The 144,179-nt window shown below is 36.6% G+C and overlaps 2 pseudogenes; both read left to right on the top strand.

Annotated features, from left to right (window-relative positions):
* The first annotated feature begins 67,013 nt into the window (after positions 1-67,013).
* LOC125092619 (keratin, type I cytoskeletal 18-like) lies at positions 67,014-73,364 on the top strand (annotated as a pseudogene).
* A 23,850-nt stretch (positions 73,365-97,214) lies between these two features.
* Positions 97,215-136,082, top strand: LOC125092616 (neuronal membrane glycoprotein M6-b-like; annotated as a pseudogene).
* The last annotated feature ends 8,097 nt before the right edge of the window (positions 136,083-144,179 follow it).

The following is a 144,179-nucleotide window of genomic DNA, read 5'->3' as shown; positions in this document are numbered from 1 at the left end:
CTGGGTTATGGTTGTTTTTTTTGTTGTTAATGTTTTGTTTTGTTTTGTTTTCTCAGGAAACTTAATACTGTTGCCCATAGTAGCTATACCATTATATGTTCCCACCAACAATGCGTGAGGGTTCCTTTTTGTCCACATCCTCCTCAAAACTTGTTATTAACTATCTTTTTCATATTAGCCATTTAAACAGATGTAGGGTAGTATCTCATTGTGGTTTTAAATTGCATTTCTCTGATGATGAGTTATTTGAGCATCTTTTTACATGTCTGTTAGCCATATGTATGTCTTCCTTGGGAGAAAATTCCTATTCAAATCTTCTGCCCGTTTTTTAATTGCATTACTCATTTTTTGGTATAGAGTTCTACAGGTTCCTGATATTTAGATATTAACTCCTTATCATGTATATCAATGCAAATATCTTCTCTCATTCAGGAGATTACATTTTTGTTTTGTAGGTGGTTCCTTTTGTTAAGCAGAAGCTTTTTATTTTCATGGAGAACCTATGGTTTATTTCAGCTTTTTTTTACCTTGCTTTAAGTTACATAGCTGGAAAATGTTGCTATGGCCAACGTCAAAGAAACTGATTTAGTTAGGTCCCCCAATAATGGGTCCGTGATTAAAGGAGCAAGACTGATACAAAGCAAAGGTCAAGCAAAGCTTTATTTCATGCCAAGCATCAAGAATCAAACCGAACATTCGGGGCCATGCTTTTTACAGAGAGGGCGACTTCTCTCTCCTTCATAGACTAGCTTTTAAGGGCAAAGGCCATGTGGTTGGGCCTGGCCACACACAGGCGGCCAATGAAATTGTAACACACAGAGAAAACTGCACAGTCATGCTAGGTCACACATAAGTGACCAATTGAATTATAATTTACCCTAGTAAATATTTGAACCAGCCTATCACCTTGGTCAGAATTGGCACCCAAAAGGTGCCCAAAGGGCTTTGTTACCTGGGACTGGTCTCCCAGACTTGCTTTAAAGTAAGTTCCCGGGGCGGGGTGGGGGGTGGACCACAGAGTCGATTTAAGTTTTACTGCATAAACAACAAAATGGCAGTTCAACTGGGGTGCAGCTGCTCTGGCTGAATAGGACCTTATAATTTAAGTTCCTGTACCTAAGTCTTTAAAGCATTTGGGGTTTATTTTTGTATATGGTATAAGCAAGTGGTCCAGTTTATATAATTTAATTTAGATAATTTTTATAGTATTCTCTATAATCCTTTTTATTTTGGTGGTGTCAGTTGTTACTTCTCCTTTCTCATTTCTGACTTTATTTGGCTTCTTTCTTTCTTTCTTTTCCCTTGATGAGTGTGACTAAAGATTTTTCAATTTTGTTTACCTTTCAGAGAACTAGCTCTTGATTTCATTTATTTTTTATTGTTTTTATTTTTTTCCATTTCTTTTTCTATCTCTCTCAATTTTTTTTTTTTTTGTCTCTATGTCATTTATTCCTGGTCTTATCTTTTTCATTTCCTTCTGATGAAGTTCTAGCATCTAGGTGAGGTTCAGTGGGACAAGGTCCAGAGCCGACGGCTAAGAAAGATCTTAAGACGTCTTTGGTGCAGAAAGGTGGTTTATTAAAGCACGGGGACAGGATCCATGGGCAGGAAGAGATGCTGCCCCAGGGATGTGAGGAGTGGTCTATTATATACTTGTAAGTTGGGAGGGGTTTAGGACTTAGGTTAGGCATAAGTCTCTAAGAAGTTTTGGAAGCAAGGTTTCTAGGACCTTGAGGGGCTAGCTATTGTTTGGGAGAAAGATTATTTATTACCAGTAATAAAACCTTCTCCTGAGACCCTTTAGATGTATATTAGTGGGCCATATGCTTGGGAATGATTGTGGACACTATCTTGGAGGTTTAGAGATAAAGTTTCCAAAGGAATTGTTAAAGTAGACTTACAGGATCCTAGTTGGGGGTAGGAGTTTGGTCAGACTAGGATTGTCCTTTGCCCTTGGCAAAGCCTCAAGGTGAGGGTAGTTGAGTCCCTAGAGGAAAGTCACTCTGCCTGTTTCAATGGCTTGTCAGTAGGTAAGGAAATTTAATAATTATTCTTCTGCCTCTGTTTCCCACATAACTTCCTTTTGCTTACCTTGGTTTTTGTTTGTTCTTTTTCTATTCCTTTAAGTCTCAAGTTAAACTGTTTTTTGAACTTTTTGTTGTTTCTTGAGGTAGGCCTGTATTACTATATATTTTCTTCTTAGAACTGCTTTTGGTGTGTCCCAAAGATCTCAGACTACTGTGTTTTCATTTGCATTAGGCTCATGCATTTTTTAAAATTTCATCTTTGATGACTTTATAGACCATTGCTTGTTTAGTATCATGTTGTTTAGTCTCCATGTGTTTTGTGTTTTCCAGTTCTTGTGATTTACTTCTTGGTTCAAAATGTATGGTCATAAAAAGATGTAAGTACTCTTAAATTTATTTATTCTTGTTTTGATCTGTGCTGGAGAATTGTCCATGTACACTTCAAAATAATATGTATTCTGTTGGATGAAATGTTCTGTATAGATCTTCTATATCCATCTGCTTTGATGTATCATTCCAATTCACTGTTTCCTTGTTGAATTGTTGCCTAGATGATCTATCCATTGAGGTAAATGGAGTTTTAAGGTCCCTGCTATTATTATATTATCATGGATTTCTCTACTTCTGTTACTATTTGTTTTATGTATTAAGGTACTTCAGCCTTGGGAGGATAGATATTTGCAACTGTTAAATATTCTTTTTTTTTTTTTTAAGATTTTATTTATTTATTTGACAGAGAGATCACAAGTAGACGGAGAGGCAGGCAGAGAGGGGGTGGGGGGAAGCAGGCTCCCTGCTGAGCAAAGAGCCCGATGCAGGACTCGATCCTAGGACCCTGAGATCATGACCTGAGCCGAAGGCAGCGGCTTAACCCACTGAGCCACTCAGGCACCCGCAACTGTTAAATATTCTTATTGAATCGATCCCTTTATCATGATAATGATGTAATGGTCTTTATCTCTTGTTAAAAATCTTTGCTTTAAGTCTACTTTTTTCGGATAGAGGTGGTGCTATAGAGCTTTTTGTTTCATTTCCATTTGTATGGTACATGTTTTTCCATTCCTTTCACTTTTAGTCTATGTCTTCAGGTCTAAAGTGAATTTCTTGTTGACAACATACACACGGGTCTTTTTTTTTTTTTTTTTTTTAATTATTATTCAGTCTGACACCCCATATCTTTCCTTGGAACATTTAGAGCATTTACATTTAAAGTAATTATTTTTTTTTAAAGATTTTATTTATTTATTTGACAGAGAGAGATCACAAGTAGACGGAGAGGCAGGCAGAGAGAGAGAGAGAGGGAAGCAGGCTTCTTGCTGAGCAGAGAGCCCGATGCGGGACTCCATCCCAGGACCCTGAGATCATGACCCGAGGCGAAGGCAGCGGCTTAACCCACTGAGCCACCCAGGCGCCCCTTAAAGTAATTATTGATAGCTGTGTATTTAATGCCATTTTGTTGGGTTTCTTGCCATTTTGTTGTTTACTAGTAGTCTTTTTTTTCTTTACTCTCTTTCTTTGTAATTATGACACATTGTAGTTTATGTTTGGCTTTGTTTCTGTTTAATTTTTGTGTCTCTTTCATAGGTTTTGGGTCTTTGGCCACCATGAGTTTCATATGACAGCCTACATAAAAGCCAGTTTATATTATTTTGATGGTCTCTTAATTAAATTAATTCAAAAATCTTTATTTTCCTTTTCCAAATTTTACATACGTGTTGTCATATTTTACCTTTTTGTTCACTCTTGAAGTTCTTGTGTCACAGTCATAGTCTGAGTGACAATAACATAAATGCAATTTTTAATCTCTTTCTGCTCTACAGTAATTGGTTTAATGTGTGCACTCAAATTTTGATATTGAGACTTTATTGCTAATAAATCCTTTAAGAGTATAACTGGATTTTCCTTGCCTCTGACTCGGGTTATTCCAACCTTTACTGAACGTAATCCAGATCTGGAGTTAGCTTTCTAGAACATCAGTTCCAGTTGATCAGTGTTAACCTTCATGCTGAATAGTTCTGATTCAGTTTCTTTGTTGGTTAGTGATCTGTTTTCTATTCGTTCTTGTGTCAATTTTGGGAGTTTCTGTTTTTCTAGGAATGTATCCATTTCTTCAAGGTTACCCAATGTATTGGCAGATAGCTTTTCTTTATATTCACTTATAATTCTTTGTATTTCTGTAGTGCTGGTTGTTATTTCTCACTTCTCATTTGTGATAGTTGGATCCTTTCACTTTTTTTCTTGATAAGTCTGGCTAGAGATTTATCAATTTTCTTGATTTTTCAAAGAACAAGTTCCTGGTTTCCTTGATTTGTTCTACTGACTTATTTTTTTAGTTTCTGTATCATTTATTTCTGCTTGATTTGTTATGCTGATTTTTTTTTTACTTTTTGTATCATTTATTTCTGCTCTAATTTTATTATTTTCTTTCTTCCTCTGGTTTTATGCTTTAATTTTCTTTCTAGCTCCCTTCAATTTGTTAAATATCAACATATTCCAAGTACAACAAAGGGAAATACTATAAAATAAAGTATGCCTGTAGATGCCAGTAGGATCCTTCCACTTCAGTTATGAATCCAAAAATATATTATGATGTCATGGAATATTCTCTATTTTACTAAAATGTCCCTTTGGGCAAAACTGGGAATTATTGAGAATTATTGAACACATTAATTTACATAACTTCTCCCTATCTGTTCAGTAGTTGTTTCTTATTGTTTCCTGGTTTGCTATTTACACTAGTTCTATGACAAGTATCATTTTACATTGCTTTTGACTGAAATGGCCATTATATATTTAGGAGACTGGCTCAGAAGAGAAACTATTAGGTCAAATATTATGAATACATTTAAGTCTCTGCATTCATATTACCAAATGTTCCCTAGGAACTCTGTACAAATTTATTTGACCACCTGCTGTGTGGAGCAATAAACTTCTTACTCCTCAACCCCTTTTTTTGAGTAGGCTTAATTTTTAATATTTTTAATATTAATTTTTAATATTTTGAAATATTAATATAGTATGAAATAGTATATTATTATATATAAATAATATATAAATAATATTAATATAGTATGAAATAGTGTGAGAAAATATTTTGTAATTATTTTTAAAAAGCATTTTCTTGGGGGTACAAAAAGATGGTGGTCCCTGAATCAAGCTGGATATCTACTGAACAATTCTGAACACCCATCAAATTAGCCTAAGACATAAGAATATATATATGGATCTCTACAAGCAGAAAATGTCAAGTGGTCTCCAGGTATGAAGGATGAAACCATGGTTCTGGACACAGATATCAGAAGATAAACAAAAGTAAAAGGGACCACTACATACTGGCACCAGGAAGATGATATAGCACAGGAGAACAAAAGCTTCCTGTGCTGGGGACCAGGCACAGACTTTCAAACTGGTAGTGGTGGGGAAAGGACTTTAGTTCAGTCCCCAGACAGGATCCAGGAGCTGCAGTTACATGTACATGGACAAAGGGCAGCTCACGGTTTTAGGAGCACAAAGGGTAAAGACAGTTCATCCCTGGATTCCACCTCTGGGAGTGCTGTAGCAGGGCATACAACCAGGAAGGCTGTAGTTTTTAGCTGCACAGATAGAAACAGAGACCCTGTGTTCACTCTGGGGCTCAGTGAAGAACAGACTGTGATTTCTCTGCTCTGGGGCAGAGGAGTGGGTGGGGTCAGTTCTGCTTTTTCAGAAGATATACCTAAAGCCACAAGAGAACAAAAGCTTGAAAAAACTGTTTTGTTTTGTTTTTTTACTGAGCCCATTCCTCACCTCCCCTGCCACAGGAGCAGGGCAACTCTATCGAAATAAGGTTGCCTGAGTAACAGCATGACAGACACTTCCCCTAGAAGATAATATGGAAGAACAAGAAGCCAACAGCCCCAAGGTCCCTATAAAACACAGGTCCATTTTGCTTGGGTTGTGATCAATAGTTTGGACCCTGTGTATTCCCTCAACCACCCCTCAACAGAATTACTAAGAGAAGAAACCCCCAACAAAGGAAAGAGCCAGACAACGTGACCTCTGCCACAGACCTAATGGATATGGATACAAGCAAGATATCAGAAATAGACTTCAGAGTAACAGTTATGAAGTTGATATCTAGGGTTGAGAAAAATATTAGCTACAATATAGAATCTATAAGAGCAGAAATGAGATCTCTTCAGCCTGAACTTAAAAATGAAATGAACAAAATGCAGTCTAAACTGGATACTCTGACTACCAGGGTAAACCAGGCAGAAGAACAAATTAGTGATCTAGAAGATAAGATGATAGAAAAGAAGGAAACTGAGGCAGCCTGGGAAAAACAGATTAAAGCCCAAGGAATCGAACTGAGAAAGATTAATGACACAATGACATGTTCTAATGTCAGAATTATTGGGATTCCTGAGGGGGTGGAGTTAGAAAGAGGACTAGAAGATATATTTGAGCAAATTGTAGCTGAGAACTTCCCTAATTTGGGGAAAGCAACAGATATTTGTGTCGAAGAAGCAGAAAGCACCCCTCCCAAGATCAATGAGAACAGACCAATGCCACGATATATAATAATACAATTTGAAAATCTTACATCCAAGGAGACCATCTTGAAAGCAGCTAGGGAAAACAGATTTCTTACATACAGAGGGAGAAACATCAAATAATGTCAGACCTGTCCACAGAGACCTGGCAAGCCAGAAAGGGCTGGCAAGACATATTCAGGATACTAAATAAAAAGAAAATACAGCCAAGGGATATTTTATCCAGCAAGGCTGTCATTCAGAATGGATGGACAGACAAGGAGCTTCTAAGACAGGCAGAAACTGAAAGAATATGTGATCATCAAGCCAGCTCTGCAAGAAATATTAAGGGGGGTTCTATAAAAGAAGAAAGACCCCAAGAGAAATATAGACCAGAAATTGACAAAGACAATCTACAGAAACATGGACTTCACAGGCAACATCATGGCCATAAAATCATATCTTGCAATAATCACTCTCAATGTGGATGATCTAAATGCTGTCATGAAATGGCACACGGTTGTAGATTGGATAAAAAGACAAGACCCATCCATATGCTGTCTAGAGAGACTCATTTTGGACCAAAAGAACATTCAGATTGAAAGTGAGGGAATGGGGAACCATTTTTCATGCCAACAGACCTCAAAAGAAATCTAGTGTAGCAATTCTCATACCAGACAAACTAGATTTTAAGCTAGAAACTTAGAGATACAGGAGGACACTATATCATTCTTAGACTCTATCCAACAAAAAAATCTAAAAATTGTAAATATCTATATCCCCAACATGGGAGCAGCTAACTACATAAGCCAACTGTCAATCAAAGTAAAGAAACATATTTACTTTAATAGTAAACCTCAACACTCCACTCCCAGCAATAGACACATCATCTAAGCAGAAGATCATTAAAGAAACAAGAGCATTGAATGACACATTGGACCAGATGGACCCCATAGATATATATAGAACATTCCACCCTAAACAACAGAATACTCATTCTTCTCAAACACACATAGAACTTTCTCCAAAATAGAGCACATACTGGGTCACAAATCAGGGCTCAACTGATACCAAAGACTGAGATTATTCCCTGCATATTCTCAGACCATAATGCTTTGAAACTGGAACTCAACCACAGGAAAAAATTTGGAAGGAATTCAAACATTTGGAAGCTAAAGACCATTCTGCTTAAGAATGTTTGGGTCAACCAGTAATTTAAGAAGTCCTTAAAGAATTCTTGGAAACCAATGAAATGAAATGAATTTCATTTCAAAGAATGAAAACACATTGGTCCAAAACCTATGGAATACGACAAAGGTGGTCCTAAGTGGGAAATACATAGCCATTCAAGCCTCCCTCAAAACAAACAAACAAACAAACAAAAAACAAAAAACAAAAAACAAAAAACAAACCCTCAAATACACAAATTAACTTTACATCTTAAAGAACTGGAAAAAGAACAACTAATAAATCTAAGCCAAGCAGGAGAAGAGAAATAATTAATATTAGATCAGAGATCAATGAATTAGAAACCGGAAATACATAGAGCAGATCAATGAAACTAGAAGATTGTTCTTTGAAATTAAGATCAATAAACAACTGCCAGATTTATTCAAAACAAAAGAGAGAGGACCCAAATTAATAAAATTATGAATGAAAGGGGAAAGATCACAATTAACACCAAGGAAAGAGAAACAATTTTTAGAAATTATTATCAATAACTATATGCCAATAAATTAAACAACCTGGAAAATGGATGCCTTTCTGGAAACCTATAAACTCCCTTGACTGAAACAGGAAGAAATTGACAACCTAAATAGACCAACTGTATATATCTACAGTTACTGACATTGTGACAAAATTGAAATAGTGATCAAAAACCTCCCCCAAAAAACAAGAGTCCAGGGCCTGAAGTATTCCCAGCGGAATTCTACCAAACATTCAAAAAAGAAATAATATCTATTTTCCTGAAGCAGTTTCAAAAAGTAGAAACAGAAGGAAAATTTCCAAACTCATACTATGAGACCAGCATTACCTTGATCCCCAAACCAGGCAAAGACCCCATCAAAAAGGAGAATTTCAGGCAATATCTTTGATGAATATGGATGCCAAAATTCTCAACAAGATCATAGAAAATAGAATCCAACAGTACATTAAAAGAATTATCCACCATGACTAAAAGGGATTTATTCCTGGGAGGCAAGAGTGGTTCAACATTTGAAAATCAATCACTGTGATAGATCACATTAATAAGAGAAAAGACAAGAAGGATATGATCCTCTCAACTGATGCAGAAAAAGCATTTGACAAAATACAGCATCCTTTCTATTAAAACACTTCAGAGTGTAGGGATGAAGGGAACGTCCCTCAAATTCACAAAAACCATCTATGAAAAGCCACAGCAAATGTCATTCTTAATGGGGAAAAGTGGAGAGCTTCTCCCTTAAGGTCAGGAACACAGTACGGATGCCCACTCCCACCACTATTTTTCAACATAGTACTAAAAGTTCTAGTATAAGCAATCAGACAGTAAAAGAAATTCAAATTGACAAAGAAGAAGTCAAACTCTCTCTCTTTACAGATGACATGATACTTTTTGTGGAAAACCAAAAGACTCCATTCCCAAATTGATAGAACTCATACAGCAGTTCAGTAATGTGGCAGGATACAAAATAATGCACAGAAATTAGTTACTTTCCTATACAGTTACTGACATTGTATATACCTACAGTTACTGACATTGTGACTGTAGAAAGAGAAATTAGAGAATTGATTCCATTTACAATAGTATCAAAAACCATAAGATACCTTGGAATAAATCCAACCAAAGTGGTAAAAGATCTATACTCTAAAAACTACAGAATACGTATGAAAGAAATTGAAGAAGACACAAAAAGATGGAAAAACATTCCATGCTCATGGATCGGAAGCATAAACATTGTTAAAATGTCTATGCTACCAGAGCAATCTATCAACTCCATCCAAATCAAAATACCAGTCAGATTTTTCACAGAGCTGGAATAAACAATCTTAAAATTTGTATGGAATGAGAAAAAAAAAATCACCAGGAGATTGTTGAAAAAGAAAACCAAGCTGGGGCATCACGTTGCCTGATTTCAAGCTTTACTACAAAGCTGTGATCACCAAGACAGCATGGTACGGGCATAAAAACAGACACACAGACCAGTGGAACAGAGTAGGGAGCCCAGATATGGACCTTCAAGTCTACATCCAACAAGTCTTCAACAAAATAGGAAAAAATATCCAATGGAAACAAGACAGTCTCTTCAATAAATGGTGCTGGGAAAATTGGACATTTGACCTTTGGAAATTTGAACATTCTCTTAGACCATATACAAAGATAAACTCAAAATGGATGAAAGACCTCAATGGGAGACAGGAATCCATCAAACCCCTATAGGAGAACATAGGCAGTAATGTCTTCGACATCAGCCACAGCAAGTTTTTCAAGACATATCTCCAAAGTCATGGGAAACAAAAGCAAAAATGAACTTTTGGGAATTCATCAAGATAAAAAGCTTCTGCAGAGCAAAGGAAACAGTCAACAGAACCAAGAGGGAACTCATGGAATGGGAGAAGTTTTGTTTTTTTTTTTTTTTTTGGATATATACATTTTTTTTTAATTTTATTTTTTATAAACATATAATGTATTTTTATCCCCAGGGGTACAGGTCTGCGAATCGCCAGGTTTACACACTTCACAGCACTCACCATAGCACATACCCTCCCCAGTGTCCACAATCCCATCCCCCTCCCAAATCCCCTCCCCCCATCAACCCTCAGTTTGTTTTGTGAGATTAAGAGTCACTTATGGTTTGTCTCCCTCCCAATTCCATCTTGTTTCATTTACTCTTCTCCTACCCCCTTAACCCCACATGTTGCATCTCCTCTCCCTCATATCAGGGAGATCATATGATAGTTGTCTTTCTCCGATTGACTTATTTCGCTAAGCATGATACCCTCTAGTTCCATCCATGTCGTCGCAAATGGCAAGATTTTATTTCTTTTGATGGCTGCATAGTATTCCATTGTGTATATATATCACATCTTCTTTATCCATTCGTCTATGGATAGACATCTAGGTTCTTTCCATAGTTTGGCTATTGTAGACATTGCTGCTATAAACATTCGGGTGCACGTGCCCCTTCGGATCACTACGTTTGTATCTTTAGGGTAAATACCCAGCAGTGCAATTGCTGGGTCATAGGGTAGTTCTATTTTCAACATTTTGAGGAACCTCCATGCTGTTTTCCAGAGTGGTTGCACCAGCTTGCATTCCCACCAACAGTGTAGGAGGGTTCCCCTTTCTCCGCATCCTCGCCAGCATCTGTCATTTCCTGACTTGTTAATTTTAGCCATTCTGACTGGTGTGAGGTGGGATTACATTGTGGTTTTGATTTTTATTTCCCTGATGCCTAGTGATGTGGAGCACTTTTTCATATGTCTGTTGGCCATCTGGATGTTTTCTTTGCAGAAATGTCTGTTCATGTCCTCTGCCCATTTCTTGATTGGATTATTTGTTCTTTGGGTGTTGAGTTTGCTAAGTTCTTTATAGATTTTGGACACTAGCCCTTTATCTGATATGTCATTTGCAAATATCTGGGAGAAGATTTTTTTAACTGACACTACAGACAAAGGGCTGATATCCAAGATCTATAAAGAACTTCTCAAATTCAACATCCAAAAAACAGATAATCATGTCAAAAAATGGGCAGAAGACAGGAACAGACACTTCTCCAATGAAGACATACAAATGAGTAACAGATACATGAAGAAATTGTTCATCCTTATTAACCATCAAGGAAATTTAAATCAAAATCACATTGAGATACCACCTTACCCCAGTTAGAATGGCAGAAATTGACAAGGCAAGAAACAACAAATGTTGGAGAGGGTACAGAGAACGGGAACCCTCTTATGCTGTTGGTAGGGGTGCAAGCTAGTATAGCCACTGTGGGAAATAGTATGGAGGTTCCTCAAAAAGTTAAAAATAGAGCTATTCTATGACCCAACAATTGCACAATGGGTATTTATCCAAAAGATACAGATGTAGTAAAAAGAATGGTCACATGCACCCCAATGTTCATAATAGCAATGTTCACAATAGCCAAACTGTGGAAGGAGCCAAGATGTCTTTCAACAGATGAATGCATAATGAAGATGTGGTTCATATATACAATGGAATATTATTCAGCCATTAGAAGGAATGTATACCTACTATTTGCATTCTCATGGATGCTAAGTGAAATAGTCAACCAGAGAAAGACAATTATCATATGATTTTACTTCTATGTGGAACATAAGGAATAGCATGGAGGACATTAGGAGGAAGAAGGGAAAAATGAAAGGGAAAATCCGAGGGAGATAAACCATGAGAGACTGTGGACTCCAAGAAACAAATGGAGGGTTTTGAGAGGGAGTTGGGTATCTGGTGGTGGGTATTAATAAGGGCAAGGATTGCCTGGAACATTGGTTATTATATGTAAACAATGAATCATGGAACACTACATCAAAAACTAGTCCTGTATGGTGACTAACAACAATTTTTTTTAAAATGTCTTTTGTTGACTAACAGTGAAATTGAGTATGCATACTGGTCTTGTTCTGTATATAGTACTCTTTATACTTTTCCTACTGTCCTGTTTCTTAAGGTTTTTGGAAAGGTTTGCTTATTGAAATTAACTTTTGCCATTTCGAAGGTGAATAGAGTTTACAAAACGACATTATGAACAAAATTGTTATTTATTATGACTTCTACAGAGTGGCAGAAATTGGACGAAAAGTTTAGTTTCATTTAAGTCCTTGCACAATTCATTCCACAGTGCTTGAGTGAGTTCATATTTTATATAGTGCTTGAGTGAGTTCATATTTTATCTTAAAATACTATTTTATATTGTCATGTCCCAGTCACATTCTGTTCTTCTTGCTGTGTCCACAAACCTTCCAAAGTCCCTCACCCACATCTCTTCCGTTTGCATACAATCTCAGTTACTGTTATATGCAGATATGAATTTATGCTTCAGTTCAAATGGATTACTTTCCTGTTGCAGGAGGACAAATCAGTTAAATGAGCGTTCTAGAGGTAGCCGCCAGCATTGCCCGCCACCCTGGCGCGCCCGCTGCCTGGTTCGGGCCCTCGCTGCGGGCGCACAAAGCCCCCGGCGCTGACGTCAGGGCCCCTCTCGGCGCGGCCGGCCCCCAGTGCAGGCGGAGCCGCGCGGCGCTCCCACCCCGGCCCCGGAGCCAGGAGCCAGGAGCCAGGAGCCAGCCGCCAGCCCAGCAGCGCAGCAGCCCGCCCGAGCCCGGCCCGCGCACGTGCCCGCCAGACCTGCAAACTTGTGCCACCGGCTCTGCCCGTCCCCGGGGAGCTCGCGCGCCCAGAGCCCGCGCCCCTCCCGCCAGTCTCCAGCCATGGGTAAGCGAGCGCGTTGGCCCCGCGCCACGGCCACGGCCCGGGCCCCCGCCCCGCCCCCCCCCCCCCCCCCCCTATCAGGTGGGGCTCACCTCCGCGCCCGGAGGCCGGAGGTGGGAGGGGCGCGTCTCAGGTGTCGCGGACGCCCAGGTGCGCGTCCCTGCCCCGCGGCGGGGGCGTCCCGGTCCCCGCCGCCCCCTGCCCCCCCGCCCGCCCCCCAGCAACCTCCGGCATGCGGCTCGCGGAAGGGCGAGAGCCGGTCTCCCGGGAGGGGCTGCGGAGCGAGCAGACGGGGCGTCCCGGGCGGCTTTATTTAAGGCTGGGGAGAGAGGAGTCTCTTGCTCATTTCCCGGGACGCTCTCCCCGTCGCCAGAGCTCTCCGCTCCCGGTCCGGTCCTCTCCCACCCTGCCGTGGGCTTCCTGCCTTTCCCCCCCAAACGAAACAAACGCCGGGTTCCCCAAGGCTGGGGTCTTCCGAGAGCCCTTTCTGGAGCCAGGACCCTTGAAACCAGGCGGGGGGGGGGGGAGAGGAGAGGGACAGCATGGGTCAGAGGGTCAGCCTCTTTTCTTTGTCCCCCGTGGCAACTATCAAAATGCGGACCCGGGCGCAGGTGGAGACGGTTTGCCAAGCGAATTCGAGTGCGGTTGGGGGGACCGACGAGCAACGGTGAAAGCCCAGTTCTGGAGACTGAAGAGCTCCAGCCTGGCCCGGGGCGAATGCTAGGCGGCCGCGGGATTCTTTCCGTCCCCTCCTAACACCCCGAAATGCTGCCGTCAGCAACATGTCGTTACACGGGGACCCCATCGGAATGGGAACTCGGGAATGCCGTGGCAAACAACCCAATTCCGCCGCACCCCTGGAAATGTCTGCGAGCGGTGATTGGGAGAGGGTTCTCTCCCTGTTTGTTAATCCTTCTCTGTGGCAGCCACAAAAGCCACAGACTGAGGAGCCACGCCGAAGCATTCCTAATGAGGAACGCCGTGGGTTTAACCATTGCGGGCTCGTGGTCAGGGCTTGGGAATCGCCGCCTGGCCCCACACTGATCTTTTATCAGCCCCACTCCTACTCCTATTAACTATGTGACAGCAGACATGCGGAATTTATGTACTAATTAAAAATTGGTGAAGGTGAATAAGAAAAACATAGTTTAACATTTAAAACAAAACAGTGTTATACTGAAATCTATTTTTAATTACACATTTACTAGATGATCTAAATATGAAACCAAATAAATATAATGGGAATATAACGGGAAATTTTATATAATATAATATAATATAATATAATGGGAAATATAATGAATATAATGGGAATATGATGGGAAAAATTATAATTTTTCCCTGAATATAATGGGAAAAATTATTTTCCCATATTGGGGGAGAATTATAATAATATCCTTCTACAAGGAGCAGAATTTTCGGGCCGGTAATTCTGTTCTCAGTTCTCTTTAATACCCCATGTGAATAGTCCCATCACTCAATGCTCACTTTTAAGTGAGGTTTAGGTACAAAAATTAGATAATGGCTTTATTTCAGACTGAAAAAACTTTGATAACATTTACCAAAAAACGTTTTGAAGTTACAGAAATGCAGTAAGGAAATTGTTAAGTTCCTATTTGTTTCTTCTGTTTTTAATGCTGGGCGTACCAGCGCCATTTGTATTTGTAGCATTTATAAACAACACTAGATTACTACATAGGACCTACCTCAGAATGATTTTCACAATACCCTGGATTTAATTGGGAACAGACTTTGTTTTTTGTTTTTTGTTTTTTGTTTTAAGATTTATTTGTTTATTTGAGAGAACGAGAGAAAGGGGTAGGAAGAGGGCAAGTTTCCAGCAGACTCTGAGCACCCAGCCAAAATCCCAAACTGGGGCTCTTAATCTCAGGACCCTGAGATGGTGATATGAGTGGAAACCAAGAATCTACACAATGCTCAGCCAAAGGAGCTGCCCAGGCACTCCAGACTGTTTTATTTTTAAACAAAGTTGTGGTAGCATATATAGTGTAAAATTTGTCATTCTAACTATTTTAAAGTACAAAATAAAATAAAAGTGTTCATTACACTGTACAATTCACTGTCATTAATTACATTTATAATGTTGCATATTACTACCACTATTTCCAAAACTTATTCATAATCCCAAACAGAAACTGTGTAACTATTAAGCAATAACTTTTTGTTTCCTCTGCCCAGAGCCTCTGGTAACCTCTACTTTAATTTGTTCTCTATAAATTTGCCTGTTCTAGATACTTCTGTAAGTAAAATGGTAAAATTTTTTTGTGTCTGGTCTCTTTCTCACTTAGCAAGTTTCCCCCATGTGTTATACTTATCAGAACTTTATATGTATCAGAACTTATATGTATATTTATATGCATGCCTGTATATATTTTTATTATAAGTATATATGTTTATAAAAGTTTTTATAAGTTTTATATATAAAGTTATTTATTTGTAAATATGCACTATATTATAATGACCAGTTCACTCGTCAGTGGACATTTAAATTGTTTCTACCTTTTGGCAATTATGAATAATGTTGCTATGAATTTTGGCACACAAATATATGTTTAATTCCTTGTTTTACATTATTTGGAGCATAAAACTAGGAGTGGAATTCCTGAGTCATATATTAATTCTGTATTTAACATTTTTAGGAACACAAAATACTTTTCTATTGTAGCTGCGCAATTTATATTCCCACCAATAATGTATGAAGGTTATAAGCTTTATTTTTAAATAGAAAAAAGATAGACTTCTTATAAACCAAGTGCCCAAACCAGAGGCCTATTTTTGAGGAAATATTTTTGTCTTGGACAGTTGTCAGTTCTACACATCAAAATTATGTTAATTTATGCATATTTTACTGGTTCTGACAGTATGCTTGGTTTTAGTTTAGTTTTTACATTTCAAAACAAAACAAAATGTTACCTGTAAATCAAAAAGGAAACATACCAATTTCCTTTGGTAGGTTTTTAATTCATACACCAGAAGACCATGAACTATTTGTTTGCTTTCATGTTTTTAACAACTGAACTTATGCTTTTGGATATTTTAATTGAAACTATTTAATGTTAGGAAAATTCTGTCCTTAGGATGATTGGAATAGGACTTTTGGTCTTATATGAGTTACTTCCCTAACCTGATTTCAGTTAATTTTCTGGTAAATAAGTAGGGTTTTTGGAAATGAAAGAGTCTTTAAACTCCAATTTTTAAGTATTCAAATCTTGAAGCCAAAAAATAAAATACTGAGCAGTGGTGGTAGTTACTTTTATTTCTTAATGCATGTTAAAATAAAACATAGATTTTTGATTATTAAACCAACTCATTTTTCCATTTACTGAGATTTATATACCACAAAATTCATCCATTTACTGAGATTTATATACCACAAAATTCACCCATTAAAGTATACAAGTTAGTGGTTCTTGGTGTATCACAGATTTATAAAACCATCACCATTATCTGATGTTGGAACATTTAATCACTCCAAAAGAAACCCTGTACTTATTCGTAATCGCTCCCAGTTCTCTCTTCCTTCTGCCCATCCCGCCATAGGTGATGGTAACCATTAATATTTCCATCTCAGTACGTTTGTCTATTATGGCTATTTCATATAAATAGAATCATATAACTAATTAAAATGTTTGACTGTCTAGTAATTTTGGTTGGTCTGCACAGTGGGACAGTGCACACTGAAATGTGTGTATAGAAAGCAATTATTACTCTTATAGCTGAAACTTTATACATTAGGCACCCTCATACACACATAGACATACACAGTCTCATTGTTACTCTGGTTTTATCTGATGGCTTTTCATGTTGCTGGACAAAATTTTGATTCTGTTCCCTTCTTTACAGACTTCAAGCTTCAGCAAATAGATTCAATGTAATAATTTCTTGTAGGGCATTTGTATAATATTCTTCCTGTTGGTAGTCACATATATATCCAAAGAGATTTTGTTTAATTAGTTGTCTGTAATTTCAAGTGAAAATGGTAAGCAAAATTACCAGATACAGCAAAACAAATAATAATTTTTAACCATTGTTTGGTAAGAACATTTCTGTAAGAATTTTGAATTTTAATACTGCCAGTCACTTCTCTGAAAGCTTTTAGAAAAAACTGATTTAAAGTAGCCCTTCTCAAATTGTAATGTCCACATAATGTCAATGTGCATTGAATCATCTGATGATATTGCTAAAAAACAAGATTTTAATCTAGTGGGCCTGGAGTGGGGACTGAGTGCTAAAAAAAACAAAATTCCAGGTGATATTGATACTCCAGATCTCAGAAGATACTTTGAGGAATCAGGGAACAGAAATTTACCCAAGATTATATTGCAAATTAGTAGAAGAGTTAGGGGAGGGCATGGAGGCCTCTGACTTGCCGTGCTTTTTGCACTACTTACAGATAACATGCTATTAAGTACAGAAAACCCAAAAGCCTCTATCAATACACTATTAAAACTATTAAAGGAATATAGTAAATTGCCAGTATAAATATGATGTACACAAATCTGATATGTTTTTATGTACTAATAATGAATTGCCAAAAGGGGAAATTAGAAAATAATCTCTTTTAAATTTCACCAGAAGAATAAAATACCTAAAAATAAATTAACCAAAGAGGTGAAATACCTGTATACTGAAAACTACAAGACGGGATGAAAGAAAATTGAAGACAACACAGACAAGTTGAGAAATATTACAACTCATGGGTTGGAAGAGTTAGTATTGTTAACAAATAATCCTGCATTTGTTTGGAAATGCAAAAGAACCCAAGTAGCTATAGCAATCTTAAGAAAGAAGATCAAGGGCGCCTGGGTGGCTCAGTGGGTTAAGCCGCTGCCTTCGGCTCAGGTCATGATCTCAGGGTCCTGGGATCGAGGCCCGCATCGGGCTCTCTGCTCAGCAGGGAGCCTGCTTCCCTCTCTCTCTCTCTCTCTCTCTCTGCCTGCCTCTCTGTCTACTTGTGATCTCTCTCTGTCAAATAAATAAATAAAATCTTTAAAAAAAAAAAAAAGAAAGAAGATCAAATTTGAAAGTATCAGACTTTTGTATTTCAAACCATACATGTAAAAATTATACTTATCAAAACACCACAGGCACAGAAATAGACAAAGAGATAAATAGAACAGAATAGAAAGGCCAGAAATAAATCTCCATTTCAAAGATGTCCATTAATCTATGACGAAGCTATAAACATTTTTGTATAGAATAATAAGATTTGAGGAAATTTGGGGGGACCCTTCCAGATGTCAAAATGTGTAAGTTATAAAAAAGTAATAAAATGTTAATGTTATGCTTGAAAAAATATCAGAATATAGACCTCTAATTGCTTAAATATTTGGTTTCTTAAAACTAACATGATTTGTTTGCGTCATTTATTGTTGTCTTAAATGCTGTCATCTTTGATGTGCTTCTGCCTTTTCTTCTTTTTTTCTTTCTTCCTCCCTCCCTCCAACCCTCTCTTCCTTCCTTCTTTCCTTCCTAATTTTTAAAATCCCTTCTGCTCCTTCTTTGTCTCCTCCTCCTTTGGCTCCAGATGTTTAACTAAATTTTATAAAATTATGACACTACTGGAAAAGAGATTTCAGAGACCACACAGAGCAAAGAACACAGTCTTTATAAGAATACTTTATAAAAGTCACTAAACAAACAAAAATAACTAAATCTATAAGCAGCAAGAAATCCTAAAGACGTGGAAAAATTTGATTTCCAGAGTAGCTAGATCACATAATTCAAAATGTGCAACTATTAAAATAATTAGGAAACATACAAAGAAACTGTAAAGTATGGCACATTCACAGGAAAACAGTCAATGGTCAGAAACTGTCCCAGAGGATGAATAAATACTGAATTTTCTAGGAAAATATTTTAAATCAATTATCTTAAATGTACTCAAAAAGATGAGGACATGTACAAAAAACTAAATCAGTAGAATGATGTCTTAACAAAAAGAGTTTCAACAAAGAGAAATTGTAAAATAGAACCTAATAGAAATTCTAGAGCTGAAAATTGCAATAACTAAAATGAAAAAATTCACCTGGGGCTGAACAGCACATTTCAGAGTCTTGCGGGGCGCCTGGGTGGCTCAGTGGGTTAAAGCCTCTGCCTTTGGCTCAGGTCATGATTCCAGGGTCCTGGGATTGACCCCCGCATCGGCTTCTCTGCTCGGCAGGGAGCCTGCCTCACCCTCTCTCTGTGCCTGCCTCTCTGCCTACTTGTGATTTCTGTCTGTGAAATAAATAAATAAAATCTTTTAAAAAATTAAAAAAAAAAGAATTTGCAAATCACAGATCTGATAAGATCTGAAACTATCTAGAATATACAAAGAACTCAGAACTCAACAAAAAGACAGCTTAAAAATGGGAAAAGGACTTGAATAGACATTTCTTCAAAGACACAAATGGGCAACAAGCACATGATAAGATGGTGAATGTCATTGGTCACTACACAAATGTAATCAGTGAATCAATGATGTCCCATCCCCTAACATAGAGACAATTTTTTTTTTTTTTTCTAAATAGGGGATAGCAAGAATTGGTGTGGATCTTGGAAACTAGAGTATCCATACATTTCTGATAGTGATGTAAAATGGTGTAGCATTGTGGAATGTGGAAATGTGGAAAACAGTTTGTGGAAATGTGGAAAACAGTTTGTCAGTTCCTCAATAAGTTGACATGGAATTAGCTTATGACTTAGTTTTATACCCAAAAGAATTGAAAAGAATTTCAGGCAAGGTTGTACATGAGTGTTTATAGAAGCACTATTCATTTTAGCCAAAAAGTAGAGACAATCTTAATGTTCATGAACTGTGGAATGGGCCAAAAAAAAGGGTTATATCCATACAATGGAATATTATTCAGCCATAAAAGAATTGAAGTTCTGATATATTCTGCAAAATATATGTTTCTTAAAAGTATTATGTTAAGGGCTCCTGGGCGGCTCAGTGGGTTAAGCCTCTGCCTTCAGATCAGGTCATGGTGTCAGGGTCCTGGGATCGAGCCCCGAATCTGGCTCTCTCCTCCGCTGGGACCCTGCTTCTTCCTCTCTCTCTGTCTGCCTCTCTGCCTGCTTGTGATCTCTGTCAAATAAATAAATAAAATCTTTTTTTTTTTAAGTATAATGTTAAGTAATAGAAGCCAGACACAAAAAACTCAAATATTCTTTTATTATACTTGTATAAATTATCTAGGATAAGTAAATCCTTAGACACAGAATGATACAGATATTGTGTGAATGTCGGGAAACAGTCAAGGAAACAATGGTAATTGGCTGTTTAATGCGTTTGTGATTTATTGGGGTCATGAAAAATTGGGGAACTAGATACAGATGTGGTGGGACAAAAAAAACATTTTTTAAAGTCTTCATTTAAATTCCATATACTATTTTGTGTAATATTACTTTTAGCTGTACAGTATAGTGATTCAGCACTTCCATATGACATATGACAATGTTCATTACAAGTGTGATGCCTAATCCCTGTCACCTGTTTAACCAATTCTCCACCTTCCTTCTGGTAACCATCAGTTTGTTTTCTAGGGTTGCGTCTATTTCTTGATTTGCCCCTCTCTCTTTTATATAGTTTTCCCTTGCTTATTTGTTTTGTTTCTTAAATTCTACAAATGAGTGAATCATATGATATTTGTTTCTCTCTGACTTATTTCACTTAGCATAATACTCTGTAGTTCTATCAATTTTATTCCAAATGAATTTTTGGTGGCTGTGTAGTATTTCATTGTAAATATAAACCACATCTTCTTTATCCACTCATCTGTGAAGGGCATCTTGGCTCTTTCCATAGTTTGACTATTGTGGACATTGCTGCTATGAACATTGGGATGCATGTGCCCCTTCAGATCAATACATTTGTATCCATTGGGCAAAGAGTTAGTAGCGCAATTGCTGAGTTGTAGGGTCACTCTCTTTTTAACTTCTTGAGGAAACTCCATGCTGTTTTCCAGAGTGGCTGTACCAGCTTGCATTCCCACCAAAAGTGTAAGAGGGTTCCCCTTTCTCCATATCCTCTCCAACAGGTGTTGTTTCTTGACTTGCTAACTTTAGCTACTTACTAGTGTAAGGTGGTATCTTGTTGTGGTATTGATTTCCACTTTCCTGATGAGAAGTGATGCTTGGACAAAGTTGTTAATGCAGTATACTTTACATTTTAAAATTCTTAAAATGGTGTATTTTCTGTTACATGGAGTATGCCACAGTAAGAAGAAATCAGTGTTTATAATCCTAATGAATAAGAGTAGCCTCTCTTTGATTAAAGGGTTGATTAAAGATTCAAACCTTTGCTCTTTAAGGAAACACCTTTTTAGTTTCAGGATGAAAATTAAAATTTAGTGTAAACAATAATCCTGTACCATCATGGTGTGCCAGTCTTTGATTTTTTAATATGCCCTTTATCATTAAGGCTCTCAGGGAAATTTTTAAGATGGTTGCTCACTCAACAAGCATTCACACAGTCCTCTTGAATCAGATACTTTATTAAGGTTATAAGCAATAAAGAACCAAGCACAAATAAACAAAACCTAGTCTTGTATTCAAATAACCATAGATATTTGAGAGAAGAAAACAAGTAACTTTAATAAAAATCACTATGTCCTATAGAATAGAGAAAAATAATATCTGAGGTAAAAACAGGGCAGTGGTGATATTGCAGAGAAGGATTCCTTAGGGAAACAGTTACCTTTGACCTGAGTCATAAAAGATGATTGCAATGAGAGGGGTCAGATTGTCTGGGAGAGGCTATCCAGGCCTTGAGTTCAGATGTGCAGAAGGAGGGAGGAGGTATGATAGAAACTGTTAAATGGTCACACTGAGGAGTTGGGTGCAATCTAAATGGGAGGAGTGCAGAGGAACTGTGGCTAGAAGACAGGCTAGGCCACTGAGAGAAGAGCAGGAAAGAATGTGATTATTGCCTTGATGGTCACAGAGAATCATAAAGGGATTTAAAGCAGGGAGGTGACAGCTGGGAAGAAATAACAGCCTACCCAAAGGAGATAAAAAGAAACCCATTGAGACAGTTATTTCTCTTGTTGTAAATTTCTGAGTAAGTTTAAGTAGAAGTTTTGAGGAGGATGCTGAAGTGTTGTAGCTCGTGAAACTTCTGGTCTCCACCAGGATCAACACCACAGCAAGGTACACCTGAATTTGAGGTGCATTAAGAGGAACAGAAAAAAATTAGGATAACCATAGAAAATAAGTAGGAGTGAGTAAGTTTTATAAGTGGGATCCTAAAGAAATTAGTCTGACCATAGCACAGAGTAGATATTGGAAGTATACAAAATAGGACAGGATACAGAGTGGACAAAATGTCCAATTAATAGGAACAAATGATAAGTGAATCTTACAAAAATATTTTTAATCTTGTCTATTCATTTCTGCTTTTCATAGTGTAGAGTGGTGAAGGAAGGAACTGTGAAGCTTTCTTGGATGGTTATGGATGATATTTGATTTGATTCCTGAAGAGTTTAGGCATTGAAATGAAACATGGTTTTTGTGCATTTTTTATTACTAATTTTGTGGGATGGTTAATTTTAGGTGTCACTTTGATGTGACCAATAATGTTGGTAAACATTATTGAGGTTGTATTCATGTTGGTGTTTGTAGATGACAATAACATTTAATTGGAATAATGAATAAAACACATTACCTATGTTTACCCTAAAGATTCAAACATAGTGATCTGAAGGGGCACGTGCACCCGAATGTTTATAGCAGCAATGTCCACAATAGCCAAACTATGGAAAGAATCTAGATGTCCATCTACAGATGAATGGATAAAGAAGATGTGGGGGGTGTGTGTGTGTGTGTGTGTGTGTGTGTGTGTGTGTGTGTATACACAAAATGGAATACTATGCATTTCAAAAGAAATGAAATCTTGCCATTTGTGACGATGTGGATAAAACTAGAGGATGCTATGCTGAGTGAAATAAGTCAATCAGAGAAAGACAATTATCATATGATCTTTCTCGATATGAGGAATTTGAGAGGCAGGGCATGGAGTCATGGCAGGAAGGGAGGGAAAAAATGAAACAAGATGGGATCAGGGAGGCAGACAAACCATAAGAGACTGTTAATCTCAGGAAACAAACTGAGGGTTGCTATCTGGTAGCAAATTGTTTACACTGGATCACTGTAATCATTAAAGGGGCACTGTTTATTCTTACTGGAATAAACATTTACTCTGGATACAGGTTTGCCTTTCCTGCTCACAACTGCTTCTGCCCAAACTACCACCCATGGATTTCAGAGTGCCTTTTTTCATGGTCATAATATTCCATGCACTATTGCTTAAGATATGCATTTTATAGCAAATGAAGCATAAGCAATGCCCATTCTTAGGAAGTTCACTGATCTTATCATGTTCCTTACCTTCCTGAAGCAATTTGCTTCATTGAATAGTGGAATGATTTATGGAGACTCATTACAATGTCACCTACATGGCAATATTTTGGAGGACTAGCCAGTGGTTCTCCAGCAGGCTGTATATGCTTTAAATGAGTGTCTAATACAAGCTGTATTTCTCCAGTTACCAGGATTCATAAGTTAAGGAATCAAGGAGTAGAAATGAAAATAAAGTTTCCATTTTTCCCCATTCTGGTCCACTGGCAAAATTTTTGGTTCTTGTTCCCAATGCCTTCTTTTCTGAAAGTGTGTATGTCCTAATAAAGGGAAAAGTACTTCCTACAGGAGACACAACAATGATTCTACTGAACTAGAATATAAAGCTGCTACGGGCAACTTTGGGATCCTCATGCCTGAGTAAAAGGCATAGAAGAGTGTTCCTATATTGGCTGGGGTGATTGATCCTGAAAACCAAGGGGAAATTGCACTACTACCCCATAGTGGAGGCAAGAAAGGATATGTCTGGGATGTCTCAATATAGCCAGTTGGCTCTCTTGTTTTACATAATCTTTTTATTTTATTGCAGTTAGCACCTCTTTAAAGCATGCACTTGGCACACATACACCACTTAATAGTGTGTACATATTCTTTGTCAAGAAACTTAATTGCAGAATGCTGCATTATTTCGCATATAATCGCTGGGAATGAGTACCCTGAGTTTTACCTTAAGAGGGAAGTACATGAGGTTAGTGAAAGCTGTTGACTACAGTTTTTATTTGACTGTTTTGTAGGTGAGGCTTCTATAACACTTGAAATTCTGAATAGGTGGGACATTATAACTTATGTAGTTATACCCATGCACAAATTCCATTTTATATCCACATTATGTACATAAACATGAGTCACTTTAGGAACATAAATCATAGGAAACATTTAGGAACATTATCATAGGAAATGATAACTTAAACTTTCTTTTTGTAAAATTTTATAGATTTTATTTATATATTTGACAGAGAGATAGTGATAGAAATACAAGCAGGGAGACTGGGAGAGGGAGAAGCAGACTCCCCACTGAACAGGAACCCCATGTGGGGCTCGATTCCAGGACCCTAGGATCATGACTTTAGCCGAAGGCAGACGCTTAACTGACTGAGCCACCCAGGTGCCTGATGTCTTCAAGTTTTTTAATATCCATTCCAAAAATTTGAGAATTGTATTAGAGGTGAGCAGAGATTAGTTCTGTTTCAGCTGTAAGGTTTTGTTTTATCTGTTCTCTTTCATTGAGAAACTACTATCACCTTCGTAAGGTGGGGATCCTAGTTATTGGAGCCAAAATGATGGGGGGACTACCATTTGATGATCAGTAGACATCTTTATTTCTTACAATCACTTCTTTTATACCTTCCACAAGATCCAATTACAAACAGGATATAGATTTATGTGCAGGGTGTGGATTACATGTGAGATGTGATTTACGTGCAGACAATCAAGACAAGTGAACAACAACAATTATCTCTTAGCTTTTAATGACAGGAGCAAGTTAAGGATTCTCCACACTTATCAGATGTATCTAAAGGAGGACATGAAAACCCTCCAAGGATCCTCCCATGTTTAATCCGGGCATCTGCCCAAGAAGACTCTTGCCCTCCATCTTTTAGAGTTTTCTCACAGGATTTGACACAACCCCAGTCACCCTGGCGAGGATCCAGGTTGTGTTCCAACAAACTATATTTGATATTGCCTATGAGCCTTTTTGTTTTGATAGTCCAAATAAGCCCTTTTGGTCACTGCAAACATAAAAAAATTGTAGAGACTGCCATACATGCCCTTTATTCTAGCTACCCACATATCAAAATTACCAGACTAAAATTTGGCCAGAGTACCTAAAAATCCTGTTGGGCTCTTAAGGAATGTTTAAGTAGTAAACACACTTAATTATTACACATATTACAAATACAGAAGAATTAGATTTTTTAATTCTTTTCAAGTTTCAATAAGATTTTGAAGTTGGGATACAAGACCACTTTATTTATTTATTTTTTTAAAGATTTTATTTATTTGTCAGAGAGAGAGGGAGAGAGAGTGAGCACAGGCAGACAGAATGGCAGGCAGAGGCAGAGAGAGAAGCAGGCTCCCCGCTGAGCAAGGAGCCCGATGCGGAACTCGATCCCAGGATGCTGGGATCATGACCTGAGCCGAAGGCAGCTGCTTAACCAACTGAGCCACCCAAGTGTCCCCACTTTATTTTTTAAACCAAGTTGGTTTCCAAAGAAATCAGAATGTATGTGTGTATCTGTCAAGAGTTGAATATATATAGTGGCCCCTGGGTGGCATAGTGGGTTAAGCAACAGAATCTTGGTTTCAGTTTAGGTAAGATTTAAGTTTCATGAGATTCAGCCCCGCTTTAGGCTCTGTGCTCAGCAGGGAGTCTGTTTAGAACTCTCCGTCTCCCTCTGTCACTCCCCTTCCCAACTTTCTCTCTGTCTCTCTCTATACATAAAATAAATATTTTTTAAAGAGAAGAATGTGTGTACCTGTGTCTATGTATATATGTGTGTATATATATACACTTCTGTACATATATATGTACATATCTGTTATATGTAAACTATATACACTTTGTAATTTATTTGTAAGATATATGTGCTGCAGACATAATGCATGTGCATATGTCATATATACATCATGTACATATGCAGTCACATACTCTTTCTATATGTATACATAACTCACATTTATTGAGTCATTCCTTGCTATGTATAGGCACTGTATTACTGCCTTACCTCAATCAATAAAATCCTCACCATTTCATAGCTATGAGCACTAAGGTCACAAAAGAAGAAAGTAAAAAGCCAGTATTTGAACCCAAGCATGCTGCCTTCATCCCTGTATTCTTCATCTCCTCTTAATGGAGGTGGTGAAGTCAATATCATCTAAAGATAAAGTTGATTCTCTTTGTTGGAACTGGGTGTTGGAACCCACAACCCAGAAGATTTCTGCAGAGAGAGAGAGAGACAAAGAGAGATAGAGAAATAAGACAGACAATACATTTTGGGACCAAAGAAATTAATACCAATTATTTAATCTCTCTAGTGGTACTTTGAAAAGAAAACAAGCAACATCATTGGATCCCATGTGAATTGGAAGAGCAGTTCTTTGAGCATCTTCAGTGGCTATTTTTGAATATAACAAAACAGAGACAACTTCACGAGTTTGTTATGCTGTTTATTAGTTGGGATATACATGTAACTTCCATAAGAACTGCTATAACAAAGAATAAGTTAGTATAATGGCTCTTCTCCACAAACAGTTCAGGAACATAGGCTCTTTCTGTCTTCTGCAGTGATTATTAAGACTTGTCTTTCATTTCATACTCTATGACAGGTGCTCTAGCTCCAATCATCATATTCACATTCCACTAATTCATGAAGAAAAAAGAGAATAAACCCTATTCTTTTAAAGCCAGGCTGTGTGGGTTCTATATATCATTTCTGCTAATATCCCATTAACAGTCATCATCATTTGTTCTCACTTACTCTAAGGAGTTTTGTAAACTAAACTTTAGCTGCTCATCCATGTGTCTAGCTAAAAATATTGTTGCAGAAGAAGATGGGGTTTAGATTTAGGGAATTCAGATTTAGAGAAATAGCAAGCATTGTATGCCTTATATTTTACACATTAAAAAGAAGATATAAATTATTACAATATATAAATTAAACTTTAAGATATTTCCTTTCAGTGTTAAGTATAGAAATAATGAGATTTCTCTTCTGATTACTCATGTTGCAGAACAATGACACCCTTATAATAGCCCATATTCCAAATTACCCTTATAATTATGACTTAAAAAAATTCATGCAGCTTGTAACTATTAAGAAATTCATGATGTGAATGAGGATTTTTCAAGTCATTGAGAGTATTAATGTATTTTGAATATACATTTCTTTACTTTCTGAAACGTTCCAAAATTAAGATTTTTAACAAGCTTGAATGCGAAGATACTGAAGTGCTTAAAGTCGGCTGCACTGCTGCTTTTGCTTAACATTTTGGTCAATATAAATTGAGGAAGTGTGTTTGTAATGAAAAATATGTTAACTTAAAGTTACATTTGAACTTAGAACACTTCCTCAAGATCATGGGTAATGGTGTAGAAAGAGTGGAAGAAATGGGAGATGCTGTGAGTGTCTTGGAATTTTCATTTAAAGTGATATTAATATATTGTGACACAATAATTATAACTATATAGCTTTCAATCATATGAACTTTAGATTTTAAATACGTAATACTTTTCATGTAAATAATATATACTACGGTATGCTACATTTGTCTCATAAAGATAGAGGAGATAAAGTTTACATTCAGTTATTTTACAATCCCATGTGCTATTTTCTTCAGGCCAAGAATTGAAAACAAAATAGGTTGAAGTGGAAATTTTAAATCTTCCCCTTATAGTAAAAGGACTCAAATTTAAATAGTGACAATTGTATCAAATTAAAAAAAATGACAGTTATCCTAAAGCCCTTTTCTTACAATGTCCCAGTAATGAAAGCAGAAGTTTTGCTCTCTTTAAGCTAATATCCCAACTGTGTGGTTTTGGTTGGCTGATAGCAGTTGTGGTTAGGAGTGTATACTTGGAAACTGGTCCTATATTTGAGTCCTGATTTTTTATGTGTTTTGGTTGATCAGGAGTAAGTTTCTTAGTTTTTCTGAAGACCATTTCAGTGGTTTTCTCTGTTTAGTTGAACAATAAAACCACCAACATAATTTCATTATTGTGAGAGTTAAACTGAGTACAGGGCTTGATCCACAATAAGCAACCCATAAATTCATGCCCAGAATCAAGTAGATATTCATTTTATATTGTAAAGAATCTTCCTAAAGATTAAAAAAAAAAAAAAAAAAAAAGAATCTTCCTAAAGAGCCAACAGGGCAGCTGTCTCTGGTGTTGGACTTGCTGTGTTCTAGGCTGAGAGATACCCACAACCAGTATATCCAGAAGAGATGGATTAGAATGACAAAGCATCCAGGATCCAAGACATTTAGTGTGGAAAAGAAGGCTGAGCGTGTATGTGTGTTGGGAGGAGGGAGCAGTGATTTTACATTTTTTTATTTGTGTTTGAATTTGGTTATATTTTTCATTTCACACATAAACAATGAGTATATATTTACAATTTTGTAAAAATATCAACTTTATCTCATTCTAAGAATTTTTCATTATCCTGAAGGAAATCATATAATCATTAGGTAATCAATCCCAACTCTCCCATCACTCCAAAGCCAGGCAGCTGCTAATCAGCTTTCTGGTGAATTTATCTATTCTGGATGTGTCATAAAAAATGGAAGGATACAGTATGTAACTTTTTGTGTTTTACTTTTTTCAACTAGCATAATGCTTCTAGTTTTATCCATCTTGTAGTATGTATCAATATTTCATTCAGTATCACTCTACACAAATGTGTATCATCTCCAGGAGTCTAGTTAGTATTGTTTACTTATGTATATCATTAACTACTTTGGAATGTCTTTAAAATTGAGACCAAAAAAATGTCCATTAGAAGCCAAAAGGGAAATAATTTGAGTTATGTTACATTTAAAATAATGAACATCATTTTTAAGCAGACATAAAATGAATTATTTCATTTAAATATCTGATGAAGGAGACATTAATTGTCCAACAATACGATTGTCTAACTTTCCAGAGACAGAATCTTTAGTGTGCAAATGACTCTATTTGCACAAGTTATGGGAACCAAGGTTATGAAAGAAAAACTCAAAGACATTTTTGGATGGGATTTAAAAGTTCCTATAAATTTAGTTATAGTTAAGTCTGTGTTAAAATCTCCTTCAAAACTCAGGATGCAAATAAATCACTTTGCCAACTTATTTTTCTGCTAAAGTCCTGGCATTTTTAAAAAGCTGTATTGAAGTAAAATTGACAAATGATATCAAGATATTCAAAGTGTACAGCATGATGATTTGATATATAGATAAATTGTGTAAGGATTTTCCCCTACCTCCATGTGTTAATTAACGTATTCATCATGAATTCTTGATCTTTTACTTTTAAAATATAAGTTTCCAATTATTGCTCCCCAAAAGTTATTTATTTTAATTGAGGTAACATTCATAACATAAGATCAAGGATTTGAAATGTATAATTTATTGGCATTCCATACAGTTATAATGTTGTGCAGTGATCACCACCATCTAATTTCAAAAAATTTTCACAGCTCCAAAGGGAGACTCTGTGCTCATTAAGCAGCCCTTCCCCATTGATTCTATTCCAAGCACCTACAACTAATGAGCCTCTGTCTCTATGGATTTATCTACTTGGCTTCTTTTTTTTTATTCCCTCCATAAAGATTTTATTTATTTATTAGAGAGAGAGATAAAGTGGGGCAAGGAGCAGAAAGAGAGAGAGAATTCTAAGCAGACTCCTAGCTGAGTCTGGAGCCCATCAAGGGGCACTATCTCATGACCCGAAATCATGACCTGAGCTGAAACCAAGAATGGATGGTTAACCAACTGAGCCCTCCAGATACCTCAGGATATTTCATATACAAAGAACTACATAATAGGGCACTTACTATGTCTGGCTTCTTAGCATATTATCTTTGAGGCATCTGCCTTGTAGCATGTACCTGTATTTTAATCCATCTTATCGTTGAATAATAGTCTGTTGTAGGGATCTGAATAATGTTCATTTATTTTTGTATTCATCAGACATGTAGCCTACACCTGCCTTTGGTGACTCTGTTATAGGAATTCATGTACAATAGAGAAATCACTGAGTCATATGATAGTTGTTTTTATTTACATGATGAATGGCCGAGCTCTTTCACAGTAGCTAAAAATCTTTACATTTCTGGCAGCAATGTATCAGGTGTCTAGTTTTTCACATTTTCACCAAAATTTTGGGATTTTTTTAATGGCTAAAGTAATGTCTATGTAGAGTTAAATAATTATGGCTTTGACTTACATTGACATTAGCATCTTTTCATGTGTTTTTGGTCATGTGTATACATTTTCTTATTATTGAGGTACAGTTGACATTAATTTCAGGTGAACAATATAAGAAATTTGTATACATAGTAAAATATTACTACATAGTAAATATGTATGTACTACTAAGTAAAAAATATTTACTTACATAGTAAGATATTTGTATACATAGTAAAAAAATTGCAATAGTCTAGTTAACATCCATCACTATTCATAGTTACAAAATATTTTTTCTTGTTTTCTAATGATTTATTTATTTGTTTGAGAGACAGAGAGAAAGAGAGAGAGAGGGAGGGAGAGAATCTTAAGCAGACACACTGTTAAGCTAAGCATGGAGCCCAACTCAAAGCTTGATCCCTGACACTGAGATAATGCCCTGAGACAAAATCAAGATTTGGATGCTCAATTAAGTGAGCCACACAGGCACCCCCAAAATTTTTCCCTTGTGGTGAGGAATTTTAAGACCTACTCCCTTATCAATTTATAATTATGCGATACAATATACTAAATATAGTGACCATGTTGTACATTACTTCCTGATAATTATTTTATAACTGGAATTTTGTACCTTTGCACCTATTACTCCCATCCCTGTCCCTCCCTTTGATAACCACCAATCTGTTCTCTATCTATGAGCTTGTTTTGTTGTTTTTTAGGTTATACATGTAAGTGATATCAGTGTTTTTCTATCTTTTCTCATGTTTTTAATTTATCATAATATTTTTAAGTTTCATCCATTTTGTCATAAATGGCAAGATTTCACTCTTCTTTATGGCATATATGTATGTATATATATGCCAGCCACATCTTTATCCATTCATTTATTAATGGACCCTTGGGCTTATTCCATATATTGGCATTTGTAAATAATGCTGCAGTGAACATAGTGCTGCATATATATTCTCAATTTTGTGTTTTTGTATTCTTTTGCTATATACCCAGAAGTAGAATTTCTGGATCATATGATAGTTATATTTTTAATTTTTTTTTAAGAACCTGCATATTGTTTTCCAAAGTGGCTGCTCCAGTTTGCATTCCCACCAACAATGTATTTTCTTCACATCCTTGCTAACACTTGTTACTTCTTGTCTTTTTGATAATAACTATTCCAACAGGTGTAAAGTGATATCTCATTGTGGTTTTGATTTGAATTTCCCTGATTAGTGATGTTGAGCTTCTTTTCATGTATCTGTTGGCTATCTGTATATCTTATTTGGAAAAAATGTCTATTCAGATCTGCTGTCCATTTTTAAAAATAGGATTGTGGGATTTGTTTTGTTTTTTTCTTTTTTTTCCTGTTGTTGTATGAGTTCTTTGTATTTTTTGGATAATAAACCCTTATCAAATATATGTTTTCTCCTATTCAGTAGGTTATCTACTGAATACCAATCTACTAATTTTGTTGATGATTTCCGTTGCTGCACTGTAGCGTTTTAGTTTGATGTAGTCTCACTTGTTTACTTTGGCTTTTGTTGATTTTGCTGATGTCAGGGAACTAACCATCTGTGTTATTTCATCCAGGAGTTTTATGGCATCAGTTTTATGGTGTCTAATTCATATTCAAATGTTCAATCCATTTTGTATTATATTTGTGTATGGTGTAGAATAATAGTCTAGTTTTATTCTCTTGAATGCTTCTAATCAGTTTTCCCAATAGCCCTTTACGGAACAGGCTATCCTTTCCCCATTGTATATTCTTGACTCATTTGTAATGAAATACTTGATCATATATGTGTGGGTTATTTCTTGTTTGCTATTCTATTCATTGATCCACAGGTCTGCTTTTACACCAATAGTATACTATTATAATTATTAAAGCTTTATAATATAGTTTGAAATCAGGAAGCATGATACCTCTTCTTTGTTCTTCTTTGTAAAGATTTCTTTGAGTATTTGAAGTCTTTTATGGCTCCTTAGAAATTTTTTTTTAAAGATTTTATTTATTTATTTGACAGACAGAGATAACAAGTAGACAGAGAGGCAGGTAGAGAGAGAAAGGTGGATGCAAGCTCCCTGCGGAGCAGAGAGCCCGATGCGGGGCTCGATCCCAGGACGCTGGGATCATGACCTGAGCTGAAGGCAGAGGCTTAACCCACTGAGCCACCCAGGCGCCCCTAGCTCCTTACAAATTTTAAGACTGCTCTATTTGTGTGAAAAATGCCATGGGAATTTTGATGTATTATACTGAATCTGTACATTACTTTGGGTACTATTGAAATTTTAATAGTGTAACTCTTATAATCACTTACTGTGGAATATATTTCCATTTATTTGTATCTTCATCAGTTTCTTTACTTAATATCTTATAGATTATAGTATACCGTTATTTCATTTTCTTGGTTAAATTTATTTTTAGGACTTATTTTGGATATAATTGTAAATGGTATTGTTTTCTTAATTTCTCCTTCTGCTGTTTTATTATTAACAAACAGAAATGCAGAAGAGTTCTGTATATTGGTATTGTCTCCTGCAGTTTACTAGGTTCACCTGCTAGTTTTAGTACTTTTATTGTGAAGATTTTAGGGTTTCCTGTGTATAGTATCAGGTCATCTGCAAATAGAAACAGTTTTTCTTATTCCTAACCAATTTAAATGTCTTTTACGTCTTTTTCTTTCCTCATTGCTATGACTAGGACTTCCAATACTTTGTTGAATAAAAATGGTGAAAATTGATATCCTTGGTTTTTTGTTTTTGTTTTTTTTTTCTGGTCTTGGAGGAAAAGCACTCCGTTTTTCTCTCTTGAGTATGATATTACATGTTCGCTTTTCATATATGGCCTTTATTTCGTTGAGGTATACTTATTCTGTCTACTTTGTTGAAAGTTTTTATCTTGAGTGGATTTTGAGTTTTGTCAAATGCTTTTCCTGCATCTTTTGAGATGATCATGATTTTTATCTACTTGATTTTGTTATCATACAATGTAACACACTGATAGATTTGTAAATATTGAACCATCTTTTGCACCCCCAGAATAAATCCCACTTCATTGTGGTGATGATCCTTTCAATATGTAGTTGAAGTTTACTAATTCTTGTTGAGGATTATTTCATTCATGTTCATGGAGAATATTGGACTCTAGTTCTCTTTTTTAGTAGTGTGCTTGCCTGATTTTGGTATGAGGATAATGCCAGCCTCACAGAACGTATTTGGAAACTTTCCTTCCTTTTTTATTTTTTGGAATAGTTTGACAGTAGATATTAAATCTTCTTTATTAGTTTGTAGAATTTTCCTTTGTTCTTTAAATGGCTACTAGAAATAAACCATGAAAACATTTGGTCATGCATTTTCCTTAGGAGATTTTTGTTTCTTATTCAGATTCTTTAATTATCATACACTGTTTGAGATTTTTATTTCTTGATTAGTCAGTTTGAATGATTTTATTTTCTGGCAATTTGTACATTTCTTCTAAGTTATCTAATATGTCAAAATACAATTGTTTGTAGTTATCTCATAAACTTTTTTTTTTAGTTTTTATTTAAATACCAGCTAGTTAAGTAATATTAGTTTCAAATGTACAATATACTGATTCCGCACTTCTATATAACACCTGGTGTTTATCGTAAATAGCTTCTGTCATCCCCATGACCTGTTTAACCCATCCATCCCCTCTACCCACCTCCCCTATGGTAACCATCAATTTGTTCTCTAGAATCAAGAGTCTGTTTCTTGGTATGTCTATTTTTTTTCTTTACTCATTTGTTTTGTTTCTTAAACTTTACCTATGAGTTAAATCATTTGGTATTTGTCTTTCTCTGACTGACTTATTTCACTTAGCGTAGTACTCTCTAGCTCTATCCATGTCATTGAAAATGGCAAGACCACTCCTTTTTCATTTTTTTATGCCCAACATGGGGCTTGAACTCATGACCCTGAGATCAAGAAGCATATTCTACCAGCTGAGCCAGCCAGGCACCACAATATTTCATTCATTTTTATGGTTGAATATGATTGTGATATATATTATATATACATATAATATTGTTATATATATCACATTATTATATTGTTATTATTTATATATTTACTTATATAAAAATATATATTTATATATTATATTTATATTATAATATATAACATATTATAATATAAATATAATATATAACATATTATAATACATATTGTTATATATAATATATACACACATATCACATCTATTGTTATATATATATATAATACACACACGTATCTTCCTTATCTGTTCATCAATCAATGGACACCTGAAACCCTCTGTATTTTGACAATTGTAAATAACGCTGCTATAAACATAGGGATGCATGTATCCCTTTGAATTAGTGTTTTTGTATTTTGGGGGTAAACACACAGTAGTGTAATTTTTGAATTGTAGGATAGTTCTGACTTCAACTTTTTGAGGAAACTTCCTACTGTTTCCACGGTGGCTTCACCAGTTTGCATTCCCATCAACAGTGCATATTTCTTTTTCTCCACATCCAACACATCCTTGGCAATACCTGTTTCTTGTGATTTACATTTTAGCTATTTAACAGGTATGAAGTGATCTGTCATTTGATTTTGATTAGCATTTCCCTGATGATTAGTAATGTTGAGCATCTTTTCATGTGTATGTTGGACATTTGGATGTCTACTTTGGAGAATTTTTTCTCTTTTTTGCCTATTTTTAATTGGATTATTTGTTTTTTGGGTTTTGAGTTGTGAAAGTTCTTTATATATTTGGTATACCAACCTTTTATCAGATATGTCATTTGCAAATAAGATATGTCATTTATTGCTATAAACATTGGGATGCACATGCCCCTTCAGATCACTACATTTGTATCTTTAGTGTAAATACCCAACAGTGCAATTGCTGGGTCATAGGGTAGCTCTATTTTCAACATTTTGAGGAACCTCCATGCTGTTTTCCTGAGTGGTTGCACCAGCTTGCATTCCCACCAACAGTGTAGGAGTGTTCCCCTTTTTCTGCATCCTCGTCAGCAACTGTCATTTCCTGACTTGTTAACTTCAGCCATGCTGACTGGTGTGAGGTGATATCTCATTGTGGTTTTGATTTCTATTTCCCTGATGCTGAGTGATGGGGAGCACTTTTTCATGTGTCTTTTGGCCATCTGGATGTCTTCTTTGCAGAAATGTCTGTCCATGTCTTCTGCCCATTTCTTGATTGGATTATTGGTTCTTTGGGAATTGAGTTTGATAAGCTCTTTATAGATTTTGCATACTAGCCCTTTACCTGATATGTCGTTTGCAAATATCTTCTCCCATTCTGTCAGTTGTCTTTGGATTTTGTTGACTGGTTCCTTTGCTGTGCAAAAGCTTTTGATCTTGATGAAGTCCCAATAGTTCATTTTTGCCCTTGCTTCCCTTGCCTTTGGCAATGCTCCTAGGAAGGAGTTGCTGCGGCTGAGGTCAAAGAGGTTGCTGCCTGTGTTCTCCTCAAGGATTTGGATGGATTCCTTTCTCACATTGAGGTCCTTCATCCATTTGGAGTCTATTTTTGTGTGTGGTGTAAGGAAATGTTTTCTGCAGGTTCATTTTTCTGCATGTGCCTGTCCAGTTTTCCCAACACCATTTTTTGAAGATGCTGTCTTTTTCATTGGACATTCTTTCCTGCTTTGTCAAAGATCAGTTGACCATGGAGTTGAGGGTCTATTTCTAGGCTCTCTATTCTGTTCCATTGATCTATGTGTCTGTTTTTGTGCCAGTACCATACTGTCTTGATGATGACAGCTTTGTAATAGAGCTTGAAGTCTGGAATTGTGATGCCACCAACTTCGGCTTTCTTTTTCAACATTTCTCTGCCTATTTGAGGTCTTTTCTGGTTCCATATAAATTTTAGGATTATTTTTCCATTTCTTTGAAAAAAAAAATGGGTGGGATTTTGATAGGGATTGCATTAAACATGTAGATTGCTTTAGGTAGCATAGACATATTCACAATATTTATTCTTCCAATCCAGGAGCATGGAACATTCTTCCATTTCTTTGTGTCTTCCTCAATTTCTTTCATGAGTACTTTATAGTTTTCTGTGCATAGATTTTTAATTTTTTTGGTTAGGTTTATACCTAGGTATCTTATAGTTTTGGGTGCAATTGTAAATGGGATGGACTCCTTAATTTCTCTTTCTTCTGTCTTGTTGTTGGTGTAGAGAAATGCAACTGATTTCTGTGCATTGATTTTATATTCTGACACTTTACTGAATTCCTGTACCAGTTCTAGCAGTTTTGGAGTGGAGTCTTTTGGGTTTTCCACATATAGTATCATATCATCTGCAAAGAGTGAGAGTTTGACTTCTTCTTTGCCGATTTGGATGCCTTTAATTTCCTTTTGTTGTCTGATTGCTGAGGCTAGGACTTCTAGTACTATGTTGAATAGCAGTGGTGATAATGGACATCCCTGCCGTGTTCCTGACCTTAGCGGAAAAGCTTTCAGTTTTTCTCCATTGAGAATGATATTTGCGGTGGGTTTTTCATAGATGGCTTTGATAATATTGAGGTATGTGCCCTCTATCCCTACACTTTGAAGAGTTTTCATCAGGAAGGGATGCTGTACTTTGTCAAATGCTTTTTCAGCATCTATGGAGAGTATCATATGGTTCTTGTTCTTTCTTTTATTAATGTGTTGTATCACATTGATTGATTTGCGGATGTTGAACCAACCTTGCAGGCCTGGGATAAATCCCACTTGGTCGTGGTGAATAATCCTTTTAATGTACTGTTGAATCTTATTGGCTAGTATTTTGGTGAGAATTTTTGCATCTGTGTTCATCAAGGATATTGATTTGTAATTCTCTTTTTTGATGGGGTCCTTGTCTGGTTTTGGGATCAAGGTGATGCTGGCCTCATAAAATGAGTTTGGAAATTTTCCTTCCATTTCTATATTTTGGAACAGTTTCAGGAGAATAGGAATTCTTCTTCAAATGTTTGGTACAATTCCCCTGGGAAGCCGTCTGGCTCTGGGCTGTTGTTTGTTGGGAGATTCTTGATGACTGCTTCAATCTCCTTACTGGTTATGGGTCTGTTCAGGTTTTCTCTTTCTTCCTGGTTCAGTTGTGGTAGTTTATATGTCTGTAGGGATGCATCCATTTCTTCCAGGTTGTCAAGTTTGCTGGCGTATAGTTGCTCATAATAAGTTCTTATAATTGTTTGTATTTCTTTGGTGTTGGTTGTGATCTCTCCACTTTCATTCATGATTTTATTTATTTGGATCCGTTCTCTTTTCTTTTTGATAAGTCTGGCCAGAGGCTTATCAATTTTATTAATTCTTTCAAAGAACCAGCACCTAGTTTCATTGATTTGTTCTATTGGTTGTTTTTGGTTTTGGTTTTTGGTTTTGGTTTCTATGTCACTGATTTCTGCTCTGATCTTTATTATTTCTCTTCTCCCGCTGGGTTTAAGCTTTCTTTTTTGTCCTATCTCCAGCTCCTTTAGGTGTAGGGTTAGGTTGTGTATTTGAGACCTTTCTTGTTTCTTGAGAAAGGCTTGTACCGCTATATATTTCCCTCTTAGGACTGCCTTTGCTGTGTCCCACAGATTTTGAAGAGTTGTGCTTTCATTATCATTTGTTTCCATGAATTTTTTCAATTCTTCTTTAATTTCCTGGTTGACCCATTCATTCTTTAGAAGGATGCTGTTTAGCCCCCTTGTATTTGGGTTCTTTCCAAATTTCCTCTTGTGATTGAGTTCTAGCTTCAGAGCATTGTGGTCTGAAAATATGCAGGGAATAATCCCAATCTTTTGATACCAGTTGAGACCTCATTTATGACCCAGGATGTGATTTATTCTGGAGAATGTTCCATGTGCACTAGAGAAGAATGTGTATTCTGTTGCTTTGGGATGGAATGTTCTGAATATATCTGTGATATCCGTCTAGTCCAGTGTGTCATTTAAAACCCTTATTTCCTTGTTAATCTTTTGCTTGGTGTTGAATACCCCTACTATTATTGTATTATTGTCAATGTGTTTCTTTGATTTTTTTATTAATTTGTTTATATAGTTGGCTGCTCCCATGTAGGTGGCAGAGATATTAAAAATTGTTAGATCTTCTTGTTGGACAGACCCTTTGAGTATAATATAGTGTCCTTCCTCATCTTTTATTATAGTCTTTGGCTTAAAATCTAATTTATCTGATGTAAGGATTGCCACCCCAGCTTTCTTCTGATGTCCATTAACATGGTAAATTGTTTTCTACCCCTCACTTTAAATATGAAGGTGTCTTTGGGTCTAAAATTAGTTTCTTGTAGACAGCATATTGATTTTTTTTAATGCATTCTGATACTCTGTGTCTTTTGATTGAGACATTTAGCCCATTAACATTCAGGGTAACTATTGAGAGATATGAATTTAGTGCCATTGTATTGCCTGTAAGGTAACTGTTACTGTATATTGTCTCTGTTCCTTTCTGGTTTGTTACTTTTACGCTTTCTCTTTGCTTTGAGGACCCCTTTCAATATTTCCTCTAAAGCTGTTTTGGTGTTTATAAATTCTTTTAGTTTTTGTTTGTCCTGGTATCTTTTTATCTCTCCTTCTATTTTCAATGATAGCCTGGCTGGATATAGTGTTCTTGGCTGCATGTTTTTCTCGTTTAGGGCTCTGAATATATCATGGCAGCTCTTTCTGGCCTGCCAGGTCTCTCTGGATAAGTCCGCTGTCAATCTAATATTTTTACCATTGTAGTACAGACTTCTTGTCCTGGGCTGCTTTCAGGATTTTTCTCTTTGTCGCTAAAACTTGTAAGTTTTACTATTAGATGACGGGGTGTGGATCTATTCTTATTGATTTTGAGGGGGTTCTCTGCACCTCCTGGATTTTGCTGCTTGTTCCCTTTGCCATATTAGGGAAATTGTCTACAGTAATTCTCTCCAATATACCTTCTGCTCCCCTCTCTTTCTTCTTCTTCTGGAATCCCAATTCTAATGTTGTTTCATTTTATAGTATCACTTATCTCTCTAATTCTCCCCTCATGGTCCAGTATTTTTTTACTTTTCCAGTACTTTTTTTTTTTTCCAGAGTATTTTCCAGTACTCTTTTACTAAGCTTCTTTATTCTCTGTCATTTGGTCTTCTATATCACTAATTCTCTCTTCTGCCTCATTTATCCTAGCAGTAAGAGCCTCCATTTTTTATTGCACTTCATTAATAGCTTTTTTAATTTCAGCTTGGTTAGATTTTAGTTCTTTTATTTCTCTAGAAAGGGCTTTTATTTCTCCAGAGACGGTTTCTCTAATATCTTCCATGCCTTTTTTGAGCCCAGCTAGCACCTTGAGAATCATCGTTCTGAACTCTAGATCTGACATATTACAAATGTCCATATTGATTAGGTCCCTAGCCTTCAGTACTGCCTCTTGTTCTTCTTTTTTTTTTTTTTTTTGTGGTGAGTTTTATGCCTTGTCATTTTATCCAGATAAGAATATATGAGGGAGTGAATAAAATACTAAAAGGTGGCAAAGACCCCAGGAAAATGTGCTTTAACCAAATCAGAAGAGACCCCAAATCATGGGGGGAAAAAAGGGGATTAAAAAAAGTTCAGAAAAAAAATTTAAAAAAGAAAAGAAATAAAGAAAAAATATAAAAAAGAAAATATACATTTATTAGACTGGTGAATAGAACAGGGTCGCCCACTTAATTTTGGGAGTATTTTGATCTCTTAGAAGAAAGTACCTCCCAAAATTTTAAAAAATGAAAAACATATGTAAGGGTAAACACAATGAAGGGATGGAATAGGACATAAAGTAGAAAAAAAAAATTTTTTTTAATTTCTAAAAAAGAAGTTGGTAAGATAAGTTGATTGGGAGAATATAGAAAAAGAAAGCGGAGAGATTTTGCTCAGGCTGGAGGTTAGAACAAAACCCTGTGCTAGATTTAGGGTATATTTTGATCCCCCTTAGAAGATATATTATCCCAAATTTTTTTAGAAGAAAAAATCCATGTGTATATAAAAAATAAAGTTAGATACAATGATGGATAAAATATGACTATAATAATGAAGGCTCAAAAAAGATATTTTTTAATGAAAGGTATTGTGAAGATAAACTAGTTTTTAAAATGTTAAAAGAGGAAAGGGTAAAAGTTAAAAAAAGATTTTAGGAGAAGAAAATAATAAAATAAAAAAATAAATTCACTTTGCAAGACTAAAGAATCATGGGAGAAAGCCATGAATTCCATGCTTTGCTTTCTCCTCCTCTGGATTTCCTCTGTTCTTTTTGGTAAGTGAACTTGGTCTTGGCTGGATGTTCTTGTTGATCCCTGGGGTTGAGACCTGTTGTAGTGATTCTCCTGTGTCTTTGCCCGAGGCGGAATTTCACTGACCTTCCCAGAGGCCAGGCTAAGTGATTCGCTTTGGTTTGCTTTTGGGAGCTTTTGTTCCCTGAATGCTTTCCTCTATAGAGTTCCAGAGGACAGGATTGCTGGGAGCCAGCCACTCCCCTCGCAGACTATCTTCCCATCACTTTGGATTCACTTCTCCGCTGGTCCTAACTTTCAGAAAGTGGTTGATTTTCTGTTTCTAGAAATGTTGCTCTTCTCTCTTCGATCTCCTGTTGGATTTGTAGATGTTCGGTGCTGTTTGATAAGCTATCTAGCTGATCTGCTACCTGATGTCATCTCAGACTGCTACTTTTCCACTATCTTCGACCAGTGGCTATTTTTGAACTATAGTAAGAATTAAAAAGCTGAAACAGAAACTATATGTGACATGAGACATGTAAAATATTTTTGTGGCTCTTTCCTGAAACACATTGCTGACCCTTAATTTAGTAATCCAGAGTGTAATTATTTGAAGTTTTATTATATATCCTGCCATAAATCACAGTAAAATTTCTTGTGGAGAAATTCTAGACTGAGAACAAATCTAATCCCTACTTTAAACAAGGGCATATAAACACTGCAGCTTAAACCTTGAGTTGCTGACCGTCTTGAGATACTATCCTGAGTGCTGCTTGATGTACTGCATACCTACTTAAGTCAACCTGTATGTGTTTTCCTCTCACATTTGAAAATATGAAGTTGATACAAGTAATGTTCTTTTATCACTGTCACTGCTAGAATCATTCAGTCTTTTATCCTACCCTGTACCTATGTCACCTAATTGTATGACTTAGGAGATAGGGATGAAATAGGATGTTTCTAAAACTTTTCTTTCTTTTTTTTTTTTTTTTTAAGATTTTATTTATTTATTTGACAGAGAGAAATCACAAGTAAGCAGAGAGGCAGGCAGAGAGAGAGGAGGAAGCAGGCTCCCTGCAGAGCAGAAAGCCCGATGTGGGGCTCGAACCCAGGACCTGGGATCATGACCTGAGCCGAAGGCAGCGGCTTAACCCACTGAGCCACACAGGCGCCCCAAAAACTTTTCTAAAACTTAATTCCCTTAGCTTCTAAAAAGAAAGATACTTTTAAAACATGTTAGAAATATGTTTAATAATTGAGAAAAAGAACATAAATATACTTATAAATAAGCTGTGCCTGGCTTAAACCTACTTTTCTAACTCCCTTTCCTGTTGTATTCCCACATATAGCTTTTGCTACCATCATACCAACTCATTTATGACTCTCCTAACTTGCAATGATTAATGCTACACCTTTGTATATTCTGTTCTTCCTCCTTTCCTCATCTTATCTGCCCAACTAATTCCTACTGTTCCTTCAGGATTCCTCTCTGTACCCTTCTTTCCCCATCTATACACAATTTCATATTCTCCCCTTTGAGGTACCATTCTGCTTACAATGTTCCTCTCTTACCCATTAGATTACATGGCTTTACAATTACTTCGGTACATGTCTGTTTCACTCATGAGGCTATAAGAACTTTCAGGGCAATGGTGTTACTTGCTACATTTGGCACCAAGCCTGATACATATTAAGATGCTTAATAAATCATAGCATAATACACCAGTAGTCATGTGTGCATTTACTAATTATTCCATTTAATGCATAGAATGGAAGACAAAACATATTTCCTAATTGTAGAAGGCAGATCTTGGAACTCCTTTCTGACTTCTTAGAAAATTTAGTGCATTCTTTTGACCTCAGGAAAGTATTATCCTTAAGCCTATCCTTGACCTTCTGCATTAGCACTAAGACTTTGAAATGATTAAAGGGGGAAGTGTGACACTCCTACCTTCTATTGTTAATAAGGAGATACCATACCATACAGCAAAGTGCTACAAGGAGAAAGGAAATATATTTCCATTTTCTGATCCACAAATCAGAGAACAGATTCACATTTTCTCTTTCTTTGTTATTATTTTTACCTAGTGTTATGTGCTTGAATAGAATGTGGGAAAATATAGCTGTTTTTACCAAAATTGTATGCACAAGGTAGTTCATAGGAATAAAATTATTTCTATAATTTATACAATAATTAAGAAATTATATTTTCCTTATATTTAATATAGATTTACCTACTACATTAAATGTATAATGTGTACCTAAATTTACTTGTAATAGGAATATATAGCCTTTTAACAATAGAGATACGTGATAAAACAACTTTGGAGATTGTTGGGAAAAATGACAAACTGTTTACTTTCAAAACCTCATTAGCTGCTATATTCAGGACCATTTTTTTGTGGTCAGAAAAACATGTCCCAGTGTTACTCCATTAAAGATTGCAGAACCTCAAGCCTCTGTAAAATAGGAGAGAGGAAAGTCACCACAGAAGGCCCACGGCTTCAAGAAAGTTGGATAATTAAGACCCTTTTTATTTGAATGAGGAAAGAAAAAAGTAGTTGACTCATATATAAATGTTATTTTTGTGTGTTCATAAGGAATTTCCTTATTACGCTTGCAGGAGCACTGGTATCTTTGAGCAAATTGTCAATCCAGAAATCATGCAACGCAGGTACCATCTGCATTAGTTTCCTAGAGCTGCATTTACAAAAGGGAAACCCTGCGTGGCTTAGACATCAGAAATATATCATCTCGTAGTTCTGGATGCCAGAGGTCAGAGATCAATCTTCAGTGTTGGTTCCAAGGCCAGTGAGGGGAGGGAGCCTGTTCCCTGGTGGTTTGGCACAAGTTTTTGTCATTCTTCAGCTTGTATGAAGCATCACCCTGATCTCCACCTTCATCTTCCCATGGTAACTATGTGTCTGCCTCTAAATTTCTTCTCTTTGTAAAAACATTAAACATCTCTGTAGGGATCTTACCTCCAAATAAGGGTACATTCCAAGGGATATAGGATTTGGGCTTCATGTATAAATTTTGGAGGATGACAATTCACTCCATAACACTATCCAACAATCCAATATTAAAATGAGGAAAATGAGCCAAAAAGGCAGTATCACCAATATCTCCAGTATCACTGATCGAATTCTGGTGTGATACTCTCTTTAAGTCAGGTGTGAGTTTGAGGAAGCAAAGAAGACTTTTTGTTAGCCAAAAAGTTTTAAAGAGAAGGGAAAATGAAAATTCATTCTATGTTTACCATGTTAGCATTATTTAATTAAGTGAGAGCACATTTTGTGAAGATGTAAGTATTCCTGGACTTCTCAAAGGCTATTTGAGAGCAGTTTTGACAGACCACTTGGCACATAAACATACACAGAAATTGGTGGTGTTGACTGTATCATACTGATGTACTTTAGTACTTCTCCAAAGTTATATTCAGTGGACAGTGACTTCTCAAATTAATTGACAAATGATGAGTGAATACTCAAAAGCGGAATGATTATGTTTAAACTGTGCCTATGAAATGGTTTAGTTGGAAAGAAGGTTCATGAAGTCCTTTTGGTATGTCAGTATTCAGCTAACCTCACAACTGCTGCTTTTTGAATGGTTGGTTTTGTTTTTGTTTTTTTTTTTTTTCTTTTTTAAGAGAATGGTTTCCAGAAAAAGAAATCCTATCATATTTAAGTAACATGCTGGACAGGAGTTTTAAAGTAATATGCAAAGCAGCAGATGAAGGAAGTTTCCTCTGCTCTTCCCTTAGAGTACAGCCCAGAAAGAAAAAGTGCCTCATGCATGATAGGCAATTTCTGCCTGTGGACCTTCACAAATCTACCCTGTGGAAACAGAGGTCATTCAAACTGCTCATTGTTCTGTGCTTCCTACTTAAAATGGCAGCCAGAAGTGAATTCATTATGCACTGATCATCATGCTTTTCTTTTGCATATTTTATGCCATGAGCACAATAATGCAATCTGTTCTCTCTGCAGCCTCTTGCTTTATTCCTGCTGTTTTGATCTTTCCCTTGCCATCCATTCCTCCAGCACTCCTGCTTTATGAAACCTAGGCACTAGCAGACTTATAACTGCTTGCCTCAAGCCATAGAAAATGGTTACATGGATAAATTTCCCTCCAAATCTGAGAGAAACACACCTTGTTCTCCCATCTGGGCTGGTCAGCCAGCCAACAAATATTTATTAAGCACCCATAGAGTGCATAGCAATTTGTCTGGTCCCCTTTGGAGGACTCCAAGTTCAGACAAATGTCCATAATGACAGATATGCCACATTAGTCTTTGGCATCTCCACCTGTGGAAACATGGCATTGTGGGCTTAGAATAGAGAACTTGAGAGGTACCTCTTTCAAAATTATCATTTGCAAGGATTTTTGTTCCTTATATGTGAATTGCTTTGTGCAGTTGTAAAAAAAGATTAGCGTGACTCGTCACAAGTCAAGGTACTATTTTTTATTAATTCACACCATTAAACTTTAATATACCTTTGAATCACCATTGAGGATATAACTAAAAAGTAGATTTTTGATGCACTACATCTGGAGTGGTGCCCAAGAATGTATTTTTTATAAGCATCCAGGAATGATTTTGCTCTTGGTTCACACACCATGATTAAATAGCCCTTACTAGATCAGTGCTTTCTCACCTTGTGATATGTTGGGATAGCTTAAGATCCTTTGGCAATAATACTTCAACCTGGGACCCATCTCCAGAAATCTTTTTTTTTTTTTTAAGATTTTATTTATTTATTTGACAGACAGAGATCACAAGTAGGCAGAGAGGCAGGCAGAGAGAGAGGAAGGGAAGCAGGCTCCCTGCTGAGCAGAGAGCCCGATGCAGGACTCCATCCCAGGACCCTGAGATCATGACCTGAGCCGAAGGCAGCGGCTTAACCCACTGAGCCACCCAGGCGCCCCCCATCTCCAGAAATCTTAAAGTTTAACTGGTCTGGAGTATTTTGTGTATTTTACATAAAATGGGTATTTGGGACATGGGTATTTTATGTTTTTAAATTATTTAAATCAATTAACTAACATACAATGTATAAATAGTTTCAGGGGTAGAGGCCAGTTGTTCATCAGTGGCATACAGCACCCAGTGTGCATCACATCATGTGCCGTCCTTGCCATCCTTCATGCCCATCATCCAGTTATCCCATCCCCCACCCTCTCCTTCCATCAACCCTCAGTTTGTCCCCTAGAGTTAAGAGTCTCTCAAAGTTTGCCTCCCTCTCTGTTTTTATCTTATTATATTTTTCCTTCCCTACCCCTGTGTTCAACTGTTTTGTTTCTTAAATTCCACATATGACTGAAATCATATGGTTTTTGGACATGAGTATTTTAAAAAGGCTCCATAGTTTTTTTGTGTTTTTCTTTTTTTTAAAGATTTTATTTATTTATTTGATGGAGAGAGAGTGAGCCCATGTGTATGCAGTGGGAGGGAGGGAGCAGGGAGAGCAGCAGGTCTCAATACCAGGACCCTGACGTCATGACCTGAGCCAAACTCAGACACTTAGACAACTAAGCCATCCATATGCCCCTCCACAGATGGTTTCAGTATGTACTCTTATGGAGTGACTGTAGCAGATTTATCTTTTTGAAAGGGAGGATAAATCCTTTTTGGTATGTAAGAGAGGAAAAATATATTTTTCTCTGTCCTTTTAAGTTCTCAATTGTAACAAGAAGAGATTAATAAGAAAAAGCATGCAGCTTTATTTAATGCTTTATGTCACAAATCAGCCTTCATAATGAAATGAAAAACTGAACAAATGGTAAAACCCAAGTATTTTTATGTTAGGTTTGAATTTCTACTGTAAGTCATTGAAAAATGTAATAGGACAAAATAGTATGAGCTAACTAAGTGTGTAGAGTGACAGAAAACTTAACAAGGCTATGTCTTCAGCTTCCTATCTGTGTACCTCCATCTTTGGAGACAAAAATGCTCCCTTTCTTTAGGTAATAAGATGAACACCTTCTTGTGAGCTGTGTTCAGGGAAGGCTCCTGTCTGCTGTATCTCAAGCTCCTTATCTAAAAGTATTCAGTTTTCCATCAGGACCTAATTTAGACAAGGCAATTTTTTTCACTTGAAGAAAGCATCCTTTTAAGTCCGTTTTTCTCAACCATGGAGACCTTGACCCTCAAGAGACATTTATCAATGTCAGGAGACATTTTGATTTGTCACAACTGGGGAAAAGGATACTGGTACCCTGTAGGTAGAGAGCCAGCCCATGGATACCATTCAGCATCTTGCAATGTATAAAATAGCTGCAACCACAGAATTATCATCCGCAAATGTTAATAATGCTGATGTTGAGAATCTTGGTGTAGCTTATTTAATTCCTGTCCTCCACTGACCAAAGAGTTACCTTAGCTCTTTTTTCAATGACTATTGGGAATAATTAACTAAAAGCATGTGGCTAGTACCTTTTATTTTATGTGTAATTCCATTTTACAGGATGATACTGTTGTAAATATTTTAAAAACTGTCTTATTCCTCTTTAAAGTCAGGGTATAGAAGTATAAGGTCCCAAAGTCACTTTAAGTTAAATTATATAATTCCATTATCATTTGTTGAACAATAAAGAAACCATGTGTTTCCTTGTTCATTAATGTGAAACTACTATCATGTTTCATGTTCTCATTATCCTCAGTGTTTTTCCTTTCTAGCATGTTTTATGCATTTAATTCATGAGGATTTGTGTGATTATTTGAGTAATGCTATAGTAAACTTTCAGCTTCATGAGGATACAGACCACCTTATGTTCACAATAATATCCCCAATGCCCAGAACAATTTTCCTAGGATTTAGTAGATATAAGTATTGACTGAATGGATGGTTCTACTAAAATATATGTAGGACATCACTAGGATCATAAATTGGCCATTATCCATACATTCATAAATAGTATCTTCTGTCTTCTAGCATCTACTACTGGAAGAATTGTAGGATGGAGAGTTTGTGGCTAAGCACTGTTTTTCCAATTATTCTCGGGAAATTAATGTCTGGGCCAAATTTATGGCCGCATCCAGAACCATTTATCTGCAGTGAGGCCGGGGATCAGTAATATTTAAATCTCTAGATAATTCCACTGTACTTCTATGTTCAGAACCACCAATGAGGTCCTTGCATTTCAAAATGTGCTCCTTAAATCAATAGCATCACCATTACCCCAGAGTTTATTGAAATCTAGAATTTCAGGCTCCAATCCAAACCTCTGGCATCAGAATCTGCCTTATAACAAAGCCCCCAGAAAATCTGTTTGCATATTCCCATCTGAAAAGTATGTATGTTCCTTTCTGGTTAATGTCCCAATATTGTATTTGGCCTGGAATACTGTTGAGTCCATGACGAAGGAGTTGTGTACTTCTGAAGGCATACCAGGTCTGCTGTCTTATTGTACCTCCCCACATAGTAAATTTCTGTTTCCACCCTTGGCTTCAACAAAAAGGGGAGTAAGTCTGAGGGGGCATATTGATGGCCGGTCTGATGGAAACTGACCAATGGACTCTCAGGACTTTGCTATGGAGAGAGGTACTGTCCTCTCACTACTCTTGTTTCTGGTGTAGTCAAGTCAGTATGAGGAAGTTCGAGCTGCTCACCCTTCCCTGTATCTTCCCTCAAGATGTCACCAGAGCCCTCTGAACCACGAAGCCAAGGTAATTAACTGAACTAATTCTTTCCACTTTACTCATCAGTATTTGAGCTTGACTTATGTTTGTTACAAAGCATTTATCATTTATCAGGGAACCCAGCAGGCACATATCAAACTGCAGTTAATGTAGTTGGAAGACAAAGGTCACTCTTAGAGGGGGCATCTACAGCTTTATACCCCACTTCATGCAGCAACCACTGAGAATAAGTACTTCTCTATTTTGCTGTCATTATGTTTGATTCAGCAGTGACTTATGGTCAAGACAAATGGGACCTGGAAGAAGTGATTCTCTTTAGTTCAATGTTAGTCATGTTGAGAGCTGGGGAAGTGACGATGTCAGCAGAAGGAAGAGAGCTTAGGGTTTGATGGCCTCCCTCATGAAGGCCAAAAGGGGAAAGGTCTTGAAATTTTAGTACAGAAGGCTGACTCCTGTAGGGGCTCTGTCCCTTCCAGGCCCTGTAACGTTAACAGTGCTGGGAACTTAGAAATACTGTGGATATATAATGGAAGCATTTTTTCACATGTTCAAGTAAAGAGCTGTATCCTCCTACATACAGTACTGTAAACATACAGATGAAGGAATGCAGTATTTGTGGAGAATGTTCTAAGATTTAGTCAGAGAAAAATGTGGTACCCTACAAAGAGCTCAGTTGAGTTCCTAAACACATTGGTTAAATGTGAAAATTGAGGATAAAATTTTCTTTCTAATTAATTAGCTTAAAATTTGAATAAATTTGTATCACTACATATTGAAAATACTAATTTTTTTTTTGTCTCTCCTCAGCTTATAGCCAAAAAACAAAAACTATAACTGTTTTATGCTTGTCAGTTGCAGAATTGAGAGAAAGGTCAAGGTCAAAATTGCATTTCTGTTGGTAATTTAGTAAATTAAAAGTATCACAAAAGTTCACAGTGTAAGTTTCTGTGTTTTTCAAATATTTGTTCTTTTATTCTGCATATTTTACCTGGAAAAAGATACTGCTGCATTTTATTTGAGGCTGTTAAGATAACACTTGAAAGTAATTGCAGTGAAAAACTGCTCAAAATCCAAACATAAAATATTATATAACTTTCTTGTTTAAGGTAAACCTTGTTTCCCTGTCATGCATACTTTTATTTTCTTTTCATTCATTGCTGTGAAATGTCTGCCTTGACAGCCCTTCCTCTTTCTATTCATCACTCTTTGTCCGCAAAAGTGACAAAAGAAGGATGCGGGACTCTAAGAGGTGGTCTTGGCACTGGGGTTTTTTTAGATGGTTGTAATAAGTACCATTGTATCCTTTTGAGGAGAGTAACAGCACTTCCCACTGTTTTCTAAAAAGACAAAAAAGATAACGGAATATTTAGTGTTTATGCTAACTAATGATAGTTTCAGAAGAATTTCTAAATGAAGTTTAATCTTATATATGATGTCTGTATATTGTATAATAAACTAATCTCCATGTATATTTTATTAAAATTGTGGGGTTTTTTTCATTTTTAAAAAATATTTTATTTATTTATTTCAGAGAGAGATTGAGAGAACAAGTGGGAGGAGGTACAGAGAGAAAGGGGTAGAAGCAGTTTCTGTAGGGAGCCTGATGTGCGACTGAATCCCAGGACCCTGGAATCATGACCAGAGCCAAAGCAGACACTTTTCCAACTGAGCCACCTCGGTATCCTAAAAATATTTTTTTATGTACACTTTACATGGAGGTTATGCAGAACAATGCCATATTTGGGGAATGCAGACTTGGAGAAGAAGACTTCTACCCTAAGAAATTCCTGGATTCCTCTTGAAGTAAGGGGACATATGCAAAATATTTACATGTTTATTTAGAAGTTCAACAAATGTTATTTTCTTTTACTTTCCTTTGGGTTCCAGTTTCCCCTTATATAAATTTGGGAAAAGGCCAAATACCCTGTGGTAATGTCCTCTTAGTCCATTCACTACATGAATATTTTGTCAGTATTTTGAATGCTTATGCAAGGCTTGATATTGTATATTTCTTCTATCACATTTATTTGCATCTTTGCAGTTGGGTTAGGAACCAGGATCAGTTATCTAATGCCTATGGGATAACAGGCAATTTAATGATGTGCTATCTTATTTTGTAGCTGAAAATTCCAAGGGGCTGTCATGGGTCTTTGTTTGCCTTATCATCATTCATCAGCAACAGCTGGACCGAAAAGTTGTGGAAAAAATAGGGAAGCATATAGAAACCTAACCTTTGGTAGGGAACATAGGGATCATAGCTTAGACAGAGAGAATAGATGAATGGACTTGTGCCCCTCCTTGTTGGGAACTTGTAGTTCCCCCTCTTCTCTGTCCCATATCTAGACTGTTAATGAGCAAAATAAAGAGTCGAGTAGTTCCTTACTTATTGTAATTTGGTTTGGGACAGGAAGTCATGGGGACAGACATGTAACAGGGTAGCAACTTTAGGCCCCAATTCCCCACTTCTCCCCCTACTTCTGCTACTTACTTAAAACTTTCAGGATTCAATTGCAGCCAGAAAGTTTATTTCTTGGCTAAAACCTCTGTATTCCACCAACCCTAACTCCAAGGAAGAAATAAAATTGCAGATGGGGATGGTGGTGGAGGGTAGAGAAAGAGAGAGAGAGAGAGAGAGAGAGGAAGAAAGAAGAACAAAGGGAGAAGGGAGGGAGAGAGAGAAAGAAGAAGGAAGGAAGCAAGGGAGGGATGGATGGGAAGGGAAGGGAAGTAGAGAGAAAGAAGTAGAAAGGAAGGAAAGAGTGGAGAAAAAGAAAAGGAAAAACACAAAGGAAGATTTTCATAGTTCTTTTCTACTGTTTATTAGCCTGTGATGTTGGACATATTTCTCTACATGCTTAAGTTTTTTCACCTGCGGGGTTGGACTAGTCATAGTAAGTATCTTCTGGTGTCTTAAGTAAGTATGTAAATGAGCTAATAAACCCATAGGATTAAGGAAGTATATAATAGCATTACCTCCTAAATGATCATCTTCATTGAAATTTGGTTGCTTGCCCTATGTCTCACTATTGACTGGCTAATTTGTTCATTCAATAACTATTTACTGAGTGTTTCCTATATTCCAGTTGGTGTTTTGATCGTTGGTGCCAGACTGGGGAATAAGATGAAACTCCATGCATGCTCTCTGTCACTCTCTCTAATAAATAATAAATTTTTAAAAAGAGAAACGAAATGGCCAGGCTCCATTATTCATAAAGGAAAGATTGCTTTGTTTTTCCCAAGTGAAATTGATTTTCAGGTAGGGATAATAGGTTTATATGGTGGATTTCAAAATGTGGTTCCCAAATAGAACTGACATCAGCTGGGAATTTGCTAGAAATGGAAAAATCTTCAGTTTCTTTCCACTAGACCTACTTAAGCAGAACTTGCTGGTTGGGGTCAGCAAATAAAATCTCAAACAAATCATCCAAACAAACAAAGGTGATGGCTTTTGAAATTTGGGGATCACCACAGATAAAAGTAGTTTTTGCTGATAGAGATAGTTACTCAGAATAAAAGGGGCTAAGTGGCCAAGGAGAATAGCTACATAGTTTTATCATAATCTTTTTAATCAGTGTTGAGAATTTAGAAAACTTTTGGAATCAGACATTTGAATCAGCTCTTTGTATTTGAAGCTGTTTATATTTTGTTTAGGTTCTTCCTCTCAGATGCTCCTGTTTGATGTAATATTTACAAGGTTTTTGGGCTGGCTGCTTTTTAGAATTTTCAGAATTCTGAAAATTGAAATAATTATACCTTTACAGTGTTGAATTTAACAATTTAAACTGGAAAAAAACTCTGGGTATCCTAATTAAAGGGTCCTACTGAGAACAACTAAGAGCACTGTATTTGAATTTAAAAACTTTAGTCAAGGGATAGCTGTGTGGCTCAGTCTGTTCAACATCTGCCTTTGACTCAGGTCATGATATCGGGGTCCTGGGATCTAGTCCTGAATCAGGCTCCCGTTCAGTGGGAAGTCTGCTTCTCCCTCTCTCATTGCCTCCTGCTTGTGTGTGCGCTGTCTCTCTCTCTCTCTATCTCTCTCTCTTTAGCACTCTCTCTCTGTCAAATGAATAAGATTAAATATTAATTATTTAAATGAATTAATATTAAATATTAAATTATTTAAATGAATAATATTAAATATTAAATATTTTAAAAACTTTAGCCAACAAAATGTATTCCCACTTGGTTTTGTGTGGATTGTCTATATAGCAGCTTCCCTCTGCTGACTTTTAGTCCTTTGGTGGTTTATGCTGCCAGTCAGTATGTTTTATGAGGGTCTTCTCTTTGGTTTTAAGTCATTACCTATTTAATGAAAGTATACTGATAATTAGCTTACATACATTTTAAAATGTATATCTACCAGATGAAGTAAATATTCCAAATAGTATTTTAAAAGCGAAGAATGTTCTAATATGGGGAATATTTTTAGATTGCCCCAATATTCCTGTGATTAAAGAAACAAATTACCACAACTTTTGTGGCTTAAATTAGCACAAATTTATCCTTTTATAGTTCTGAAAATGAGATGTCCTAAAGTGGTACAGCTATGTTCGTTTTCAAGGATCAACAGGAGGATCCATCTTCTTGCCTTTTCTATCTGGCTTTATTTCTTGGCTTATGGCCCCCTTTTCCATCTTCAAAGAGAGAGAGTTATATTCTTATTATATCACTCGGACTTCTTCTGCCTCCCTCTTCTACATCTAGGAATCCTTGTGATTGCAATGGGCCTACCCAGTATAGCCTAGAATAACTCCATATTTTCAGGTCATATGATTAGGAAGAAATCCATGTGCAATCTTAACTTCCCTTTGCTATGTAAAATAACAATTCACATGTTTTATGGATTTGTTTGTGGACCTCTTGCAGAGGAGGCATTCTAGCTACCATAGCAGGTCACCAAAATTTATTACAGTCTCATTTTTCTCATCTGTGTAACAAAGATAATGAAAAATTCTTAAAGGATCTTTCTGAACATTAAATAAGATGTATGTGAAACATTGGCATAGTGTTGCTCTTCAGTATATGGTGATACATTTTGTGAGTGTTCCAAGCCTTTCTACACATTTTTATATTCCCAAAGCTATATTTGTTCTTTTAAAAAATTGTTTACAATTGTCCTTCTCACTCCCAGACTCCTCTGCCTTGCTCTTCAACACCTGTACTGGTGGGTAGACCACTGCCCATAGCTGACACTGAGGTTAAGAGAAAATCAACATTTGCAAAGAAAACGTGGAGGAGAGTGAAAAATTATTGCTTCAGATAATTGATTTCTATTTTTCCCTTACTTTAAACTGTAAAGAACAAAAATGACAGCAAAATACACAGAGGTACAGACTTTCCACTGATTTTTTAAAAGATGTGTTTTATGAAGGCAAAATACTTCTTCATTTACCTTTCCTTGGGGGGGGTTATTTGCTTGTAATTATCCATTTTTACAAACTTCTTTTTTTTTTTTATATTTTATTTATTTGACACAGAGATCCCAAGTAGGCAGAGAGGCAGGTAGAGAGAGGGAAGGGAAAGCAAGCTCCCTGCAAAGCAGAGAGCCCAATGCGGGGCTCGATCCCAGGACACTGAGACCATGACCTGAGTCGAACGCAGAGGCTTAACCCACTGAGTTACCCAGGTGCTCCGATTTTACAAACTTCTTGAATCAAATCTTGAATCAAATCAGCTATCAAAGACATTTCGAGGGATGAGTAGCAATATCTGAATTTGTATGGGCCTTGGAAGGTATGGAAGAGTTGTTAACTTTCTAGGGATGTAGTATTATGGTTATGTAGAAATATGTGTTATTTTTATATATACATACTGAAATATTTAGGTATTAACTGTCACAAGGGCTTTATTTTACTTAACCTACTTTAGGAAAAAAGGAGCAACTATGGTGAATGATTTTTGAAATATACACAATCCAATGATGCAAAAGCCCAGATGGGCAAAAACATTGTTTTTGAAACTATTTTTGTTTTTACTGCTGCGGGGAAAATAACTTGGATCCTAGAAGCTATACTGAATAGAATCTTTCTATTGTGCTCTTTCCTGTTTGTTTAACATGTAATTTTTCAGGCACCCTAAGGAAACCCTCTACCTCAGCATCTCTGTAAAGTTTACATGCTCCCAGTACTCTTTGGTTGTCCATAATTATACATTTTAGAGACTGTCAAGGTCTTGTTATGTTGTTTTGTCCCATTTCACAATCCCCTTCTCAGCTTCCGAAGGCCCCATCTCCCTTCGAAATGGTGAGTGTTCCTTATTTGGAAGGAAGGCTCTATAATCATCTATAGTTCTCACCGCATGTCTTTGCCAGTTGATCTTCACCTGTGTGGGGGTGGCAAGGAGCTGCTCTGTGGGATGATGCAGCCAGGGAACTGGTTCTCTCCTGCTCCATGACCCAGGCCTTGTAATGACATGAAAAGAGTCCTGGAAATCATGGCCCAAAGAATAGTTTTGCCTGTGTACTTCTGTGATTCCCAGGCTTGCCCCCTCGCTTCAGACCTTAGATGGTGCTCCTAAATTGCCCCAATGGCTTGTCCCTTATTACAGGAACTGGATAGGGTGTGACACAGCATTATCAAATATGCATGATGTCATCTGAGTTATTGTCAGACAATCAGCCCACTCAAGGTGCACATATAGCACTCCATAACAAAGGCTGGGTCCCACTGGAAAATAACTGTTTTCTCATCCACTGTCCCCAGTGTTGTAGTTAGGTATGCTGTGCCTGAGCTTGCACAGGCTTGCAGAAGTTTCCTTTTGCAGTCAGAGTCAGCCAAAGGCCATCTTCACAACAGTAGATGTAACTGGTGTTCAGGGTTGCTAGGACAAAGTTCTACCAAGGCTGGAAAACTAGAGATGGGTTCTGGCAGAAATTGGATATTCTGTAAACCTTACTTGCACAGATGTCCAAATATACATATTCCTCCTAAAGTCACAGTTAGAGTATCCCAGATTGTCTAACAAGGGCAGAGCAGGGCTGATGGCTGATGATTCCTCCAATAAGAGACACTTGGGAGATTTCTCATGGGAGGAGCCTGTCATGGGAAAAACTTAATCAGGCAGCACATTTAAAAGCGACTGAGTGTCTCCAAATTGTAGGTGCCATATCACAGTGATATTGGGAGGGGATCCTTTTTACCCTGAACAGTATGCAATCATTTGGGGCTGGGCTATAGTTCCTCAGGATTAAATGGCCCCAACTACTCAAGGCTTCCACTCTATCAGGTCAAAGCTTTTCCTGAAGCAAGGCTCCCAGGTGTCCCTTATTGGAAGAATAACCATTCTGCGCAGCAGCCCTGATAGTCCTGTACTATCCAGCTATGCCTTCAAAGGGAATATGCACAATTGTGTTATTTAAAAAGCCTTTTTTTCTGCCCCGAAACAATTGTGACAGCATCTTTATACTCCTTCCTTGTTCCAGATCCTTTTCAACATTGAACTCCATAGGCTCTTATGCACAGTATATACTCCATTAGCTTGTTGCATTTTCAACACAACATTTTTATATCATACATTTACATTTGCTTATTATATATCATCTTCCCAGTCACCAGAGTATAAGAGTGATAATTTTGTCTTTTTCCCACATACATTACAATGTGTAGAATTTGCCTGAAACTTTAGCAATTACTCAATAATTAAAATAATAATTATATGAATGAATTAACTTTGTATAGAAATAAGACTGATCCTATCCATTTGGAGCTTATATTTTAATATAAGTAGTATGTTGTATAAAAAATTCTTTGTACTATGCACCTTTATGTAAATATATTTAAATCTAATCATAATACATAAAATTTTTTATTTAGAATGAGTACTGTATTTATAAATATTTACAAAGTGCTGTATTTACAAAACATTAAAATAATTTTTTTGAAATATGAAAATGCTAAAGTTTTTCTTTAAATATATCTACATCTGATATATCAGATCTGAGTATCAGAAATCACCTGATATTCTTTGTTTTTTCTTAAAGACTTTATTTGACAGAGAGAGATCACAAGTAGGCAGAGAGGCAGGCAGAGAGAGAGGAGGAAGCAGGCTCCCCTCTTAGCAGAGAGCACAATGCGGGGCTCGATCCCAGGACCCTGGGATCATGACCTGAGCTGAAGGCAGTGACTTTAACCTACTGAACCACTCAGGCGCCCTTTTTTTTTTTTTTTTTAAATAACATATAATGTATTATTAGCCCCAGGGGTATAGGTCTGTGAATCATCAGCCTTACACACTTCACAGCACTCACCATAGCACATACCCTCCCCACTGTCTATAACCCAGCCAGCTTCTCCATACCCCACCCTCCAGCAACCCTCAGTTTGTTTCCTGAGATTAAGAGTCTCTTATAGTTTGTCTCCCTCCCCGATACCACCTTGTTTCATTTTTTTACCCTCCCTTCCCCCCACAATCCCCAGCGCTGCCTTTCAGAATCCTTATATCAGACAGATCATATGATAATTGTCTTTCTCTGATTGACTTATTTCCCTTAGCATAGTACTGTCTGGTTCTATCCACATCCTTGCAAATGACAATATTTTGGGGTTTTGATGGCTGCATGGTATTCCATCGTATATATATTCCACATCTTCTTTATTCATTCATCTATTAATGGATATCTAAGCTCTTTCCATAGTTTAGCTATTGTGTACATTGATGCTATAAACATTCGGGTGCACATGCCCCTTCAGAGCACTACATTTGTATCTTTAGGTACAAAAAGAACAAATAATATTTGTTAATACAAATATTATATTTGTTAAACATAAATATTTGTTAAATTACTACCCAGTAGTGCCATTGCTGGGTCATAGGGTAGCTCTATTTTCAACTTCTTGAGGAACCTCTATGGAACTATATTCCAGAGTGACTGCACCAGCTTGCATTCCCACCAACAGTGGAGGAGGGTTCCCCTTTCTCCGTATCCTTGCCAGCATCTCTCGTTTCCTGACTGGTTAATTTTAGCCATTCTGACTGGTGTGAGGAAGTATCTCACTGTGGTTTTGATTTGTATTTCCCTTTTTTTTTTTTTAATTTTTATGTGTCTATTGGGCATTTGGATATCTTCTTTGCAGAAATGTTTGTTCATGTCTTCTGCCCATTTCTTGATTGGATTATTTGTTCTTTGGGTGTTGAGTTTGATAAGTTCTTTATATATTTTTGATACTAGCCTGATATGTCATTTGCAAATATCTTCTCCCATTCTGTCAGTTGTCTTTTGGTTTTGTTGACTGTTTCCTTTGCTGTGCAAAAGCTTTTGATCCTGATGAAATCCCAGTAGTTCATTTTTGCCCTTGCTTCCCTTGCCTTTGGTGATGTTTCTAGGAAGAACTGACTGTAGCTGAGGTTGAAGAAGTTGCTGCCTGTTTTCTTCAGGAATTTGATGGATTTCTTTCTCACATTGAGATTTTTCATCCATTTTGAGTCTATTTTTGTGTGTGGTGTAAGGAAATAGTCCAGTTTCATTTTTCTGCATGTGGCAGTACAATATTCCCAACACCATTTGTTGAAGAGACTGTCTTTTTTCTATTGGACATTCTTTCCTGCTTTGTCGAAGATTAGTTGACCATACAGTTAAAGGTTTATTTCTGGGCTCTCTGTTCTGTTCCATTGATCTATATGTCTGGTATTATGCCAGTACCATACTGTCTTGATGATGACAGCTTTGTAATAGAGCTTGAAGACTGGAATCGTGATGCCACCAACTTTGGCTTTCTTTTTCAATATTCCTCTGGCTATTCGGGCCTTTTCTGGTTCCATATAAATTTTAGGATTATTTGTTCCATTTCTTTGAAAAAAAATTGGATGGGATTTTGATAGGGATTGCATTAAATGTGTAGATTGCTTTAGGTATCATAAACATGTTCACAATATTTGTTCTTCCAACCCATGAGCATGGAGGATTTTTCCATTTGTGTCATTCTCAATTTCTTTCATGAGTACTTTATAGTTTTCTAAAGTACAGATTCTTGGCCTCTTTGGGTAGGTTTATTCCTAGGTATCTTATGGTTTTGGGTGCGATTGTAAATGGGAATGACTCCTTAATTTCTCTTTCTTCTATCTTGTTGTTGGTGTAAAGAAATGCAACTGATTTCTGTGCATTGATTTTATATCCTGACACTTTACTGAATTCCTGTACAAGTTCTAGCAGATTTAGAGTGGAGTCTTTGGGCTTTCCACATATAGTATCATATCATCTGCAAAGAGTGAGAGTTTGACTTCTTCTTTGCTGATTTGGATGCCTTTAATTTCTTTTTGTTGTCTGATTGCTGAGGCTAGGACTTCTAGTACTGTGTTGAATAGCAGAGGTGATCATGGACATCCCTGCCATGTTCCTGACCTCTCTCAGTTTTTCTCCATTGAGAATGATATTTGCGGTGGGTTTTTCATAGATGGCTTTGATAATATTGAGGTATGTGCCCTCTATCCCTACACTTTGAAGAGTTTTGATCAGGAAGGGATGCTGTAGTTTCTCAAATGCTTTTTCAGCATCTGTGGAGAGTATCATATGGTTCTTGTTCTTTCTTTTATTAATGTATTGTATCACATTGATTGATTCACAGATGTTGAACCAATTTTGCAGCCCTGGAATAAATCCCACTTGGTCATGGTGAATAATTCTTTCAATGTACCATTGGGTCCTATTGGCTAGTATTTGGTGAGAATTTTGCATCTGTGTGCATCAAGGATATTGATCTGTAATTCTCTTTTTTGATGGGGTCCTTGTCTGGTTTTGGGATCAAGGTGATGCTGGCCTCATAAAATGAGTTTGGAAGTTTTCCTTCCATTTCTATTTTTTGGAACAGTTTCAGGAGAATAGGAATTCTTCTTCAAATGTTTGGTGCAATTCCCCTGGGAAGCCGTTTGGCCCTGGGCTGTTGTTTGTTGGGAGATTTTTGATGACTGCTTCAATCTCCTTACTGGTTATGGGTCTGTTTAGGTTTTCTATTTCTTTCTGGTTCAGTTGTGGTTGTTTAAATGTCTCTAGAAATGCATCCATTTCTTCCAGATTGTCAAGTTTGCTGGCATATAGTTGCTCTTAATAAGTTCTTATAATTGTTTATATTTCTTTGGTGTTGGTTGTGATCTCTCCTCTTTCATTAATGATTTTATTAGTTTGGGTCCTTGTTCTTTTCTTTTTGATAAGTCTGACCAGGAGTTTAACAATCTTATTAATTCTTTCAAAGAACCAGCTACTAGTTTCATTGACCTGTTCTCCTGTTCTTTTGGTTTCTATGTCATTGATTTCTGCTCTGATCTTTATTATTTCTCTTCTCCTGCTGGGTTTATGCTTTCTTTGCTGTTCTTTCTCCAGCTCCTTTTGGTGTAGAGTTAGGTTGTGTACTCGAGACCTTTCTTGTTTCTTCAAAAGGCTTCTGTTGCTATATTCTTTCCTCTCAGGACCACCTTAGCTGTGCCTCAAAGATTTTGAACAGTTCTGTTTTCGTTTTCATTTGTTTCCTTGAATTTTTTTAAATTCTTCTTTAATTTCTTGATTGACCCATTCATTCTTAAGTAGAAAGCTCTTTAACCTCTATATATTTGAATTCTTTTTAATTTCCTTTCGTGGTTAAGTTCTAGTTTCAAAGTGTTGTGGCTGCAAATATGCAGGGAATGATCCCAATCTTATGGTACCAGTTGAGACCTGATTTCTGACCCAGGATATGATCTATTCTGGAGAATGTTCTGTGTGCACTAGAGAAGAATATGTATTCTGTTGCTTTGGATGGAATGTTCTGAATATATCTGTGATGTCCATCTGATCCAGTGTTTCCTTTAAAGCCTTTATTTCCTTTTGATCTTTTGCTAGGGTGATCTATCCATTTCGGGGGGGGGGGGTGTTAAAGTTCCCTGCTATTATTATATTATTGTCAATGTGTTTCTTTTATTTTGTTATTAATTGGTTTATGTAATTGGCTCTCCCATGTTAGAGCATAGACATTTAAAATTGTTAGATCTTTTGTTGGACAGACCCTTTAAGTATGATATAGTGTCCTTCCTTCTCTCTTCTTGTAGTCATTGGCTTAAAATCTAATTTATCTGATATAAGGGTTGCCACCCCAGCTTTATTTTGATGTTCATTAGCATGGTAAATTGTTTTCCACCCCCTCACTTTAAATCTGGAGGTGTCTTTGGGTCTAAAATGAGTTTCTTGCAGACAGCATATTGATGCGTCTTGTTTTTTTATCCATCTGATACCTTTAGTGTCTTTAGTTGGGGCATTTAGCCCATTTACATTCAGGGTAACTATTGAAAGATAGGAATTTAGTGCCATTGTATTATAATGTGACTGTTACTGTATATTGTCCCTGTTCCTTTCTAGTCTGTTACTTTTAGGCTCTCTCTTTGCTTAGAGGACCACTTTCAATATATCTTATAGGGCTGGTTTCATGTTTGCAAATTCTTTTAGTTTTTATTTGTCCTGAAAGCTTTTTATCTCTCCTTCTATTTTCAATGACAGCCTAGCTGGATATACTATTCTTGGCTGCATATTTTTCTCTTTTACTGCTCTGAATATATCACGCCAGCCCTTTCTGGTCTGCGGCTCTCTGTGGATAGGTCTGCTGCCAATCTAATATTTCTACCATTGTATGTTACAGTCCTCTTTTCCTGAGGTGCTCTAGGATTTTTCCCTTTGTCACTGAGACTTGTAAGTTTTACTATTAGATGATGGGGTGTGGACCTATTTTTATGGATTTTGAGGGGGTCCTCTGTGCCTCCTGGATTTTGATGTTTGTTCCCTTTGCCCTTTAGGGAAATTCTTTGTTTTAATTTGCTCCAATATTCCTTCTGCCCTCCTCTCTCTTTCTTCTTCTTCTTCTAAATCCCAATTATTCTAATATTGTTTTTTCTTATAGTATCACTTATCTCTCAAATTCTCCCCTTTGTGGTCCAGTAGTTATTTATCTCTCTTTTTCTCACTTCTTTATTCTCCATCATTTGCTCTTCTATATCCCCTTTTTAGAATCTTTTTAAAATTTTCATCTTTACAATCATATTCCATACCTTCATCATTGTATATATGTAAGGTTTTCTTTTTTAAAAAATTTGGGAGTTAGTTTCTTTGAACAGACCAAAATACACCCAAAATCATGTATGTGGCTTTGTTATATTCACCAGTCATATATATATACACACACAAACACACATATAAATAGATATGTATAAATATATCTATGTATATATTTTTTCTTTTCTTTTCTCCTTTCTTCTCCCCACCCCTCCCCTTCCCCAGTTTCAGGTCTCTTCCAATTTGACTAGTGTATATTTTTCTGGGGTTATTGCTAACCTTTTAGTATTTTGTTCTCTCATTCATCTATTCTTATCTGGATAAAATGACAAGGCAGGAAAACTCACTTCAAAAAAAAGAACAAGGATGACTAGGGACCTAGTCAACATGCTCATTAATAAGATGTCAGATCTAGAGTTCAGAAGGATGAATATCAAGGAGCTATCTGGGCTTGAAAAAGCATGGAAAATACTACAGAATCCCTTTCTGGAGAAAATTCCTTTCTGGAGAAAAAAAGAACTAAAATCTAACCAAGTTGAAATCAAAAGAGCTATTAATGAGGTGCAATTAAAAATGGAGGCTCTTACTGCTAGGATAAATGAGACAGAAGGGAGAATTAGTGATATAGAAGAGTAAATGGTGGAGAATAAAGAAGCTGAGAGACTAAATGATTAGTTGAACACAAAGGGAGAATTTGAGAGATAAAGGATACCATAAGACAAAACAATATTAGAATAATTGGGATCATAGAAGAATAAGGAAGAGACAGAGGGGCAGAAGGTATATTGGAGAGAATTATAGTAGAGAATTTCCCTAATGTGACAAAGGGAACAAGCATCAAAATCCAGGAGGCACAGGGAACGCCCCCCTCAAAATCAATATAAATATATCAACCCCCGTCATCTAATAGTAAAACTTACAAGACTCAGTGACAAAGAGAAAATCCTGAGAGCACCTGAGGGTCCTGAGACCACACTGTCCCCACAAGAGCCCCATACCCTGCTTAGCCTCTGGAGCCACATCCCTCAGTGAAGCGACTTCTAAAGGTTCCAATTTTGTGCTCTGCTGCTCTACCACTTGCTGGGAGCCAGCCCCTACCCCTGCAGTCTGTCTTCCCATATGTTGCTTTGGATTGACTTCTCCACACATCCTGCCTTCCAGAAAGTAGTTACTTTTCCATTCCTAGAATTGCTGCTCTTCTTCTCTTTGATCTCTTGTTGAGTTTGTACGTGTTCAGAATGATTTGATAACTATCTAGCTGAACTCTTGGGACCTGATGATATTTAGGTCTCCCATTCCCCCACCATCTTGCTCTTCTCTCCCCCATATTCCTTGTTCTTGTTCAAGTCCATTTTTCCTGCTTTAGTAAATATTAATGATCTTTAAATTTAAGGCAAGTATACTAGTCAAAACTTTAACTTGTATTAGTTCTACCCACACCTCATTTGAATTGTTCTGCCAGCTCTTTTCATGTCTTATAATCATGGTAAGGATTCTTGCAAAAACTTCTCTAAATTGTTGAACTCCTTCAGTAAATGAATATTAGTAATTTTTCTAAAAGTCTTTCGGTATTGTTGCTTCCCCACTTTTTTTTTTTTTAGCTAAGCATTTTAACTTAACCTCTACTTCTATTTAGGCTGGGTAGTACACCATTAGAAGTCATATTGGGTTTCTATTGCAGTTAAATGGGATTTTTCTCACTTAAAGCAGTCTGGATCTCTTTATTTTAAGGCTGTGTTTCATTTTAAAAGACCAAATACAATGTAATGAATGGGAAGTTGGTATTTTGATTATAAAATATTAAAAGGACATGATACTTCAGAGCCAAGCAAAAACAGAATACATCTTAAAATATAAATTTATTTTTATTATTCCTATTATATGATATATATAAAACATATATAATATATAATAATATATTATTATTAAATTATTTTATTATTTGCCCCCCCCAGTCATCGGAGGGCAAAAATCCTGGATTCTAATGCTAATCGTGATCAAAATTGTAAACCGTAGACGTAGAGGGATAATTGTGTGTCACATTTTGTTCTAATTACTTAACATGGATTAAACCATTCAATCCTAAAACCACCCTATAACACCACCCTTATTTTAGGAATCAGGAAACAGACGTGGATACAATAAGCCCCTTTTGTAAAGTTACTGAGCCAATAAGTGTTAGAGCCTATTTTTGAACCATAGATTTGGGACTCAAGGCCACTGTGTACAACTGTTGGAAGATTCATAGTTGAGTTTGAACACAACCTTGCTTCAGTGCACTAGGGGGAGAAGCACTTAGCCTCTCTGTACCTTCATAATTTTCAAATGAAAAGTATACAAAATTCTTGCTGATTGCTGAGAACTTGGCTACTCAATATTCCTCCATTGTTCCCCTGGGGAATCAGTCCAAAATTTTCTTTGTCTGTTGAACTTCTAAACCCTACTTTCACAGAGCAAACAGCACACTAGATGGGAATTCCCCGCTTTTTGGTTTATAAAGCACCTCCTCATTTCTCTACATCAGCACTCATTCACTAATTTCAGAAGACCAATTCTTTCATTTCATTTCATTCAATTCTTTCATCAGGATAGGGTCTAGGGTGAAGCACCTATGGTACAAAATGTAACGAGGCATCCATTCAGGTCATGTAAGCTCAGAGGTGGAGCTCTCTTTGATAATTTTAAAATGTTTCTGCCTGTGTGTACTTCACTTTTCTAGACTAAGAGCTCCTCCACAGGAGAGCCACTGTCCTGTTTCTCTCTGCTTCTCCATCTGGGCCACCATTAGAAAGACTCTCCTAAGAAAATTCTCAGACCTACTGGTTTGGAATCTTGATATGCTGAGCCAAGAAATCTGTGTGTTTAAGAGACTTCACAAACCATCTTGATTTGCAGACTGGAATGAGCATTACTGCTCTAAAGCCTATCTTTAACATTAGCATGTAGCAAACGCTAAATAAATATTTGTTGAGTGCATGAAGATAAGTTTTAAATGCTAAATGCCAGTGGAGAATCTTGGCAGACACACTTTAGCTAGGTGATTATAAAAATGAACAGAATTCCCCTGCAGAGACATTGAATTGGACAAAGCATTACTTCTTTTTATTTTTTTCCCACAAATGCATAAGCTCAGTTGAATCTTAAGAAATCATCAGTCCCAAATGGAGGGACATTCTACAAAATATGTAACCAATCTTCCTCAAAAGAGTCAATAATGAAAAACAAGAAAAGAATGAGGAACTGTTGCAAGCTGCATGAGACTAAGGAGATTTGACAACAAAATGTAGTGTAAGATCCTGGGTTGGATCCTGGAATCAAATAAAAATATTAGAAAAATAAGCAAAATCTAAACAAGCTCTTCACTTTACTAAATATTTGTAACAGTTATATTGAGGTTAATTTTTTTAATTTGATAACTATTTTCTGGTTTTAGAAGTTAGTAACATAAGAAGAGGCTGGGTGAAGTATACATGGAAGCTCTAATATTTTTGGAGCTTTTGTAAAATAAGAAAGATTTTAAAAATAACTAAATAGAAAACAAGTAAATGTAACTGAATAGGATGTTCTGAAGGGAAGGTAAGTCTAAAAGGACATAATTTAACATAGAAATTAAATAGAATGAGTAGAAATTACAAAATGATGGTCTCATATTTTCATCAAAACTCCTTATTTTGCTTCACATTCTTACTGAGATATAATCCAAATATCATAGTATTCACCTAGTTAAGATGTCCAAGATAATGATTTTTATTAAGTTCCCAGATATGTACAATCATGTCCAAAATCTAATTTAATATATTTTCATTTACCCTTAAAAAACCTCATACCCATAACTGTTACTTGATGTCTCCCCTTTTTTCTGCTCCCTACCCCATCCTTAAGCAACCACTAGTATACCTTCCTTTTGTGAATATTTCCTTATTGTAGACATTCCATATAAATGGAGTTATACAGTCTGTGGTCTTCTTTGGCAAACATCTTTGTTCAGCATAATGTTTGTATGGTTCAGGTCATGTTGCAAATGAATACTTCGTTTTTATTGCCAATAATATTTAATTACTTAACATTTAGTTTCTCTGTTAATCAGTTGATATGTAAGTCATGTTTGGGGGTGATTTTTCTGATAGCTTATTGTAAAATATTAGGATAGAATACTCTCTCAGCCTCCTGTGTTCTATGCATATCTTGCTTCAGTATGTGAAATCTTGGGGTGAAGTGTGCTCTCCAAGTACCTCAAACTGTGTTATTTATTTATATGATATTATTAAAACACCTTAACATTGAGTCAAGAATTGTCCCAGAATGATTGATAGAAAAATTCAAATGTGGATTATTCTATATCCAAATTGGTAGCTACTATTTCAGGAGAGCTGTGCAGTGAATCTCCTTAATGAATAAATATGATAAGGAAAAATATATAATACATCCAAGATTGCCATTGTCAAATTTTGAGAAAATGGAATTTTTTTTGTGGAAACAAACATATTTCATGCTTGTCATTGAGTTTTCCTTATTCGATCCAAGGATTAAATGAAATTCTTATGTAATAGTAAGCAATATAAAATGTGTCATTTATACAGCCTGTTAATTAAACAAATGGTTTCACTTAAGAGCAGATTACTAAAGTATTTCACTTTCACTGAAACTGATTTATATATTTAAGCATACTTTACTAGCAGTGGTTATAAGACATAAGGAAATGTAAGGAAAAAAAGCACTCATTTAAGAATCCTGTGGTTTTGCTCAGAAAAAGGGAGCTAAGATGGCAGCATAGTAGGAGAACCATAGGCTTTTCTTGTCCCCTAACTATAAGTAGGTAACTATAAAATCATTCTGAACACACAAGAAATCAACCTGAGAACAGACAGACAAATTACACAAAAAGAGTGAGAGAAGAAGCCACATTAAGGAAGGTAGGAAGGGAGAGATGAGGTTTAGGGTAGAAATGGGTCATGGGTGCCACAGAGAGGAGGGAACCATGGTTGTGGAGAAAGATGAGAGAGAGTGGAGCACACAGGGATACTCACAAGGAGAACACATTCCCAAAGTCATTGGGTGGCAAACGAGAGAAGCAGATTTTCATGAGTTTTTGCAAACAGCAGGACTCAAAGACTGAAGTTTTAGAGGTCCATAGTCTTGACTAGTATAGATCCCTGAGGTTCTACCCTGCTCTTGGAGAGAAGGCATGCAAGGAACTCAAGGCAGATGGCGTTTCTGAGGATCACCTAAGGCACATGGGGAGAGAATTTTTGCTCTTTTTGGAATGCATCTACAAGACATGGCATTCATAGAGATGACTCTTGGAACAAAAGAACCTATGGGCACCATTTCCTTCCCTCATCCCTCCTGCATAGGAACAGAACTACTTGCAGAGGGCACCTAATCAAAACACTGGCTCTTTTGCCTGCCTTCCTCCAAATCCCATGCTCCTGTTCTCTCACAACTGCTCTTTTTTATCAAATCTGCATCTGTTTCAGTGGAGTGAGACCCTCTCCCAGAAGATCAGTGCAGGTCCTACCACACCATGTCCCTAAAGTTTAGCGTTTAAAAAGTCAGCCAGCTTGGCATGGATAGATCCCCAATTGCACTGCCCTGCCCAGGCAGGCAAGCACCCCAAAGACAGTGTGGAAACAGCAATCCAAAAAATGCCTGGAACACATGAGGGGAAATTATTCACTTTTCTAGAAGTGCTTCCCTGAAAGCAGCAAACACAGAGAGCTCTGTCCAGGGACAAAGGAGCTAGCTGGTACAATTCTCGTCCCTGTCTCTCAGCAAAAGCCAACTTTAGTAAATAGTACAGCACCAACACTGGCTGCCTGATCTGCTTACCAAGTTCCGATCCCCTGTGCTCTGCTGATACTACATTTCTCTGGAAAATGTGCCTAACTCCTAATGCCCCAGGCTCCTTCCCTAAAAGACCAGCCCAAAACCCTTGTATGCGTCACGTCTACTAACCACAGAGTTCTGCAAGGGTTCAGTTCTGGTGGAAGGAGCACCAGATGTCATTTAACAAGCAGACCAGAGCACACTCTAAAACTTGCATACTCTGGTCAAGATCCAAACCTTCTCCACTACAGGCATGTAGCACCTCAGCAGACAACTGGTCGGAAGGATAGAGCAGCCAAGACACAGCAGCAGAGTACATACAGCACACACCAGAAACACTCCTTGAAGCGCTAGCCCCTGGACACTGTAAAACCTCTTCTACATAAAGCCATTGTTCTCAGGAGCAGAAAATATAACAGGCTTTTCTAACAGACAAGACAGAGACTTAGACAAAATGTGAAGACGGGGGAATTCATTCCAAAAAGAAAAAACTACAAATGGTCATCTCCAGAGACCTGGCCTGAAGCATAGAGCAGCCACAACACAATAGCACAGCACAAACACCCACTGGAGACACTCTCTGAAGCACTAGGACCTGGGCACTGCATGACCTCTTCATAAAGTCATTACTCTTGGAGCAAGTGCCATAATAGACTTTTCTAACACATAGAAGAAGACAAAAATGCCAAGATTGAGGAATTCATCACAGATGAAAGAGCAAGATAAAGTTATGGCCAATTATCTAAGCAGAACAGATAAAAGTAACATGACTGCTGGAGAATTTAAAGCAGTAATCATGAAGATACTGCTCAGCTTGAGAAAGCATGGAAGACATCAGGGAGACCCATACCACAGAGAAAAAGCTGAAAAATAACAAAGAAATTAATATACAATAAGTGAGACTCAAAACATATGTATGGGTGAGTGAGTGTGTGTGTGTGTGTGTGTGTGTGTGTGTGTGTGTTGGATATAATGAGCACAAGCATGGAAGAAACAGAAGAACTAATATATGTTAGACAAAATAGATAATAGAAACTGATGAAGCGGGACAAAAGGGAAAAAAAAGTTTATGGAACATGAAAATAGACTTAAGGAATTCAATGACTCCATCAAATATAATAACATTTGTATCTGAGGAGTCCCAAAAGAAAAAAAGAGAGAAAAGGGGGAAGAAGTTTTATTTGATGCAATAATAGGTGGAAACTTCCTTAATCTGGGGAAGGAAACAGTCATTAGATCCAGAAGACACAGGGAACTTCTATCAAAATCAGCAAAAGCAAACCAACACCAAGAAACATTGTAGTTAAATCTGTAAAATATAGTGATTTAAAAAAAAATATCCTAAATGCAATGAGACAAAAAAGGACCTATAAGGCTAGCTGGAAATTTTTCAACAGAAGCTTGGCAGCCAGAAAAGTGTGGCATGATATTCATTGTGTTGAATGGGGAAAATATGCAGCAAGAATATCCAGCAAAGCTGTCATTGGAAAAGAAAGACAGATAAAGAGTTTCCATGACAAGAACTAAAGTAGTTTGTGACCACTAAACCAGCCCTAAAAGAAATAATAAAGGGGACTCTGCATGGTAAGAAACACCAAAAGTGAGAAAGACTAGAAAGGAACAGAGAAAATCTCCAGGCACAATGACAAAACAAGTAATACATGGCACTAAATTCATATCTATCAGTAATCAAATTGTAAATGGACTAAATGCTCAACTTTTGGGTGTCAAAGCAAGGGCACAGAGGACTGTAGGGGGAGGGAGAGAAATTTGAAGAGGGAAAAATCAAAAAGGGAGATGAACCATGAGAGAACAAGGACCCCAGGAAACAAACTGAATGTTCCTGCACAATGAAGGAAATAAGAAAACTAAAAGCTACTTATGAAATGGGAGAGAATATTTGCAAAAATATTTGCAAAAAAGACATACCTGATGAAAGGTTAGTATCCAAAACTATGAAGGACTCATAAACAATACCCCAAAACTAAATAATCCATTTAAGAAATTAGCAGAAGACATGAATAGACATTTTTCCAAAGAAGACATCCCGATGGCTAACAGACACATGAAAGATATTCAACATCACTTGGCATCACAGAAATACAAATCAAAACTATAATGAGATACCACCACACACCTGTCAGAATAGCTGAAATTAACAATACAAGAAACACAGGTTTTGGCGAGGATGTGGAGAGAGGGGAACCCTCTTAACACTGTTGGTGGAAATGTAAACTGGTATAGTTTCACTCTGGAAAATAGTATGGAGATTCCTTAAAAAGATAACAATAGAGCTACCCTAAAGTGGTGCATGTGAAGCTCAGTAGGCTGAGTGTCTGGCTTTTGGTTTCAACTCAGGTCATGATCTCAGAGTTGAGATCAAACCCCATGTGCTGGGTGTAGAGCCTGCTTAACATTCTCTCTCTCTCTCTCTCTCTTCATCTGCCCCTGCCTGCCCCCCACCTTTTTAAAAAGATCTTATTTATTTATTTGACAGAGAAAGCGAGCAAGAGAGCACAGTGACAAAGCAGAAGAAGAGAGAGAAGCAGGCTCCCTGCTCTTAGGACCCCAAGATCATGAACTGAGCCAAAGGCAGATGCTTAACCTACTGAGCCATCTAGGTGTCCTTTCCCTCTCTTAAAAGACAAAGAACCTATGACCCAGCAATTGCACTACTAGGTGTTTACCCAAAGGTACAAAAATACCGATTCTAAGAGGAAGATACACTTCTAATGTTTATAGCAGAATTATCAACATTAGCCAAATTATGGAAAAAGCCCAAATGTCCATTGACAAAGGAATGGTTAAAGAAGGTGTGCGTGTGTGTGTGTGTGTGTGTGTGTGTGTGTGTAATGGAATATTAGTCATAAAAAATAATGAAATCTTACCACTTACAGCAATGCATTTGAAGATAGAGAGTATTATGGTTAGCAAAATAAGTCAGTCAGAGAAAGGCACATACCATCTGATTTCACTCATATGTGGAATTTAAGAAACAAAACATATAAATATTAGGGAGTAAAGGAGCAAATCAGGTAACAGACTCTTAACTACAGAGAACAAACTGACAGTTACTGAAGGGGAGTGGGTAGGATGATGTGTATAATAGGTAATGTTATATTAAGGAGGGCACTTGTGATCAGCATTGGATGCTGTATGTAACTGTTGAATCACTAAATTCTACACATGAGACTATTATTATACAGAAAGGTAACCAACTGGAACTTAATAAAAATCTGGAGAAAGAAATAAAAGAATACTGTAGTTATGTTCAATTATGAAGTATATCATTGAAAACTCAGATATTAGCAAAATGGTGACGTAGAAACTCCAAACTCTTTTTTTAGGACCTCCAAACTCCTATCCTTCCATATAAATGTAAAAATACAACCAGAATGATTAGAACCAACTTTCTCAGAATTTTAGAAAATAGTGAAACATCAAGCAAACAAGAAAACATTGAATCAATGAAAAAGACAACTTTAAAATGGTAAGAAAGCTTAGGTAGTTCCTCTCAAACATGGCAGTAATCTTAAAGTGGCAGCAGCTCTGTTCGTAGTCTCTGGATCTAAGGGAGCAGAACAGACCTTTTCATAAATTTTTGTCAGTGTCTACTCTAACTTATCTGGGGCTAGTCAAAGGACTGATAAAAGGAGCTCATCTTTGTTTCACCTAAAGCTGAACTTTCTACTTAGGGGAAGTGGGGGGGCCGGGGTATTGCTTAAACACATTGTAAAGCAATTGGATATACTCAGTCTCCTGGGACAAAAGACTACAATTGATTCATGCAATGGACCACCTAAAACCTAAAGGGAGATGAGGGTTGGGTTTTTGTTTGTTTTGCTTGACTCTGTTTATTTGCTGTTTTTAGGAAAATAGGGCTTTCAAAAGTGGCCATTAACTCAGACAAGTCAGAGATAATGATAATGAAAAGGTTTGGGACCAGTGTTTTTGGTGTATTTGTTTTGTTTGTTTTTCTTCTTTTACTTTTAAGTTATTAGCATTTTAGGAAATATCAGTCAAAACAGTGGCTGGACATAATCTAAGCCTAAATACTCAAGAACAGCAAAATTGGGGTTAGGGAAGAAATTTGAACTTGAAATTTACCACATTTGTGGTATTCAAATTCAATTTTCAATAACAAAAAACCACACAACATAACAATAAAACAGCAAAGTATGGTCCAATCAAAGAAAACAGATTAAGTCAAAACTAACTTCTCTGAATAACGCAGACATTAGATTTTTTTAGACTTTAAAATAACTATCTTAAATATTTTCAAAGAACTAAAGGAAATTATACATAAGGAACTAAAGGAAATCAGGAAAACAATGTCTGAACAAAGTGAAATAACAATAATGATATAGAAATTATTTTTTAAAAAGAGCTGAAAACTATAATAACCGAAGTGAAAATTCATTGGAGGAGTTCTTGAGCGGATTGAACAGAAGAATGGGTAAAGTTCATGATACGATTTTTGAAATTATCCACTTGAGGAGCAGAAAGAAAAAGAAAAATGAAGAGAACGTAAGGGACCTACAGACTTATGCTTTATCTGTCCAGAAGAAGGAGAGATGAAGGACACAAAAATAATACAAAGAAACACCCAAATATGATTAAAACATGAACTTACACATGTAAGAGGCTGAACCAATACCAAATTAGATTAGCTCAAAGATATATCCATTTTTGAAACAAAGGTGGAATCTTGAAGGCAGTAAAAGAAAAGGGACTTCTCATATAGAAATAATCCTCAATAAGATTAGCAACTACTGTCCCATCAGAAACCGTGTAGAATAGAAGGCAGTGTCATAACATATTTGAATGTTGAAGGAAAAATATCTTATAACCAAGGATGTTATATCTGTCAATGCTGTCATTCAAGAATGAAGGAGAAATTGTGGCATTCCTAAACACAAAAGCCATTCTGTTTGTTTCTAGTAAACATTTCCTACAAGAAATGTTAAAGGAGGAAGTCCTTGAGACTGAAATGAAATAATAATAGACTAATTCCAAATAATAATGTAGGTAAATATAAAAGCCAGTATCATTGTAATTTTTATTTGTAACTATTTTCCTATCTGATTTAGAAAGTAAATGCGTAGCCTGGCCTGAACCCGGGTCCTGGCCTCTCATCTTACTTTCTGAACAGCATGAGCTTCACCACGCACTCCACCTTCTCTTCCAACTATCAGTCCCTGGGCTCCGTGCAGTAGCCCAGCCACTGGGTGCGGCCCGTCAGCAGCGTGGCCAGCGTCTATGCAGGTGTGGGGTGCTCATGCTCCCAGATCTCCATATCCCACTACACCAGCTTCCGTGGCAGCTGGGGGTCCAAGGGCCTGGCCGCTGGGATGACAGGGGGTCTGGCCGGCAGAGGGAGCATCCAAGGCAAGAAGGAGACCATACAAGACCTGAATGAACACCAGGCCTCCTACTTGGAGAGGGTGAGGAGCCTGGAGGCAGATAATCACAGAATGGAGATGAGAATTCGGGAACACCTGGAGAAGAAGGGACCCCAGGTCAGAGACTGGGGGCATTGCTTCAAGACCATCGAGGAGCTGAGGGCTCAGGTCTTTGCAAGTTCTGTGGACAGTGCCCACATTGTTCTACAGATTGACCATGCCCGTCTTGCTGCTGCTGACGTCGGAGTCAAGTATGAGCTGGAGCTGGCCATGTGCCAGTCTGTGGAGAGTGACATCTACGAGCTCCACAAGGTCATCGATAACACCAATGTCACTAGGCTGCAGTTGGAGACAGAGATTGAGGCACTCTCAAAGAGAAGTTGCTCTTCATGAAGAAGAACCATGAGGAGGAAATAAAAGGTCTACAAAACCAAATTGCCAACTCCAGGTTGACTGTGGAGTTGGATGCCCCCAAGTCTCAGGACCTCAGCAAGATCATGGCAGACATCCGGGCCCAGTATAAAGAGCTGGCTCAGAAGAACCGAGAGGAGCTGGACAAGTACTGGTCCCAGCAGATTGAGGAAAGCACCACAGTGGTCACCACACAGACCGTGGAGATAGGAGAGGCTGAGATGACCCTCACAGAGCTGAGACATACCGCCCAGTTCTTGAAGATCAACCTGGCCTCGGTGAGAAACCTGAAGTCCAGCTTAGAGAACAGCCTCAGGGAGATCGAAACCTGCTACGCCATGCAGATGGAGCAGCTCAATGGGGTCCTGCTGCACTTGGAGTCTGAGCTGTCCCAGACCCTGGTGGAGGGGCAGCTCCAGGCCCAGGAGTAGTAGGCCCTGCTGAATGTCAAGGTCAAGCTGGATGCTGAGATCGCACCTACCGTCGCCTGCTGGAAGATGGGGAGGACTTTAATCTCAGGGACGCCCTGGACAGCAACAGCTCCATGCAGACCATCCAGAAAACCACTACCTGCAGGATTGTGGACGGCAAGGTCGTGTCCTAAACCAATGACACCAAAGTTCTGAGGTGTTGAGGGAGCAGAAGCAGGGTACACTTTGGGAAGCAGGAGGCCAAGAAAAAGTTCCAAGGTCGAAAAGAAAAAAGAAAAGAAGAAAAGAAAAGAGAAGAGAAGAGAAGAGAAGAGAAGAGAAGAGAAGAGAAGAGAAGAGAAGAGAAGAGAAGAGAAGAGAAGAGAGAGTAAATGCATAAAACAACAATTATGTTAATGGACACATCCAACAGAAGATGTGTTCCATAACAATAATTTTAAAACCGAGGGTAGATATATATAAGAACCACTTTTTTTGTATACTATTGAAATTAAGTTGGTGATACTCAAACTAGATTTTTATAAATTTACAGTATTGATTGTAATCTCTAAGATTGTCACTAAGAAAATACATTTAAAGCATAATCAGAAAAGAAAAAAGACGAAGAAAAAGAAAGGAGGAGAAGAGGTTGAAGGCAAAATACAAAAATAAAGAAGAGTAGTAGAGGAATTAAGGGAAAAAAAGCATCTAAGACATATAGAAAACATAGCAAAATGGCAAAAGTAAGTAATTATGTTAAATATAAATGAATTAAGCTGTTCAAATAAAAGAGAATGGAAAAGAAGTTTTTTAAAAAAGGAATACAAGAGTATGCTGTCTACATTTTAGGGTCAATATTTCAAGTAGGATGGAAGTGAAAGAATGAGAAGAGACATCACATGCGAATAATGAACAAAAGAGAGCTAGGAAGTCTATACTCGTATCACAGTGAAGAGTATTGAAGTCAAATTTTGTTATAGGAGACAAAAAAGGGCATTATTTATTGATAAAATGGTCAATTAACCAAATAGATATTGCAGTTATAAATATGTACACAGCTAAAAATAAAACCCCAAACTCTACTAAGCAAATCTGATAGAATTGAAGGGAGAAATAGAAAGTTATACAATAATAGTTGGGGACTCAGTATCACATTTTAAATAATAAATGGAACAATTACAAGATTAATAAATAAATACAACATATGAGCAATAATATAAAACAATTAGTCAAAAAAATACATACAGAATATTCCACCTCACAACAAAATATATATGTTCTGAAGAATATGTGGAGAATTATCCCGGATAGACCATATTTTGAGCACAAATTTTAAAAGGTTAAAATTATACAAATTTCTTCTTCCCTGTTATATAAAATTACAAACCCAGAAGTCATAACACAAAATCCACAATTTGTACAAATTAAGAGGCACAGCACACTCTTTTAAAAAAAAATTGTTTTTGTATTTTTACAAAATAGACAAAGCAGATCTAAAACTGCACCTTTGGTTGCATGGGCGGGTCAGTCAATTAAGAAGCCAACTCTTTAAGTCAAGCAGAGAGAGTCAATTATCATATGGTTTCACTGATTTGTGGAGCATAACAAATAGCATGGAGGACAAGGGGAGATGGAGAGGAGAAGGGAGTTGAGGGAAATTGGAAGGGGAGGTGAACCATGAGAGACTATGGACTCTGAAAAACGATCTGAGAATTTTGAAGGGGTGGGGGGTGGGAGGTTGGGGGCACCAGGTGGTGGGTATGGTAGAGGGCACGGATTGCATGGAGCACTGGGTGTGGTGCAAAAATAATGAATACTGTTATGCTGAAAAAATAAAAAATTAATTAAAAAAAAAAAAAAGAAGCCAACTCTTAATTTTGGCTCAGATTATAATCTCAAGGTTAAGATTTTGAGGCCTGTGATCCCCAGTCAGCACAGAGTCTGCTGGAGAACCTCTTTCTCTCCCTCTGCTGCTCTCCTCCTCTCACACACTCTCATGAACTGTCACTCTCTCTCTCAAAAATAAATAAAATCTTTTTGAAAATAATAATAATAATAAAACTGCACCTTCAGGAAGAACCATTTGTTCTTAGCAGTCTTGTATCTCTCCTTGAACTTGCATTTAAGAGCAGGATCTCTGAAGTCATCCTTGTTATTATAGTTTTCTCCAAGGGGATAGCCACACAGAATCTTCATGGTCATGAGATGATTACAGTTATAAACTTTCACAAAAGACTTGATCTTTGAGCTCTTGGTGTTTTCTTTTTGTCTATGGCAGCTGTCACTTTGCAGGAATAGTGATCAATTCCAGTCACCAAAGCATGTTTTTCATGGTTACCACTTTGTGTCCTGAGTGGTCTTCACAGCAACTACTCAAACCTATGGCAGAAAAGAAATTAACAGCACACTGTTAATAAACAATCATTGTGACAGAAAATAAACCACATTAGCAGGAACCAGAGGTATACTTTCTGTTTATATTCTTACTTATGTTCAGTATATAACTTCTAGTAATGGTTCAAGAACCCAAAGCCATAAATAGCTGCATCTATAGACAAGGGAAATATTGTGTTCTATCTAAATTTTAAAATCTTTCTTTATTCTAAAATTAATATGGAGAACGAAATTCTTCGGTTACTTGAACTCTGTCTATTTGCGTCCAGCCCATAGAAATTCTAAATATATTAAACTGATGAAATTGTTAAATGGGTTGATAAAATGGAATATATGTTTGATTAAAACAAACTAATATTATATGACTAAAACACTAAAAGTTGTTGCTATTTAATGAGCATTGGTCAGATTTGAAGATAGTTTTTTAAATATTTATTTTATCAAAAAATAATTTTAATGTCTTTATTTCTTAAAATGCCAGTAACATCACCATAACAAAAATACAAATGTCCTTTTTGATAATACATATATGTATGTTTTGCCTTCTTACACTTTAGATACCATTTGAGAGAAATATACATAGAAATATATATAGCTGAGAATTTTTAACTTTTAACTTGTTAGTTCTTCATACATACAAAGAAAAGATTAGTTAACTAAAGATAATTTAGATAAACACTTAATTGTACTGTTCACAGCAATTGCAGAGGTATTAAATGTGGGCATATAAACATACAGATATATACACACATATGTAAGTGTGTGTATACATATGTATATGCTCAAAATATGTGTGTGTGTGTGTGTGTGTGTATACATATATACATATATGCTCAAAATAATCATGTATTTTCCATATATTTTAAAAGATTACAATTCAGATAATTTATTTTGGTACATATTCTGTTAATAAAGGGTTAAAGCAATTTACATATATTTTAAAAATAACATTAAAAGTTTTAATGTATACCTGTTTGCATATTTATTTATATGTCTACCCATCACCAAATGTATTCACATAAAGGTAGATTAACATCTTTACTATAATTTTTACATTTATAATGTACCCAAGGAGTAAATAAAAAATTGAGTGTTTTATACACTATCACTGAGTTATTTTATGCCCAGAAGAATAGAGGTTTCTTCTTCTTTTTCTTTAATTTTTTATTTGTAAATATCACATCTAGTGATTTTTAGTTTCAGGGATAGAAGTGAATGATTCATCAGTTGCATACAATATCTATATAATACCTGTTCATTCCATTAAGTGCCCTCCTTAATACCCAATTACTCTTTACACCTACTGACCTCCCCTCTAGCAACCCTCACTTTGCTTCCTAGAATTAACTTCCTAGAATTAACTTTTAAGTTTTGCTACCCTCTCTATTTTCATCTTACTTTATTTTTCCTTCCCTTCCCTATGTTCATCTGTTTGTTCCTTAAATTCCACATACAACTGAAATTATATGGTATAACTGACTGACTTATTTCGCTTAGCGTGATACAGTCTAGTTCCATCTAGGTTTTGGTATCTCTATATATATCAAGACGAATATATCATGTCTTCTTTATCCATTCAGCTGTCAGTGGACATATGGGCTTTCTCAATAATTTAACTCTGATAGAGATTGCTTCTATAAACATTGGGGTGCACGTGTCCCATTGAATTACTTTGTATCCTTTGAATAAATACCTAGCAGTACAATTGTTGGGTCATAGGATAGTTCTATTTTTAACGTTTTGATGCTCCTCCATACTGTTTTCCAATAATGCACCAGTGTGCATTCCCACAAACAATGTAAAAGGGTTTCCCTTTCTCTGTATCCTTGCCAACATCTATTGTTTCCTGAGTTGTTAATTTTAGCCATTCTGACTGTGAGACCACAGTGATTTCTATTTCCCTGATGCCAAGTAATGTTGAGCATTTTTTTTCATGTGTCTTTTACCATTTATATGTCTTTGGAGAAATGTCGGTTCATGACTTCTGCCAGTTTCTTGACTGGATTTTTTTGGTTTGGGTTTTTGAGTTTGATAAGATCTTTATAGATTTTGGCCCTTTATCTAATTAGTCATTTGTAACTATCTTCTCCCAACCAAAGGATGCCTTTTAGTTTTGTTAACTGTTTCCTTTGTTGTGCAAGATTTTTATCTTGATGAAATTCTTGGTTTTGTTCCTCTTGCTAGATACGTCTAGATATGTCTAGATAGGTCTAGATATGTCTGCTAGAAGTTGCTGTGGCTGAAGTCACAAAGGTTGTTGCCTTATTCACTACTATTTTGATGAATTCCGGCCTCACATCTAGGTTTTCCATCCATTTTTAGTTTATTTTTGTGTATGCTGTAAGAAAGTGGTCCAGTTTCGTTCTTCTGCATATTGCTGTCCAGTTTTCCCAATGCAATTTGTTAAAGAGACTCTTTTTTCCATTGCATATTCTTTCCTGCTTTGCAAAGATTAGTTGACCATAGATTTGAGGATTCACTTCTGGATTCTCTATTTTGCTGCACTGATCTCTGTGTCTGTTTTTGTATCAATACCGTACTGTCTAGATTATTACAGCTTTGTAATAGAGCTTGAAGTCCAGAATTGTGATGCCACCACGTCTGGATTTTTTTTTCAACATTCCTTTTGCTATATGGAGTCTTTTCCCATTCCATACAAATTTTAGGATTGTTTGCTTCAGCTCTGTGAAAAATACTCTGTGAAAAAAAGTATTTTGATAGGGATTGCATTGAATGTGTAGATGGCTTTGGGTAGCATCAACATTTTAACAATATTTGAAAAATAAATAAACAAACAAACAAACAAACAAACAAACAATATTTGTTCTTCCAATCCATGAGCATGGAATGTTCTTCCATCTTTTGGGTCATCTTCAGTTTCTTTCATAAGTGTTCTTTAGTTTTCAGAGTACAGATCCTTTACCTATTTGGTTAGGTTTATTCCTAGGTATCTTAAAGTTTTGGGTGCATTTGTAAATGGGATCGAGTCCTTATTTCTCTTGCTTCTGCCTCATTCTAGTGCATAGAAATCCAATTGGTTTCTGTGAATTGATTTTATATCCTGCCACTTTGCTGAATTCCTGTATCAATTCTCGCAATTTTTTAGTGGAGATTTTTGTATTTTTTATATAGAGTATCATGTCATCTGTGAACAGTGAGAGTTTGAATTCTCCTTTGCCAATTCAGATGCATTTTATTTCTTTTTGTTGTCTGATTGCTGAGATTAGGACTTCTAGTACTATGTTGAACAACATTAGTGAGAGTAGGCATCCCAGTCATGTTACTGACCTTAGGGGAAAAGCTTTCTGTTTTTCCCTATTGAGGATGATACTCACTGGGTGTCTATCATATAGCGCTATTATGGCATTGAGGTATGCTCCTTCTATCCCTACCTGGCAAAGAGTTTTTATCAAGAAAGGATGCTGTTTTCGTCAAATGCTTTTTCTGCATCTATTGAGAGGATCATATGGTTTTTATTCTTTTATGAAAGTGGTGTATCACATTGATTTGCAGATGTTGAACCACTCTTACAGCCTGGGAATAAATCCTACTTCATCATGGTGAATAATCCTTTCAATGTACTATTGGATGCTATTAGCTATTATCTTGTTGAGAATTTTTGCATCCGTGTTCATTGGGGATATTGGCATATAATTGCTCATGATATTATCTTATAATTGGGTTTCTATTTCTGTGGTGTTGGTTGTAATCTCTCCTCTTTCATTCATGATTTTATTTATTTGGATCCTTTCTCTTTTCTTTTTGATAAGTCTGGCCAGGGGTTTATCAATCTTATTAATTCTTTCAAGGAACCAGCTCCTAGTTTCATTGATTTGTTCTACTGTTTTGATTTGTTTCCATATCATTGATATCTTCCCTGATCTTCATGATTTCTCTTCTGCTGAATTTAGGCTTCATTTGGTGTTCTTTTTCCAGCTCTGGTGTGAGGTTAGGTTGGGTATTTGAGATTTTTCTTGTTTTTTTTGAGGAAGACCTGTATTTTCATATATTTTCCTTTTAGGACTGCCTACACTACATTCCAAAGGTCTTGAACTATCATATTTTCATTTTCATTTGGCTTCATATACTTTTTTAAATTCCTCTATAAATTCCTGGTTGACCCATTCACTCTTTAGTAGGATGTTCTTTAATCTCCATGAATTTGTCATCCTTCCAAATTTTTTTTTTTGTGGTTGACTTCATGTTTCACAATGTTGTAGCCTGAAAATATGCGTGTTATAATTTCAGTCTTGTTTTATTGGTTACATCTGATTTGTGACCCAGTATGTGATCTGTTCTGGAGAATGTTCCATGTGCATTTGAATGTGTTGTGCTGCTGGAGGATGAAATGCTCAGAATTTATCTGTGAAGTCCATCTGATCCAGAGTGCCATTCAAAACCCTTGTTTCCTTGTGGATCTTCTGCTTATATGATCTGTTCATTGCTGTGAGTGGGGTGTTAAATTTCCCTACTATTATGATATTATAATAAATGAGTCCTGTTAATTTTGTAATCAATTGGTTTATATACTTGTGTGCTCCCAAGGTGGGGGGAATAAGTATTTACAATTGTTAGATATTCTTGTTGGAGAGACAACTTTAGTATGATATAGTATCCTTCTTCATCTCTTATTCATTTTTGGTTAAAAATCTAACTCGTCTGATATAAGGATTGCTAGTCCAGCTTTCCTTTGATGTGCATTGGCATAACAAATGGTTCTCCATCCCCCCACTTTCAATCTGGTGGTGGCTTTGGGTTTAAAATGTGTCTCCGGGTATCAGGCTTAGCGAAATAAGTCAATCGGAGAAAGACAACTATCATAGGATCTCCCTGATATGAGGAAGTGGAGATGCAACATGGGGGGTTAAGGGGGTGGGAGAAGAATAAATGAAACAAGATGGGATTGGGAGGGAGACAAACCATAAGTGACTCTTAATCTCACAAAACAAACTGAGGGTTGCAGGTGGGAGGGGCGTTGGGAGAAGGGGGGTGGCGTTATAGACATTGGGGAGGGTATGTGCTATGATGAGTGCTGTGAAGTGGGTAAACCTGGCGATTCACAGACCTGTACCCCCGGGGATAAAAATATATTATATGTTTATTAAAAATAATTAAAAAATAAATTTAATTTAAAAAAATAAATAAAATGTTTCTCCGGTAAGAGTGTATCACTGGGTCTTGTGGGCTTTTGTTGTTGTTGTTGTTCATTTGTTTGTTTTTATCTAATCTGATACCTGTGTCTTTTGATTGGAACATTTAACTCATTTACATTCAGAATAACTATTGAAAAATATAAATTTAGTGCCATTTTATTACCTGTAAACTGACTGTTTTTGTGTATTTTCTCTGTTCTTTTCTGGTCTGTGTTATTTTTGGGCTCTCTATTCAATCAAAGGATCCCCTTTAATATTTCTTACAGGGCTTGTTTAGTGACCACAGATTATTTTAGATTCTGTTTATCCTGGAAGCTCTTTAGTTCTCCTTCTATTCTGAATGACAGCCTTGCTGGATCAAGGATATGTTTCCCATTTAGCACAATGAATAATACATACCAGTCCTTTCTGGACTGCCAGGTCTTTGTGGACAGGTCTGCTGCCAGCCTTATATGTCTACCTACCCTTAAAGGTTAAGGACCCCTTGTCCCTGCTTTCAGAGTTTTTTTCTTTGTCTTTGAAATTTGCAAACTTCATTATTATATGTCAAGTTATTGACCTTATTGATTCTGAGGAGGGCGGTTCTCTGTACCTCTTGGACTTTAATGCCTATTTCCTTCCCCAGCTCATGGAAGTTCTCACCTATAATTTGTTCAAATAAACCTGCTACTGCTTTCTTCCACTTCTCATCTTCTAGGACACCTATTATTCAGATATTATTTTGCTTTATGGAATTGCTGAGTTCTCTAAGTCTCCCTTCATAATCTAATAGTTTCCTTTCTCCCTTCTTTCCAGCTTTCTTATTTTGTGTCATTTTGTCTTCTGTACACTACTCATACTTCTCCCTCATTCATTCTCATTTTTATGCCCTCCATTTGGAACTGCATCTCAGTTACAGCATTTGTAATTTCAGCCTGACTAGACTTTAGTTCTTTTATTTCTGCCATAAATGATTCTCTAGTGTCTTCTATGTTTTTTCCAAGTGCAGCTGGTATCCTTTTAATCATTTTAAATTCTCATTCAGATATCTTATATCCCTATTGATTAAATCCCTGGCAGTGAGTAATACTTCTTGGGGTTCTTTTGGGAGGGGTAATTTCTCTGTCTCGCGATTTTTTCCAGGAATGAAGAGAAGAAAGAAAGAGAAAAAAAAAAAAAACAGTAATAACAACAGAAACAAAACAAAACAAACTGAAAAAACAAATAACAAAAGAAGAAAAAAGAAACAAGAAACAAAGCAAAGTAAAACACTAGATCCTGGGTGTGTTTTGTTCTGCCTGTCTTAAAGAATAAGAGAGAAAGAAAAAAAAAAAAATATATATATATATACACACACAAAAAAATATAATTATAGAAATAAAATACAATGAAAGGAAACAAAAAATAAAACACATATATACATAACATATATACGTAAATAAAAATTTTAAATAGAATTCTAAAAGAGTTGAAAGAATAAAAAGAAAATTTAAAAGGGTAAAGAATTTTAAAAAGCAATGAATGCTATGTACATCCCTAAGAGATGAATCTTTGTAGCCCTATGGTCAGTAATCTTGGTGTGAGCCAGTTGTTCCTGCTGGTCTTCTGGGGGAGGGGCCCTTTGTGCTAATTCACGGGTGAACTTGCCCTAGAGGAAATGTGCCTCCAGTGTGTAGGGAGGCAAGATTCAGTGTAGGTGACTTCAGGCTCCACTAGGTGGTGCAATTTTGCTCCCTGAAGGCTTTCAGCACTGATGGGTGGGATGAATATGGTGGTTTCCATCTCTCAGCCCAGGAACTGAAAGTTCACACCCCCACTCTTCAGTGAGCCCTCACAGAAAAGCAGTCAAGTGCTCTTGTCTCCCCGGTTTCTGACAGAAATCTATGCTCATTTCTTCACCTTCACTTCATTTCTGTGAAGAAATGTTATCTGCATGCAACTAAGTGTCAAAACTCCAAATTTTATGGATTCCTGCAGAACAGACCCTCGCTGTTCCTCCCATGGGACAGAAAGGTTTCTACCCACACTTATGCCTATTGCTGGACCCCTGCCAGTAAATGGTTGCATGAGCAAGCAGTAATTTGCAGTTTATGGCAACACAGAGCAGGTGGCTGGCACCTAGACTTTCTTTCCCAGCCAGCTTCCCTACTCATATACCTTGAAACTCTGCTGTACTCAGGCACCCATTCTTTTTACAACCCTAGAAATTCTGAGGCTATGCAGTCCCACCTGGGATTCTGCCCCACTCTGCCACCTGACCACTTTTAAGTCAGGCACATCCCCCACTATAGCAGACTTCTAAAAGCTTCAGTTTTTGTGCTCTGCTTTTTATAATACTTTGCAGTAGCCTACTTAAGCAGGCTCCCCCCTTCCATTCTCTCCTCAGATAAATCATCCAAGATTCAAGTTTCCACACCACCTGCCTTCCAAAAAGTGTCATTATTCTATGTGCAGAATTGCAGCATTTCTTCTCTCAGATCTCAATTGATTTTGCAGCTGTTCAGAATGCTTTGATATCTAGCTGTATTTGAGAGACCAGACAAACTTAGGGTCCCCTACTCCTCTGCCATTTTAACTCCTAGAATAGAGGTTACTTCTTAAATAGATTTAATAGTGGTTTCCTTCAGTATCCTGACTTAATTTTATTTATTTATTTATTTATTTATTTATTTATTTATTTATTTATTTTATTTAATAATGATATTAAAATTCATCCTTAAATTTTAGTTCCCTAAAATTATTCTACACTTGGGATATCAGCTACTACCCAAATTTAATTTAATTTCTCAGAAATTAATGCCCATAAGAAAAAAAATGTTGCCAGTTTGCCAAAGTAAGAAAGCAAATATTTATACTGAGGTAAATGCACATTGGAAACTCCACAAATTCAGAATTCTTTGAGGACCAAGGGGTTTCTAAATCCAACAAAATCTTATAAAAACTTGGATAACAAAGTAAAAATATAAATAACACAAAGTCCACAAGAAACCAAAATTTAAATATGCTTTGCTGTTACTTAAGAGAGCTATTTAAAAAGCAAACACACACAAAATCTTTTAAAATGCAAACAACCAGAGGTGGTTATGCTTTAATGGAAATACTGTGCTATTAAAAAATAAACAAACAGAAAACCTGTTAACTAAGTCAGTTGCTACTGTAAAGATAGAAAAGGGATACTTGAGGAATGGAAAGAAACTGTTATTAACAGTCAGAAACCAGTAACAAGCCTTATATTCTCCCATTCCATAGGATGCCTCTTTGTTTTGTTGATAGTTGAAATCAAATGAAATATCACATTATACCACTTAGAATGGGTAACATCAAAATGACAAGAAAGAACAATTATTGGTGAGGATCTGGAGAAAAAGTAACCCTCATTCATCATTAGTGGGAATGTAAACTGGTACAGCTACTATAGAAAATATGGAGGTTCCTCAAAAAATTAAAATTGTAAATGCCATATTATCAAATAATTCCACTATTGGGAATTAATCCAAAGCACATGAAAACACTAATTTGAAGAAGTATGTGCATTCCAATGTGTATTGCAATAATATTTACAGTAGCCAAGATTTGGAAGCAACAGGCAGGTATAGAGAGTCGAGAGTATAAAGCTAAACTAAGTAAGTCAGAGTAAGAAAGGCACATACCACATGATTCCACTTATTAGTGGAATCAAAATATTTTTAAAAAAGAATAAGCAAAAAAAAAAAATCAGAATTGGACCTGTAAATACAGAGAACAAGCTGATTGTTGCCAGAAAGAAGGGAAGGAGGTAGACGGTTGGGCAAAATAGTTGAAGAAGAGTGGAATGAATAGGTCACAGGAATGAAAGCTATAGCATAAAGAATATAATCAATGGGATTTTAGTAGCAATATAGTATTGTACATAGCCTAATGTATAAATGTATCAATATCATTAAGTTGTACACCTATACTATACTTTAGTGCTATACTATACTATACTATAGTACACCTATGCTATAGGTGTACTACTATAGGCACATTAAAAAATATAAAATTATTTTAATATATATCATGTATAATATATATAATATTAAAATATTTTAATTAGGGAAATATTAACCTCTGTTCACCTGCCATTATTTGCCCAGGATTGCCATGTTTAGATAAATTATTTGGCCATAAAATAGTGATTCTTTAATCAGATCAATAAAACAGTTATTGCGGGAAGGTGGATGTGGCTCCTGTTCAACATTAAGATCATTTCAACCCCTGTGCTTCTCAAAGTATAAGTGGGAAATTAAAACTACTTAGTATTTCTATGTATTGAGCCCTACCAATAAGTATAAATATAATTGTATATATACCAATATATAAAATGCATGTGTACCATAAATGTATAATTTGCCCTTTAAACTATACTTTGCCAAATTTTTCCTCCATAGTAAGCAGTACTATTTATACATGAACTTATTTAAAGGATAGTGGTACATCATCTATTTTTATTTCTTTTACTAAGTGAGAAAAAAATTACTCTTATTGAAAACCCAGGGATTATAAGTATTGCAGACATTCTAGTAATAATTATTTCAAAAATTAGTGAAAGTCATTTAATATGATATTTTTCTCTTGTGGGATTGATGCTTAGACTTGGCACCAGAGAAATTATATTTTTAATATATGTGTGTGTTTGTGTGTGTGTGTGTATACGTGTGTGTGTATGTGTGTGTGTGTGTGTATGAAATATTCTTTATTGGCCATCAGCTATGAACCCAACTTTTCCTATATCAATAAGCAATCAAATAAAAAATACAGTAGCTGGGGCGCCTGGGTGCCTCAGTGGGTTAAGCCTCTGCCTTAGGCTCCGGTCACGATCCCGGAGTCCTGGGATTGAACCCCATATATGGCTCTCCACTCAGCAGGGAGCCTGCTTAGCCCTCTCTCTGCCTACCTCTCTACATTCTTGTGATCTCTCTCTGTCAAATAAATTAATAGAATCTTAAAAAAAAATACAGTAGCTTAGAAAAAAATTCATGGTATAATATTTAGAATTGAGGCGTTTTGACCTAGAGGACATATTTTAATCTGTTGAATACCTCTTAGTGTCAGAGAGACTGGATGACAAGTGAACTTTTAAAACATTCACAGATAATCAGAGGGAGGAAAGGAGGTGTAATAATAATAACAGAAGGTATATGTGAGGAAAGGACGAATTTCTTCATACATACACAAGTGTTCTAGTAATGCTTGACTCAAAATAGAAGTCCAAAAAATGTCATATGAATGTTTGTCAGTTTGGAGGTTTTATATATATTATATTTAAGTATTAACATTTTTAAAAAGAAAATTTATATATCAAATTAAAAATATAAAATTTATGTTCTATATTGTGTACTTAAAATATATTAATATATGCTTATAAATAGTAAACAATACTTCCTAAAGTACCTCTTATGGGTTTGATGTTAAGGGATAGAGCCCTTTTAAAGAATTCATTATGAACTAGAGAGATGCTCATTTCTCACCTTTGAATTGAAACTCAGTCTTTGGGGAAATAATATTTAGTGCTGTTAAATAAAAATTCAACCAGTGAAATTTGAACGTCTAATGAGCTTTATTAAAGGAATTGGGGAACATTCCCACCAGGAAGTAGAGGGGAGCTCCGAAGTCTGTAGAAAATGAACGGTTTTTAAAGGTAAAGAGGGAAGACAAGAAAAAGGATCTTGCTGGCAAAGAACCCATTGTTTCAGGCAAGGTCACACCCTCTGAGGAGTAATGGAGGAGGTCTGCCAGTGAACTTCCTAACGCTGACCAAGAAGCTCCAGGTGACTGGTTAAAGTCATCCTTCCTGGGGGCTTCAAACTGCAGTTAGGTTAGGTACTGAGCTTTACTGACTTCGGGCCTTAAGATAAGTGATAGCGATGTAGAAAGGTTGTGAGGGTCTGAAGTCAATGGCCAAGAAGAAATTCTTGAGATATCTTTGTTGCACAAAGGTGATTTTCTTAAAGCATGGGGACAGGACTTGTGGGCCGAAAGAGCTGCAGTGGGGTCATGAGAAGTGGTCCATTATATCCTTTCAAACTGGGAGGGATTAGGGACAGTGTAGGCCTCATGGGTATTTTGGAAACAAGGTTTCCAGGATTTTGAAGGGGCTAGCTATTGTTGGGAAAAGGTCATTTTATTATCATCTAGTAAAACCCTAGTCATGAGACTGTTCTGATATATATCGGTAGGCCACATACTTGGGGGATGATTGCCAGCATACAGGTTGGTGTGTGGGGGGCTGGTTCAAGATAAAGGAAGTTTCCAAAGCAATTTTTATATGTTATAGTGGACTTACACGTTCCTGGGGATTGGGCTAAGATTGCCTTTTGCCTTTAGCAAAATTTGAATATTTTCTAATAACCTCTGAGGCTACTTGAGAGGGGGCCTGCAGTAAGAAAATTGAAAACATGCAAGCAGCATTCAGGGAGGAAAATAATTACTTCCAGACACTGTTCCTAAGAGCAGCCCAGCTTTTCACTCTTCCTCTTTCCCCTCTGATTTTAAAAAACAGGAGCTTAAAAGCCTCCATTGTTTGAAGGGGAGGAATGTGCTAATTTGAGGTTCATGTCCCCTCCTAATTCCCCCTACCACTCCCAGTCTATCATTGCTGTAATATGAATGGTGATCAGGACAGGCTCCTTGCTCTTCTGTATTGTGCAGGGACAAAGGGAATGAATGCATAGTAGCTCTACTCACCCATGAGACCTCCTGGAGCTGCTAGTGCCTAGAGTTGAGTTGCTTCTCATGGATTTCCTCTGTCCTCCCCCAGACACTGCCTCCTGAAGTTGCTAGATAACCCTGTTCTATAGAGCACTCAGGCTGCATCCTTGCAAGAAGGCTGTATGCTTCATATTCATTGAAGTGTGGTGGAGAATTTATGGAAGGCAACTGGGGACTTCCACCTCCTAGACAAGGCATAACAAAAAAAAAACCAAAAAAACAGTTATTTGAAATAGCAAAAACTTTAGTAAGCTAAGAACTTTGATGTGATTTGTTGGGGTCTGGGAACAAACTGCCAAGAAAGAATTCTTGAGATAGTGCAAAAAGCATAGGTACAAGACACATGGGCACAAAGACCCTGGGATTGTGGCAAGTGACTGATTATATACTTTTAACTTCAGAGGGATTTAGGAATAGCACAAGTCTCTAAGGAATTTGGAAGCCAGTCTTCCAAGACTTTGAGGAGCGATGGCTGTTAAGATAAGGTTATTTACTATTGTCTAGTAAAATGTGAGTCCTGAGACTCTTCACAAGTATGTCAGTGGGCCATAATGTTTGGAAGATGATTGCTAATATGTCACAGGTAGAGTAGAGACAAAGGACGTTTCCAAAAGGATTTTTATATGTTAAAGAACACTTGACAGGATCTCGGAGATCAGGCTAATACAAAACTAGGGTTGCCTTTTTCGTCTAAGCAGAGTATTATCATTAAAGTAGTTGTGCGTTCCTAGAGGAAGAGTATTTGTCAGTGGGCTGCAAGTTCTAAGATTTAATTTTTTTCCTAGACTTTTGTTTTTTGTTCTTCACATCACTGTGATTGAAGGGTTATCTAGATACATGTGTTTTCAAATCCAGCCTTATCATTGTTTAATACATTTTGAGTGTTGTTTGTCAAGTCCTCAACTTATTCAGGTGGCTCTCTTACTCTAAATAACTACATCTGTAGTTTTTAAAAACAAGATTCAAATGAGTAAATATTAAAGATCTTATTGGCTTAATTCAGTGATGTATAATTGGGCAGCATCCAACCTGGCAAATAGAAAGGAGCTCTGAAGAACTGTACAAGGCAACAGATTTTTATAGACCTGAGAGAGCAGGATCAAGGAAATTATTGTAATTGGTCAAAGTATGATTACTTTCTTTAAATGGAGCAAACGGAAGTCTTGAAGTATGGTCAATTAATAGGTGCTAATGTAAGTTGGGATTGGTTGATAGAAAGCAAAGTATAAAAAATTAGTTTAAGTATTGGTTTGCTGAGTAGAGCTTAGCATGAGTGATTCCATCCTGGGTTTAATTTGCTTTTAAACAAATGCTAATTTTTTTATGTCTTAAACTTCTGTATTTATGAAACAAAATTATCCAGTATTTACATACAAGAGAAAATAATATTGCGTAAAGAATCATATGCTCATAAGCAGAACTGTGTTTTGTTGTTGCTCTTACTGACTGATTTTTATGCAAGGAGGTACAAGTGCTTCATTTAATTCATTCTAAGTATATTTTAGTTCAGTGTTCTTTGAATGTGTAAATTTTATATAAAGTTAACTGTGTCTTTTTGTTAGAGATAATGCTTCATAATTCTGTTTGTTGTGTCTTTGTCTGGTTTTGGTGTCAAGGTAATGTTGACTCTGTACATTGGATTTGGAAATACTCTGTCCTCTTCTGTTTTTGGAATAATTTGAGAATCATATTATTTCTAATTTAAATGTTTAGTAGAATTCACCTACTAAGTCATCTGGCCCTGGACTTTTGTCATTCGGGGGGGAGGGTGTGTTTAAATTATCAATTCTATTTCATCACTAGTAATCGCTCTGTTTAGATTATGTTTCTTTTTTACTTAGTCTTAGAAGATTATGTTTCTAGGAGATTATCAATCTCTTCTAGGTTGTCCAACATGTTGGCATTTGTTTTTTTTCATTGTAATCTTTTATTCTGATTTCTAATTTTATTTATTGAAATTACCTCTCTTTTATTTCATAATGGGCCTGGCTAATAGTCTACAAATTTTATCTTTTCAAAAAACCATATGTTAATTTCATTGATATTTTATTGTTTGTTTATTCTCTATTTATTTCAAATGTAAACTTTAAGTATTTAACTTGTTTTTGCTGACATTGGGTTTTGTTTGTTCTTTTATTCCTAGTTTTGTTAGGCATAAAGTTTAACTTCTTATTTTAAATTTTTCTTGTTTGTTGAGGTAAACCTGTGTCACCATAAATTTACCTCGTTAGAATACACTTTAGTAGGTCCCAAAGATTCTCAAACACATTGTTTTCATTTTCATTTTTCTCATTATTTATCATTTTCTTCTTTGATTTTGTCATTGACCCAGTGATCATATGGTAGTATGTTATTTAGCCTACACATATTTATGTTGCTTTCAGTTCATTTCTTATAATTAAGTTCTAGTTTCATGTCTTTGTGGCTAGAAAGATACTTGATATAAATTCAGTCTTTTTAAATTAAGGAGACTTTTTTTGAGAACTAACATGTGATCTATTATGTAAAATATTCTGTGGGCACCTGAAAGGTATGTATTTTCTCCTGGTTTTGAATGGAATGATCTGTATATATTTCTTAAGTCCATCTCATCAAATGTGTCATTCAAAGTCACTGTTTCTGTATGATTTTTTGTCTGAATAATCTATCCATTGATGTAAGTAAAATGTAAATGTCCCATATCATTATTGTATTGCTGTCATTTCTCCTTTTATGTCTATTAATATTTACTATATCTTTTTAGATATGCCTATGTCTTTGCACAGATATTTTCAATTGTTACAGTCTCTTACTGAATTGTTCCCTTTATTGGTATGTAGAGTCCTTTGTCTCTTGCTGTAGTCTTTATTTTAAGTCTATTTTGTAAGACATAAGCATTAATATCCTAGTTTTTTTCCTTTCATTTGCAGCATAAATATTTTTTTATCCCTGCCCTTCAATCTGTGTTTGTCTTCAGGTCTGATATGAATCTCTTCTAGACAACATATGAATAGGTCTTGCTTTTTTATGCATTCTGACACCCATTGTCTTTTGTTTGGAGCATTTAATCCACTTACATTTTAAGTAATTGTTAATAATTATTTAAATTAATAATAATAATAAATAAATTATAATAAGTAATTATTAATAATAAGTATGGACTTAGAACCATCTTGTTACTTATTTTATAGTTGTTTTGTGGTTCTTCTCTGTTCCTTTCTTCTTTTCTAGTTCTCTTGTCTTGTGGTTTGATGACTTTCTTTAGGGATATATTTAGATTTTTTTCTCTTTATTTTTTGTGTGCCTGTTATAATTTTTGGCTTGTGGTTACCATGGGGCTGTTATATAATATCCATATTATGTGGCAATCTATATTAAATTAATGGTTCTTTGATTTGGACACATTCTAAAAGCACTAAATTTTTACTCCTCCCTCCAGATTTTACATATGTGATATCATGTTTTTCATATTTCTGTTTTGTGTATCCTGTCCTTAATTTTTATAGATATAATTAATTTTACTACTTTTGTGTTTTATCTGTTACACGGACTTTATAACTGATTGCTTTTGTCAGTTTTATTTCCTTTCATAATTTTCTTACTTTCAGTCATACCTCACACTTGGATGGGGAAGCAGTGTTAGCAAGGTAGATAAAGTGAGTCAAAATTGGCTTCCACAAGCATTCAGCCAGCTGGGCTGAAGGAAGGCAAGGAGAATGATGCCCCAACACTTTTATTCCTGCAGTTCCTGCCTCTCTGGCAATATCCTAAAAGTTAATAAATCATGTGTAAATCAGATGCTCTTAAAGTGTTGCTTCTGTGCTGGGTCTTACGCCAAATGATATAATGTGCTGGGTCTTATAAGAGTGAAGATTCATCACTTCTCGGCCTTTTGGCTAAGATCAAGTGAAGAGTGCAGATGCAGTTTTCTATTACACTGCAGCTTTCCCAAAGTTAAGCCTCACCTCACTGATTTTGAAAGCAAGAAATTATGGGAACTTGTTTGCACTACAGGATCACAGGACTGCCAGTGTCTGGTGTGAGGCTTGATCCCTTTCTCCTCGTTGCTTCTAATGTCCCTTCTCATTGTGCTTTGGTTCCTGATCTTGATTCTGCCCTTCCTGCCCTTTTTGATATGGCCTTCTCTTTATGACTTTAACTGTGGAAGACCAGTTCTGCCATTCTTCATGCTATTCTCAGAGTCAGTTGTGATATGTGTATTTTTTGCACTGTGTCCATGGAAGGTGGTGAAATTTTCTAGTCCTCCATGGTCTCCCTCTCTCCTCTAGCAAACTATTAACTGCTTTGTAGATACAACTAGAATTCCAATAGCTGCAATGTGACAGCTAATAATGAGGAGTCTGGAAGGCCTGACATTTTTTACTTGACTACACATGCATGGGAGATTGGTTAATTGGGAGCCCTTGCTAGGAGAATGTATTTGCAGTGTGCCATTCTTAATGAAAAATATGGGATATAGGGCTGCCTGAGTGGCTCAGTGGGTTAAGCTTTTGCCTTCGGCTCAGGTCATGGTCTCAGGGTCCTGAGATCGAGCCCCACATCGGGCTCTCTGCTCAGCAGGGAGCTTGCTTCCCCCGCACCCGCACCTGCCTCTCTGCCTACTTGTGATCTCTCTTTAAAAAATAATATGGATATATTAGTTATTAAAAAGGGAACAAATAAAGGGAGTAACTCAAATAGGAGGGAACCAGGATGGTAGCATACCCATTGTGGTTGTACACAACAAGATTCTCTCATTTGGGTCTTGTGCTCATCATTTCCAGAAATAATTTAGATTGCAACCATGTAACATACATAAAACATGTTTATTGTAGTTGGAGATAAAACTAACCTGGGCGTATAATTAATATGATAGGTAATGAAAGACAAATTTAAAATTATCTCGAGAGGTTACAAAAATGAACCAGGATATTTAGGCAGGGACATGAAGCCCTATGTATATGTTTAAAGTTAAGTTGGACCACAGACGTGTCCTATTTTGTTAGTAATAACTGTAAAAAATACTGGGTTGTCTCACATCTGTCTCTGCTACTCAACCAAAACTATTCTTAATGAAGTTCCAGTGGCTATTTGTTGGTAAAAGCTACTTTTTGTTTGCTGATCCTTTTCCATTCTGCTCCTTCCTGACCCTTTATTTGACCCTATACAAAATTTTAACTAATTTTCTAATTCCATTATCTCATGTTTCCCTAGCTTCCCTGTTTTTCCTATTTTTCCTTCTTGGTCTCTTTTACCATACCTTTTTTTTTTTTTTAAGATTTTATTTATTTATTTTTTTATTTTTTTAAGATTTTTTTTATTTATTTGTCAGAGAGAGAGGAGAGCGAGCGAGCACAGGCAGACAGAATGGCAGGCAGAGGCAGAGGGAGAAGCAGGCTCCCCGCCAAGCAAGGAGCCCGATGTGGGACTTGATCCCAGGACGCTGGGATCATGACCCGAGCCGAAGGCAGCTGCCCAACCAACTGAGCCACCCAGGCGTCCCTAAGATTTTATTTATTAATTGATCAGAGAGAGAGAGACAGAGAAAGAACACAAGCAGAGGGAGAGGCAAGCAGAAGGAAAAGATGGCTCCCACTGAGCAGGAAGCATGATGCAGTACTCAATCCCAGAACTCTAGGATCATGACCTGAGCTGAAGGCAGATGCTTAACTGACAGCATCCTTTTGCTATCCCTCTAAAGGTTTTCCTTTCCCCTTTTCATTTAAAATTCAATGTTTCCAAAGTTCTAATCACAATTCCTTTGTACTCTTCATCTCTCTCTGGTCATTTCTTTGCTATTAATTCATTCTAAATACAGTTGTTGAGGACCTGGGAAGTGAATAACCCATACACTGAAAACTATAAGACACCATAAAAGAAATTAAAGAAGACATTGATAAATATAAAGGTATTCCATCTTCATGAATTGGAAGAATTAATATTGTTAGAATGTCCATACTACTCAAAATAATCTACAGATTCAGTGAAATCTGTATTAAAATGCCAGTGGCATCTTTCGCAAAAAATAGAACAACAATCCTAAAATTTGGATAGAGCCAGAAAAGATGCAAAATAGCTAAAGCAACATTAACAAAGGGATAAGGCTGGGGGCATCTTTCTTTCTGATTTAAAATTTTATTATAAAACCATAGGAATCAGAACAGTATGGGATTGCCATGAAAACAGATATATAGATCAGTGGAACAGAGTAGAGTCCAAAAATAAATCCATGCAAATATGGTCAGTTTATTAAAAAGGACCCAAGAATATGCAAAAGGGGATGGAGGAGTCTTTTCAACAAATGATGCTAGAAAAACTAGACAGCTACAAGAAAAAGAATGAAATTGAAACCACTATCTTACATTATACATAAAAATAAATTCAAAATGGATTTAACTAGAAAGTAAGACTTATAAAACTCCTAGAGAAAATATACTCAGTAAGATCCTTAATATCACTTTTTGCGATGATTTCTTAGATTTGATGCCAAAAGCAGGTATCAGCATGGGGACTCTAAGCTTGTGTCAACCTTTGAACACAGCTAGATATCAATCATTCCAAACATCCTAGAAATCTATCTGAATGCTGAGAGAATGAAGTACAAAGCTAGAGGGAGGAGAGAAGCAACATCATGGAAGATAGGAGGTTCAGAGATGTGATTCCAAAGAGCAAACAATTGCTCATATGGCAGAGGAGAAGCAGCCTAGATTTCATAGAGGGGAGAGAGAGAGAGAGAGAAAGAAAGAGGAAAAAAAGAGAAAGCAGTGCAACAAGAGAAAGAGTGCACAAGAGAAACACTTCACCAGAACCACTGACTGGGAGAACTAGAGCAGCTGATTATCACAAGTTTTTATAAGAAGCAGAACTCAACGTCTGAATTTTTAGAAGTTGCTGCCATCACTGGGATTGCACCCAGTGGGCCTAGCAGTGCTCCAAGGGGCAAAAGGTGGAACCCTTGGAGTGCACAACATGGTCTGAGGATCCCCTGGGATGTGGAGAGAAATAGTTCCCTTGTTGGAGTATATTTAGGAGAGGTGGACAACCTCTTTGGGACTAAAGAGCTGGCAGCACCAGTGGGTGTTCCATTCATTAACATAGGAGCAGAGACACCAGCTGAGGGCAAAAAACATTGGTGTTGGCTGTTTGCTGGGCTTTACAATAAATTCCAAGTGCCGGTGTGATTTTGTGAGTGCTTTTATGGGACAAAGAGTCACCGGACACAGCATGGTGAGACCCACCCCCACAGGATCAGCACAGGTCCACACTGTGCCAGGTCACTAAAACCTGGAGGTTTGAAACCCAGCCTTGTCCCTGAGATAAAATACAGGAACACTGTGCTGCCTGACAGGTATACAACGTGGATATAGACAGGATGAAATCAGGGACTTGACAGAAACCTGTGACTCTCCCTCTTCTGTGAGTTTCTTAAGCAGCAATGGGTGCAAATCTCCCAGCTGCAGGATGAGAGAGAACCATATAATTTGATATGTCAAGTATATATCAATAAAAATTATGCCAATTATGTCAATTGAAAAATAAGAGGAAAACAAACAATTAACAGGCAATTCGGATTGTTCCTTCATACTGAATTAACTTTTGTTTTGATTTTAATCCTCATTTGAAGTACTAGTGATACATTCTGTCACAAACCAACATTTACCACCTTTGTGGCTAAATGGACCTAGTACTATTTACAAAAATGCTTCTACACTATTCTAATAGACTACATAATTTAGTTTTCTGTATAGATAGTTACACCACAAGCTAATATTTTTCAGAAGTCAGCAGATTTAGGCTAACCATACTTCTCTATCTCCTTACTATAAAACAATAATATTGCCTAGACCATTATTTAAGGGACCAATTAATTATAGCATAGTCTTCTTGAACAATAGGAAAAAAGAAAGATGAAAAATTAAGGAAAATGTTGAAATTAGTCAAAATGATATCAAAAGTTCTTTCCTGGTTTAAGAGGCAGAGGTACTGAACATAAGGGTTTAAGGACTATCTAAAACATTAAAAGATCAGATTGCTATATAATATTAGTTCAGTATCTTACACACTTTTCTTTTTAGGTTTAGAACAAAAAGCCCTCAGGAATGGTGAATTCCTTCCAGGAATGGAAGTTAAGTAAAGTCAACTAAAAAATTCCATCCAAGGGTGCCAGGGTGGCTCAGTTGTTAAAGTGTCCCACTCTTGAATAATGCTCAGGTCCCAATCTCAAGATTGTGAGATGGAGCACTGGGTGTGGATCCTGCTTAAGATTCTGTGCTCCCCTGGGCGCCTGGGTGGCTCAGTGGGTTAAGCCTGTGCCTTCGGCTCCAGTCATGATCTCAGTGTCCTGGGATCGAGTCCCGCATCGGGCTCTCTGCTAGGTAGGGAGCCTGCTTCCTCCTCTCTCTCTCTCTCTCTCTGCCTACTTGTGATCTCTCTCTGTCAAATGAATAAATAAATTTAAAAAAAAAAGATTCTGTGCCCCTCTTCACCAGCAACTCTCAAAAAACAACAATAACAAGAAAGATCCATTCACAGTAATAGAATACTTTGGCCTATGGTTATCAATGGTTATCCAGTATTTAACTTTAGTATAAATATATATATTTATCTATACAATTTATATACTATATATTATAAATAAATATTACATGATATATAAAATATATAATTTATAACATAATATATAAGTATATAATAGTACATTATATATACAATAAATATATAATATATAAAATATATAGTAGATATATACAATAAATTATATATATAATTTATAATATATAATATATATTCTGAGTTTATATTCTAGTATTAATATATTGAGTATATTGAGTTAAATATTCCACTATTTCACTTGAGTTTATATGTATATGTACTTGAGTTTATATAAATATTTGGTAGATACAGATATATAGAGAGTATAAAGAAAAAGAGAGTATAAAGGTAAGCTGTTAATAAAATGTTTAAAATATTGAACAGGTATTTGTGAAATTTGGAAGGTGTAGATTAAAACCATAATAAAGGCTCATATGCTTGGATGGGTTGAGCACTTTGGTATCTTAATATCTGGGTATGCTTAGATGGAAAGAAAGCTTGTAAAACCAGCATCAAAATAATAGAATAAGTTCAACAATCTTTATGCTAAACATTAAGAATGTTAAAACACAATGGTGACTTTCAATGAGGAGCTCCTGTTAATAAAGTGCTCCGTGAGAAAATCCACTGTATTTTGTTAGTCATTCCAGAATCTTCCAAAATATTAGCTAGGGATAGCATATTGTAGCATATTATGGTTATTTTTAAAAGAGACAGTGTCTCTTTATGAAATTAGGCTTGAGCTTTTTTTTTAATCACATATTTAGCTATAGACCAAGAAATTCATTCTAATAATTAGTATGCTGCTAGTGCCATATCCACGTTTGAGTTTTCTTCCCCCTAGAATTTTGTTTCCCTTTTAATGTATATTAAAATGTGCCTTTTTATATCTAGTATATATTCTAGGATGAATTAGTTAATCTATCCATTGCATGAAAGACAAATACTAAAGAAAGTGAATGCTACAGAGACCATGGGCTGGTCCTCTGCCGGGGTGGGGTCAATGAACTTGAGCGGCCTGTGATGCCCCACGAGGGGGTCCCCCATTGAAGGAAGGAGTTTGCAGGGATGGAAGCCCTGCGTTCTGCAGAGAGAAGAGACATCCCGACCCGCTGAGTCACGTGGTGGGAGGGGGCTCGCCCGCGCTCTCTCCCTCCCCTTCTCCTCCACATCCCGTCCTCTGATGTCACAAATCTGTTCCTCCCTGGGAGAGCTGATTAGCATTCAGTGGGTGCAGTTGGCCGGGAGCGAGCGGCGCGGGCAGGCGGGCGGGGGCGCGGCCGTCCCCCGGGGAGCCGCAGTGGGACTGGGCGCAGGATGGCCGCGTTCTAACTGGGATCCTCGCTGACGCGCGGCTGCCGGCTGCTTGGCAGCGGTCTTTGCGGACCAGTAGGCAGAGGGGAAACGGACGCTGCTGAGCCTTTTGCATCTTGGAAGGGACTGTAATCTACTGTAGGGAAGAACAGAACCTCTCAATCACGCGGTGTAAATAAGAGACGGAGGGGAGCCCAAAAGAAAAGGAAGAGGAGGGGAAAAGTGTGTGTTGGGGGAGCGGGGGAAAGCATTTTTGGTGGATGGTATGAAGCCAGCCATGGAAACTGCAGCCGAGGAAAATACTGAACAAAGCCAAGAGAGAAAAGGTACCCAGCGCTCTGACAATAGCCTGTTTCCAGCTTTTCACTGGGGTGCTTTCAAAGGGGTAGCCCGGTTTTGTGTCTCTTGGAAAATAGCTCTGAAACAATCCCTGTGGCATGGTCTTGCTTTCAGGGTGGTTTTTGCCTGTAGGCTGATGTTAAATTAATAGAGCAGCCTTCCTTCAGCCCAGTCCTGTTCCAGATCTTCTTACCTAGTGTGAGATTTCCCACAAAGTTGTATGTATGCACTTTGTCACCTTGGGTTGGGGAAACTTTTTTTTTTTTTTTTCATTAATGGAATGAGTCATAACTTAGTTTCGATATTCTGAGTTATATTCCAAGTAGGTGCAATACATTGTTTTCTCCTAATGGCAAGGAGGAACTATTAAATATGCTTTGCTTCTGCTAATGCTATAGTGATTCTCTATATTTCTTTAATTTTCTTATCTAATATGATTGCTATTTTTGTGTATCCAAGTTGTAACTATGACATATAGTAACTACACTCGAAGCTTGAGAGACACAGTATCAGCTTAGTCACCTACTGCTGTTTAAAGGAGTTGTCAGGGTTGACTGTGTCTTCTACTATGTACAATTTACAGATTTGATCGATGAAAATACATAAAGGTCCTGTTCCTTACACGGAATTTTGGAACATATCATGGTTCCGACAGACAAAGTAGATTTTTTGGAGACATGTTTGCAGTAAGAAAATGGTAGAAAACAGAAGCAAAAATTAATGTCTTTTCCTAGGTAATAACTGATTTCAAGTTCAATAGCACATAAAATTCTCTCAGCCACTGCTATGTGAAGGGCATCTTTCTGCAGTGGAATTTATTTTTTTCATCCAAAGTTACAGATTATCAAAAAGGCACAGGAACATACTCTATACCCCCAGAAGCTTTATTATTAAGGTTATTTCTCAAGGCTACAGCAAACACTGAACATCACTAAACATAGTCATTCTTCAAGGTGGAGGCATAAGTGTGTTTTAGTTATGAATCTGTACATTGTACTGTCTGAAATTGCTGTTAGTCAACAATTTTACACCTATAAAAAACAGCAATTTCACATAGATCTCAAATTGGCATGCTGTTATAGAGACTGTTTTTGTATGGGATTTCTTCTGTACATAAGACTTTGATAACATTGTCTCATAAACAGCAATTTTATTTATGAATTGTTAGTTTATTCCAGTTCTTGCATCAAACCTATCTACTGCAAAACACCAAAAGAAGAAGTTAAAGGCAATTCCTGGAAAAAAGAATTTTAAAAGCTACCAAAACTGAAAAATACAAACAAGCAAATATGGTAATTGCAGAAAATCATCATCATCATCTTTGTAGTTTCCCAGTTTCCTAGCCCAATTTCATTACCAGTACATATAGTAGGCATTAGAGTTATCACTTCACTATTCCTTCAGATTTAATTTTTAATCTTAAATTTAAAATAAATCAAGAAAGTATGTCAGTTACAGTCTTTGCATGTTAATTTCAATGGAATAAACATTTATTTTAAACTTAAAATTAAAGCTGAAGTGATGGTGGAATGACAAGCATACACAAACACTTGTTTGTTTTAGTGACAATTAGTAGATAAGCCAACCTGTAGAGTGGCATTTTTGATAGGTCACATTGTGATCACAACCTCTGTTGTTGCAGATCAGTAAAAGTAAATCCCAACTCATATTCTTTTTTTTTCTTTCAGCAAGAAATTTTACACTAAATTTAATCCTATACATTTTATCACCTCACATAATTTTATATGTACTCCCCCCCCTTTTCTCATTTTCTTTCAGTTGTTGGCATTAGATTCAATGCCGCTCTCTTAATTTGGGGTGTTATTGCAATACTCTGTAGCTTACAAATAAATAGTATTTGATAGTTATTAGAATGTTTTTTAAGGATATAAATTAAACTTTTGGTATAAATTGGCCTTAGCTTTTCAAGTTAGTATCCTTTCTGAAGAATTTAGTCTGAACAACATATCTTAACTCCTGTAGTTCACTGATACCTATTTAAGACAACTGTTTCTTTAAAATACATCAGAATGACTTCCTGTTGTAATCCAAAACTGTACCAAGTCTTTAAGAAAGACTGTATTTGAAACAGTTTTATATCCATCACAGAACACAAGTAGGTGACCAAAATTTGTAACTATTTAGTTGATACTCAGGGATTTTAAAAGAAAGGAAAGGATACAAGGTTTCTTAGGGATAGCTCTAAGAAACTGGCAGTTTTAAAATTGATAACTTTAAATTAAATCAAAATGTGATGGTTGAGTAATGATTGATAATATTCACTGTGTAAGCATATGCCAAGGAAGACATCTAAAGAGAGAATATTTAAAGAATGAACTCATGGAGAAAACTGTGGCTAGTCAGATGTTACCAGTTATAAGTAGGAGTTGTAATACAATTTTATTTTACTGTTTTAGAAAATTTAAATGTGAAATAGCAGCTCTAATGATCTCTCAATTGCTTTGGGGTCTTTCTTCCCTTTTTTGAAGGGTAACAACTTTGTAGCCTGCCTTCATCAGTTCTTACCAGTAGTGTTTCTGGAGGTTCGGTCCTATCTGTATTCCTGAGTTCATTGACATGGTTTATTAGATCTATGCTTTATATACATACTAACCTCCTTAACAAGATGTTATCCATAATCTTACTGTTCTTTTTTGAAAACTTGTTCTCTCTCTCTCTTTTTTTTACAATGGACAGAAAATGGACATTTTCTACATTTTAAAGTTCTGGTTCCTGTTTATTTAACAACTCCTTCAATTTCTTTTCTCTCACATTTTATTATAAGCAGTCAGGAGGAATCAAATATACCTTCTGCAAACACTGGACATAAGTATAATTCAGCCAAGTTCTTTGCACATCATAAAAAAGGATTGTCTTTTCTTCATTGTTCAATAGCATATTCCTCATTTCCATCTGAGATCTTACTAGAATAGTCTCTTATTGACATATTTCTACCAATACTCTGTTCATGGTTATTTATATGTTAAGAATATGGAAGATTTCTTTATAGCTCTTCTTTTTTTCCTTCTGAGCTTTCTTCAGAATTATCTTCAATGTTCATATTTCATTCATTCATGGCAGTCTGCGCTTTTTTTTTAAAACATGTACCTCAAACTTTCCCAGAATCTACCCATTTCCAAAGCCACTTCCACACTTTTCGGTATTTGTTACAGTAACACTTTCACTTTTCAGTATCAATATTTGTCTTAGTCTTCTCCAGAGAAACAGGAACAGTAGCAGATTGTGGAAACAAGTCCATAGTCAGCAAACTCACCAAAAAGAGTGAGTTTTATGGTTCCATTTTCATTAGAGAAGCCCCAGATCAGTCAAGCAAAGATAACACAATCAGTCTGGTCTCTTACTATAAGGATATAAATCCCATCATCGGGCCTCATCCTGATGACTTCATCTAACCCGGAACACAAAGACCGTATCTCCAAATACCATCACTATGGTGCTGGGGCTTCAAATATATAAATTCAGAGAGGACAGTAACATGCAATCATAAGACTATTGCTTCTTTCTTTTAACCTAATATTTACTTAATAAATATTTATTAGAGATCTATTTGTTCTGGGTATGTAAGAATAACTTGTTAAGATGACAGTAAAGTTTTACAGATAAAATAATTATTCAGTTACTTGGAATCCTTTTGGTTAGGGTCAGTGTGAGAAGTTCACAGCCACTATAAGAAGTGAAAGATCAAACCATAAGGTAATTTAATCTTCTGGTGCTTTGTACTAGGCCACTTTACTTCTTAATTTTCAGAAAATGTAACATAACTTAGATCTGAGAGATGTCTTGAGCAAGAAATTTTAAAAAAAATCTAGGGAACGTTGAGACTTACGAAGTTTTTAAAATTCTGAAATGACATTACTGAGCTAGAATCTAGATTATTTCTTTAGGAGGCACAGAAGCATAGATCATATCCGAGGGAACTCAAAAGAAACTCTTGCTTAGCTAACCACTATTGACCAAAAAAAGGCACCAAATGTCCAAACCACAGTAATATGATATGGTATTTTCAGATGTGTGCACTATGGAGTCAAAATTTCCCAGGTCCATACCCAGGATTCTCTACCCTTTTCCTGAATGCTTGTGGTCAAGTGATTTACCTTCTCATTGCCCTTGGTTTCTTCACTTGTAAAAAATAGAATGATAGACATACCTATATCTTTCTGTGGTTATGACAGCTAAAAAAAACAGGTACAGTGCGTTTAGCATGATGATAAAGGCTTTGTGAGATTTTAGGTATACTGAGTCAGGACACTTGATTGTTAGGTCCTTATCCTTAGTGATCTTAGGTGCACAGTAGAGGGTTATATGCTCATCCATAGCTGAAATAATTACCCATTTCAATGTCAGAATTATCTTTTTTATCTTTACTATTTGTAGCACTGCAGAGGAACATAACCCCTTACTAGAATTTATGGGATTCTCAGACATAAAAGGCCATATCAACTTTATAGTTTTTTAGGGATTTCAAGATTTAAATCAACAAGTTACTGTATGCCTACTTTGTCCTAAACAAATTTAGAGAATATTTTCCTCCCTGATCTTCAGTGAATACTGAGAAATACAATCATATTATCACATAGGGACCTGACTCTACAAAGCCAGTTGTTACTGTGTATCTGAGTAAGTAATGGTGTAACCCTAAACCAGCAGCCTTTTTTCTATAACACTAAAAGGCAATTGGAGCAGGATGTAATCTATAACATTCTAGGACTGTGAGGTACACTCATTTCTCCAAGGTGCTGGGTCTAAGATGGTGTGACAGAATATTGCAGACATTGATAAGAAGGCAGCAATTTCACCACAGAATCAGAAAACTTCAGGATTATTTGTCACATTCTTCAAGGCTTGGGCTGGGTACCATTATCAAGTGTGCACCTTTATTCATTTTTTACTTATGCAGTTAGCAATAATTATATTGCACTTTGGGTTTGAAAATGAAATGGGCAAAAAGAAAAATATTGTGAGAAAAAAAATTTTTAGTATAGAATTAGTGTCTGCCTAAAATGAGAATTTTAGGAGTAGAGGAGAGAAAGCATGGTGGGAAAAATGAAATAAAAACATTTTGATGGTTTATATAAATTTAAATTAAAAAATCAGAGGCTGAGATTCAATAAATTTTCCATTTACCATGCTGCGTTAATAAGCTCATATAAAGGACTGCATTTTGATAGCAAACGTATGTATCTATGCCAGTATTAGTTTAACTCTATGGCAAAACAATAAATAAAACTGCTAATATACAACATTTTCTGGATATAAAGACACTGACTCTTTACCACCTGAAATTAACAGTGAACAGCAGAGCTGAAATGGAAATTTGCAGGAATCACTGGATGTACTTAGGTTCAAAGAACCACCAGTACAATCTATGCCTATCTGGGAGACAATGCTAGCTTCAAACATTGTATATATCTATATATAACATAGATATTATATAGCTATAATGTTATTTGGGATGGCACATTCAACTTAGTATTATTTTATGTTTTTCTTGATGCATTAACTATTTCACATGGGTTTGTACAGAATTGGCCCTTAAAGGATTTTAGTGAACTTTTTTTTCTCTCCTCCATTTCACCTCATCTTTTACCTATCTTCTCCTTTTTCCCTTTTTTGTCACCTTCTTAAAGGAACAGTGTACAGTGAGATTTGTCTTTGAGTTGACCACAGTATTTCCAATGTCCAAAGAAATAATGGGGAAGGGTGTTAACACATGTATATCATGGGGCTGAGAACTGTGCCAGCAGTAACCTTACCTCTGAGAATACAGTGGGTACTCCCAAATGTCTTTCTGACCCTTCTGACTTATATTTCTCTGTTTTAACATCAGTAGATACTTTTGAGAAGGAAAGAATCAAAGCCAATAAATAGCCTCTTTCTTGTCTACTCAGGTCTGGCACTAAGTAAGTCCAGATAAGAATACGTTGTTGTTGTTGTTGTTGTCGTCGTCGTCATCATCATCATCATCCCTTGTTTTAGAGTTTTAGGAATTCTGGAATAGTATGATAAGGAATGTAGAATCAGCAGTGAAGCCATCTAATCCTGGATTTTTAATTGTTGATAGAATTTTGATTACTGATTCAGTATTTTTACTGGTTATTACTCTGTTAAAATTTTCTTTTCCTTCATGATTGAGTCTCAGTAAATTGTTTCAAGGAATTTATCTGTTTCTTCTAGGTTATCCCATTTGTTGGTGTATGATTGTTAAAAATAGTGTTTTATGACCCTTCTTGTTTCTATTACATCATTTGTATTGTGTACTCTTTCATTTCTAATTTAAGTCTTCTTTCTCTCTCTTTCTCTTAATTCTTAATCTAGGTAATGGTTTATCAGATTTGTTTTTCTTTTTAAAAAAAGCAGATTTCAGTTTCATTGGACTTTTCTATTGTTTTTCTGGTCTCTATTAATTTATTTATTTTCTGATTTTTGTTTTTCTTTTCTCCACTTAGTTTTGGCTTCATTTCTTCCTTTTCTTTTGCAGTTTCTTGAAACATAATGTTAGGTTGTTTATTTGAGATCTTTTTCCTTAATCTTTACATTTATCATTATAAATTTGCTTCTTAAAACTGCTTTTGGTGTATCCCAGGAGTTTTGGTATATGGGCTTCCATTTAATTTGTTTCAAGGTTCTATTTTTAAATTTCTTCTTTAACCCATTGGTTATTTGGATATGTGTTGTTTAGTATCACATATCTTATGAATTTTCCAGTTTTTCTCCTGTTAGATTTCCAGTTTCATGTCATTGTGGCCAGAAAAGTCTTTTCTGTTTTAGTCTGCTTAAATCTGGTAAAGACTTTTTTGGTGATCTAACATATGACATATTTTGGATAGTGTTTTATGTGCACTTAAGGAGAAAATGTATTCCGTTGCTATTGAATTAGATGTTCTATATATGTCTTTAATGTCCATTTTGCCTCAAGTGTAGTTCAAGTTCAACATTATTCATTCTAAGGAAATGATTTATCCATTGTTGAAACTAGTGGAGCATTGAAATACCTTACTGTTATTGTGTTCTTATTGCATTTTTCTCTCATATCTGTTATCATGTGCTTGATATATTTTGGTGCTCTGATTTGAGGCATATTTATAATGACAATTATAATAACTTCTTATGCATTGACCATTTTATTATGTAATAACTTTTTTCTCTTTCTATATGTTTTGGAAGGCAGCTATGCTCACTACTATACCACCAACGCATATGTTTTGGCTTAAAGTCTCTCTTCTGTCATATAATTATAGTTATCTATGCAGTCTTTCACTTAATATTTACATAAATATCACTTTTCACCTTCACTTTTAGCATTTGTGTGCCTTTAAACTGAGGTGAGCCTCTTGTAGGCAGTACAGAGTTGCTTCTTGTTTGTGTTGTTATTGCTGTTGTTTATTTAATTCATTAGCCACTATTTCTTTTGATTGGGAGATTTAAACTGTTTACATTTAAAATAATGATTGGTAGGTAAAGACTTATTATTGCTATCTTTTAAATTGTTTTCTGGCTAATTTGAATGTCCTTTGTTCTCTTCCTCGTGTCTTACTTTCTTCCTTTGTGACTTGATCTTCTATAGTGCTTTTATTACTTTCTCTCTTTTATGTATCAATGATAGGTTTTTGTTATGTGGTCACCATGAGCGTTACATAAAACATCATAGTTATAGCAGTCTATTTTAAGCTGGTAACAACTTATCACCAATATTTTGCAAAAACCGTATTTTTATTTCTATTTTCCATTTTATGTTTTTTTAATCTCAATTTACATTTTTTCTCCTTTTTTAGGATTTTATTTACTTATTACTGAATATAATTATTACTGACTATAATTTTATAATTATAATTATTACTTATTACTAATTACTAATTACTTACTACTTATTACTGAGACAGAGAGCATGCCTAAGTTGGGGAGAGGAGCAGAGGGAGAAGGAGAAGCAGACTCCCTTCTGAGCAAAAAGCCCTACAGAGGGCAGGATCCTAGGAACTTAAGATCATGACCTGAACCAAAGGCAGATTCTTAACTAACTCTGCCACCCAGCCTTCCCTCAGTTTACATGTTTTCATATTATGCATCCATTAATAACTTATTGTAGGTATAGTTAATTATATAGCTTTGTGGTTTTTAAGTTTTTATAGTTTAATTTTTATATTTAATTTTCCTTGACTTGATACTTTTACAAAGCTATAGAAATAAAAACAGTTTGATATTAGTATAAAAACAGACATCAGTGAAACAGCATAGAAACCCCAGAAATAAATACATATATAGTTAACTGATCTAAAACATGGTACCTGAATATACAATAGAGAATTATTTCTGTTCAATAAATGGTGTTAGGAAAACAAAAGAATGTAATTTAACTATTTATTCTGTCTATATATCTACCCATCTATCATTTATCTATCATGATAAAATGTCATGATATCCACCTAAATATATTATATATATATATATCAATTATACCTCAATAAAGCTAAAAAAATATGAAAATTCATTCTTAACTGAAGCAGCTTTTTAATTTAATTTAACTGTTTTAATTGAGAATATATAGTGGAGGGAAATGTACTGCTAATTAGTACAAGTTGGTACCAGGGTCTGTTTCATATAGCATAACTAATTTTTTTAATATATAATGTATTATTTGCTTCAGGTCTGTGAATTATGTCTTACACAATTCAGAGCACTCACCATAGCACATACCCTCCTCAATGTCCATCACCTAGGTACCCTATCCCTCCCCCCAATTCCCCAGCAACCCTCAGTTTGTCTTCAGATATTAAGAATCTCTTATGGTTGGTCACCCTCCCGATCCCATCTTGTTTCATTTTTCCCTTCCCTACCCTCAACAGCCCCTAACCCTGCCTCTCAAGTTCCTCATATCAGGGAGATCATATGATAGTTGTCTTTCTCCGATTGACTTATTTTGCTCAGCATAATACCCTCCAGTTCCATCCATGTCGTTGCAAATGGCAAGATTTCATTTCTTTTGATGGCTGCATAGTATTCCATTGTGTATATATACCACATCTTCTTTATCCATTCATCTGTTGATGGACATCTAGGTTCTTTCCATAGTTTGGCTATTGTGGACATCGCTGCTATGAATATTGCAGGGCATGTGCCCCTTCAGATTAGCATAACTAATTTTATTATACAAAGGCAATACAGTGAAAAAATTGAGAACATGCCAGTATTTTTTTTAAAGATTTTATTTATTTATTTGACAGAGAGAGATCACAAGTAGGCAGAGAGGCAGGCAGAAAGAGAGGGGGAAGCAGGCTCCCTGCCGAGCAGAGAGTGCGATGTGGGGCTCCATCCAAGGACCGTGAAATCATGACCTGAGCTAAAGGCAAGAGGCTTAATCCACTGAGCCACCTAGGCACCCTGAGAGCATGCCAGTACTTTGATGAAGAGTTTTGATGTCACAGACCTATTGAAAGGGTCTTGCCATTTCATAGGGCTGCAGAGATCCAGTTTTGATAAAATGTATAATCCACCCCATGACTCCAAGTGGAGTGGTTGGAACTGGCAGGATCTAAGCACCTGGAAAAGGTAAGAAATGCAGACCTGCCTTTTTTATAGAATCAGCATTTTAATGAGATCCCAAAGGGTTTTATATTCACATTAAAGTTTGAGAACCACTGTTCTTTCAGAGGGGCCTGTAGAATTTTCTTATAAAGGGCCAAATAGTAAATATCTATGGTAGTTCTTCAGCTCTGCCTTTTTAACTTCACCCATTGACAATTTAAAAAAAAAAAAAAATGAGTGTGACTATCTGCCAATAAAACTCTTCATGTTTCACAAGATCTTCTTTTGAATTTTTCTCCTTTACTTGAGTTTAATTTTTTTTTCCTTTTTTTTATGTTTTCTTTTTCTTTTCTTTCATTCTTCCTCTCTTTCTTCCTTCCTTTTCTTCCAACATTTTAGAAATGCAAATACCGTTCTTGACAGAGTTGTGTTGATCCCTGTATCACAGTTTGCCACTTCCTGCTCTATAATACTTCTTAATTATGACTGGTCATTGAAACCACATGAAGAGCTTTAAAAAACAAACTCATACGTTCTGTCCATAGAACTTCTGATGTAATTGATAAGGTGAACCCTGAGCTTTAGGATTTTTTAAATATTCTCCAGATGATTCTAATGAACTGATTTTTAATACATTTTATTTTAAATTAATTTTGTTATAAGCATTGTTATTTTTTTATTTAAAATTAGCATTTGGCAGTGTTGCCAAATATCTCAGACAAGGATTATACATAATGAACAGAGCAAAGTTTCTCACCCTTGGGCACTACTGACATTAGCTCTGCTTGTAACTCTTCACAGGGACAGCCTGAGTCACCGATGCAGTTCCTTTCTAGAGATACCTTCTCTTTTGTAGGGGCCATCCTGTGCACTGTACAGTGTTAGTAGCATGCCTGACCTTTATCCACTGGCATCCAGTAACACCACTCCCTGCCACAAAGTAACAAACAAAAATATCTTCACATATTATTTAATGTCCTCTGAGCCATACTCACCCCTACTGAGAAGTGCCATGTAGGCCATTTTGAATCACGGAGGCCTGTCTACATTCACTTTTGCTTCTGTAAGTCAGATTCTTTCCACCTCTATTTTCCTGTTGCTGGTTGTCTAAAAGATGTAAAGTTGGCTCCTTTTCTTTTTAATTTTGTGGCTCATTATAAATTAGTAAAGTAGGTAGGAATGCTGTATATCGAGATGTGTGCCTGCATATGTGTGTGTGTGTGTGTGATATTCATTCCCTAAGGAAGAATATAGCCGTTGTTAACTCCTGGCCCTCCTTTTGAGCCAGCATTAAATCTGCTGTCAGGATTACAGACACTTAGGGCAGATCATTAGGCCTTTGTGAATTTATAGCCATGGCAACAACTATCTGCAAGCCTGAGGACAATATGTGTTTTATTTTGTTGTTCTGCACAAAAAGTCCCAGGAATGCTGGAGACAAAATAGCCATTGAGAGTTAGAGGCACTGATCCACGCTTTTTCCCCTACTATGTAGTTTATATTTAAACTCTTAGGCTAATGCACACTGAAGTTTTTGTGTGAATTCAAACCTAAAATCCTCTTTAGCCAGAAACTAGGTAAATGAAGGCTTATGATATTATCAGCGCAATGTAGATTTTTAATATTTAGTGAGAAGTACTGAGAATTTATATTAAAATATAGTAGACTGCTATTTGTTTTACTTTAAATGAAGAAAAGATAATAGTAAAAAACTGCTTTCCTTGCCTTTTCTCATTCATGTTAACTAATATTGTCATTGCTGCTTCGATGCTTGGGAAAACTCCATCTGTGGATTTCTAAGGGTACCCAAGAAAGCACTGACATCCCTAGCTAGGATTAACTTTCAACAGTAGGTTGCTCTGCTGATATTTAGCACCACCTTCACATTTGAAAACATTAACCCTACCCATGACTCTTCATACTGGGAAAAGCCTGAGTCACAGGTCCAGTTACTTTCTAGAGACACCCTTAGCACGATGGAGGAGGGGACAGTGAGGCTGGCTTTCTCAGGACCTACTCTGGTACAGCACTAAAGCATCTTGGCTCTTATGAGACGAGCAGTATATGTGTGGCTCAGAGATGGCACCAGTTACATTCTTTTCACATAGCTGAACAATTTGCTTGTCTTCTTTGCAGATCTTCGAACTTGCCATTTGATTGGCAAATAGCTAGAAAATTATTGCAAGTCCAGTGGGCTGCCTCTTGTGGAGAAAACCGAAAACAGGGTTCAGCACAAAAGCCTTTCAAATAGACTCAGGACACACACACCCCCCACCCCGCCCCAGAACTGAGGAGATGGGAGTTTTGACCACAATGGTCTTCTCAAACTCTCCTACAGACACAAATCCCCTGATGCCTTATTAGAATGCTGACTTTGATTCAGCTGACCCAGGGTAGGACCCAAGACTCTGCATTATTCTCAAGTTCCCTGATGGGGAGTTCCTCATCCAAGAACTATGCTTTGCAAAGCAAAGAGTCTGAGTCACTTTCAAGTGATAAGTGGTCCACTCATATCTTATCTTGGTCTTTGAAAGTTCTTGTTGTCAGCCAACAGCAGCTGACAGCATACAACTTTAGCTCTTTGGGGCTATAAACACAGGAATCTAGTTACCCACTGGAAACCTTCCCTTGAGATGACGTGCAGTGTCCTCAATCTCAACATGTCTAAAACTGAACTCATCATCTTGGTTCTCCAAATCTAACCCTCTTCTGGTCAACCCTAGCTTAAGGAAGAGGACAACACCCATCCAGTTACCCACATGAGACATTTAGGAGTCCTCCTTGGTACTCACCAGTCCATCCTCAGCCTCACCAGCAAATCCATACCAAGTTGTGCCCATTTTACATGTTAAACATCTCTCAGACTCTCCATTTCTTCAGCCTCCCCTGCCTCTACCGCAGTCCAGGCTCCTGTCATCTTTCGCCTAAATTATTACAGTGTGCTCCTGGTCCTCTACACATCTACTCTGTCCCTTTCAGAGCAGCCAGACTGCTCTTATACAACCCAAATTATTCACTGTGCATAAAAATGTTCCACAGCTTCACCTGGTTCTGAGGATAAAACCCAGAATCTTTAATGCCACTTAGAAAGCCCTGAGTGATCAAGCTCCAGTAGACCCCTTGTGCTCTTTCCATGCCTTTCATATATTCTGTGCAGTTTTTTACCTGATTCAGGAAGGAGAGGAATTGTGGTCCCTGTTATTCCACTTTGGTCAGAAATCAGAAACAGAGGTTCTCAAAATTAAGCACCATCAAAATTACCCAGAAAGTTTATTAAAAACAGACTACTGGATTAACTCCCAGTTTCTGATTCAATTGTTTTCGAATGGGGCCCAAGGTTTCCCATTTTTAGTGTGTTACTATGTAATGCTAATGCTTCTGATACGTGGTTCATACTCTGAGTACTACTGCTTCCAGATATGGGTCTGCAAATTTTTTCTATAGAATTAGAGTCTTAGGCTTTATAAGACATGAACTCTCTCTTTTGACTATTCAACTCTGCCATGTGAAAAAAGAGTCACAATTTCTAAGTAAATTGGCATACCTGTGTTCCAAAAAAACTTTATTTACAAAAATATAGGCCACAGTTTGACTACCACTGTTTTAGGAGAAACTTAACATTGATTCTGTCAGGAGTAACAATAGTACTTGTTGCCAAATTTCAGAGCAAAGGAGAAGTCATTAATTGTAGCACATGGGTAATAGTTTTACAGAGTTTGATGGTCACTGTACTCAGAATGACATGGTAGGGAAGATTATATTTGCATTTCTAGGCTTCTATTTCTAACACTATGATATAGAACACTACTATGTACATACATTATAAGAAACCCTACATCTCCCTCCCAGGATACAACCAGGAATGGCTACATAATTTTCAGGGCTACTAAAAAATTAAAATTCAGACAGCTGTGTTAAAAACGTATTTAATATTTTACATAATTAAACTGAGAAGACAAAGACTCATTCAATGGCTCAGTTGTTAAACTAAAATATGGCCTTATGTGAATAAACAGGCCACATGCACATACACATGAGAACAGCCTAAAAAAAGAACACCATCATGGCCTCTAGCACCAGTCTATCACATACACATGATGCACATGAATACATGAATTTCTGTTCACAAATTCTATAAATTTAGAAGCATTCCTAGTATCAATATCAGATGTAGACAATATCTTTAACGTTTTCTTGTCAACTCTGTGCATCAGTTTTTGTATCTTTGGAATGAGGTGTAGCATATAGCCAGATTCCCCTGTGTTCAAACATATCTTAACACACCTCAGATAGAGATACTTTCTAGACTCACGTATAACTTAAAAGCGGGGGTATATGGCTACTCAGATATGTACCACAGAAGCAATTTTAAACCTGCAGAGAACTGATCAACAAAATAAAAATAAGCTCTCCATTTTGCTATATTATTTCATGTATTTCCCTTTATTATAACAGAAGTTTCTTGTCTTATTTGCAGTTAGGATCCATGAGAGTTTTATCTGTATTTATGCAATAAGATGATTAATATATTGACTTCTGGGAGCCAGAATTCCTATAGTTATAAATAAAATCATCTACTGAAAATGCAAGAGCTTTGAAAGTGCTTTGCATCGCCTGATAAGGTATGAGTCTTAGAAGAGATATCCCAAATTCTTCAGTCCCTGGTTTTCTCTGCTAAAACTAGATCCATGTCATGGGGTATCTAAAATCCTTGAGAGAGATAAATCAAAGGAAACTTGAACCTTTTTCTAGTGGTAAACCTGGGACTGAATGGCATCATTCTTATAACGCCATTTGTCTTTCTGAGCAGGGGAGCAGCTCCAATCTTATGCTCTAAAGCTTTGGGTGAAAGACTGTTTTGAAGTGGCAGCTGTGCATTTGGAAGGCTGAGTTCTGTTGTTAATGGGCAAGCATGGCATGCCCCCTCACCTCACCCTAACTCAGAACAATGAGGAAGGAAGTGGGCTTACTATAGTGTGTGTGCACCAAAAATATGCAGGAAGTAATGAGCATTCTATCATATTATATTTCAGTGCTAGTATGTCAGCTGTGTATATATCCTGCATACTAGATCTTTTTGCATAAAATTCTTCCTGACCCCCTCCAGGATAAATCATCATCCCCCATCTTCTTCCCTCTCTACTCACCATCACTGGCTCTCCAGCAGTCTGTATTTTGGCCCTTATCACACTATTATAATAATTGTTGTTTGCATGCCTTCAGTGTTACACTGATCTCCTTCAACACAAAGATGTCTTATTTCATAGTGTATCCTCAGTGCCAAACACAGTGCTGGGCATCCACCAATTCTATTAAAAAGTGTGAATTAATGAAATTCAAAGGAGAACCCAGTTATTATTTAACACATTAGTGAAAACTGAATTATTTTACAAGTCTAAAATGTGACTTCCAAAGTACTGTTTGGCAGTCATGGAATGCTCTTTGATATTGCACCTATGAAATATGACCAGCACAACTAAATTGATTTTTTTTATTTAATTTTAAATAATTTAAATAACTACATATGCTAGTACCTATAATACTGAATAGCACGGTCCTGAGGCCACACATCTCTGTCCAATGAAGACCAGCTGTAACTTCATTAGCTAGGAAAGCAGGCAATATCTAGTTCTTCACACCATTCTACAATGGGGAGGGAGTGAAAAACACCACATCAACAGGTTTTTATGTAGTGCAACATAAGGCTAAGAGATATAGTTTTTCTTGCTTTAGGAGTCTGGGGAGAATTTGGACTTTGGGTTGCCTTCTCCCCTCACCTTGTTTCCAAGAAACTTGTATGACAGGATAAGATGGAAGTCCATCTTCCTTGCTGTTAGATCTCAAGTATCCAAAGATCTTGAAAGTACTGACCTGATAGTAAAATTGAACTGTATTGTACACTGGTTCCCATTGTATATAGTTTTGTATATCCATTTTAGGTAGGTTGGTCTTCATGACAACAGTCAGCCGTCTTTTGAAATAAAACAAAGCACACTTTCATATGAAGGCCTAAGCTATTTTGTTTTCCAGTGAACTGAAGAGAAATCTGGTTTATGTCACCTCTGCTTTATGCTGGGTAGTCATTCCCTGTCTACTGTAAAGACCATTTAGGAAAAGTAAATTTAGCTGCATAATGTGCTTATCTTGAAGTATTGAACTATTCTTGATTGCAGTTAAATGGCATAATGAATTCAGTTCGGTTTCTCTGACAACAATTAAAAGTTTGGATAATCTAAACAAGGAATGGAAGTCAAGAGAGGTACTGACATTGCCCCAAGGCCAATGCCACTTCAACTGAAACATAAATGTCTCTTCACTGAAAATATTGCCTGGTCCTATCCTTTTGAGAGGGTAGAGAGCTTTATGAAATCTTAAGTAAAAGGTTTGTTTTGAAAGTGATCATCTGTATTTCTCAAGATTTAACTTGAATTTCAACTTTTTCATTTCACTTTATTGATGTTCATTTTGTCTTTTCTTTTTCTTCTGTTCCTTTTACTTCAAGTCCTTAGATGTTACCCACTAGTTATGGGTTCTTAATCTGAACACTTAGATCAGAGAAGACAGGTAGAAATTGGGAAGGATGAGGAGACAGGAATAAACTGTGGTTGTTGGCAAGCCTGGAGAGACATTTTTATTAAAAAGCTGAATTTGATGTTAACATGAATGAAACTTGAGTGGATTTTGGTGACTCTGTACTTGTATGGACCAAAATACCCTTCATTTTTCCTCAATAACTGTGTTGATGTTTTCTGAACCCAGCAACAGTATGATTACTATGTCTGCTTCTTTTGATTCCCAGAAGGTCAAGAGTGGAAGAAAGTTATTGGCTGCTAAGAAATACAGGTATTTGAAATCCCCCAAGATTAAGTTGAAGTGTCACTATTTCTGGAACTGCAGCTTTACTGCTGTCCTCTCTTTTGACTTTGTTAGTGAACAATTGCTCCTCACTATCGCTGGAGCAACCTCCCATTCCAGCCCCAGGTCAATGAGGAAACTGTAGAATTGTGACTTACTCCATTAATTATTTGTCACTTGGTTGGTCTTCTACTAATCCTAAGTAAATTAACTTATGTTTCCTCTTGGAGTGCCAGGGTCCTACCCACAGAGTGATGAGGTCTACACAAAAGTGTCTCTTGGCATATTGAGCTGTTATCCACAGAACATGAAATGGAAGCTGGCAAGGGCGAGCCCTCTCTGCAAAGGTGTTGTGTTGATGAAGACAGAGAGGTCTTGCTCATAACGGCTGCATTTTGTCTTCTTTGGGTCCAGGCTGCTTTGAATGCTGCATCAAGTGTCTGGGAGGGGTCCCCTATGCCTCTCTGGTGGCCACCATCCTCTGCTTCTCTAGGGTCGCCCTGTTCTGTGGCTGTGGACACATGGCCCTGGCGGGCACTGTGGCAATCCTTAGCAACACTTCTCCACCAGCACCAGTGACCACACCTTGTTCAGTGAAGTGTAAGTATTAGTTATCTTTTAAAGTGTATTTAAGGGGCACCTGGGTGGCTCAGTGGATTAAGCTGCTGCCTTCAGCTCAGGTCATGATCCCAGAGTCCTGGGATAGAGCCCCACATCGGGCTCTCTCCTCTGTGAGGAGCCTGCTTCCTCCTCTCTCTGCCTGCCTCTCACCGACTTGTGATCTCTGTCTGTCAAATAAATAAAATAAATCTTTAAAAAATAAATAAAAAATAAAAAATAAAGTGTATTTAAGGGGTGCCTGACTTGCTCACTCAGTAGAGCAGGTAACTCTTGATCTTATGGCTGTGAATTCAATCCCCATGTTGGGTATAGACATTAACTTCTCTAATTAAAAAAATAAAAGTTGAAAAATTAAAAAAAAAATGTATTTAAAATGCAACAGTCTGGGGCACCTGGGTGGCTCAGTGGGTTAAAGCCTCTGCCTTTGGCTCAGGTCATAATCCCAAGGTCCTGGGATAGAGCCCTGCATCGGGCTCTCTGCTTGACAGGGAGCCTGCTTCCTCCTCTCTCTGTGCCTGCCCTTCTGCCTAGTTGTGATCTCTCTCTCTGTCAAATAAATAAATAAAATCTTTTAAAAAAATTTGTAAAGTAAAATACAACAATCTCATGGCATTTCTTAAAACTATAGTGCAATAAGGGTCATTGAAAGGTGGTTAAATATGAAATGCGAAGCAACTGTCTTTCCATGCATACAATAATTGTACTGACAGGATCTGTCTGATACAACTATTTTAGAATTCTAGATTCTATTTAAGGCTTACAACTAACAGGAAGAGTCTTGGATGGTTAATTTTATGCACTTTTAGCCCTCAAAATTGTATCTGTTGATACATCTGTTGATACCATACCTTTCACCCTCACAGACCTTGAGTAGCTTGCAAATTGCTGGCAGAACTAGAGTGGGTAAAAAAGTATCCTACTGTACAAATATCAGGCATTTATGCTCTAATTACAGAGTGTTGCTTTTGATTACTGGGTCAGGCAGCCACTGATGCTCTTGTCATTTTTCTAAGTCCTTCCCACTCTGGCTAAAATGACTTCCAGGGCTAATGCTTATCTTCCCCCCCGCTTTATTTTCCTCTTTTCTTTGTTGGGAGCAAGACATTGAGGACTACATGTATGTGAGAAAAAGTAGAAAGTAACTCCATATGCCCAAGTGAAGACACAGGATTAGAAAAGACATCAGAAGATCTTAAATTTACATCTTAGGGTGATCCTCAGCATAGATATTCTGCAAAAATAAAAAGCAATGAACAAAAACAAAACATAGTGAAGCATAAGGAATGAAAATCTGATTTCTAAAGTTACCATATCATTAGATTAACATATACAATTTTCAACAAAAAATATAAGGTATACAAAATAAAGAAAGCATTGTTTCCATGGAAAGGAAAGAACAAATCAAATTGTTCCTTAAAAAGTTCTAGTGACAGGTCTGCTACACAGACTTTAAATCAGTGGTCCTAAAAATGTTCAAAGACTTAAAGGAAGATCTGGAGTAAGTCAAGAAAACAATGTCTGGAACACATGAAAATACCAATAAGGAGATAGAAAATCTAAAAAAAAAAAAAAAAAAAAATTCTGGAACTGATAAGTACAACAACAAATGAAAACATTTGCCAAAGGTATTCAAAGGCAGATTTGAATTGATAGAAGAAACAATCAGGAAACATGAACTCAGGACAAAAGAAATGGCGTTTTGTGAACAAAAATAAAGAAATGAACAAAGATGAACACTTTAAGGGGCCCATGAGACACCCTCAAGCCACTCCCTTCCAGGAAGTCCTGGAAGGAAAAGAGAGAAAAGGGGGCAAAGAGAATATTCGAAGAAGTAATGTCCAAAAAGTTCCCAAATTAGATGAAAGACATTCAGGAAACTCAACAAATTCTAAGTAGGGTGAATCTAAGGTTAAAAGAGAGAAGGAGAGACATTATATATTAATAAAAGTTTCAGTGCAGCAACATGAGAAAACAATTATAAACATCTGTCCTTAATATAAATCAAAAATAGAATTGAAGGTAGAAAAAGTTTTACAATAATAGTTGGAGACTGGATACCACACTCTGAATAATGGATAGAGTAATCTAATATACATAAGTATAGAAATAGAGGATTTAATCCATACAAAAATCCAACTAGACCTGCCCAATGTATTCTAGATATTCTATCCAACAATAGAATGTACATCCTACTCAAGTGCACAGTTCTCCTACATTTCCTATGATAGACCTAATGACATGGGACATTTCCTATGATAGACTATATGTTAGATCACAAATTAAGTCTCAATGATTTGAAAATTCAAATATCATAATATCTTTTCCAACCACGACAGGATAAAGTTAGAAATTAATAACAAAAGGAAAACTGAAAAATTCAGAAATTGTGAAAATTAATACACTCAAGCAACCAATGGATCAAAGAAGAAATCATATGTGAAATTAGACAAATGACAATAAAAACACAGCATACTAAAACTTAGGGGATGCAGTCTGAATAGTGCTGAGGAAGAAATTTATAGCTACAAATGCTTATACAAACAAGAAATGACTGAAATCAATTACCTAACTTTACAAATTAAAGAATTAGAGGAGCACCTGGCTGGCTCAATTGGTTAAGCATCTACCTTCTGCTCAGGTCATGATCTCAGGGTCATGATCTCAGGATCATGAAATCAAGTCCCACATTGGGCTCCCTGCTTAGTGGGGAGTCTCCTTCTTCCTCTGCCCCTCCTCCAGCTCATGCATGCTCACGCGCTCTCTCTCTCTTTCTCTCTCTCATAAATAAATAAATAAATAAATAAATAAATCATCTTTTTAAAAAAGAATTAGAAAGACAAGAACAAATTAAACCCAAAACTAGCATAAGAAGGGAGTAATAAAGATTTGTGATTATATAAATGAAATAGGGAATAGAAAAATAATAGAGAAATCAGCGATACATAATTGACAAACCTTTCACTAGAGAAACTAAGAAAAAGAACCAAATTTTAAAAAAATCAAAGAGGTAAGTGAAGATATTACCAATTGTATAGAAATAAAGAGGACTATAAAGGGCACTATGAGCATCTGATAACAAATTCGACACCTTAGATGAAATGGACAAATTCCTAGAAACACAAAAATTACCAAGACTAAAGCACACACCCACAAAAAAAAAAAAAGTCTGAGTAGACTTAAATTATTAGGGAGACTGAATCAGTAATCAAAAATGTCCCAACAAAGAAAAGCACTGGACCTGATGGTTTCACTGGTGAATTCTTGAAAGATTTTTTTAAAGATTTTATTTATTTATTTGATGGAGAGAGTGAGAGAGGGAACACAAGCTGGGGTGGTGTAAGAAGGAGAAGCAATCTCCCCACTGAGCAGGGAGCCTGTTGCAGAGCTCGATCCCAGGACCCTGGGACCATGACCTGAGCTGAAGGCAGATGCTTAACAACTGAGCCACCCAGGCACCTCACTTCAAAGCATTTTAAATACTAACATCAATCCTTATCAAACTTTCTCAAAAAATTGACCAGAAAGGAACACTTCCTAACTCATTCTGTGAGATCTGCATACCCTGATACCAAAGACAGATAAAAACACTACAAGAAAAATACAAATTAATCTCTATAAACATTGAAGCAAAAATCCACAACAAAATTCTAGCAAACTGAATTCAGCAGTATAATATAAGTTGCATATGCCATGACCAAGGATTTATTCAACCATTATTCAGCATAAGAAAATCTATCAATGAAATTCACCATATTGACATAAAAAGAGTGGGGAAAGGAGGAAGCATAATTATTTCAAGTGAAGCAAAAACATTTGATAAAATTCAATACTCTTTAATAAAAACAGTCAATAAACTAGGAATAGAATGGCATTACATTACAAAAAATTTAAATGAAATTTAATGAAAACCCAACACCAAACATACTCAATGCTGAAGTACTGGCAGTTTTCTCTCCAAGATGAAGAAAAGGCAAGAATGTCTGCTTATATCACTTTTATTCAACATGCTACTAGAAGGCCTGCCTAGCAATTAAGTGAGTAAAGAAACAAAATGATCAAAATTGGAAAGTAACAAGTAAATTTATTTCTGCTCACAGATGGTGTTATCTTTATATATATATACATATATATATGTATATAAATACTATAAATATATAAAACCCTAAGGAACACAATACACAAAACTGTTAGAACTTAAATTCAGTGAAGTAGCAGGATTCAAAATTATCACTTAAAAATTAATTGATTTTGGGGCGCCTGGGTGGCTCAGTGGGTTAAGCCGCTGCCTTTGGCTCAGGTCATGATCTCAGGGTCCTGGGATCAAGCCCCACATCGGGCTCTCTGCTCAGCAGGGAGCCTGCTTCCTCCTCTCTCTCTGCCTGCCTCTCTGCCTACTTGTGATCTCTCCCTGTCAAATAAATAAATAAAATCTTTAAAAAAATTAATTGATTTCTGTAGAATATTAGTTATTAATTTGAAAATGAAATTAAGAAAATAGTTCCAATTACTATCAAAACAAACAAATAAAATACTTGAGAATTAACTTAACCAAAGAGGTAAAAATTTTGTACAAGGAAAACTATGAAACAGTTCTGAAAGACATTTAAAAGTACATAAATGAAAAGCCATTCATGTTCAGGGTGTGGAAAATTCATTATTGTCAGTAGTACCCCCAAATGATCTACAGATTTAATGTCATCCATACCAAAATCTGAAAGATGATTTTTTTTTTTTTTGAGAGAGAGAGTAAGAGAAGGCATGAGAGGGGAGAAGGTCAGAGGGAGAACCAGACTCCCTGTAGAGCCAGGAGCCAGATGCAGGACTTGATCCCATGACTCTGGGATCATGACCTGAGCCAAAGGCAGTGGCTTAATCCACTGAGCCACTCAGGTACCCCAAGATGATATTTTTGCAGAAATAGAAACACTGACCCTAAAATTTATTGGAATTTCCAAGGTGCCAAATAACCATAATAATCCTTTAAAAAAAAAAAAAGAACAAAACTGGAGGACTCACACTTTCTAATTTCAAACCTATTACAAAGATACAGTAATCAAAATAGTTCTGGCATAAAGATAGACATATAAACTGATGGAATACAACAGAATAGAGAACTCAGAAATAAACTCTTTCATATATGATCAAAAGATTTCCAAATGTGCCAAGACCATTTATTCAATTGGGAAAAGACAGTCTTTTCAATGAATTTTACTGAGAAAATTGGATATCCACATACAAAGGAGTGAAACTGGACTCTCACCTAACACCATATGCAAAATTTAACACCAAATTGATCCATTCCCTCACCATAAGACCTAAAACTATAAAACTTTTAGAAAAATACATAGGACAGAAGTTTTACATTGGATTTGGCAATGATATTTCATATATGAAACCAAAGGCAGACAACCAAGAGACAAACTGGACTTCATGAAAATATAAAAAGGTACTATCAACAGAGTGAAAAAACAAAACACAAAATAGGAGAATGTATTTTTAAATAATATCTGTAAAGGGATTAATGTCCAGAGTATACAGAGAACTGTTAAAGTTCAACAGAAAAACAACCATTTGCCCATTCAAAGGGCAAAGGACTTGGGGCGCCTGGATGGCTCAGTCGGTTGAGCATCCAACTCTTGGTTTCAGCTCAGATCAGATCTCAAGGTCTTGAGATCAAGCCCTACATTGAGCCCTGAGTTGGGTTCCACACTCAGTGGAGAACTTCTGTGCTGCTTCTTCTCTGTTTGCCCCTCCCCCTGCTCACTTGCTCTCTCCCTCAAATAAGTAATTCTTTTCTTAAAGTGGTCAAAGGGCTTGAACAGACATTTATTTAAAAAAGATATGCAAGTAGCCAATAAAATATAACTCATTATTCAACATTAGTGGGGAAATGCAAATCCAAACTACAGTGAAATTCTGGGAAAATAGTAGATTAGGAAAATTCTGATCTCACCTCCTCTTAGGGACACACTGAAACTACAATTAGATATAATAGAGCTAACTATGAAAACAATCTGAGGACTAGCAGAACAGGTCTTCTACAGCAAAATATTTTTTTTTTTTTATGATGAAGAAGGGCAGGGGCAGAAACCTGGTTGGGGACCAAACCTCTAGCATGAGGACCCACAAGAGAGACGGATATTAGAGGAAGGGAGCCCCTCCCTGAGGAGCAATGGAATTAAGCCCCAGACTGGGCATTTGCAACTCTAGGGATTTAGACAGAATATGAAAGCCTTTATAGCATCTGTCTTTGAAAAACAACAGGACTTAACTTTAGGAGCTTTAAAAAAATCAGCAGGTTTAACTTCAGAAGAGCCAAAAGGTTGTGGAACATTGAGACTCCACTCTTAAAGGGCCAGAGCACTATATCACTCAGTCCAAGACTTAGCACAAAGGCAGTAGTTTGAAAAGTGCCAGGATTATATCTAATTTTAGGCATGCATCTGTTGGGTGGGGATCTGTAGGAGTTTTATCCAGAAATAGAAGTGCTGGTGAATGCCAATTTTTTTACTCCTTTAGCCTAGTTTGTGGGAGGCACTTATGAGGGCAGTTCTCGTCCTGCTATGGCATTCCCAAACAAATCTGTCCCACCTAACATGCCTCTACATGAGGTCTTTCTCTAAAGTAATCTACACACAACCACACTTGGTAGGGAGCTCCAGTGAAGATAGTAGCCCTTCAAAGCAACTACGGCTCCAAGAAAGGGAGTGGTCAACTCCATGCACCTGTATGCCCACCATAGATACAGCCTGTCCTGTCAACCAGCTCTGCCTGGATCCAACCTACACCAACTATAGCCAGGCCTCTCAGTCAACCATACCAGAGGCTAGACCTTACCCGTGCATTACAGCCATAACAGCTGGTCATTGCAACCACCCATGCTTGGAGCCAGAGTACATACCAAAGGAATCACTGCCTCTTAAAAACAATAGAGTAACTCAGGCAGCTCTGGAGTGCCTTGTTCTGGTGATCAGGGGAGATTGAGTCCTAAGCCCTTAAAAGATCTCTCCTAAACAACACCACTACTTTCTAGTCTAGGGAATGTAGTTTAACCTTCATAAAACAGAGGAACAAATATAAAGGGTCAGACAAAATGAGGAAACAGAGAAATATGCTCCAAATGAAAGAACAAGACAAAAGCATAAAAAAAGAGCTAAGTAAAATGGTGAAAAATAATCGTCGTATTGAAGAATTCAAAGTTATGGTCATAAAGATGCTAATAACACTCGAGAGAAGAGTGGATGAACTCAGTGATTGAAAATTCAATAAAGTATTAAAAAAATCAGAGATGACAAACTCAGTAACTGAAATTAAAAATATACACACACCCACACACACAAAATACACACACATACACTAAAGGGAATTGACAGCAGATTAGAAGATGGAGAAAAACAAATCAGTGATCTGGAAGACAGTGTAATGGAAATCATCCAATCAAAATAGCAAAAAGAAAAGAAATGATAAATGAGAATCAGTTAAGGGAGGTCTTGGACAATGTCAAGCATGGTAACATTTGCATTATGAGGATCTCCATAAAGAAGGCAAAGAGAGAGAGAAAATGGCAGAAAACCTCCTTGAAGACATAATAGCTGAAAAATTCCCTAATCTGGGGAAAAAACAGATATCTAGATCTAGTAGGCACAGAGGTAGCATCCAGCAAAATCAATCAAAGAGACTCCATTCCAAGACACATAGTAATTAAAATAACAAAAACTTCTAAAGAAACAAAAAGAATTTTTAAAGAAGGAAGAGAGAAGCAAATATTTATGTACAAAGGAAAGTCCACAAGACTATCAGCTAATTTTTCAGTAGAAGTTTTACATGCTAGCCAAACTATGAAAAGAACTTAAACGTCCCTCAACAGATGAATGGATAAAGAAGATGTGGTGTGTACATATAATGGAATACTATGCAGCCATCAAAAGAAATGAAATCTTGCCGTTTGCAAAGGCATGGTTGGAACTAGAGCGTATTATGCTGAGCAAAATAAGTTAGAGAAAGACAATTATCATACAATCTCTCTGATATGACGAATTTGAGAGGCAGGGCAGAGGATTGTCAGGGTCAGGGAAGGAAAAAAATGAAACAAGATGGGATTGAGAGGGTGACAAACCATAAGAGACTTTTAATCTCAGGAAACAAACAGGGTTCCTGGGTGTTGGGGGAGGGATAGGGTGGCTGGGTGATGGACATTGGGGAGGGTATGTGCTATGGTGAGTGCTGTGAAATGTCTAGGCCTGATGATTAACAGACCTATACCCCTGAGGCTAATAATACATTATATGTTAATAAAAATGGTTTAAAAAAAAAAAAAGAAAGAAAGAAATGTTGCAGGCCAGAAGAGACTGGCGTGATATGCTCAGAGTGCTGACAGGAAAAACTGCAATTAAGAATACCATAGGCAGCAAGATGATCATGCAGAATTGAAGTAAAAGTAGAGTTTGTGAGACAAACAAAAGTTAAAAGAGCTTATTACCACTGAGATTTATAAGAAATGTTAAAGGGGATTCTTTAAGTTGAAAATGAAAGGCCATACTAGGAATAAGAAAATTATGAAAGGAAAAAATGTCATTTGTAAAACAAACATAACATTTACCTAAAAACCTAGTGTGAAGGTTAAAATACAAAAATTGCTAAATCAGTTATATCTATGAAAATTATTTAAGGATCCACAAAATTAAAGAACACTTGGAGGGGAGGGCAAAAATTTAGTGTTCTTAGAATATATTCAAATTTAAATGATCATCAACTTAATATAGATTGTTATATGCGTAGAATATTATATATGAACCCAATAGAAAACACAAATCAAAAATCCTATGATAGATAAAATAGAGAAAGGAATCAAAACATAACACTAAAGAAAGTCATCAAACTATAACAGATGAGAGCAAGAGAAGTACAATGACAACCAGAAAAAAAATTGCAATAAGTACATAAATAATAATATCTTTAAGTATATATGAACTATGAGCTCTAATGAAAAGATACAGGTTGACTAAATGGAGAAGAAAAGAAGACCATCTGTATACTGCTTATTAGAGACTTACTTTAGACCTAAAGGCACAGACTAAAAGTAAAGGGACAGAAAAAGATATTTCAGATGTGAATGTAATTGAAAAAAAAAAAAAAAGAAGAAGAAGCCAGGATAGCAATCCTTTATATCAGGCAAATCCTTTATATCAGACTAAAACAAAGACTGTAACAAAAGAAAAAGGACATGTAGTGATAAAGGGATCAATTCAACAAAAAGTTCTAATAATTTCATATATCTAATGTACCTGACATAGGAGCATCTACATATATAAAGCAAATTTTAACAGACATAAAAGGAGAAATTAATAGTAATGCAGTAATAGAAGAGGACTTTAACACCTCACTTACATCAGTGGTTAGATTGTCCAGACAGAAAACCAATAAGGAAAAACAGTGACTTGGAATGACACATTAGATCAGATGGCCTTAACAGATATATACAAAAGTCTCTGTCCAAAGTCAGTAGTATACACATTCTTTTCAAGGTCAATTGAAGGAGTCTGAAGAATAAATCATATGTTGGGACACAAAATAAATCTCAGTAAGTTAAGAATGTTAACGTCATATCAAGCATCTTTTCCAACATAATTGACAATACTAGAAATCAATTACCAGGAAAAAAAAAAAAACTGGAAAATACACAAAAACATGGGGACTAAAAAACATGCTACTAAAAACCAACGGGTCAATGAAGAAATCAAAGAGGGAAGAAAAATACATTGAGAAAAATACATCCATGAAATTGACACAACCTGATTTAAAATCCTTAGGAATCAGTGAAAGCAGTTGTAAGAGGGAAGTTTAGTGATACAGACCTACTTTAAGAAACAAGAGGAGGGACACCTGGGTGTCTCAGTTGGTTAAGCAGCTGCCTTGGGCTCAGGACATGATCCCAGCGTCCTGGGATCAAGTCCCACATCGGGCTCCTTGCTCAGCAGGGAGCCTGCTTCTCTCTCTGTCTCTGCCTGTGCTCTCTCTCTCTCTCTCTGACAAATAAATAAATAAAATCTTAAAAAAAAAAAAAAAAGAAAGAAACAAGAGGAATTTCAAGCATTCTAACTTCACACCCAAGAAACTTGGGACAGAAGAACAAACAAAACTTAAAGTTAGGGGCGCCTGGGTGGCTCAGTGGGTTAAAGCCTCTGCCTGCGGCTCAGGTCATGATCTCAGGGTCCTGGGATCGAGCCCCGCATCGGGCTCTCTGCTCAGCAGGGAGCCTGCTTCCTCCTCTCTCTCTGCCTACTTGTGATCTCTGTCTGTCAAATAAATAAATAAAATCTAAAAAAAAAAAAAAAAAACTTAAAGTTATTAGAAGGAAATAATAAAGGTATAAAGAGAGACTTGCAAATAAATAAATAAATAAACTAAGAGCTGGTACTTTGAAAAGATAACAAAAATTGATCATCTTTAGCCATAGTTATCAAGAAAAAAAGAGAGAGGACTCCAAAAAATTAAATCAGGTATGAAGGAGAATTAATAACTGATACCACAGAAATACAAAGGATTATAAAGGACAACTATGCAAAATAATAAGCCAACAAATTGGACAACCTAGAAGAAGTGGACAAATTCCTAGAAATAATTTTCTAAAACTGAATCAGGAATAAATAGAAAATTTGAATAGACTGACTGCTAGTTACAAAACTGAATCAGTACTCAAAAAATCCAATAAACAAAATGAGGTAACAGATGACTTTGTAGGTGATTCTACCAAACATTTAAAGAAGAGCAACACCTATCCTTATTAAAGTATTCCAGATATAAAATTCTTGCAAATTAATTCTATGAGGCCAGTATTATTATACCAAAATCAGACAAAGACACTACAAAGAAAATTACAAACCTATCTCTTGTGAACAAACACACAAAAATTCTCAACAAAATATTAGTAAACTGAAATTAATAATACATTAAAAGGATCATTCACCATAATTAAGTGGGATTTATTTCAGGTATGAAAGTATAGTTAAATAGTCACAAATCAATATGACAGCATATTAACAAAGGACAAAATGTATATGATCATCTCAATAGATGTAGAAGAAGTATTTGACATAATTCAACAAACATAAACACAAAACTACATACAGAAACATAAAAACTCTCAATAAATTGGTTTAACAGGAACATCTGTCAACATAAGAAAGTCATCTATTACAAACCCAAGGCTCACACCATATTCAGTGGTGACAAGCTGAAATTTGTTCCTATGAATAGAGTTATAGATACAGAAATAGAATGGTGGTTGTCAGAAGTTAGAGGGAGAGGAAATGGGAATTATTGTTTTGAGAGTAGAATGTTTCAGTTCTGTAAATGAAAAATGTGGAGAATGATAGGGTGATGGCTGCACAATATGAGTGTAATTAATACCTCTGAACTATCTACTTACCAACGATTTAGATAGCAAGTTATAATATGAATATATTAGTATAATAAAAATAGTAGGAAAAAACTTTTTTTCTACCAACAAAAAATTGATGTTTTAAGTAAAGTTCACTGTGTGCAGATAACAAAAAAGTTTATGAAAGAGGGAAAAAAATAAAGTAAGGCACTGATTATTATTTGGAATCTGGGGTGTATTGGACTGGCAGTGGAGTTTCATCTGTTAACAGCCAAGTGTACACATAAGTCATCCTGTATACAGTAACTGTGGACATGGAAGGATGTTGGAAGGTTAAATTGATGTTACCAATCTTCATATTGATATAACACCTTCTAGTTTTCTCATAAGAAATCATTCCTGGGATGTTTGGAAATCCATTGAAGACTTAGCCCAAGTCAAAGTCTACAAGAATATATTAAGCACTCTCTGGCAGAAGAATAATTCCTTGGGATCCTTACCTGCAGAAAAGGTTGTTTCAGGAGTTTAGTCCCAAATCTTTGCCTTCTCATTCTAAAAATATTCTCAGTGGAGTCTTAACAACTACCATGCATTGATTCTCTAACTATATAAACCCAGCCTTAATAGGTTCTCCCTTTTCTCCATTTCCTTCAGAGTTTTCTTTTTCTCTTTTTGAATCCCAGAGTTTAACAATGCTTGTTTTTGTTTTTTGTGTTGTTTTGTTTTGTAATTGTAATAAATTTAACTACATAGAAAGAGATATGAATGAATATTTTTGGAACTATACTGGAAACACATTGGATGAGTCCTTAGGGAAAAAAATGTCATTCCTTTTTATTTGTCCATTAATGTCATCCAAGGAAATAAGTGATGTGGGAAGGGAGAAATATCATGGACAGAAGACATTTACTGAGTGGCAAAGAAGACAATGTACAAAGAAGACCAAGAAATATTTACCAAGATTGAATCTGGGAAGGTTCTAGGAAGCTCTATAATCCCTATGTCATGCTTTGAGACTAATTAAGTCATAATCTCTGAAGATAGACATTTCTATCTGTAATTTCTAAAACTTCCACTGATTCTCATGGGTGGAATGGTCACGTGGGTCTTTGTAGATATTCATTAGGACAAAGTTAGGCGTGAATTAACTTTCTGTATTTTGACATATTATCATTTGTGTAGTGAAAATCTCAATGCAAAAGCATCTGCCCATGTTAACTCCTTAAAGAAACCCTAAGTGTTTATGTAGAGGGTTCTAAAAGGATAACAATCAGTAAGCCTAGTTGGAAGGCATTTTGCTATGGCAGAAAAAACATGTTGTCCTTAGACCAGAATTCAAATGGTAGCTTTGCCAGTGACTCTATACCTTTGAGTAACTTAACTTCTCAATGTCTCTGTTTACTTGCATGCAAAATAAGAATTCTAGCCCTCACGGCAAAGGATGCAGGTGAGTATTGAAAGATGACAACTGAGCCTCTCTGCCCCTGACCACGTTGCTGTACAGGGGCAGAGATGCCTTCCTGGAATGCCCCATGAGCCACTGAAGCCATTAGCAGGGTGGGAGGTATCACAGGATATCACTATCCCTCATGTCCTCCTTCCTGGGGCTGAAAACATCTTCTCTTTACCATGTGGACAATGTCAGTTTTCTGCATCTTGTGTTCCTTTCCATAGAATACAACTGTTGCAGTATATCATCTACGGGATTGCATCCTTCTTTTTCTTGTATGGAATCATTCTGTTGGCAGAAGGCTTCTATACCACAAGTAGAGTGAAGGAGCTGCATGGTGAATTTAAAACAAGTGCCTGTGGCTGATGCATTAGTGCAATGGTTAGCATAAATCTCTGTCTGACATACAACGAGAGTCACATATCTGGGTATTTATTTGTATTGGGTGAAAGCTATGAGATAATCAAAGGTGGATGAAGTCCATGACACAAATATTGTTCTTACCACTTATAGTTAGGGACATAATAAAGACTTTCAACATAGTATTGATAATGAATTAAAATCTATTGCTAATATTACTGAACATTTCTCCTATCAATGTATGGGAAGTAAGAATACTGAAAATTTTTCATATTATGTCAGTGCTATCCTGTCTTTAAATATTCATATTGGACCTAAAGCCATACATGTGCTATGATTACTTATCATAACTTTTCTGGAAGTATATACCAAGCATGCACTGTATCAAGCATACAGCTGGGAATTTTGTTGATTGCTAGTGTGCAAAGATTAAAATACATCTCCTCAAAAAGTTTATAAGCTAAGATAGGGCTTTCAAACTGCAACCTGCAGGCCAAATCTTGTTTTTGTATAGCTAAGAACAGTTCTCACATTTTTAAATGTTTGGGGAGAAATGTGATGATTATTTTAAGACATGTGAAAATTATACAAAGTCATATTTGAGTTTTGTTGTCATATAGCACAGTTTCAAGAGTTTGTATTGTTTTCACATGTAGGCCTATGTTTAGAGTGGTTCACCTCAGAAAGCATGGGCGTGCCTGGTGGGCTTCTGGAAGACTTCCTCTTAACCAGCACAGTCATTTTTATCTGTTGAATCTGTTACATTAATTTATTTACATAAAGAGATCTGTTTTAAAAAGTTGAAAAGACTGATGCGCAGGACTAGCTTTATTCATTTTCTCATTGGTAACTTGATCCTTAACACTATTTTTGTTGATACATTCAAGAAGATCATTGAATAAACCTGCTCTGGAGGATGTTAGGAAGATAGAAGTGACAGGGAGGGCTGTTGACAGATAGAGGAACATGCTAATACAGGAAGTTGTATAAAGTATAAAATATAAATGAGCTTTGCTCACCATGGACAGCAAAAGTGAATTTTGTCACCAGAATTCCTGGTACTCTCTGGTCCTTTATGGGAGTCTTCTACCTGGGAAGACACTAAGAAGTAACTCTGCATACTTAAGGCCACCATGATAGGAACAGTCTGCAAGAGGAGCACTTTCCACTGGACCCTGGCCTATACTTTGGAATTCTGACAATCATTGAAAGGCAGGGCTGACCAATAAAGGAGCTACCCAGTTCTTCTTCAATTTTCTATGGTGTTATTGAAAAGAAAGTAAAGTTTTCTTTTTTAAGAGTTAGAAAAAGAAGCCCCAGTTTGCAGTAGTGTATCCATAAGCACTGGGGACAAAGCGTATATGAAAGTGATGAAATCTACTTCTCTGAATATTTTCAACGGAAATACTTTTGAAAGTGTCGATGTCCTGCAAGTACAAGTAATCTGTTTCTAGAGTTTTCTGGGGTGACCAACAGGAAGTGGTCTGTCTGACACCAAATGGAACTCCATTGGTTCAAATATTTGGTCTTCAGGATCAGTTTAAGAAACAAGTCAAACCAAAAGAATTCCAAACACTTGCCACACATTCTGAGGATATATATTCTGGGAATATAAATACCACAACAGTTTATGGATAGTCTTTAAGAGTTCTCTTAAAATTAGTACTCAGGCAGAAAGTTATGAATAAAGTGAAGTGATATCATTATGTTTTTCCTGAAATTGCTCTTTAGCAATGTGTAGAACACAATGAGGATTTTTTCCTAAACCATTGCTGTGTTTGTAAAACTGCTATGAATGCTGAGTGTGAAAGAAAACTAAAGGGAAATGAGGTATTTCTCTCTTCTGTGTTCATTAAGTTCTATTCAAAGTAATTTTCAACTTCTAATAAAGACTCAAGCATCCAATGCGTTTACTAATTTCACAAGGCAATGAAACTAGCCAAGTTCCTTTTGAGAAAGAGCTTTCTGAAGTATTTGTTATTGTACTATCCATATGTTGTGTAAAATAAAGGCAATTTTTGAGAAACTGATATGAAGTTATCATTCAGTGCTGTTAAAGAATCCCAATACATAATCACCATGGTAAATATTTAGTAATTGCTGCCTCCCTTTCTAATTCAGTCTGCAACTGTGGACAAGAGAAATTACCACGTGGGGTCTCCTGGCTTTGTTTGTTGAGAGAGGGACCTGCACAAAGTCCCTTAAGTGGCTTTGGGCAATCACATTGTCCATCATGTAGCTCTAGAGAGCATGACTTCCCTGGACCAGCCCTGCTTCCCCTCTCCCTTGTTGCTATGCCTGTCACTCCCATGGCCCAGGCGGTGCTGAGAATGCAGCCCCCAGGTTCACCATCCAGCCAGAGCTGTGTGACCATTTTGTCCCCAGGTGCTGTAACCCTGCCCACCCCCTCAGTAATGATTCTTTCTCCTTCTCTTTTTCTGCTCAGTTCGTGTTCTTCACCTACGTGCTGGGAATGGCCTGGCTGGGTGTGTTTGGTTTCTCCACTGTGCCCAACAACATCTGGTCAACCTGTGAGGTCATCAACTCACTGCAGACTAATGGCACAGCCACTGTGGAGCAGATCTGTGTGGACATCCAACAATATGGTACCTCCCTGTATTACACCCAGTGAACTTTTATCCTTTTGTGTATAGGTCCACACCTTAGTTATAATAGGGTGTTTTTTTAATCATTGTGATCAGTTTCATAAGTTCTTTTTAAAAAGATTAGAGATAGAGTAGGAAGAGGGGCAGAGAGAGAGAGAAAGAGAGAGAATCTCAAGCAGACTGCATGCCCAGTGGGATACCTACCTGGGGTTCAGTCTCACCATTCTGAGATCATGCTTGAGCCAAAAAGCATTGGTTAAACACGATGAACTGAACCATCGAGGCACCCTGGTTTCATGCATTCTTCTTTTGGAATTGTTTATAGTCTTTCTCTCAATATACCCAGTTTGTGGGATATTTGTACAACCGATTATTCCTGAAATCATTGTTTCACTGACAGTTTGGGGACTTGTCATTTCTCTTCTGAAACATAGAGTTACTTCTGACTGGAAGAATATGGAGGGTGGAAGGATATGCAGATTTTATTTTTTGATCTTTCTTCCTTATATACTGAGAAAACTGTAATTTGAGCTATTTTTAATTTTTAAATACACATTATGCAGAAATCACGCACTTACCTTTAAATTAAGTGGAAAAGAAAAACAACAGCCTATGAACAATTGTTAAGTATAGACAGAACTCAGGGTTACCATGAGAGACACATTATAGACTGTGCTTGTCCCATCCTCTGGGATGAAAAATGTTGTTTTTCTTTTTAAATATTTACAATTAGACTTTTAATTCAGAATGATTTCTAATACATTTACAGTTAGTCTTTTAATCCAAAATTATTTCCAATACTTAAACATAATAAAATGTATTGTAAAATACATGCAAAATACAAATTCAAATTTGTGTTTATAATTTGTAATTACACTGCCAAAATTCTATAAACTTTGTGAGTGTATGCTCTCAATTTCGGTACTTATCTCATGGTAGACTAAAAAGATCTTGTTGTGAACACCTCTTTTTCACTTGCAAGGCCACAAACCAAGATATTTGTATAGAAATGTATTTGATCTGAGTATAATATAATAACATATAATGTAAAGAACAGCTTTATAAGAGAGTCATACTATAGTTATTTATTTGTAATTAATAGTTCATAAATTCAGTTTAGGGAAATTTTAGTTTTCTAAATCAGTAAATATTTAGTAAACAAAGCTTTATTTGTAAAAGGAAAAAAGTCATAGGAAAGGGTCATATTGTTTAAATTTCTCATTCAATTTTCCTCTTACCCTGTTGTCTTGATGGGGCTTACTTTTTATTTCAAAAGTCCTGGTCTGCAGAGGGCCAACCTGTCAAGTGTTGATGAAGAACAGCGTACAATTACAGTGTCACTGGACCCTGAAGTGGTGAGGACCAGTGAGAGCATGGAGCACTGCAGTGTGTACTAATAACTAACGTTCTGTTGGGCTTCATCTCACAGGTATCATCCCTTGGAATGCTTTCCCAGGGAAAATCTGTGGCTCCACCCTTGAGAACATCTGCAACACCAGTGAAGTAAACCCTTTTCCTGTCAGGGTCTGGACATGGCTGCTTGGTAGAGCTGGCTGAGGAAAGGGCTCTCTGAGGTAGAAAGAGCAGAAGGTGATACAAATGCTAGGAAAAGCATGTCTTTGTGCCAAACTGTATATAATCATCAATACTCACCCATTTTTTATCTAGCAAATGGCCATTTTATGTGGTCCAGCTATCGAGTAAGGATATTTAGCAATCAGAAATCTTATTCTTTTGGCAATAATATGTACTGATATCAATTCTGCCCATCTGAAAACACATGTAGCTTTTTCTCTTTGGCTGCCATATATTTTTTTGAAAGTAGGACATTTGTGACAGAATAAATACAAATTAATTTTCTCAAAAAGATTTCCCTAAATTTGTGTATAAACTCATTTTTTAAAGACTTTATGTACTTACTTGACAGAGACAGAGACAGTAAGAGAGGAAACACAAGTAGGGGGAATGGGAGAGGGAGAAGCAGACTCCCCACTAAGCAAAGAGCCTCATGCAATGCAGGACCCTGGGATCATGACCTGAGCCAAAGGCAGACACTTAACTCATTGAGCCACTCAGCACCCCTGCATAAACTAATTTTTAAGTCCATTACAGTTCATTATTTTTTCCATAGTGATTCACTGCTATGTCTCTTTGTTTTTAATTAGATATAAAATCTTTGTTTAAAATATCACAGTTCTAGAATATTTTTAAACATTAGTTTGTAAGTCTTTATAAAGGAAAAGTCCTAAATATACTAGTGAGAGTTTGCAAATTTAAGAGAATCCTAGCATGCTTTTGCAAAGCATGTGATTCATTAATCACTTAAATAATCAGTCACTGACTCCTTCATTATGTAGTTTGTATATCCATACTAAAGCAGGGGCTCCCAAAGTTGGCTGCACACTGTAGTCACAGAAGAGAATTATACTTATGACTGAAGTCCAGTCCCCAGATTGTCAGATTTAATTGGTGTAAGGTAAAACCCAGGCATCAGAAAGCTTTAGAAAACTCCTAGGTTATGCTTTTCTGCAGCAAGCCAGGCTTCAGACAGAGACTTGAAAGGAGTGCGCACTGGCACACAACCTCAGAGAAAGCAGCTCTGGAGAAGAAAGAACAGGTGTAGGCCCATCAATGCTCACCCAGTGCCCTGTTCTTTCCTAGTTCTACATGTCCTATCTCCTGTACATTGTGGCCTGCGCCGGAGCTGGTGCCACCGTCACCAGATGAGTAACCACAGCCCCACACCCAGCCCTAGTGCCGCTCTCCTCCCTCCATGCTCTCCTGCCAGACTTGTCTTCCCCCAGTCCAACTCCAGGACAGAGCCCTGGTTCCATCTCACCCGTGTAAATTTCCCCCTCATTGGGGTGCAGGCAGACCTTCTTGCCTGTCCTGGTAACTGAGAATATATAGTGGAATTTGAATTCTTTTGGAAAAAGAAAGATATCAATACCTGGAATAGGTGTTGACCAGGAATAGCAGTTAACCTAGCTTCTGCTGTGATTATAAATGGGAAAGAAGACATGCGTCGGTCCCAAGTGGGCAGCCACCCTGACTGCTGTTATCTTACTATCCGTTCTATTCTCTTCCACCAGCTGATCTACATGATGGCTACTACCTATAACTATGCCATCTTGAAGTTTAAGAGTCGGGAAGATTGCTGCACTAAATTCTAAATTGCTTAAGGCCAACGAGGAGCCGTAGGGAGCGCTCCTCGGGAGCCTGAAATCTCCCGAAAGCCTAGCATAGGTTGCTGCAGTCTGGTGACAGGAATTTGTAAATAGCTTTAGTCCACTCATTTTGCATTGTAGATTAAAAAGATGACTTACCCTGAGTGAATTACAAAATAATGAGATCTGGCTATTTCCACGTTGTGAAAAGGTTTCAGTTATGAACTTACCTTGGTTAGCATATGTTAAAGAGTAATTTCCTGAAACTTAACTTTCAAGCAGTATCTCTAAATGAAGTGTTAAAATTTTATAATACCTGCATTTTCCATTATTTTTGCTCGCTTAGTAACCAGTTTTCAGTAACAAAAATATAAAGTGTTAAAGATGAAAAGGAAAGGGAATAGTTTAACTCTGCATTTTCTTTTCAGACTCTCTTTCTGCAAAACGTTTGGCAGATATATTTTGATTTAAAATACTTTGTGATCATAAAAAAAGTATGAGTACATTTCCTTCAAAAATAGAATTAATTAATATGTGATTTTGGGGGGCATAATCCTGTGATTCCTCTTACAGTCCCAAAACTAAGAACTTTAAACCGCTGTGTTTAATGAAACATTCCTCCTCAGTAGCCCATTCCCAAACTGTACACAACATTTTAATAGAAAGAGAAATTGTGCCTGGATCTGAAACTCTCAAGATGTCAAAAAGTAAACATGAAATATAAGATATATGAGGTACCTATTTATTTTTTAATAAAATAAACATGAAAAAATGTTTGCCACACCAACTGTAAACAATCGTAAGGATTTTTATACACTGTAATACATAGTTGCACTAGAGACTGCATGCTTCACTTATAAGTTATTTTCTTGTTTTTACATTCATCTAATTTTTCCATATTCAACATGTAGTTTTTTCATTATTTACTCAAAATAAACATTGTTCATACTTTTAAATCTTTAGGAGAAATTGATTTTTGTCTTTAAGGAGAAAATGTCTTTGCAATACAGTTATTTAAAACTAAAACATAGTGTGTTTCTTAACTTCTACATTGTTCTTTAAAAGTATTCTTAAAATTGTAAACAGCACTCTCATATTTATTACATTTTTGCTTTTTCATAACAACTTTGGCCGTTTTTTTTCAGTTCATTGTGTTTGTATACTAACTTTTCTTCAGCCTCTCACTCTTAAGCATACTGGTAGAGCATGCCTCCAGATCGGATGGCTCTGACAGCAGAATGAGTATTAATCCAGAATAACCCTCTCCCCTTTGACAGCACAGACCGTCTAACCGCCTAGCACCTTGTTTTGCCTTCTGACATGCTCACTAGCCATCAAGCTCACCCTTCTTTTCCAGATCCACTTCCTCATGATACTGTCTTCTAACTGGGCTTACTTAAAGGATGCAAGCAAAATGCAGGCTTACCAGGATATCAAAGCAAAGGAAGAACAGGAACTGCAAGATATCCAGTCTCGGTCAAAAGAACAACTCAAATTCGTACACATAAGTGTTTGCCAGAGCGTTACGGCCGAGGCGTTGACAGCTCTGCCCACTGCCGAGACAGCTGCTCTGCAGTACAGATGTGTACCCCACCAAACAGCCTATCCACTTCACTGTCTGGCTCCAGCTGCTGGGATGTATTTCTAGGAACACCTTCCAGCAGGTTAATCTTTTTCTTTAGAGCAGATGTTGGAGGTTTCATGTTAACCTTTTTGAAATACAGGGCATATTCACAATCCTACCAAGACAAGCAATACAAATATATCATAGTTTTTGTGAGGTACCCTGATATATCACTATCAGGGATATAAACTATAAGCTCATGTATGCTATCTGTGCTCTGCTAAATTTTCTGTATTTATATGGAGAATAAACTGGAACTCTAACAGCTGGCATGAATTAAGCCTTGACTTTTAATGTGGCTTATGTTAAGTCAATTAATTAATTTTTAGCTGAGTTTTTTTTTTCTCAAATCCAGAATACATAAATTTCTTGAGCCAACTAGAAACCTATTCCTCCTATTGAGACCTACACAACTAAATAAGCTGGAATCTTACACATTAACAAGCCTTCAGGAATCAATTTTATATAAATTTCATTTTAATAAGGTGGAAGGAACCACTGGGTTCATTAGTCCTTTTGGAAAAAAAAATAAACACATCATTTCTGCCTTAATAAGTATTTGCTTTAAATTTCTGAGCATTTAATTTGCAATAGTAAACCCTAATAAATGCTTTTCTTCACTAAGAGATATTACCTTAAAATAATCACTATTCTAATCCATTCTTACGTAGTCTGGATAGTGAGTTTACAGTTTCATATCAACCAACTAAAATCTAATTACCAATAGACTACAGACTTTCTGCTCATCATGCTTTAGTAATTTAATTTAGAGTATTCATTTCACTTTTTCTTACCAAACCTTCATTTTCTAGAATACTCTAAGTTTAGGCCATTTCAAAAAAAAATTTAGTTTTTAATTCATTGTGTTCCAGACCAGTAAGTGACTGTAAGTATTGGGTATTACTGACAGTAAACTTTGTGTTGTTCTTTATGAAATTATATATAAACCTGTTGGATGCATCAGTGCTTTTTAAAAGGGACTGCATAACGTAGGGTTAACTATGTATATCAGTGACTTGTGATTTGGCTGTTCCCTTGATCTTAAAACATATGTATATAGAGATGCCTTAATTTTTAAAAGCATATTTTTATCAACATCCTATTAAAATTAAAGAATCCTCAGTTACGACATTTCATCATTTTGTTTCGTTGGTAAATGACTAAAAAATGTGTACTTGGATCTTTTTATTTTTTTTTAACTGGGAGAAGCTCTCTTCAATGTAGAACAATTGTTCCAGAATACCTTGTTTTGTTTTCAGGTTGCATGACAGACTTAACTTTTTTTTTCCAGCAGTGGAGGTGCTGTTAGAGACCAGTGTTCTAGAAGACACACTGTCTCAAGTCTCATTTTACTTTTCTAATTCTGGTAACTATTTCTAAGAATATTTTAAAGTTTTCTGAAGTAGTCTAATATTTTTATGTAAAAAGCACTAAATTTTGCTATGTGTAAATTTTTGTAAACTAACAGTGAATCAGTATTTTCTGTCAGTGCCTAGGGATTCCTGTATTTCTATTTAAGTGTTACATAAATATTATAGATAACAGTCAATACTGGAGTATGCTTATTTCAAACATCTACTTAGATGAAATAGGTTGCAAATGTAGTAACAATAATGGAATACTTCATTTACTTGGCTTTTACCATACATAAATACTACCTTTCTTTGTCTTAGAATGGTGTCACTTTTAAATAATATGCATAATCAAGATTTGACAAAATATTATAATTCACCAGGCTGTATTTTGCATAAATATTAGTAGTACTTGATAACTGAGGAGTCAAGATGGCGGAGAAGTAGCAGGCTGAGACTACTTCGGGTAGCGGGAGATCAGCTAAATAGCTTATCTAAAGATTGCAAACACCTACAAATCCAACGGGAGATTGAAGAGAAGAAGAACAGCAATTCCAGAAACAGAAAATCAACCACTTTCTGCAAGGTAGGACTGGCGGAGAAGTGAATCCAAAGCGACGGGAAGATAGACCGCGGGGGGAGGGGCCGGCTCCCGGCGAGCGGCGGAGCAACGGAGCAAAATCAGGACTTTTAAAAGTCTGTTCAGCTGCGGGACATCGCTCCAGAGACTTAACTGGGGTGAAGCCCAGGCGGGGTAAGCGCGGCCTCAGGTCCCGCAGGGTCGCAGAAGGATCGGGGGTGTCTCAGTGTCGCAGAGCTTACCGGTATTGGAACGGGGAAGCCGGCTGCAGAGACAGAGCCGAGTAGTGACTCTCAGCTCAGGGTTGCCTTGAACCGGTCGCAGGCTCGGTCAGCTCGGAGCGCGGCCGGAGGCCAGGGTGGCGGGAGTCATTTGGCACTGTTCTCTGAGGGCGCACTGAGGAGTGGGGCCCCGGGCTCTCGGCTCCTCCGGGCCGGAGACCGGGAGGCCGCCATCTTTATTCCCGTCCTCCGGACTCTACGGAAAGCACTCAGGGAACAAAAGCTCCCGAAAGCGAACCCGAGCGGATGACTCAGCGCGGCCCCGGGTAAGGGCGGTGCAACTCCGCCTGGGGCAGAGACGCTTGAGAATCACTACAATGGGCCCCTCCCCCAGAAGATCAACGGGAAACCCAGCCAGGACCAAGTTCACCTACCAAGGAGAGCGGCGGAATTCCAGAGGCGAAGAAAGCAAAGCACGGAACTCATGGCTTTCTCCCCATGATTTTTTAGCCTTGCAGTTAATTTAATTTTTTTTTCTTTTTCAATTTTTTTTTTCTTTTTCTCTTCTTCTGCTAAATTTTTTTTAACTTTTACCATTTTCTTTTTTTTAACGTTTTTTAAATAGTTTATCTAATATATATATATATATATTTTCCTCTTTTTATATTTTTTTCTTTATCGGCTTTCTTTTTTTTAATAGTTTTTTTTTTCTTTCTTTCTGAACCCCTTTTTATCCCCTTTCTCCCCCCTCACAATTCAGGATCTCTTCTGATTTGGCTAAAGCATATTTTCCTGGGGTTGTTGCCACCCTTTTAGTATTTTACTTGCTCCTTCATAAACTCTTATCTGGACAAAATGACAAGGCGGAAAAATTCACAACAAAAAAAAGAACAAGAGGCAATACCAAAGGCTAGGGACCTAATCAATACAGACATTGGTAATATGTCAGATATAGAGTTCAGAATGATGATTCTCAAGGTTCTAGCCGGGCTTGAAAAAGGCATGGAAGATATTAAAGCAACCCTCTCGGGAGATATAAAAGCCCTTTCTGGAGAAATAAAAGAACTAAAATCTAACCAAGTTGAAATCAAAAAAGCTATTAATGAGGTGCAATCAAAAATGGAGGCTCTCACTGCTAGGATAAATGAGGCAGAAGAAAGAATTAGCGATATAGAAGACCAAATGACAGAGAATAAAGAAGCTGAGCAAAAGAGGGACAAACAGCTACTGGACCACGAGGGGAGAATTCGAGAGATAAGTGACACCATAAGACGAAACAACATTAGAATAATTGGGATTCCAGAAGAAGAGGAAACAGAGAGGGGAGCAGAAGGTATATTGGAGAGAATTATTGGAGAGAATTTCCCCAATATGGCAAAGGGAACAAGCATCAAAATCCAGGAGGTTCAGAGAACCCCCCTCAAAATCAATAAGAATAGGTCTACACCCCGTCACCTAATAGTAAAATTGACAAGTCTTAGTGACAAAGAAAAGATCCTGAAAGCAGCCCGGGAAAAGAAGTCTGTAACGTACAATGGTAAAAATATTAGATTGGCAGCAGACTTATCCACAGAGACCTGGCAGGCCAGAAAGAGCTGGCATGATATATTCAGAGTACTAAATGAGAAAAACATGCAGCCAAGAATACTATATCCAGCTAGGCTATCAATGAAAATAGACGGAGAGATTAAAAGCTTCCAGGACAAACAAAAACTGAAAGAATTTGCAAATACCAAACCAGCTCTACAGGAAATATTGAAAGGGGTCCTCTAAGCAAAGAGAGACCCTCAAAGTAGTAGATCAGAAAGAAACAGAGACAATATACAATAACAGTCACCTTACAGGCAATACAATGGCACTAAATTCATATCTCTCAATACTTACCCTGAATGTTAATGGGCTAAATGCCCCAATCAAAAGACACAGGGTATCAGAATGGATAAAAAAACAAAAACCATCTATATGTTGCCTACAAGAAACTCAACTTACACCCAAAGACACCTCCAGGTTTAAAGTGAGGGGGTGGAAAAGAATTTACCATGCTAATGGACATCAGAAGAAAGCAGGAGTGGCAATCCTTATATCAGATCAATTAGATTTTAAGCCAAAGATTATAATAAGAGATGAGGAAGGACACTATATCATACTCAAAGGAACTGTCCAACAAGAAGATCTAACAATTTTAAATATCTATGCCCCTAACGTGGGAGCAGCCAACTATATAAACTAATTAATAACAAAATCAAAGAAACACATCGACAAGAATACAATCATAGTAGGGGATTTTAACACTCCCCTCACTGAAATGGACAGATCATCCAAGCAAAAGATCAACAAGGAAATCAAGGCCTTAAATGACACACTGGACCAGATGGACATCACAGATATATTCAGAACATTTCATCCCAAAGCAACAGAATACACATTCTTCTCTAGTGCACATGGAACGTTCTCCAGAATAGATCACATTCTTGGTCCTAAATCAAGTCTCAACCAGTATCAAAAGATTGGGATCATTCCCTGCATATTTTCAGACCACAATGCTCTAAAGCTAGAACTCAATAACAAGAGGAAATTTGGAAAGAACCCAAATACATGGAGACTAAACAACATCCTTCTAAAGAATGAATGGGTCAACCAGGAAATCAAAGAAGAATTGAAAAAAATTATGGAAACAAATGATAATGAAAACACAACAGTTCAGAATCTGTGGGACACAACAAAGGCAGTCCTGAGAGGAAAATATATAGCGGTACAAGCCTTTCTCAAGAAACAAGAAAGGTCTCAGGTACACAACCTAACCCTACACCTAAAGGAGCTGGAGAAAGAACAAGAAAGAAACCCTAAACCCAGCAGGAGAAGAGAAATCATAAAGATCAGAGCAGAAATCAATGAAATAGAAACCAAAAAAACAATAGAACAAATCAACGAAACTAGGAGCTGGTTCTTTGAAAGAATTAATAAGATTGATAAACCCCTGGCCAGACTTATCAAAAAGAAAAGAGAGAGGACCCAAATAAATAAAATCATGAATGAAAGAGGAGAGATCACAACGAACACCAAAGAAATACAGACAATTATAAGAACATACTATGAGCAACTCTATGCCAACAAATTTGACAATCTGGAAGAAATGGATGCATTCCTAGAGACATATAAACTACCACAACTGAACCAGGAAGAAATAGAAAGCCTGAACAGACCCATAACCAGTAAGGAGATTGAAACAGTCATCAAAAATCTCCAAACAAACAAAAGCCCAGGGCCAGACGGCTTCCCGGGGGAATTCTACCAAACATTTAAAGAAGAACTAATTCCTATTCTCCTGAAACTGTTCCAAAAAATAGCAATAGAAGGAAAACTTCCAAACTCATTTTATGAGGCCAGCATCACCTTGATCCCAAAACCAGACAAGGATCCCATCAAAAAAGAGAACTATAGACCAATATCCTTGATGAACACAGATGCAAAAATTCTCGCCAAAATACTAGCCAATAGGATTCAACAGTACATTAAAAGGATTATTCACCACGACCAAGTGGGATTTATTCCAGGGCTGCAAGGCTGGTTCAACATCCGCAAATCAATCAATGTGATACAACACATTAATAAAGAAAGAACAAGAACCATATGATACTCTCCATAGATGCTGAAAAAGCATTTGACAAAGTACAGCATCCCTTCCTGATCAAAACTCTTCAAAGTGTAGGGATAGACGGCACATACCTCAATATTATCAAAGCCATCTATGAAAAACCCACCGCAAATATCATTCTCAATGGAGAAAAACTGAAAGCTTTTCCGCTAAGGTCAGGAACACGGCAGGGATGTCCGTTATCACCACTGCTATTCAACATAGTACTAGAAGGCCTAGCCTCAGCAATCAGACAACAAAAGGAAATTAAAGGCATCCAAATCGGCAAAGAAGAAGTCAAACTATCACTCTTCGCAGATGATATGATACTCTATGTGGAAAACCCAAAAGACTCCACTCCAAAACTGCTAGAACTTGTACAGGAATTCAGTAAAGTGTCAGGATATAAAATCAATGCACAGAAATCAGTTGCATTTCTCTACACCAACAACAAGACAGAAGAAAGAGAAATTAAGGAGTCCATCCCATTTACAATTGCACCCAAAACTATAAGATACCTAGGAATAAACCTAACCAAAGAGACTAAGAATCTATACTCAGAAAACTATAAAGTACTCATGAAAGAAATTGAGGAAGACACAAAGAAATGGAAAAATGTTCCATGCTCCTGGATTGGAAGAATAAATATTGTGAAAATGTCTATGCTACCTAAAGCAATCTACACATTTAATGCAATTCCTATCAAAGTACCATCCATTTTTTTCAAAGAAATGGAACAAATAATCCTAAAATTTATATGGAACCAGAAAAGACCTCGAATAGCCAAAGGAATATTGAAAAAGAAAGCCAAAGTTGGTGGCATCACAATTCCGGACTTCAAGCTCTATTACAAAGCTGTCATCATCAAGACTGCATGGTACTGGCACAAAAACAGACACATAGATCAATGGAACAGAATAGAGAGCCCAGAAATGGACCCTCAACTCTATGGTCAACTCATCTTCGACAAAGCAGGAAAGAATGTCCAATGGAACAAAGACAGCCTCTTCAATAAATGGTGTTGGGAAAATTGGACAGCCACATGCAGAAAAATGAAATTGGATCATTTCCTTACACCACACACGAAAATAGACTCAAAATGGATCAAGGATCTCAATGTGAGAAAGGAATCCATCAAAATCCTCGAGGAAAACACAGGCAGCAACCTCTTCGACGTCAGCCGCAGCAACATCTTCCTAGGAACATCACCAAAGGCAAGGGAAGCAAGGGCAAAAATGAACTTTTGGGATTTTATCAAGATCAAAAGCTTTTGCACAGCAAAGGAAACAGTTAACAAAACCAAAAGACAACTGACAGAATGGGAGAAGATATTTGCAAATGACATATCAGATAAAGGGCTAGTGTCCAAAATCTATAAAGAACTTAGCAAACTCAACACCCAAAGAACAAATAATCCAATCAAGAAATGGGCAGAGGACATGAACAGACATTTCTGCAAAGAAGACATCCAGATGGCCAACAGACACATGAAAAAGTGCTCCATATCACTCGGCATCAGGGAAATACAAATCAAAACCACCATGAGATATCACCTCACACCAGTCAGAATGGCTAAAATTAACAAGTCAGGAAATGACAGATGCTGGCGAGGATGCGGAGAAAGGGGAACCCTCCTACACTGTTGGTGGGAATGCAAGCTGGTGCAACCACTCTGGAAAACAGCATGGAGGTTCCTCAAAATGTTGAAAATAGAACTACCCTATGACCCAGCAATTGCACTGCTGGGTATTTACCCTAAAGATACAAACGTAGTGATCCGAAGGGGCACATGCACCCGAATGTTTATAGCAGCAATGTCTACAATAGCCAAACTATGGAAAGAACCTAGATGTCCATCAACAGACGAATGGATAAAGAAGATGTGGTATATATACACAATGGAATACTATGCAGCCATCAAAAGAAATGAAATCTTGCCATTTGCGACGACGTGGATGGAACTAGAGGGTATCATGCTTAGCGAAATAAGTCAATCGGAGAAAGACAACTATCATATGATCTCCCTGATATGAGGGAGAGGAGATGCAACATGGGGGGCCGAGGGGGTAGGAGAAGAGTAAATGAAACAAGATGGGATTGGGAGGGAGACAAACCATAAGTGACTCTTAATCTCACAAAACAAACTGAGGGTTGATGGGGGGAGGGGGTTGGGAGAGGGGGTGGGGTTATGGATATCGGGGAGGGTATGTGCTATGGTGAGTGTTGTGAAGTGTGTAAACCTGGCGATTCGCAGACCTGTACCCCTGGGGATAAAAATATATGTTTATAAAGCTGTAAAAAAAAAAAAAAAAAAAAAAAAAAAAAAGAAAGGATGAATCCCCAAGTTTTGTAGCAACATGGTGGACGGGACTGGAAGAGATTATGCTGAGTGAAATAAGTCAAGCAGAGAGAGTCAATTATCATATGGTTTCACTTATTTATGGAGCATAACAAATAGCATGGAGGACAAGGGGAGATGGAGAGGAGAAGGGAGTTGAGGGAAATTGGAAGGGGAGGTGAACCATGAGAGACTATGGACTCTGAAAAACGATCTGAGAATTTTGAAGGGGTGGGGGGTGGGAGGTTGGGGGCACCAGGTGGTGGGTATTGTAGAGGGCACGGATTGCATGGAGCACTGGGTGTGGTGCAAAAATAATGAATACTGTTATGCTGAAAAAAAAATAAAAAAATTAAAAAAAAAAAAAATATATTAGTAGTACTTTATAGATTTATGTAAAAGTTAAAAAAAAAATTCTGACTAGCTTTTCCCACCATTTGCCCATGGAAATAAAGAGAAACTTAAAATCTGCCACTAATTGAGGAAACTAGAAATAGAAGTCTTTTAATGGTCCATATAAATACAAAGTGAGGAGAAAGTGAGTTTAGAGAGCTATGATGTTATGAGGTGGTGTTGAAAGCGAAGATGTCAAGTTCTTAGTGGCAGTAGGATTCAATGTTTGATATGCTAGATGTGATAAAGATGATGTCTGGACACCTCATTTCTTCACTTTCAAAGGGATACTGCAATGAAAAATTCCTTAGATGCCTAAGCAATAACAGAACAAAGAAATCTTTCCCACTTTGTTATGGAATTTAGTGACCTAATAAGTATCATGGAAAAAACCCATTCACCCAGTCTG

The sequence above is a fragment of the Lutra lutra genome, chromosome Y (assembly GCF_902655055.1).
Source record: "Lutra lutra chromosome Y, mLutLut1.2, whole genome shotgun sequence".
Lineage (NCBI taxonomy): Eukaryota > Metazoa > Chordata > Mammalia > Carnivora > Mustelidae > Lutra > Lutra lutra.
Note: the sequence above shows the minus strand (reverse complement) of the source record. Positions and strands in the feature narration are given on the sequence as shown.